Genomic DNA, 144,179 nt, shown 5'->3' on the forward strand with positions numbered 1-144,179 from the left:
GTTTTACCTCTGACCATGCGTTTCATTCCTTCCTCAAGTTCTGCTGAGCCATGAGGCTTTGGAAGGCAGTCTTGCATGACCTTCAGAGTCTCTGTGGATGCATTATGAAAAGGGAATTAAGGAAATAAAACCATAAACTCGGATGCTTTAATTAAGTGAGTTCCTCATGGGAAACCATCCAAGAGGAAAATGACTGGTCGAAGAAATGTCATGGTCCGTGCCTGCCGCCATAGCTGGATTAAAAGTACAGGCCAGAAGGAACATTATGGAAAGAGCAAAGCACTCTACGACAAAATCAAACTTCATCCAGTTTCATTTCCACATCCAGATCTCATCCACAGTTGATGGATGGACAAGAGAAATTCATTCAACACTTCAAAATGGATTTTATGTCTGTTCGTCTTCTGCTAAACACTACACTCCTCGTCAGTTTGGTCCAGTTTTTCAAAATACTTTTAATACAAATGAACATGTTTTCTTTATGCATGCAATAACTTGACATTTCAAAAAAAAAAGCTGTTTAGATCTCAGAACTTTTTTATGTAAAACTAAAGAAACAACTGTTAAAACTGCTGCACTGGGAATACAACCAAAGGCCAAAGGTTTTAACCACACTGAGACCAAAAAGCTATTAAAGTGCTTTTAACAGTCTACTGGCTTATAATGTAGGCAAGACCTGCCCTGCTAGAAGACACTTTAATGAACCTGAAGCCGAGTAAAAAGGCAAAACATACCCAAACCGTTAAAAATGTGTTATGTTAACAAACCCTTTGCAGGTTTAACCACCTTTGGAACAAGAGTTTTAAAATGTGCTTCTGAGAATGGTTTGGAAAAAAAAATCATTACTTAGTCTGCACTTCATACCAAGGAAGATCCTTTGGTATAACCCCATTTCTTATTTTCACCTCTACCCCTTGTTTTCGAGTGTCACCTTGCCCCTTGGGCCTAAGTTACGCGGGATAGTGGTTGAAATGGGACAAACGTCCAATAAAGAACATCATTTACGGGCTGCTAGCGGTGCTCTGTAGGCCACCCTGCCAGTCTGCAGTGATAGCAGAGGAGCGGTAAAGCTCGCTGCTGGTCTTTAGTTTAATTGAAGAAATCATATACCTTCAAAGACGGGGATGCGATCATTATTTATCATTGCCCTCCTCTAATTCTTGAGTGAAATGAAGCTGAAGTCAGCTGTTCACCAGCTTCTTGTTCGAATTTTCCCGTTCCACCTTAAATGGTGCAGTAGTTCTGATCCCTGAAGAGCCAGAATGTAACGGCTGCACCATTTAAGGTGGAACCTGAAAGCTAGCTACCGAGACCTCAGCATTCTACTAGGGATTTTTTATGCTTGTTAAGAAGAAAATGACCATAATACACTGAAATTACCTTAAGTTAATACCCGCTTATTGTAATTTTAACAGATAAAATACACATTTTGGGTTTCTTTGGTCTCGTGCCATGTTGCCAGTTTTTTTTTTCTCCTAACACTCTGTTTGGTACGTTTGGAGGGAGCCTCTGAAAAATCCTGTTTGGAGGGCCATGTAGCCCTAACACTTCGCCCTACCCCTCTACCTTAAAAAAAAACGGGACACCCTATTTGTAAGCGTGGACGTGCAAAACAGAGGGGTAAGGGCTAAGTGGTCGGGGAAAAGGGTGAAATGGGATTGGGCCTTTGATGAACGTAAAGCGAGTGAAGCTAAATACGCCCAGAGGGTCAGCAAGTAGCTGCTTCAAGTTAAAAAATCTTTTGCAGGTATGTATTACATTGGACCTACCAGTCTGTCTGTGTCACTAACTGCCTGACTACTCACTCACAATCATTTCCCCACAAGGGGGCGCTCCATAGTTTTTTGAGCATTATAAGAATGGTGCTTCACCTTCGTGACACTGTGTGCATTTTTCATGCAAAATTAAGACTGAAAATCTGTATCTTTTAATCATTTTAGCTGTAAATCACCTCAAATTGTGTTCAAGAACAAGCTTGAGCTCACTCCTTGCACTAATTGATGCAATCATAACTCGTCAGAAAACCCAGATGTGACGTAGCAACACATCAGAATAATTATTCTTTTTGGGTCACTGGTATGTTTTTTTTTTTGCTTTATTATAATAGAGTAAGAGTTTTTTTATGTAAGAGTTTTCCCTGTTTCATCTTTCATATTTCCATGTTTTAGGCCTGGGCATCTTAATTATGCATGAAAATAATTAAGAGTGAGTGATCAGGTCAATTTTCATAATTCTTCAAACCAAATGTGCTTATTTAGTCCACCTGGTCCACCTTTTCCTCATTTTATATTAATGCTTCACTCATTTATCTTTTTTTTACATAATATACATAAACACAGGTTTTCACAAAGTTTTGTACATTTATTACAAGTAAAAACTGAAATATTACTTTTACAGAAATATTACTTCCAGACCATTTGCTATGACACTTAAAATTGAGCTCAGGTGCATCCTGTTTCTACTGATCATCATTGAAGAGTTTCTACAACTTGACTTAAACCCACCTGTGGTAAACTAAGCTGACAGGACATGACTGCAGGCACACCTGTGTCTATTTGAAGCATCACAGGTAACAGTGCATGTTAGAGGAAAAAAACAAGCCATGAAGTCAAAGGAATTGTCTGTAGATCTCCAAAACAGGACTGTGTCAAAGCAGAGCTGTGGAAAAGGTACCAAAAAATTTTGAAGATCCTGATCCAGTGACTTCCAGCATTCTTAAATGGAATAAGTTTGGCATCCCACTCCTTTCTATAACTGGCCACCCAGTGAAACTGACTAAAAGGAGCAGAACGGCTTTAGTCAGGGAGGTGACCAAGAACCTCCAGAGGTCCTGTGTGGAGATGGGAGAACCCGCCAGAGGGACAAACAGTGCTCTGCAGCGCCACCAATCAGGGCTTTGCGGAAGAGTGGCCAGACGAAAAAGCCACTCGTCAGCAAAAGACACATAACTGCTCACTTAAAAATAGAAAAAGGCACCTAAAAAGTACAAGATTTTGTAATCTAGTCTTGAACTCTTGGACCTGAATGGAAAGATTGCTGCATCTGAAGGAAACCAGGCCAATTTGATTTCTACAATGAAGCCTGGTGGTGGTAGCACTGTGCTATGAGGATGATTTTTAACAGCAGCAATAGAGAAGCTTGTCAAGATCAAAGGAAATTAATCTTGAATGCACAAATGCAATGAATGCATCAAATTACAGAGAAACCTGATTAATAGCGCTACTGACATGAAAGAGCGGTTCTGAAGAAAGGAATGGGAGAAAATTCCTAAACCATTTTGTGCCAAGGTCTTGTAGCAAAAATGCTGTAATTGCTGCCAAGGCTGCTTCAGCAATGTACTGAGTCAATTTAATGAGTTTTTTATTATTAAACTCTGTGAAAGCATTTTTATTCTTTTTTTATTACAGAGGATTTTTTGCCGATCAATGAGAAATAGGGCTGTTGCAGGAAAATAAGGTTCTGAACACTTTCTGAATGTACTGTATATACAAAAGCATTTCAACTGATTTCTACTATTATTTAAATGCATGTCATCTGTGGGCCAATACCACATGACTGCCATTTCTCTCCCATGCTTCCACTGTGTCCCAAATGTTTTAATTTCAGGAGACCAAGCCATCAGCAAAATACTCCCTTACCCATAGCGTTCCCCTGAGTGTGCCTGCAGTAAACAAAATCGTGCCATAAAACACTAGGAAAAACATTTAGAGTTGACAACCCTTGATTTATTTGGAGATATGAGATATTCTATGCTTTCAGCTTTAACCTGTATCCAACAATTATGGACAACAAAAGAGGTTCACTTATTAGGGTTTCTAAAACTGCCAGCATTGCAATTCACTGCATACCACGCACACATCAACAAGTATCAAAAAAGAGCACTCGAAAGTCCCACTGAATGTTAAGATTTAAGAGTGAATATATATAATAATTTGTTTATATATATTTGTTTATTAATACGTATTGTAATTATACATCCAATGTACTATACGGTTAAAATGGACAACATTGTCCTACCCAGCCCGAATTCTTTTCCTATTGTCCATTTCCCAACCCTTCACAAAAGAAAAGAAAAAAAGAGCTTGGTAAAATAACATTTCAAGACCTTTCTGAAGCAAAGGCACATTTGTCAATAAACATTTAAAAAGGAAAGAAAAAACAAAAAAACAAAAGGCAGGCAGAAGGTCAACTGTTGCGGAAGCAGCGCGTGGAAGAGAAAATCCTCCACGACGGCCCGAAACCAGCCTTTCTTTCCATGCCTTGCCAGAATTCCTCGGCCCTAAGCAGAAGAGGAAGCTGAGGAGTTGACGATTAGCAAAAAGCTAACCAGCACTTGGAGAAACTGAGGAGCACGCAGCACTTGGGGCTGTAAGGGTAGGGAAGGAGGGAAGACTGGGAAAGACAGAAGTGTTGCTAGTTCTACACAACAGCCACAGCCGGTCAAAAGCATTCTGGCCCAAAATGTGCTTAGGCCCCAGCATCACTCTTTTTGTGTACACTCTATGGTTGGCTATGGATCCCGGTTATGGAAGTGTCTGCTTTACAGTTGATTTTGCGGCACGAAGGCCACGAGCACCCAGGCCTGCCTGGACTGTTGTAGAGGAGGTAACTGGGGAATCAAATCACCCTGGACAGTGCCCTCTCCCATCTGGTTGTCCAAAAAAGACCGCCCCATGGTCCGTCCGGTCTCATCAGTCTCAGAAAGCCTCTCAGCTGAACCATTTGAAAAACAGGAGAGGAGTGGAGATTAGGGAGCAGGGCGTCCACCCACCCTGGCCCAAACGCCAGCTCTCTGCCACTGGCCAGTCCGTTCTGGTGGGCAGGGCTAGCGTGAGGCAGGCCGTTCCCTGCTCATACGAAGACTTTAGCGAGGGAGTCCGCTCCAGCGCTGGCGATGTAGCACTTAGACGGGTGGAACGCCACATCGTGGATAGACTCATCGAACTTCTTACGGTGCGCCGTGAACTCCTGGATGCATGTCTTGTTCTCCAGGTTCCACAGCCTGATGGAGCAGTCGTGGCCTGCGAGGGGGAAGTCAGACAGATTCATTTAACTTTTCATGGATTTTTCAGACAGACAAGAAGTTATTAAATGATAAATTACCTACTGTTATTTTCTATCTGTAATATTTTTGGTAAAGTTATCTGCCTTGAGATATGACTGCAAGGTGTTTCAAATATTAATTTTATTACAAATTTATTTTCAATGCTCTACAGCTCTTCAATTATTTTGGGACCAGCCATATAGCTCTACTGCTTTGTTTATCATTCTAGAGCACTCTATGAGGATACTAATGCAATTGTCTGTAACATTCTGGCTCACTGCAGCATTCAGGGGAAAACACTACCTAACACTAAAAAAAAGATAGTGGTAGCCATTTTATTAGCCAAGCTTGGTAATGATTCACGCAGTCAAATTCTCTCTCTGTCTGTCTCCCTTAAAATCCCATAAATCGGAAGAGATGTGGTGTCCTAGCACTTACTTCCAGACATCAAATACAGTCCATTTGGATCCACAGCAAGGCTTGTAACAGCATCCAAATGGGCCACCATGGAGTGGATCAATTTTCCTGTTAGAACAACAAAAGCAGAATCAAACATTTCAGCTCACATCCAGTATGGCTCTAATCAGGAATATAAACCGCAGACACTGCAGCTAACCACATAGCTTTACAAGACATATTTAAGAGGCTTAAACAGACTTTTTATTATATTCTTTTTCAACAACATCAGGGAACCTTAACAACTTCTCAGAATTACTATCACATTATGTTGTATAAGGTGCCCGAATAAGGTGGGGGGCAACTGGGTAATCATGTCTCAGAAAAGAATGTTATGCTATTTGGTGTTAACGTTATGTCATTTGTTTTGGCTTTGTAGTTGGATAACAAGAAGCAGGGGATCTGGGGTATGTCTAATGAAGCAAGATCAACTTTGGCTTTCTGACTGAGTTTCAGCTTCACAGAACCTAACAAACACAGACATGGTTAACTTCTTGTACAACAGAGGTTAACATCTTTCTCTGTTAATCCAGATACTCATAGAAATACACCGATCAGGCATAACATTATGACCACCTCCTTGTTTCTATGCTCACTGTCCATTTTATCAGCTCCACTTACTATATAGGTGCACTTTGTAGCTCTACAATTACAGACTGCAGTCCATCTGTTTCTCTGTATACTTTGTTAGCCCCCTTTTACCCTGTTCTTCAGTGGTCAGGACCCCCACAGGACCATCACAGAGCAGGTACTATTCGGGTGGTGGATCATTCTCAGCACTGCAGTAACACTGATGTGGTCTTGGTGTGTTAGCGTGTGTTGTGTTGGTCTGAGTGGATCAGACACAGCAGTGCTGCTGGAGTTTTTAAACACCTCAGTGTCACTGCTGGACTGAGAATAGTCCACTAACCAAAAATATCCAGTCAACAGCGTCCAGTGACCACTGATGAAGGACTAGAGGATGACCAACACAAACTGTGCAGCAGCAGATGAGCTATCGTCTCTGACTTTACATCTACAAGGTGGACTGACAAGGCAAGAGTGTAACAAAGTATGCAGAGAAACAGGTCATAATGTTATGCCTGATCTGTGTATACTGGAGCTGTGATTAATTCATGTTTAGATACTCAGACTGTGATTAATACTTGTGCTCACACACATGAAAATGTGATGTTTATGATAAACAGCCAATCACATGAAACATGAGAAGGAGTTGTCAAGGAAGGAAAAAGAAAGTGAAGCATTTATAACAGTCACAAAGCAATGCTGTCGTCACTACCACCAGGATTAGATCCATCTTAGTTTAAGGTTAGCTGGGTAAGCAAGAACTTGTGGTGTGTGGTGAGACAGACATCTGGGTCAGGAACACTGAGATTATCAGTCATTTTAACTGCAACTTGTTAGAACCTCAAACAAGCATCCAATCATCATCAATACACAAATTAGTCAGTTATAAATTTACATAATTTAGACAGCTTGTGGTAGTCACTGTTTTTAGTCAGCCTTTAAATTTTACAGTACATCAGCTAGCAAGGTGGGGGTGTCCCAAAAAGAATTCTGTTTAGGGCCCTCAAAAGTCTAGAGCTGGCTTAAATACACAAGATGTTTTACATAATATAAGTGTCAGTGACATCACAACCATGATGAATTCAAAATGTTGTTTGCTACAATCCAGGGATGTGCTACTGAGAATCAACCTCAAGTTCTAGCAATATGGCACAGTAAACACAGCCCCAAAAGGGATGACAGAAAAAAGCTGTACCTGTGTTGTTGTCGAAGAACTTGATGTGGCGGTCCTCCTGAGCGGTGATTGTGATGGGGAGAGTGGGGTGACTCAGAACTTTATTAATCTGACAGGAAGCACCTAGAGAGAAACAAAAGATCAAAATGAGTACATAAAATAGCTTTTTCTGCTTGCGCACTTTAATTATTGCAACTAAGCCTAAAATAATTTAATTCTCCTCCATACAGAATGCTTCTACATGCAGTACAAATGCAATGGAATGGGGTTTTTGTGTTTTTCCTAAATAAAACCACTTCAAACAGTTAATGTAACCTTAAATAATTTTTCAATACGATACTGGACAACCTGGTCCTTCTTGAAGGTTCTGCTTTTCAGTTTAAATCCATTATGCTGCATCTTTTAGAGGTCAGTAATTCTGAGTGTCTCCACTGCTTGACATGCATTGTTTTTCATTTGTAGACAGAGAAAGTCCTTCACCACATTATGCCAAGTGATCTTGTGAAAGGTTTAATGTCACAGGAATACAATTCACTCCAAATTGGGAACTGGTAGAGCATGAATGCCAAGAAAAGCCATTATCTAGTTCTAATTCTGATGAATGCCCTGGTGCCCCTCCATAGGTGTGAGATTTTACCAGGCTCAACAGTGGACTCCAGGTTGAGGACTAGCTGGCGGGTCTCCATGTTGAAGAGGCCTATTCGTCCGCTGGTGAATGAAGTCACCATGTAGGCAGGCTCGCTGGAGACCAGATCTACTGAAGAGGGCAGGCCTAACTCTGGACACACACACACACACACACACACACACACACACACACACACACACACACAGAGGGCACCAAAACAGCAAATAATTACAATAATAAACAAATATTCTAAAACAAGTGGTCTCAAAGAAAACTTACTAACTTTATAACAGTTGTAACAGTAATTATGATCATACAGTTTTACCTGGGCGATTAATTGGCATCTAAATAACTGATTAGCAATCAGCATTCTTTGTTAATTGTATGCAACTATCCAAGCACAAGTCTACAAACTTACTTAATAGCTATGCTGCTTCCTAGCTGACAGAAACAGCTCTCAAATAAACAAATATTACTCACTGCTGCCCGCTGAAGGTGTTATCACACCAATCAGAAATAAAACTTTCGTTTTCATACAACCCATGACATGTCTCAATAAATGCAGTTTCTACCTTTTCTACCTTTCTACATTACTGACTGCGATCAGCCCAAATAATTGATCAGATTGTGATAGGCCAAGTAACAAAGTATATACAATAAAATGGTGTAATTGTAATGTAATACAATTGTAATGATTGTGACAGGTCTAGTAACAAACAACATACAGTGAAAAAGAAGAATTAAATAAGTTAATTTCATAAATAAAAAGAGGGGCCTTGAATTAGAGACCTGGTTAAGTGATAACAATAAATAAATAGAAGAACAAAGAATTTAAGCTGGTAATTACAAATTAGTTTACATTTTCATAACTAATAAATTGGACTACTGTAACATAAACGCTTGTTTGCCCTGCCGATTGTCTAAACTAGCTCCAACCAGTACAGAACGCAGCAGCCCATGTGCCCACCAGGAAAAGAAAGCTTGAGCATATTATTACATCATTGTTATTCAGTCTACGCTGGCTTCCTGTCACGTTCTGCAATGACTACAATATCCTACATATGACAGTTAAAGCTCTTCATAGCTTAGCTCTGGTATATCTTACTGATTTGTTGAAACAGCTCAGCTGGTGGAAGGTCTTTTTGTTATGTAGCTCCTAAACTCTGGAGTAACTTCAAATAGCCACTGGTCAAACTCCTAAAGATGGATTTTGACTGGTGGCTATTCGCTTTCATGCACTGTCAGCATCAACTGCATTTTTGACTGAGGTATTCTTTAAACACATTAAACGCAGTATAGCACTGCATTAACTGCTCTTTTACCCTTGTTCTCATTGAAAATGGCAAGAGCTGCCTGAGGGTTAGAAGCGTTCCACAACCGCACTGTGCCATCAGCCGAGCAGGACAGGAGGCGCTGGTGAGCACTGCTGTGAACCAACCCCCACACTGCGTCTGTGTGTCCGCACAGCGCCCCGCGCAGGACCGATGGCTCTAAAACAAAGAACACAAGTAGTTTAGCCATTTACCATCCTTTGCATTACCTACAAGACTATAAAACTCTTGAACTGTGAAAAAATGGGCTTTAACTTTGGTAAGGCAAAAGTAAGCAAGGCAGCCTTAAAATGTTGTGTTAACTGAACATCTAATAATAAGTTTACACAATGTAAGACCCAGATTACTGTTCTGTTAAATTGCTATTAGAGGATCAACAAATTTAGTGTTAGGGCAACCTGGTATCTTATGTTTTCAGTTACATTACATGAACATAATACTGTAACTGTAACAAATTTCAGTAAATATATTTGCAATACAACGGAAGGCTGTCACATTATTAACATTTACATAGAATACAAAGGAGGCGAATGCTCTTCCCATATAATATGCTAGAGAAAATGTACAATTGCCGTTATTTCTGGTACTTTGGTTAAACTAGATGTCGGTTGTACTGTGAAATGTTAGCTGTTTGCAAACTTGAAAATATTTCTGAAGCTCCCTGCTTGCCTTAGTACTTTTGGCCTGTTGTACATGGCTATACAAAATTATAAGACTGGCTAAGTGATGGAAAGTTGCAGCTGTGCTGAAAAAGAAGAGCCACAGAGACATACAATGACCAAAAAAAAAAAGACAGATGGATAAAAAAGGCTGCAAGGAGAGAATAGTAATGGAAGAGGAGAGTTACGGTAGGAGTCGTAAGGGTCGATATTGGGGCTGGGTGTGTTCCAGCACTGAATGGTGCCGTCCTCTCCACCGCTGTAGCACTGCTCTCCTGTGTTACTCATCACCACACACAGCACAGCACCCCTGCAGACACATTTCAGATGAGAAATATATGGATCATTCGACTGAAATGGTTCCAAGTCGGACTTGGACTTTAGACTAAAGTCCTTTTGCTTTAAGTGACCCTATACCTTAATTATGTTTATTTTATTAAAACAAGTGATTAAACATTCCACTTTATAACTAAAAAAATCTTAAACTACTAAAACCTTTTTTTTAACACTGTGGGACTGCAGTTTAAACTAATTTGGTAGAATCATCCATATACAGGCTAGTAAATGTATATCCACAAACAGATCTGAGGGGATTTCACAAAGCGGGTTTTCTCAGTTAACCAGATAACTTGATTCTAAAGACCCATTAAGTAACAGTACAACTTACCTATGAGCCCTGAAGGTATAAATAGGTTCCACATCCAACGACGCATTCCTGTTCAGAGAAGAGTGTGTAAACTCTAAATCACATTCACATAGTAATAAAATTAGCACAAACAAGTATAACTACTGAACCCCTAAAGGGACCTTTGCAAATCTTAAGATTTAAGGTGAGGTCCTGCACGTAAGTGTCTGGTGAATAAGCACCTGAAAGGTGAAAAAGCCATATCATATTGTCACTGTTGGGACAAAATTTACTATGTCTATTTTATTTTTACTTCCTTTTATTCTGTAACAGAATTTGAAAATGCCATTTGCCCAATGCGTTAAAATTTCATGATGAATGGATCAACAGAAATGGTCCAAAATTACTTGGGGAAAAAAACCCTTTTGCATTTAATATTTAATATATTAATATTTAACATTTTAATATTCATGTTATACAATTAAAAACGTCCTTCTCCTGCTACAAATTTGTAAGCTACAATATGTAAATTTGTATTACTTTTCTGTAAAATCTTAGCACAAAAAAGTTAGTATCCAACCACTAGAGGGTGCTCATACTTTTTTGCAGGGGTCGTTTTTTGCAGGTTCCACATCTTCAGCGTGTGATCTTCAGAGGCTGTGATGAGAACGGGTTCCACAGGGTGAAACGTCAGACTGCGGATACTGTCAAAGTGGCTGCGCAGCGTGAACTTGGGGTTCCATGTCTTCCGCAGAGCATCCTTGTTATTAGTGATCTAAAGGGGTACAGAAAACTGATTATGTTCTGTGTTGTGTTGGATGTTAGCTACAAGCACTCGCTTTTATTTGTTTACATCACTGAAAACCAATGGAGTGTCTTCCTCTGGACTGAAAAATTCTTAGAAGTATGGAGTTGTTACTGTCTTTTGCTATACTCTTCAAATGTAAGACAGCTGTATAATTGCTTAGTCACATTATTAAATGTTAACATTTTCTCTATCGACAGGTTCAAGTCTGCACTTCTGAATCTTTGCCAAGTGTTGCAAAGTCAAAATAAATGACAACAAAAAGATAAAGGGCTTTTCAAGACTACAAGCACAACATCAAATTCAAAAGCTGTCAGAGACCACAGTGAGGATACATTACTGACTGAGCACTAAGCTGCTGAGAGTCATTAGTGCTTCAGTTAAGGAGATGTTCCTGTTAATTATACACAGTTAGCAGATTATGCTAATGCTGCTGAGGAACAATGCACTAACTTTGCCCTCTATAAACAAGTCTCCTCTTGTCAGCTTTAAACTGCTCTCTCAAACTCACATCATACGCGAGGTTATCAGCCTCATTGGCAACGGTCAGCCCAGCTAGTTCGCCCAGGCCCAGCTCTCCCGTCTCCATGGCCTCATCCGTCCCGATGATGAAGGCTTTGCCTGAGGAAGGGGGAAAGGTGATGGCCTCCACTGAAACATAAAAACACATTCTTTATTAAAAACATTTCTCTCCTCTTTTCATGTTCTCTCTGCAAGTTAGGTCATCTCTTGATGATCTGTGCTGTCAATTCCAGAGACTAAGAGAGTTACGTAAGCCATGAACCCAAAGTTTAAGTCCAAATTCAAAATTCAATTTCTCTCTTATACAGCTTTGCTTTATCCAGACACATTTGGGCAAATGCAGGCTGATAAACTGCACAGCAACACAGCTGCCATGACACAATATTAGTATCAATTAATGTCAGGCTTACGATTTAGTTATTAACCTCATTATTAATTACTGATCTTATTATTAAGGGACTACTATTTATTCAGTAAATAATAGGAATTATTCAGTAAATGCTATGAATTATTCCTGAATTGCTAGGCACTATTCAGTAATCACTAGGAATTATTCAGTAATCACTAGGAATTGTTTATGAAATATTATGAATTATTCCTGAACTGCTATGAATTATTCAGTAATCATTGTGAATTATTCAGAAACTACTATGAAGTTCTCAGAAACTGCTAGGAATTGTTAACGAAATGTGAATTATGCCTGAACTGCTATGAATTACATTCTATATACTATGAATTATTCAAAACTACTATGAACTATTCAGTTACTAATATGACCTATTCCAGAACTGCAATGAATTATTCAGTAACCATTATGAATTATTCAGTAACTGCTAAGAATTGTTAATGAAATGTTGTGAATGAATTATTCTGTAACCACTATACATTATTTTTCCACTAACCACTATGAATTATTCAGTAACCACTATAAAACTAATATGAAAGTTAGTGAGAGTTTAGTTCTGAGGGTGAGGTATTAAAGAGTGGGCACATATGGGTCCTTAAAAGTAAAACAATACGTGTCCCATGGTTTTTGCTTTATAATGGCTTATAGGGTCCTATGGACTCCATTTTAATTCTTTCTACACTTACTGTTCCATTTTTATGTCTTAACCCTATGATACCAACATTATTTACATAGATTCAAAACTTAAAACTGCAACACTTTTTTTTCTTTTTTTGCTGCTGCATAGTATCTCAAAATAAAAATAAATATTAGTAACTCATACACTCCAAGTTGCAATAAAGTGCACTTCTCAGGACTTGTGCTTCAAGTACTGCATAAATTTGGCCAAGTATTTCCATCTAAGAGACGTATCTCCACTAAAATCCATTAAGATTACTTAGTGTTTTGGGACTCTCGTCAGTGAGAAGGGTTTTGTGCTAAAGCTTGTCTGATGGTCGACGAAATTCAATAGATGTGTACTTTCCCAAGAATGCCACTCTTGTGGGTCACAGTAAGCGAAAAGCTTGAAACAGACGCATGTATATCAAATTGTACGGTTGTAATGGAGCACCATGCTGTGCAATTACATGTTTATGTAGAAATACTGTTTTGTGTGTGTTTTAGTTCTATTATTCTGTGAAAATGGAATCCATAGGGCCCAAGTTCTGCCTTTACATTCAAGACCTTTGGTTAGTGTTGAATAAAGGAACATTTTAGTCTCTGAGCTGGAGGTAGAGCACCTTCATCAGCATGGCTGCTGTCATGTTCGTTGAAGCGGTTAGCATTAGGCCTAGGCGGGGGCGTGATGGACGGCTGCAGCGAAGCCGGCTCCTCAGTGTCCCGCAAATTAGCCAACATATCCTGAAGCTTAGTGCGGTTCGGCCCTGTGAGAGAGACAGAGAGAAAGAGAGAGAGAGAGAGAGGGAGCAGGAGGGAGAGAGAGGGAGAGATATTAGTCTGTCACTGAATGAATAGCCATTAAGGGAGAAAGAAAGCAACAGTCATCTACAAAGAGCGAAGGATAGAGAAAGTTCTGTGTGAACAGAACAGTTTTCTCTGGAGGAACAAGGCAAAGCACAGCTCTTTCAGCAAGAAGAACATCTCTTGTTTTCACCTTTCCCCTTCACTGTTCCTTTTTCAAGGTCCTACACAATCTTTAGGCTGCAGCAGCAGATTGCTAGAACAAAACTGGCTTGTGTCTGAAACTCCAAAAATGTCCAGTTTCAATGCTCAGACTTTATTGATGTATGCTAAACAATACTAACGGGTCCACCCTCTTGTTCTGAAGAGTGTCAATGACATCATGTTAATCTTCAAAGAGACACTAACATTTACACAAGCAACAACCCAAACACAGCACAGCTGCCTTAAAATTTATTTTCAGTACGAATCTAAAATGGCTAAAGGAGATTCTCAGGAGATTAGACATAAGGTTCTAGCTTAAGGATGATAAAATTCAATAATAAGTGAAAGAAAAGTGAGTGAGAGTTTCCAAAACTGGAGTCAAAAATGTGTTAAAAGCTACAGAGAAAAATGTGACTCCTAACAACCAAGCAAGACCACCAAAACTGTCACCATCAGTAATCAATGTGAATAAAACGTAAATCTTTCATCTTTGAGAAATGTGTAGTTGTCCTTAAGCCATTACTGAGAAAAGGAAATGGACAAAAAAGAAGAAAATCTGCTCTACAACAGACAAAAATGGACATCTGAGTTGTGGAGTAAGGTCCAAATTTGCAAACGGGATTATTTGGATCATGAGAAGCAGAAAGTGCAACGAACTTCTAAGACTGAACTTTGGAGGTGTAGAAAAATATCCCTGCAGATTTCTTGGAAAAACTTAAAGCAAGTGGAAATGGAAAAAGAAAGGCAGCTGTAATAAAAGGTAAAGACTAGACACACTAAATGCTAAAAACCTTATATTTTTTTGATGTAGCTTTTGTGTAATTTTTTGTTAAATATATTTTCTGCTTCTTGTCCTGATGCTGAAAAACAAGTTCTATGTATCTCTGGGAGCTGGAACTGAAAAATGGGCCAATGTAAAGCTGCAGGGAAGAAAGCAGTGAGCCCTCTCCAAAAGAAATAAGTCAAACTGTCTGGAAAACAGCAGAGATAAATAAACCACAAACTCTCACTGGTTCCTACAAGCCCTTTGGGGTAAATAGCTTGACTGTAAAGGAGTTTCACAAAACACAAGTGTTCTATTTGTTGTAAAAGCTGTGCTTAATCAAGTAACTGATAGGAGAACATATGGAGCATCGATACTGAGTTCAAAGAAGACTGCAGAGTCCACAACCGTGCTTCCAATTTTACTGTGTAGTTTACCTGCACTGCACAGTTTCATGGTTTTCCGTGTTAATACACCTGATTTAGCTCATGAAGGATAATCAGTTAACTAAATGACAGAAGTCGGATATATGCAGTAATATGTAATGTTACCACAGGGTGCTTGTAATGTTTCTGACCAGTTCAGTAAGAGATATCTGTACAAACAATAGAGGTGGGCATGCCAACTCAATTTATATAACGTCTTTAAACCAAAATAGTTCCATAAGTAATATGTAGCCTCTGCCGCTCACAAATAGACACATGCTAAAGTCAACCTGATATCAAAGTGGACAATTTTTTACCTTGTTAGTTCATGTCCCTGGTTATATAAATCATATTTTCAAAAATCTCCCATAAACCTGTAATGACTGACCAACGTTGTTCTGCCACTAACATGTCTGATTCTTGATTGTCACTGTGCACCAGCGGGCAGGGAAAATAACATTAACCAATAATATCACCTCCACCTCCCAGCATACCCACTTAATACTACTAGAGAAAAATCACTTTCACATTAACGCTAATCATAGTTTTAAAATATGAACATATATACAATACATCGCCTCTTCATTCCAGAAAAATGAACCAACGGTAGGGCTGAAAGATTAATATTTTTTACAAAACTGCAATTTAAAAGATCTGCAATTTTATTTATATCCTACATTATTTACTGTTGTCTTAAGTTGAAAGTGGAGAATGTAATAATGCAGAGCTTGTGAACTGTTGGTTTGGAACACTACGTTCAGCATTCAAGCCTCAAGCCTGAAAAAATGGATGTGCTGGGCTTGCTGGCCAAAAAAGGCTTTAGGCCTTTTTTCTTAATTTAAAGAAACATTTGAACTGCAGTATGCACTGGAAAACCATTAAGATTGCACAGGAAGTCTAATGATAATTAGTGTTGTCATTAGGTAGGGAGTTCACAGCCCACAACCAAAACCCAAATTCAAACAGGTTTTCATTTCCATTGTTAACTTGCGGTAAGTTTTGCTTAAAAGCCTCTATACTTAAGAACAAACAAACACCTTTCCCAAATGATATGACAGAATATTGATCCCAAATGTAAATTTACCCACTTTATACAACCAAGAATTATTCTACAGTTCATTTAATGTTAGGTACAAGCTGCCATAATCTTTAACGACGTGGTTATGCAGTTTGTAAAACGCTGCTGACATGACAGGGACGAGACTAAAATGACGATGATAATCTGGTAATAATTATTTTACTGGAGAAACCATAAAACTGTGCACTACAGGGAGCCGTCAGGCCTGACCTTGGGGGAAAAAGCGGCGTATGTTCCAACCCTACAAACCTGATTTCACTAATAAAATCCCCTCTTTTCAAAAAAAGGAAGGTAATTAGCAAAATCAGTTGTTGTGAGGAACATAGCTGTAGTCAGTGCAGCCACTGGTGATTTACACAGCCTCAGTCAACCTCAAAGCAAAGTGAAGGAAGAGAATCAGCATTCAAAGAAAATTTAAGAAAGAGCCTGTGAAAGCAACCTGCTCATACAACAATCAGTACAGAGGAGGGCCCGACCGATATGAACATTTTGTGCCAGATACTGATTATTTTACTAGATTTTAAGGTGCTAAAAATTCCAATAACCAATCATTATGGACGATATAAGTTTATGTTGATAAGGTTATGTTGGTAAGATTTTGACTTTATACCACATCAGTTTTAGGTAAACAGTGCTTTACTGGCAGATAGGAATATCAGTTCTTAACCGTCACCCTTCTTAAACTTAAGTTCAAGTTCTACTGACATCCATTTTCCATAGCACTGGGAGTGGAGCTAGACAGAATGGTTTGCAGTTTCAGTTTCTGTTAGCTACCTCTTCTTTTATTTATCTTATTAACATTAGCTCCATAAGCAACTGGTGTGTGTTATTCTCATCCTTATTTTTATCAGCTCAGTCTGTACTGCTGTCTTATAGTTCAACAGGGGTGCTTCACACAGGGTTACCATGTGGTACAACTATCTTTTGCCCTACAGACTGTGCTAAATCTGTTATTAGTGGTGATACTTTCAATGTATTTTCACCAGTTTTTTTTGGCCAACTGATATATCGGCCGGGTCCTTGTAGAAAGAGAGCTAAGCCCCAGAAGAAGATAGGAAGAAACAGCATATAACTCTAAATTCACCAGCAGCACAGAGAAAAGAAGCTTTAAAAGATACCTCGCAGCAAAATGAATCATCAAGAAACAGTACAGTGTACAGAACAAGCGAAGGCAGGAGGCAGTAAAAAAAAGCCAACAAGAGGGAAAAGAAAGACAGGAATAAATTAAGTGGAGTGAAAAATGGCAGGATGAGACCAACGCTTTGAGAAGAACCATCAAAGGACATAAAAGCCATAGAAGAAAAGATGGATGAAGAAATGAAGGTAAAGTTGTGATTAGAGAGGCACGGACAGACAGAAACAGAGACAAAAGACAAACACGCACGCTGACTTTCCCCACGCATACAGAGCTAACTCAGGAAAAAGAAGCACCAGCAAAGAAATCCAGCCGACAGCGAGAAAATGCTAAAAACATTTTCTGATTTAAAGAACCGCATTCTTGATCTTTTTCAGATTCAGAGAGAGAGAAGAAGAGAAAGGAGAGGACAGAGGTGGCCAGGTCCACTTACTCTTCACCCCCTTTTTGCCTTTGCGCTCCTTTCTGTATTGCTCCTTGAGTTTGGTTATCAGGCTCTGGTCCACGTCCCAGGCCTGCCTGTCCTTCTCTACACGGGGAGGAGACACACCACAGCAGGCGCTTTTAGCCAGTGACCGGTAGCCGTCTACATACATGAGCAAACAGTAGCCTCCAAAAGAGGACTGATGTTGTCCAGGCCTATAGAGCATGCTGGGAATTCTATGCTAAGGGATTTCTCATTAGGGCTGGGCGACACAATCAAAAATAGTCTTGCGATATTGATATGGAACAGATAATTATCAATAATGAAATGGAACGCTCTTTATTGTTATTGTACAACAAAATTTCATTTTGAGACTTTCTGAGTATGATCATACTTGGTCACCCAAAAGGAATACAAATGTAAATACATAAATCATAGGGTTGATCATAACAGTAATTCTGGAAGTGATTCTTGCAGCGTCACTATTATAATAAATCTAATACCCGTTGGTATACGCATTGCTTATATGGTTTTAAATGCATTCTGTAATCATCAGTTTTAAAAGGCCCATATAATGAAAACTAAATTTTTGCTCTTTAAAGAATGTAAACTATGGGTGTTACGCTTTTGAAGCAGAGACCAAAACCGTGATACAAACATCCATAGTCTTGTGTTGTGATTCTGGAAGATGAAGATTTGGAGAATCGATACACCCTAATGTATATGATATTGCAAACACTGCTAAAGCTTCAAAATGTATCATTCACTCTACAGTCCTGTGTGGAAAAATAACAGCCTGTTTTGAATTAACTGCTTTTGGAATGTTATACCTTATAAGCCCACAACAGTTTAGCTCCACCCATGCACACTTAAGTTATAAGGAGTGTTTCAGCCTGGACTGCTTTTTAAATTAGGCCCAGTACAGGGGCGGCCAAACAGCACTGTTGTATTTACATATATCAGTCTTAAAAAAACACAGTAATAAAGTCTGTTTAAAACTAAAGGATAAAGTGAGATTGAGAAATAGTCACATTTTATTATTATTAAAGTAATTATGACTTAAAACATCATAAGTAATTATGACTTAAAACATCATAAGAAAAACAGTAAAAATGGAGGATATGGGCCCTTTAAGATTGAAAAGTATTTTGAACTGTGAAGGAAACAAAAATGAAATATTTATATTTATTGAAAATAATAACAATATTTTTTTAATAACAGTTATTATTTTATCGCCCAGGCCTATTTCCGACTGACCATTTTTTACGGATTTTGGTCCTGATCGAGGTTAAACAGAAAACGAGAGGTCAGCAACCTTGTGTGACCAGTGTGGACTAGCCTGAGGCTTGAAAGATTGACAGTAGTAACAATCAAGAAGAAAATCAATTTCTGGCAGATATAAACACACAAGTGGGTCAGTGGGAGGTGTACGGCTAACACAGAGACACAGGACAGGGCAATGACAACAAACATGGACACAAATCAAACAAATAACAGTCAAACTAAAACACAGGTGATTAACAATTCAGTTGAAATGTCTTTATCTTCTTGAGGATGACGGGTGTCTGTGGACATCTGTGGAAGCTGGAAATCATACACCATTGTTTTTCCAATTCTAGTAGTGGAGGCTCAACTGTACTGCAGTTTCCCTGCCCATTCAGCTCATAAAGGACTAGATAATTAGCTAATAATATTACTCTGGAGTGCTAGCGCAGAGATAGCAAAACTGTAATGCAGTAGAGCCTCCAAGACTAAGACTAAGGAAACACTGCTGTACACATAACTAAAGGTTCAATGAGATGAATGAAGCTTATTTCTTGGATCAATGACAGTCAAATACAGACAAATAAAAATATCTTTTTTTATATACGATATAAGGATTACCCCTAATATGACATACTGCCACACTGGGGTACTTCTTCCTTTTTTGCTGGTCAGTTATGATGTGACAGAAAATTTGATTTATCACTTTATCATTTGTATCCTTATTATTAAACTCAAGACTTATTCTATAACTGATATAAAACTAATATGTGCACACGGTCATATGCAAACGTTTTGCCGTCCCTGTCTGTTCTAAGTGAAAATAAATCAGCACATCCTCATACGGAGAACAAACTTTTACATTTAATGTATAATTACTGCTTATTTGCTAAATTTAACATAATAAAAAAAAAAACCCAAACTTAAAATGTTGTCTATATATGTCTTTTTTCAACATGTTAAACTTGTGCACCAAGACTTGTAGAAAAATGCCATATTTAAGTTGGCAGAGGAGATTTTCACTGATTTTCCCTTAGAAAATCAACAAAATGCATTGTTTGGCCAGGGGTGTTCAAACCTCTACATATGACTACATAGGCCCTAAGCATTTGAGAGATTAACAGCAGGACTGGGTACCGACAGAATTATTTTCATATTACTGATGAAATTCCACTGTGTTTAATACCAAATTTCAATATCGATGTAGTCAGTCTTATCAGTGTCAGCGAACCAATAAGGATTTTTGGTAATATAAGACAGTTTCTAAAAAGTATTGTTCAGTAATAAGTATTAAAGTCAAGGCATTGATATTGACATTTGTATCAAAAAATTCTGAAGACAACCAGCCCAGATTTCAAATTTTTAACCTGTATTCTAACATTAACAAAAATAGCTATAAAAATGAGTATTTACATGTTTAATATACTAACAATTCAGTACTTTAAGGAACTAAGAGGTATAAAACGAGGTATGAAGGTATTATTTTGAACAGAATAGCTTAGGCTTTTTGACAAAATGGATAATCTGTCATATTATATTGTATCTCCTTGTGCATAAACATGGCTGTTCTGAGTTTCTTACCCCAGTCTGTGCCATCCCCTGCGCTCCTGGACTCAGGCGAGGTGTCCATGTCCTCAGGGTTGGACAGGAAGTCGAAGCCCTTCAGAGCGTCCTCTGTGTCGGGGTCGTCGCTTGCATGTGCAGGAGAAAAGGACGAAGGCTTCTTCCTCACAATCTGCACAAGAACAAAAAGGTGTTGGACTGAATAGAAGTGTGGACCCGCATGTGGACCATTGGGACATAAAGGGTCAAAAGTAATGCCTTAACATGATTCAGCTGCAGGTAATCATAGGTATGGATACAAATATCTCTTGTACACAAGCCAGACATCCCAAGATGCACTGCAAGCACTCCAATGGCCAATATGCAACCAGCTGGTTTTGTAGAATAATACAGTTATAAATAAACTGTCTGACCTTCTGAAATATGCTGTGAGCTCACCGTTCTAGAATCGATGATGGACTTTTCTTTCCCTTCACTGTCCTCTTCATCGTCTTCATCGCTAAATTCAGCTGCGGCGCTCTCAATAAATTTAAACACCTCCAGCACTGTGCTCGAGTCAGACAGCTCCACTTTCCTATAGTATTCATGCAGTCATAGAAAGAAAGTCATAAAGAAAAGAAAGAAAATATTCCATTAAGGTCATAAATGTGCCCAGGGCTGCTGACAGTGTCATTCATTTGCTGAGAGTTTTTATTACTGCTAGAGCTTTAATTAAGACGCTGATTTCAGTTAGTTTTTGCTATAATTTTGAATAATAGTGGGTAATTATTACCAGGGCTGCACAATACTTTTATGCAAATAAACCTTCTAATCAATCAGAAAATTGATTGTGTGCTGTGAGCAAATTCAGACATTCCTTGATTCAGCAAACTGAAATAATTTCAGTCAAATTAAAACAGTTCAATCAATAACTTGTGTGTCTTTGACCATACTACTGAGCTATTACTATAGTTGTAGGCATACTGTAATCAAATTGAATTATAGTGCAACACAATCTAATTATCATGTTTAGTCCATGTCATACAGCTCTGACTATTATTGTCCATATCAGGGCCTGACCAATATACAGTCATATGCGAGAGCAACACCCCAATTAATCTGCATATCTTGTTGATTTTCTAAGTGAAAATAAATTAACTGTACAGAGAGGATGCATAACAAATGAGTTACAAATGGCAATTTGTAATGCAGTGTCTATTTTTTTGCTTATGAGTTTAACATATTGGAAAAAATAAAACCTAAAATATTTATTTTATAAGATTTCCCGCCCCCCAAGAGATTAAATTCAGCAAATAAACAGTTTTTTCTATTAAAATACGCACAAATGTGTTCTCTGTAGAGTATGTGTTCACTTATTTTCACATCTTGCTGAAAAAGCAACAGTTGTTGGGGATGAAGGTAACACGTTATGACAAAAAAATCGTGGTGTTTTCTGTATTTAAATATTCGTTCACAAAATCAACCTTAACAATCATATTTATCTTCCATAATTTACCAAAATTGTGTTACTTCTGTTAAGTCTGTACCTTATTACTACAGATTTAGTTAACTACTGCGCTTTGTCACTGACTGAGTCATTTATTTCTCATTCTAGCTGACTGCTTCTGACTCACCCTGCTGTGTTGGCTCCCTTGGGTGCAGTGTCTGTCCCATTAAGCAGCGGCTCCTGACTGGACCGGTCACATGAGCCGTCACCTGCCAAGCCCAACAGGGCCTTCACTCTCTGAGACTTAACATCCAGAATGGTGTCTGTATAGCCCACCTCCTGCAGGTACCTGAACAGACAGACAGAGGGTGCTGTGTGAGAGAAAAAGAAAGTCTGTTCCATTCGCTGCAATATCTCTACCAGTCTCCAAACCTTCATAATTATAGCGGGGGAAATAAGTATTCAGTTTTTTGTTTAATGTTTTTTTTATTAAACATATCTCCAATGCAGCTATTCACATGAAATTTAGACAGATATTGGTATTAACTCAATGAAACCACACAGCTAAAGAAATCGTAACAAAAAAAAGTAATGTGCAATGAAGTTAAATGAGAAAAGAAAAAGAACATGCTAATTGAAACATATTTAATACTTGAAGGAGAAGTCTTTGTTTGCAATGACCGCTTCAAAATGCTTCCTTTACAAAGAAACTAATCTCTCACAGAGTTCAGGCGGGATTTTAGCCCATTCTTCTACACAGTCTTTAAATCTTGAAGATTCTTCAGGGCCACTAGTGAGTCTTGATCCTCAGTTCCTTCTAGAAATTGTCTACTGGATTTAAGTCTGGTGATTGACTCTCCCATTCCAACATCTTTATTTTCTTCCAACCAACTGAGAGTCTCTTTTGCAGTATGTTTTGGATCGTTGTCCTGCTGGAAGGTCCAGGCGCATTTAATCCTCATAGTCCTGGTGGATGGCACCAGATTCTTCTCATTATTTTCCATGTACGTGGCTACATTTATCTTCCTTTCGACAATGTGGACACTGGTACCATGAGAAGAGAAAGGAATACCATGATGCTGCTACCTGTGAACTGTAGGTATGGTATTTTTAGATACCAAACGTGCCACATCAGTCATTTCTACCGACTGTGCGCTCCCTCATCAGTAAAGATCCCGGTGCCTTTTACCTTCTATAAAGAGAGCAGTAGATATAACCTCAGATTATATTAATCATGTGCGAATTAACATGTTGGTAAAAATGCTCTCATATTTTGTGGAAAGAGTTCTCTGTGGCTAAAATCAAGCCAATATGTAACATTATTGTCTACCTCACATATACCCCTCAGAACCTGTAAAAAGTTCTGAAAAAAGTGATTTTATGCTGTGAAGTTGACTGTTTTCTGAGAATTCCCAAGTTAATGGTAATTGTGATAAACAAAACAACGGCTTAATTAAATGTTTGGATGTTCTCTACTCTTTTGAAGTAAAACCAGTATGTAAGTCAAGCAGCCATGCCCATCTCTGTCATTTATACCGAGATTCATCCCATGCGAATCAGTCACAAACATTACAGATGTCTTGTGGCAAACTGGCATTACCCACCACTCCATGGAAAACTAATCCTGCCCAAACAGAGCTTATGGTTGCTTAGCCCCCCGTCACATAAATCACTAGCAACATCCGTGACCTCTAGTATTAACATATCAAAGACACACAGATAGAGCTGATCGATTAATGGTTTTGTGTTGAAACAGCAATTTGAAAGGGTGCAATTTTCGAATCGCAAGAGCTACAATTTTAAAGGATTATTATAGAAAGCTGAATTTTTCATGACTTCATTTGATGTCATATATAAACATACAGTCCACTCCCCTAAATAAGCTGCAAGAAACATTTTGAATTTATTGCTTTATTAATATCACATATTTATATATATGCACCCATTCAACCTACAATGGTTTAGCCCCGCCCATTCATGTTATAAGGAGCGTTTTGGCTTTTTGAATGAGGCACAATATAGTACAGTCAATCAGAACAGAGCTCATAAATATACCAGTCTTAAAGGCACAGTAACAAAAACAACCTGTTTAATTCTAAGAAATAAAGAGAGGTTGGAAAATGGTCATGTGAAAATGAATTACTGCTGTTCTTGGTACATAAACCCACTTTATGGTCAAAAGCAGATCTCAAGGGGTGGAAGAAAAATGTAAGACATGGGCCCTTTAATTACATCTTACATTACTCAATGTTGTAAGGAAATGTGCTGGTCTTCTTGGCAAAAATAAAACAAACAAAGAAACAAAAAAGGCCTGGAGCATTGTTTACAGAAAATGGTCTCATTTATATCGCACTATTGATTATAAAAAAAAAAATTGCAATTAAATATTTTCCCCAAATCGTTCAGCCCTACACACTGACAAATATTTGCATAAATCCACCCCAAATCTAAATCACACCATCTGTGAAGCTAGAAGGAAAGTTTTCCAGCTAGAGGTGTGATCTGAGTGCTCACTGTCCGTGTGTATCCAAGCTGCGAGAATGTGGGGGCGGATTACTTTAACAGTCACACTCACACACAGATCAATGAGCCTCCCACTGCCAGAGTTCCCCACTTAGCTGACGCCTGCAACGTTGCACTAAACCAAAGCTCTAAATGGCTAGAGGGAAAGACGTTACACATATTTGTGAATGAAAGGTTAAAGCTGTGTGTTAAGGACAGGGGGAGGACAGCACAGCCTGCGTCTTCTCATTAACACTGTGGCTCCGTGTCTGACGTGTGTATGTGAGGAACGCATGCAAGCTATGCTGACAGTGGAAAGAATGCAATGCAAAATGTCCAGGAGAGGGCACCGCTGAACCATACAGTAAATTTCAGGAGGTCTACAGTCACGATAGATGTGTTTGTTTATGCTGTCAGCACATACAGAATACTCTTCCATACAACTTTCTGCATAACTTCTGAAGGACAGCAGTTCTGATGTGCCCTTCGCAAATAACCAAGGTGAGAAAAAACAGCACTCAGTTAAGCCTGGAGCTGAATTAGTTTTTACTAGGGCTGTTTTGCGTAATTTGTGGGGTTTGACCAGCCAAATGATACAGAATAAATCAGTTATGTAATAATGTTTTCTAGAGCGTGATGTATTGATATATGCGTTGACCGATAACATTGGCTGATATTGTCAAAATACGGGTTTACTGGCAAATAGGAAAATACTGCTAAAAATTGGCCATAGTATCATTGATGAGAGGGTGAAAAAACCTCTCTCTTCCACTACATTATACAATACAAGTGATACTGCTAAATCTGAATACAAAATAGAATAATACAAAATGTAAAGTCTTCTTTCACAGTCACAGGGGTCTTATTTTGGATGTTCATGTCAGTGCCACATTCAATAACAATAAAAACACTGCATGTCTAAATCTACTAGCAGGTTTTGTTGTTTTATTAATAGGGTGTAAGAATACAACATATCATACTGCACTGTACTGTGCCCTATCATATTGTTAACATATAATGTGTCGTGGCCAAAGCTTTACATCGGAGCACCATATAGTACAGACCTTGTTATGTTCTTCTGTGCTGCCATGACACCAGTGTGAATAGATCAGGCAAAGCTGTTTCTCCCAAGTCTCAATTTTAGAACTTTTAAAAAGTTAAATGCTCTAATAAACTAAAAATGGAAACAAACATATTAACATAACATGTTCCAGCATTCCTTATTTTTGCTGTATCAAAAGACGCACTGAATCAAGACACCATCACATTGTATTTAACCAAACTATGAAACCTGTGAATTACATACCATGACATGGTCTGATGTACACTGGAACAGGACTACTTTACTGAGAGAACTCTGGATTTAACCAGTTACAGAAGAAGACCACAATTACGCCACAAATAGCCTAGTACTGACCGACTGTAAAACACTGAAGAATCATACTGGACTAAAATCACTCCACGATTATTACTGTCACACTTTTTAAAACCAACATGCTGCAGATTCAGACTGGATTTGAAACACTCCATAATTGTTCCAGTCAGGGGATCTGATCAGCAATAACTTAAATATTAGTGCCTTTTCAAGCAAAACTAATCCAGCCATCAAACAGGGAGGTGTTATTTTCGACAGTCATATTTCCCCTCCTCCTCTCTGGCTACCTCTTTCCTTTTACACAACAGTGAGGGGCCAGGAAACGGCTTCTGGTCAAGACGACCTGAACTGTACTACAGACACCAGGGTACGTCATGCTTGCTTACTGAAAAGGTCAGCGGAGCCTGCATTCACTCTGAGGTCTCAGGATTATTAAAAGTGGTCAGCCTGACACAATGACGGACCGCCTCACCACTTTACTGGAACAAGACACTGTTACTGGTTGAATACAGCTAGCTAGAGGGAGGTTCCACTGACCAGAACATGGGGGAGTAAGAATGTCGCAATAGTTCAGAATCACCTGACCACAACTGTTCGAGCTGACCAATATCATATTCCACAGTCATTTGATTTCACAATATGCTTATGTAGCAACAACAGAATGTGAATTAGGTGCAAAATTTGCTTTAGAGCTATGAAACTAACAAGCTACACCACACCAGTTACAATGCTGAAAATTATACCTCTAAAACCATCACATACTCGCCTCAAACCAGGCAGAGCTGTTACTAATCTTAGACACTGTATGACATACCACTATCTGCAAAAATGCACAAAAGTACAGACAAAATTCGTGCTTCAAGACATGATCTACTGTTTTAAGCTACACAATGCACTTTTGTCCATCATGTTTACATAAAAATTTGTTTCTTGTCCACAAAGCTGTTTTGGCTATAGTAAATATTCGGCATGTGTTGGTAAAAAAAAATTTTGAGTATAATTACCACATTTTTTATCACGGTTTATAACAATCATAAAAAAGCACCTATAATTTGGAGTTGAGAACCCTACCATGGAACACTAAGACCTTTACCAGGAGTGGTGAAGCTGCTCCAACATAAAATACAGCATGGAACAAAGTACTAGTACCTGTACTGTACCAACATTATATATATATATATATATATATATATATATATATATATTCTGCACATACAACAGTGCTTAACTTAGAAACCTTTAAAATGAAGCTTGTAACAGACATTCAGGTAACCCTTACCACCTTGTATGTTCCAGTCTGAATATCACTGGATTTGGAACAGAAATTTAAATTACTTAAGCTCAGTGTTCAGTATATACATTATACCTATTATACCACAACAGTGGCTTAAAATGAACAAATGAAGTCACAAAACGCTATTTGCATTTGTTTGCTATCAAATAGGCAGCTAAAACTTCATGAATGTGAAGGGACAGGGGGAGATTTGTACTCACTGTCTGAGCAGCTGCCGGCCTTGCTTCCAAGACAGCTGATTGTTAAGGGAGCCAGAAGTCTCCTTCTCATTCCCCTCATCTGTAAACAAAGAAGGACAAAAGTGGAGAGAGAGGGTTAGTTAGTGATGTGTATGTGAAAGTGAATCTATGAAAAAGATCAGTACAGCCAAGTTTCAGTAATCATGTATAAACAAGAGACAAGGACATAGTGGCCTTCAGGGAAACCAGTGGAGACATTTTATAAAAACATGTTTCTAAAATTCATGAGTTCATGTACAATAGTTGTGCAAGGTCCTTTTTCAACACCACAACATCCAATACTTCATCCTATAAACGAATCAAACTGCGTATGCTAACTGTACTTGGATGGGCAGAGAAGCTTATTAGCATATACAGAACATACAGGTATGATTCAGTTATATACAGCACTGTGCCAAAGTCAGAGACCACTTTTCATTTATTACATTTCCAGGCAAAACAGCCATTATGTACGAGCGCTTTATGTTTCCCAAAAGATATTTCTCAGGAGATCAGGAAAAAAAATCCATGTGTTTTTGTCCATCCTTTCACTGTGAGAAGACAACTCACTGCTATGAGTCTGAAAGGATGTGTAGCTGTCAAGAGGCCCTTACTGCAAAAAGAAGAACACCTACAATTCAAACAAAGGAGCTGCTAATATTCTCACAACACCAGACTGACCACAGAGTCCAGACCTCAACATCACTGAATGTGTTTGGGATTACTGGGATCATGAGAAGCAATGCAACCAACTTCTATGACTGAACTTTGGATGTGTGAAAAATATCCCTGCAGATCTCTTCGAAAAACTGAAAGCAAGTCTCCTGAAAAGGATGAAAGCCATAATAAAAGGTAACGAGTGAGACACACGAAATACTGAAACTGTGATATTACATTTAGCGGGCTAGGCTAATTTCCTGTTAAATACATATGTTTTCTTTTTTTGATTTGCAATACTGTACTACATGGCTGTTTTGACTGTAAAATGAACTAACAAAGGAGGTCTCTGACTTTTCCACAGTACTGCAATATTTCCCTATTGAGGAGAAGCATTGTTTTTACACAAAAAAACAAATGGTTCAGTGCTCTGTAGTGCTTTGAGTCACTCTAACAAATCACACAAGCAGTAACAATAACAGAGCACACTGCTGACAAACAGCTGTGGGAAAATACCATACTGTACCAAACCTGTACACTTAGATAAAAGATAAAAGACGATATGAGAGCCGCCATGTGTGGAGATGACAAAGCCCTGCTGCATCACAAGGCAACACACACACATACACACACACACACACACACACACACACACATAAATACACACACACACATACACACACACACACACACACACACACACATACACACACACATAAATACACACACACACACACACACACACACACACACACACACACACACACATACACACACACACACACACATAAATACACACACACACACACACACACACACACTTCATGCTGGCTCTCAATTAATGAGCCGAGCTCAGGGCGAGACTGATGGCCCTCTGAGGGCTTCTGCTGTTTTATGAGTGATGAAGAGCTGAGGTGCAGAAGTGTGTTCTTGTCTGTAGAGGTCAACAAAACATACTGTGACCAGGGGCACCCAAACTTTTGCAAACAACTGTATATGAACATTTATTAAGTCTTATTCAAAAGTGCATAAGCTGTCATAAAACTTTCCAGGTCTCAAGTGATTTATGAACGTTAAAGTAGCTTTATGTCAGCTGTCAAAAAAGGCTTATGTAGGCGTCATTTAGCCATACGAATGTCAGCCTTTAAGAGTGTTACAAAAAAGTTCGATATTATTCCAAATAACAATATGTGAGGTGTAAGATGTAGCATATTTTTTTGCATAGAGCTGGCCTCAAAGTTAGTCCACACTAATAATTCACATGATTAGTGATTTCATATCACCTGAATGGCATTTTTGCTAATCAATTATTTGAATTTTTAAAGGAATAATGTTCAAATATCCCAACAAGAAATCATTTATATTATCATGACTAAAAAGATGAAAATCTGCAATGTTTAACATTCGTTTATTATGTGTAGCTAGCATAAGAAATTTAACTTACTACCAGCTGACCTACGGAAAGGTTAACTCATAAAACACTTTTGTATTATGTTTTTGTTTGCAATATTTCCAAATGTAGTGGACATTTTGCTTAACAGGAGACGCAAAAACTGCTGCTAGTGCTCTGAAATTCTCAGTGGTTCTACATCATATGCCCAGTTTAAAAATTAAAAGATAATACATCATTTATATCGTCTTAAATCAAACACCACATGCTCTACTCCACAAGCTCTAGTACATGTTCAAGAAAACAAATATTAAGATGAATCTAGATATTAAAATATTCAAATAACCAAGTCAATAACTCCTGAAAAGTAGCAATCACAGCAACAGACCAACATACAACACTACAACTGTAGCACTTTGAATAATTTTCTATGATTTATTTCTGTCAAGAACACCAATTTACTTCTCAGTGTTGTTAGATGCTACACTATCAGATGACAGTACATAGCCTTAGTAATACCCTGGATGGCTGAAAATATCGTCCAATATTGACATACAAAACATCATAATGGTTAAAATAACAAAGATGTATGTATTCAAATGAAAGAAGATGAACTAAGAAAAATTAGAGGTAAATTTCAGAAACCAAAACTGCAGAGAATTCTAGGTAGCTCCATCCCAAGTGCTACAGTATTTACATTATTTATGACTTTGTAAGCTTCTGCTGTTTGAGTTAAAATAGTGTGTAAGCAAAACTATTAGATAATTATTTAAAACTACAAACTAGTATCTGTCAGTATTATCAGTTATTGGAATAATTTTTAGCCCCTTAATATTGGTATCGGTCACAAAATGTTCATATCAGTCGAGCCCTTACAGAGAAGAGCACTTCCTCTGAAATGTGCTTGCTTGAAAATACTTGGAGGAGATCAAGTTTTGGAAAGACATTAGGATCAAATGGAGCTATGGTTACCTTACCTATATAGCACTGTACACTACTTCACACAGGCCTACAGAAACGTAACCTACACTGTGCAAATAAGCTGAACTGAGACTTACCAGAGTCATAGCTCGGTGGCTTCATGTCACCTTGATTCAATTCTGTTCCATATTTTAACTTGTGGTACTTTGCCCTGAAAGAGAACAACAAAGCATGAATAAAAAAATGTGCATCAATTCTGTTTAAATCACATACTAAAAAAAAACAACAATAACCAAAAAAGCCTAAGGCCCCAGCATCAAATATTTATATCACCCACTTTCCATGACTGCAGAATTCAGGTCATGAGAAGCATGTTTTCAACATGTTTTCTGAACATTCAGGCCAAGGGATCAGACACAGCTTGAGGAACTTTGCTGCCATTAAACTCCATTAAATTCCATTCAAGTAAGGAACATTGTGCGTTCCAGTCGAGCCTGGCGTTTCTTTCCAAGGCCTTAAGACAAAAGAGCATGTTGCTAGGTAACCCAACACCTCTGTCATCATCTTTGGGGGGTTTTAACAAGGTCATAAGTAAAAACCCCCAAGTGCCTGCCCCCCTTGGATAGGTGGGCCAATCAAAAAAAAAAAGAAAAGAGAATGTCAGATTTAATCAGGCTCTCATGGCCATAATGAGAATTCACTCTATTTTGAGCTGCCACACTGACGTCAGCAGCATCAATGCCACTAATGTGTTCTGTATTTCTGAAGAGGATGCTCTCCTGAGGATGCATGGCAACCAGAAAAAAGAGGCTTGATTAGAAAAAAAACACATGAACACCAATAAATAAGAGACAAGTTTGTGCATGCCTACTAGTACTGTCTGAATTAGCACACAAGCTAATTCTCCACTGAGTTATGTGATTTTTCTTTAAACAAGTATTTTTTTTTTACAGCTCTTATTAGTCAAGCTTATCAAATATATTAAAAATAGCTCAATAAATAGATTGCACAATACACTCTTTATTAACTTAAATTGCAACATTGGCCTTTGCAATACTGAAATATCAGGAGGCTTTAACAAATCAAAAGTTCTCACTGCTTCCAGACAACTTTATGTGAAAGCGTTGATAAATCAAGACACATAATACAAAGAATGCAATCATATATGCACGTCAACCTTTAATCATTGCACATCAAGGGTTTGCATATTTATTTACGTACTGCAAATCATATAACAATCACAGTATGTAGTAATATAACATTAATATGAGTTCTGTCCATCCTGTTCAGGCCTAGTTTAATTGATAGTATTCCAATGACGTCACAGTCACACTGCCACCATTTTGGTAGGCAACTTCAAGTTCATTCAGCAGTGCTGTGGTAGTTTGTAATGAGATAAATCCATAACTGATCTAGCAAAGGTGGTAAAACAAGTTTTTTTTAAACACTTTTAAAAATGTTTAAAGCGTTTTAACCAATGCATTTGAGTGTACTGACTTCATTTCGTTTGATTTGTTGCTGTAGTGATAATAAACAAAAGCTAAAATCTAAATGCCTGCGATTTACCACTGTGTTATTATTTTCGCATCCCAAAACTCGTAGCACACTAAATAATATGAAAAAGTAGCGTTAGGAGTGCACTCATTAGTGTAGTACGTAAGGTACAGAAGAGTGTGGTTTGGGACGCAGCATTAACTCAGCCAGTGAGACGCGTACAAAAGCTCCATTGACTGATTACAGCTCTGCTGTGCTGCTCAATAGCTGCTTAGTAAATATCTCCAAGTGAAAGTTTACGGCATTTGTTGATTAAGAACGCATTTATTGAGGAAAACTGACACTTTCACTGAGATAAGCTGATGTTGGCTTGGTATTCGCCAATTTTTCAAACTTGTTCTACGTTTAAGGCACCTCAGCATAACTGCAGAACCATTTAAGGTGGAACAGAAAATTCAAATGAGAAACTGGTGAATGAGAAGCTGACTTGAGCTTAAAATATAGCTATGTACGAGTTTATTATTTCAGAGCTTTGGCAGTTTTGGTAGACACTTTTATTAATTACTATAAAATATCACACACTGGAATGTTCTGAACTGCGGAGAAATGCAGGTTTTACAGATCTAGTCCACCCATCTAGCTAACTGTACCCAAGTAGCGATATCTTTTCATCTTTTTTGTGGTCATTCTGGCCTATTTTGCTTGGTTTTTATCCACCTGTAGGATTGTAACTGCAGTAATGGTGATGAGACAAGCTCTATCAGAGCGCAGTTACTGCTTGCCTTCCAACATGACAACATGGTCTTCTTAAGGACATAATTGAACTGTGAATACTATGAATATCTGATTACAAAAAATCACTCTGAATGTAGCCCTCTACACTGATATACACTTCTTAAGTCACTGTTGTCAATAATAAACTACACCTTAGTCATCATTCAACTTATTTACAGTGTTAAGCAGGTATAAACAGGCTGGACAATACGGTTAAAAATGTAAACATATTTTTCAGTCTTTTGCCAACAGACAAAATGGGTAGGAATTGCTACAGACCTTGAAGCAATGAAACGATTGGGATATGTAAAGATTTGTGATATGCTAAGTATATGACATGCTGCAAAACATTTTGATTTATATCTATGAAGATAAATAAATAGAGATGGAAGAATCGGTCAGCTATGCATCAGTCAATGTTCAGCCCAAATATGTGATTGGGGAGTGGCTGATATCTTGCTAACTTAGCCAATCCTGAGAGCTGATTAGTGACGTAAAAGGTGGCGAACAGAAAGCCAACTTCAGCTTCATCACATCTATTTCATTAAGCAAAAACATTTTTAGGCTCCAGTTATTTCAACGGCAATGCTAGCCTGAGGCGCCAGAATGTAACTGCTGGACCATTTAAGGTGGAATGAAATTCGAACAAGAGGCTGGCAAAAAAGAAGCTGACTACTGCTTCACAGAGAGACGAAAGGTGTGATATGGGATGAGGAGGTTCCTCTGTTTCTGTTTGCTAACCCACAGCCTAACTAATGTTAGTTACATTACCTGCTTTATTTAAGGAGCACTGAAGAGAGGGGTGCATTTGCTTTGCTGCTGAGAATTGCTTATGCGCCTTTAAATGTGGCTTCCAGCCCTGCCCTTGATTGGTATCAGCTAGCAGCAGAATGTGCTAAAAGGCGAATGGCGATCAGCACTGGGCCTAAAAACACTGATCAATTCATCACTACAAACAAATATTCAAAACTGGCTTCACGTTTACATTTAACAAATGCTTATATGCAGAGGAATTTACAATGGTCAGTGAATGTAACACTAGTCTCTTCCAATAACTTGTACTGGTATGTTACAGTGGAGGTCCTGATTCTGACCTGAATGGCGTGATTGAACGTCATTCTCCCATTTAAAATTCATACTTGGGTGTCCATATGTTGATTCTATTTTTTAAGCCTGAAATGTCACAATATTACACTATATTCAGTTCTTCCAACCTTAAAAAGGTTTTAAATCCAGATATCCAAGCATTTTTTATGAATGGCAAAAATTAACATTCAGGAAATTCTACTATGCACATATATATATATATACACACACACACACACACACACACACACACACACACACACACACACATATACATACATATACATATATATATATATATATATATATATATATATATATATATATATATATATATATATACACATACATACATACATACATACATACACACACACACACACACACACACACACACACACACACATACACATACGCACACCACAATATAAATGATATTGCCTAGTTTTGGATCAAACAAACAGCAAAGTATTTGATTCATCATCCAGCCCAGGTATAAGTTGATTTTACTGAACATTACATCTTAGTTTAGTTACATCTTAATCACAGGTAGGTCAACCAAAGCTTGGACTGTATTTTTAAGGCCTGACTGAAACAGCAGGCTAAACCGTTTACAGAAAAAGTCAAGGGTCAAATCTGTTTGATTTTCCCGTATTTATTTGAATAGCCTTTTGAATGTATATGGTGTTTGGGTTCAGGTATTTTAAGCTAAGGTAAAATACCTTTTAAGGTATTTTTTAAGAGGTTTGGGAACGTATAGAAGGAATGTGACTCCCAGGATTTCCAACAGGCCTCAACTAGCATAAACTGTCCGTGTGAATGATAATAGGGAAGTGCCTTAGCCACAGACAGTAGCCACTCTTTGCTGTATCATGCAGTGAAAGAGAAAAGGCAGGAAGTCGTAAAGTTTGCTTTTTTTGTAGATCTGACTCATGGCTAAGGATGTGATGTCTGATGTCACCAGACTAAGCGACACCATTTGTTGCCATGGCAATCAGTGGGATCAAGGTCAAAGCAGAATCCCTTTAAAGACAGAACGGGCTCTTATCTGAGAAGGTACACACAAAAAAAAAGACATAGACGAGCACAAAGGGGGCAGCTCACTGTGGAAAGCATGTCTGATTCACAGCTGGGTTGTGAAACACAGCGCAGTAGAACAAGTTTGGCCAAGCCTAAAGTTAAAAAGAAACTAATATTAAAGCAGAAACATGCTAATGAGTCATAGTAGTTATGACAAAATGTTTATTTTTATTGTGACATTTTTCTATCCGTCCCCGGTCCCTCATGACAAATATGATGAACTGAAACTCCTTATACTGTCATATAGACTGTTTACACCTAGCATCAACCTAGCATGTTTTTGGTGATCGCATAGAAAAATGATATAAACACCCCCAGGATGCATTGTAGGCAGATTATGCTTAGATCACTCAAACTACATTCAGTCTAATCTCTAGTCAGTTCATAAGCTCCATGATATCAGGTTAAATTTCCCCACTTAAACCTTGTGGGCTGTAATTAAAATTTAAATCTTTCAGCCTTACTATACATTTACTAAACGTAACAATACATCAATACAAAACTGATTTAAGCTCCTTCTCTAAATGGATTCACTTGATTCAATCTGTTAGTACAAAACTGAATCATTACCAGGGCAAAGCTACCTTCCCCCAACCGCACTCCGGTCTCAGTTCTCTCAGTCTCTATTTGGACTCTCTATTCAGTCTCTAAAGCCAAATTGCCCACACTCAACTCCAAACTCCCTAGCAGTCTGGCCCAAAATATTCACCTTGCTCATGCACTGCCCTCCACACAGTTCTGAGAATTCCACTTCTACATCCTCTTAATCTCCATCACCTCCTGCATCTCAACTCTGACAAGGACGGAGCGAAACATCACTGATACGCACAATGACAACTAGCCTCCTTCACATGTTTATATAACAACTGGCAGTTTATTATCTGCCTCAGAGCTGAGTTAAAGCTTTATTTCCTCTGCTGTCCCTGGATGTTGCTGCTCATCATCACTGCTGTCATGCACAGACCAAATACAGTCTGCCTCATCAACTGTGAGCTGTACTCGGAAAGGGGCTGAGATCACTCATGGGTGGCGTTAATGGTTATTACAATATTGGTAATGCTGATAGCGCAGAAGACTTCAAAATACAAATGCGTCCTGACCAAACCTCAGATGAGTTTCCGTGGGTGCTTAGATGAATCAAGAAACTCATATGAACTAACAAATGTAAATAACTTTGTTTAGAATAATGCAGGTCAGTCTAACCACATCAAGGGTTCAGGACAGTATCATTATTAAATAACAAGGCAAAGGCACATTGTACTGTGTTGTTCAGGAATCAGCATCAAAGTCACAGTATCAGTCCCTGTACTATTTATTATTCAGGTAAAATTTAAGTGTGTATTAATAACATTAATGAACTTGCGCTGCTTGAATTGTGGAACTTTTTGGTACTGTTTAGCTCTATTTCCATCTCTTAATATTCCACCAAAGAGAACGTAGAAATCACAGTGAGAGAATATTTCGCTACAAACTGGCAGCTGATTCATGTCTGGACCCATCGGTTATGAACACGATAAAAGCTCTAATTTGCCTGTGTTCAACAAGCAGCTCCTCAAGCAGCCCGCTGCACATGCGCCGTGTGTCCCTTTGCAATTTTCTCCACTTTTCTAGCTCTCTCATTGGCTGTTGCTTGAATCACTCGTTCAGTAACACTGCTGATCATTTCACACTACAGGACTTGTGAATGTTTTGAACCATAAATATCAAACATGTCTGAAAATATTGGAAAGCCCCTCAATCACTCCAGAGCTTGATCAGAAGGCTGAAGAGGACTTGTTTTCCCTGATCATCCAGGTTTTCAGTTGCTTCTAAACGAGCTACCAACCTGGGAAATCCCTTAAAAGTGGGAGGCTTTGATGGAAGGGCCAAATCAGGATTAAATTTGGGCTAAAAATCATGTAGTGTCTTTAGTTAAAAGAAAATACAGAAAGTGGAGACTCCAGTGCAGGGTCATGCAGGACCCAAAAAGTAAAAATATGGAAGCACAGTACAATCATGGCAGAAGAAGCTGAAAGCTCAGTGTGGTGATAACTGATAATAAAAATACTACAACATACAGCAGGTCTTTCTGTTTTTTGGCTCATTTTATTTTAATTTAGTAAAAACAAAAACCTACAAAATTATATCATCAGGTTTTTAAAAATCAAATGTTTTCTACAGCAGTAGGTTTGCTGTAAGGATGAGAGAGGCACGCCAGTGACATCCTTTCTTGCTTTAGGGGGCCATGGTATTAAATTGAGGAAAGTTGACTCATGTCATGTTGTTGCCATGGAAACACTGCATTCAGACCCATATATTACATGTATATACTCCACATACTCTTCCATATGATGAAAAATCCTGTATCTCTAGAAAACAGCCATGTCTAAATATGAAACTACACTGGCTATATTTTCTGCATCCCATAAAAAATTCCAGGAGCATGACTGTTTCTGCTTCTGACATGATTTTGACTCATATCAGCGCTGTTTGGGCTGCAGCAATAATAAACCTCAACCCTGGGCCATCATTTCGATACGTGGGCAAGAAAAGCATCTCCGAAAACCGAAGCAAATAAGATCAAATTCAGATGTGTAATAATGGCCATTTTAGAACAAAATCCAAGATGTCATTAACTGTAGAGCTACAGCTAAACATCTACTGCATCTACTATCTTGAAAAACAGCATATCTATGAAAACTCAAATAACCCAAAGAAGAATCCAGTCTGCCTAAGCACTGTGATTATACCTTTATATCCCTCTTAACTTTTGCACCTGTAGCTTCAAATCCCTGTTGATAATCCTCTGGCTGAGGGAGATTCTAAATGAACCAGAGACAGGAACTACTCCCCGACCAGCGCAGACAACGATGACTGAGATTGATCACACTGCAAACAAACCTGAATTTCCCATCCATTCAGCTGCTAAATCACATGAAAAACTACTGAAACCTTTCAAAAAACCTCATAAACTATACACCACAAGACATAAGAGACCCACTGCCTATGAGTATATAAATCCAGAGTTATAATGAGAACTGTGCACATCCATTTTATATGGTTCTCGCACCTTTTCAAAGAAAAAAAAAAATTCAGAAAAAATTTCCAGACCAATGTTAAAAAAGCAGAGTTTAGCATTTACTTGAAGTGTGGTGCAAATATGAAATTGTTGACATATTACATAGGGATGTGCATTTTGACTCTTGATCTGCAAGACTGAAAGAGCGGATATTTAGAAAAAAAGGGAGCATTTTGCTTAATATGCATCATAATACACAAATATGGAAAAAGCCATGTTAGCAGGCTAACAAACTCAGTAGCCTAAATGAACATTCAGCAGCACACAGGGACGTACATTTGAAAACATGTCATTCTAAAATAAGCAAAGGAGAATCTTTTTGGTCACTGCACTTGAGTAATGAACATTGCCTCTTCAGATGAGCTAATAAACTGTAACAATAGAAATAAACATTGCAATGATAGATGGAGACGACTCGTGAGCTTCTGCATGAGGTTTTTTGCTTTTAGCCCAAGTAGTTAGCCTAACTAAGTAGCTTTACTAGCTCATGTTTAATAGCTGCAAAGCATAACTTAATATATGTAGTCAATCTTTACTTTGAGCAAAGCTGTCACACTATACAGCCCTATTAATGCTGTTAGTTAACAGTGTTTAAAACTGAATTGTTTGAGCAAATTGTTGCCCACATAATTTCTCAGTGACTTTCCGTGACACAGTTTAATGAATACCTTAATACTAGTTTCAGTGTTTAAATACTGGCAGCTGGAATGGTAAACTGAGTACTTCAGTGCCTGTGCAAGTTTCTAGTGCTATGTTTGCTTCTAATTTCAACTTCAGTAGAACATGGAGAGCAACAGCAGAATGATGAGAGAATGTGCCGATTTGCTAAAGTAGCAAATTGCAACAAACTCTCAAACATATTACTAAACACCCTGCAGCCTGAAGATAAAAAAACAATAATAATCTCTTACTAGGGAGAGTAAAATAAAATTCACTGACTTTTCTAGGCTTTTTTCAGAAGTGAGGAATCCCTCATTTTAATGAATGCAAGTAAAGAAAGGAGAAAAATAGAGTGCAGGTCCATACCTCTCCTGTTTCAGCGCATACTCCAGCATCTTTATCCTCCTCACAAGGTCCTTCTTCAGGTTCTCCTGCCCCTTCCTCTCGCCATGCAGGAAGGCAACCTGAGCCTTTGGGCAGAAAACATAGAGCAATGAGTTTCCCCAGCAACAACTACTGTTCACATCGTCCTCAGGGCTCGGAGCACCATTGTGTCCTTTGAATTCATTAAAACAATTACAAGGTGAAATGTAGCTTCATTCTTTTTTTGTTCTGAATGATCTTCATCTGGGCTCCTAATTTGTTTGAGTAACAAAAATGAAAACCACAAAGAACTGTATTTTGCTAGAAACCAGCACCAGATGCATTAGGCTGCATGTTAGATGCAGTTTGGAACTGAACTCTGCAGGAAATCTCCGGGAGGAGCTATCATAAGCCAATCATAATAATATTATTAGTATCCACACCGACCAACCACTTCAAGTACATCTACTTTATATCAACACTCATGTACCGTGTAGATGCATTTTGCAGTTCTACAATTACAGACTGTAGTTAATCTGTTTCTCTGTGTAATTTGTTAGCCCCCCTTTACCCTGTTCTTCAATGGCCACTGTGATTTTAAACGCTGTGTCCTTTTACTGTCCATTCTATTAGACCTATCTTCTTGGTCCACCTTGTAGATGTAAAGTCAAACACAGTAGCTCATCTGCAGCTGCACAGTTTGTGTTGGTCATCCTCTAGTCCTTCATCAGTGGTCACAGGACGCTGCCCACAGGACGCTGTTGGCTGGATATTTTTGGTTGGTGGACTATTCTCAGTCCAGCAGTGACACTGAGGTGTTTAAAAACTCCAGCAGCACTGCTGTGTCTGATCCACTCAGACCAGTGCAACACACACTAACACACCACCACCATGTCAGTGTCACTGCAGTGCTGAGAATGATCCACCAACCAAAGGGTACCTGCTCTGCGGGGGTCCTGACCACTAAAGAACCTTGTGTGACAAACCAAAACAGGGTTCTATTACTCAGGTTTTGAGTACCAGAGAAAATGTCATATCTTAATCTGTCTTTTCCTCTAGTCGTTTTCAAGCTGCAGTTTTCTGATGCTGATGCATTGATTAGGTTATCAATGCATTAGCAAAGAAACCCTAAAACTAGTGATTGCATAACTCAGATGGCATGCAGACTGTTGCAGCAGCCAATGTAATTGCTGGACCTAAATCCCAATGCTATGTGGAAATAGCCCACCTCTGACCCTTATTATAACTCAGTAATGGCACAGTTCTTTTACTGTAGCTCGTCCTAAACGTCCTCCACTGCTGGCTTCCCTCATTACTGTATCTCCCGCTCTTCTCTTAGTACTGTTCTATCAGCGTGGAGAGGCTGTAGCTGACGCACACAGACTGAGTCACAAATATCACACAAACCCACACACGGACGGCTCTGCTTTCACTGAGAACATGATGGGGTACATCTCAGCCAGGAGAGCACGAACAGCAGGAGAAGAGCTCAGTGCTGCTTTTAGAGCGTTCACTCTTTTCAGCACTGATGGCAGAGGTCTGGGTAACTTCTCCTTCTGCTGTTTACAGGTAATCTGTTTTAGTGATGACAGACAAAACCTTAAGGCATCATTTGAGAATACAGAATAATAGCTGGTACTGATAAACAATACAGCAGGGCCAAAGTGATATCCATTTGGTCAATATTAAGGTCCCATGGATGTATAGGTATCTGTAAAATGGCATTAAATGGTGCCTCTACAGTGACTGCAGTCAACAATCACTCATTGCTCACCACTGCGACAAATCTACACTGAAGACAAATATTTTGAAGGAAAAAATAGGCAGGCTGGGGAAGCAGAATACTGTCCAACAAGATCTAGCAAATGGCCACATTAGATGATGATTATTTCATTATTCATATTTCATACTGCTTATTAAGATAAACCCTTACCCACAGACACAGAGCTACCATGTTGATCAGAAAAGTACGGATCCTTAAGTCTGAGGGATTATCAACACCACTGGAATGAAGAATTCAAACTGTACTTCTTCCTTAAAATTTAATGATATTTTTATTTGTTTATTTTTAGATGTAAGCCAACTTTCTCCCAATTTAGGCATGGCCAATTCCCATATGCTAGCTTGGTCTCGCTCCACCACATAACAGCTACTGACCCAGGAATGTGAGGCCTAGCACATGGTTCCTCCGTATTTTTAAAGCGGCAGCTTGCGCAATAATGAGAATGCTTGGAATGCACTACAGAACATCATATGAACATAAAGAGTATTCCAGTGCTTTTATTTTTGACAACATTCTTCAAAAATCAGCCATTAGTAGACGCTGCCCAACATGTATGTGTCCCAGCATATGTCCGTGATTGGCCAACAACACTCTTAACAGTCTCCTTCACCCTATAACAATACTGGAAAGGTTGTGAGATTGCTGGGTACCAATAGAAGGACACAAACCCTTCCAAACAGTCCAAGTGAGTTTTACATTGACCCCAGAACCCCAGCCACTGTGTCAGCAAATCAATTGTGCAGAATATGGAGAGCAATGCCAACCAAAACATCAGCAAGCAAGGATGCAGCAAGGTTTGACAGCAGCACTGCAGCCTCAAAATGACTCACAACCCACCTTTAATATCCCTAATTTAAATAACACAGGCTTTACCTCCCCTCCCCCCCAGTCAACCTACCATCCATTCTGCAACCCACGCATGGACGCAACCACCTCATGAGGCCTTGTGAACCTTCTTCCTTCCCTTCTGTTTGAATCCCTCCCATTTGAAACAGAATATAAATCAGTGGTGCGCATTCACCATCTGAGACGGAGTCCTCCAAGTGAAGCTTGCAGGTTTAAGCTGAATGCTCCGGTGGAGTCTCAAACAAACAAAAATCAGTTAATTAAATCTTATACTGTGCCACAGCAAAACAGAGCACACTAAAGCATTAACTTCATGTCAAGAGAGGAGAAGGCCTGAGCCATTCTATCAGCAAGCTGGAGTGACTGAGAGAAGTATAAGCTCCTAATAAAGCCTCCAACACCATAAACCAGCACCCTCACACTTTATACTAATCAGATCTAACACTGATTCAATACAGGAAATGATTTAATGGGCGAGGAAATGTAAAACCACAATTCAAATCATTACACAGATAAGACTGAAGGAACTATTTACTCTTAACATGGAATACAAATCCTTTGGATTTAAATGTTTGAAAATAAGCTGAGAATTTTAGTTAGGCCACAAAAGGGAACCTACTTTATTGAATATTATTAAAAATTGATGAGGACGGGTTCTAATCAATGCAGTTGAATCAGCCCCTTAAGACTGACAAAAAACAGAGAACATATTTCACAGAAAATTACAGTGAAGCCTTAACAACTTAGTATAAAATAAACAGTATTTAATATATCCACTCTTTTACTCATCAGTCCATCTCTTAGATGTCCAGTTTTCGCATCTAAATGAAAATTGTCCTCGTCCACATCCTTTCAGACTCTTGACGTTGGGAAATCTTCTAAGAGTGGATGGAATTTATGCCTAACATCCAAAATCAGTGCAGTTGAATCATCACCTGATGCATCACAACACTTTTACATCTCTAACACATGCACAATATAATTTCTAAAGCAGTTTAAAAAAAGAGCTACTGACAGTCTAAACCAGTTTGGCTGGCTTATGAATAGGAAAATCATAATGCAATGCGCAACACTTCTATTTGGAAAACTCGTGATTTGGAAACTGTGCATAATTCATCATGTAGCATGCATTCAGCAGTTGCAGTGGAGTGTGCACTAAAGCCCTGGCCATAAACAGAGCGCTCTCAGTTATCTTCTTCCGCTAACGGTCACGTATTAACCAGAGCAAAGAATGTCTCCGCAAGAGGCAAGGACAGGACATGTTCTATTCCAGGAAGACACTGACTGCATTATTGGAGGAGAGTGCATAAGGGGCTCTCAGTCTCTTTCTCTGGCCCCACTTGGGAACTGACTGCCTATTAACAGCAAATTAGGCCGGCTCGGCTGCAAGCAAAAGTTCAGAGACACCAGCAGGGGGTGGAAGCACTTAGCCAAATGCTCTTCTACAACCTGCCTCTGTCACCTACTTCCAGATTTCATTCATTATGAAGATCACTCACACAGAGGTATATGTATATTTGGGTGATTTACGCTGCAGTTTTATGATGTATATGACGTGAACCAGGCCTCAGTATTTGAATGCTGCTGCTATTCAATAAGGCATGAATGCTTTTGCTGAATAGCCAGTTGCCTATTACTGCCAATGCAGCACTTCATTTGATCCATGATATTTAAATACGCAACTGATTTTTCAGTTTTTTTTTCAGATTGGCCCTTTGAACAGTAAGTAATATTACTCACATTGTGACTTTGGCTAACTACTGGAATTACCGAAGTACTGGAAATGTGGTGTTCATTTTAAAAAAAATAATAATAATTCGCCATTGATCAATTGGGCTGTCAAGAAAACAGAATTTGAATTTGCCACAATAACTCATAAACGGTGCATCTATAGATAAAATGATTGCACTTTTAATATATTTTGTTCAATGCAATAAACATTGTGCCTTCAGAAAATGAGTGTTTTTCCTTTTTTCTGCCAGTAGCGCTTTGTTACCGAGCATTGTAACATTTTACTACCAGCACTGGAGTCAAAATTTTTACTATCGTGCCAACCTTGTCTGTACCTGTAGGCCGGATTAGCTGTAGAGCACAGCAGGTATGATTTGCTACTGAAGATTCCCACACAGCGTCAGGATGTGATCAACCACACTGTTCTCTGGATCAGTCAAACAGTAAAACCTAACAGGGAGGGATATAATCCCCTACAAAGCACTATTTACAATGCAAAAAAGCTGCCCGCTCCACAAACAAGGCCAGTTCTCTCACTGTTACTGCAAACACGCAAGCGCACAGATGACTGGCTTTGATAAGCAGCCAAGAGGATTCCACGCATTCCAGCGTACAGGCAGATACGCAGAGAGACGAGTGGGTGTGTGGAGAAGCCGCAGATAGTGTATCTCTGAGTGCGGCCTGTCCTTATCCATGCTTAGGGAAAAGAGGCAAACCGCCAGTCAGAGGAACTCTAGTTACACTCTGAGCTTTGATGAAGCGCATGCAAAGCACACGCTGATGCTGATCAGGACAGGATTCACCCTCTACTGGAAGACAAACTCTGAGGTGAACGCTGGACTGTCGAGAGAGAGGGGCTAAAAGGATAGCATCTAAAACAGACGTGGTTCGTTGACCATTATCGCAAAATAGCCTCAAACAAATTTCTAATGTAAGTATCCTGACCAACCTCAGACTTTCTAGAAGAAAAGTCGTGTCTGTGTTGTGTAAATTATTAAACATAACTCACACATCAGTTGGTTTAAAAGTAATGCAGGCCAATTTTCTACATAATATAGTGACGGCTTTAAAGTGAAATGGTTCACTATAGTGAAAACACAGATTTCTTTACCATGATGGTGATAGGAAGCAGTGGTTTCAATGTTTACAGCACAAAAATAGCCATTTTATTTACTATCAAAAATGACCATTGTGCCTACACGTACCTTTATATGTAAATGCTGATGATGTTCAAATAGAGGTGAATTCAAGGAAAATAAGTTTTATTTGAGGACTATTTCGCCTTACCAACACCCTGCATGTACCTCTCTCCTGTGAACGTATTTTAAATAACACGTTTCACTCAAAAACATTCCTGTTTTAAAACAATGTCTCCGGCATCAGGCAGTGTATTCTTAACCCTTACTCTTCACAAGTAACTACTGTGAACAATCCTGACTAAGTTTATCTAAAACAAAGAATTTCAAATCAAACCACTCAGAATTACTCAATTCAATTATGCAGAAATCCTGAAAAAAAACACTTTAAGCCTGCCATACAGGTTCATCAATGAGTTTTCAAAATACTGCAAAACATATCACAATTGCAACATGTAGCAATATAATAATTGCAATGTGGCATTTTGTACCTTTTGTGCAGCTATCCATCCATCTCTGAAATGGAGTTATGAGGTTGTGATATAACAGCAACGATATTACAAAAAAAGAGGAAACAAATAAGAACGCTCAACCATAACCGTCAGAAACTTAAAGGGGAATTCCATCAATTTTTCAAAATTTCTGCATCATTCTATCGATGTAAAAAAGTTAATTCAGGAGCGACCTGATGTGAAATGGTTCACTGCAGAGAAACTTACACACTCTGATTTCTTTACAGTGGTGGTGATGGGAAAACAATGTCTGCAACACAAATACAGTCATTCTATTGACTACCCAAAACCACTAATGAACCTACATGTTTTTATATGTAGTGTTAATATTGGGAAAATACTGATAAAAAGTTTTCTTTGGAAACTATTTTGCCTCACAATGTCCTGCATGTAGGATTCTGCCATGAGTGCACTTTAAAAATACATTTCAGACCATCGAAACAATCATGAAACAGTGTTTCAGGCATCAGGCAGTGTTATCATAACTATTTCATGTAATACATTTATGCGAGGGAGCTTTTAGAGCCAAATTCTGAGTCTTGAATGGAGTGTTTCAGATCAAACCCCTCTGAATAACCTGCATCTTATCTATTTTATTATGCAGAAATTGTGAAAAATCAGTGGAACTCCCCATGAAAACTGCTACTTCTTCAGCAGCACAATATCGAGACAGAAAGAAAGTAACATCTAGAACTGTTCTTGATGTTCTTTCATATATTTGACCACTCAACACTGTCACAGGAGCAGGAGGAGTGGTGAGAAACTGGCCTTGGAAGTGAAGAAGAGGAATTAAGAGAGACAAGGCAGGCCGAGGGAGTAAAGAACAGGACAAAATCTCTGAACATTCTGTTTCCACCGTGCTCGACTCCTCAAACTCCCAGAGGTAACCAGCTGTCAAGCTCACCATATTTCACTTCACCACTTCCCAGCATTCCAGCAGCTAAGCAACAGGCATGCATGTTAATTCCCCTTTCAAAAGACGTCTGATTCTAAAATCTGATTGGCTGATCAAAGTTGTAAAATAATCAATGTGTAGACACAAACTTATTTCCGTATTAATGCGGCAAGTTATGATGACACAGCCCACAAACTACATTGGAAGGTGGAAGAACAATTTCAATAATTTAAATAATTTGCATAATTAAGGAACGCTGGTGTATTTGGTCACCACTGGTGAAAAGGGTTTTGGGCACGATGTGAAGTGGTAACATCATCATTCATCACCTGATTTAGGCTCAGCGTTTTTCACTACCGACCATCAGTACACACATCTATACTGTTAAGTTAAGGGTTAAGCAATGCAGCAAACACAATGTACAATCATATTCACAAATAAAGGCCAGATATGCAAATAATTCATATTTTTCTTTTCTACTGATTATCAAGAAGGAACTTTTGGTGCAATAGGATGTGAAGAGCACATACAAAATGCAAGGTAACCAGCCGTAAATCATAAAATAAAATCATAATAATCATTGTGCTCAGGTTTTGATAGTATTTTTGTTTTTAATGTAGCACTATTGGTTCTTTTGTTTCTGGGCCAACTGATCAGATGTCTGAAAAAATGAACACTGTGACATATTGTGGATCGAAGTATCGCAATATTATATTTTTGCCACACTGCCCACTTCTATTTTTTTAGAGATATATCTGATAGACAGTACTGCACAAATGTCAGACCACAGTTCATTTATTTTATTTCCAATCAAATAGGCCATTATGTCCAAATTTTTAGTGTCAGGTAAAAAGCAAGAAACATATTTAAGAAAAACGTACACAGAAGCCTCAACAATAACATTTTTTTTAACCCTTTGGTTTATTCACTGCCTTTTTTGCTGCTTCCATTCTTTTCAGGAGACTTGCTTTCAGTTTTTTCAAAGAATATTTTTTCACACCTCCAAAGTTCAGTCACAGAAGTAAGTGGCATTTTCTGTTTCTCACAATCCAAGTAATGCCAAACACATTCAGTGATGCTGAGGTCTAGACTCTGGGGTGGTCAGTCCACTGTTCTGAGAACACCAGCAGCTCCTTTAATTTGTCTATTTTCTTTTCTCAGTAAGAGCTTCTTGACAGCTACACATGCTGTCAGACCCTGATCTTTGAGATGTCTTCTCACAGTGGAAGGATGGACAGAAACACATGATGAGCTTGATTTTCTCCTGTTTCTCAAAGATGAAAGCTTTAAGTGCTGTCTATCTGACGGGGTCAGTTTTGGTGGTTTACCACGTCTTGCACAGTTTCTCCGGCTCTGAACTCCAGCTCTTCCACTTATTTCATTCCTGCTTTTCACTTATTTTCTTTTGCCTTTTTCCTTCCTTATACATGTAAGTGGATTATCCTATATCTTATATGAATAACTTGTACATAATGGATGTTTCAATAATAATAATATAAGATCTATGACTTTTGCACAGTACCGTGATTGGTTTATTACAATATCAGCATTGCAAAAGCCAAAATTGTGATAATAATTAACATGTGATATCTTGTGCAGTCCCACTCCACATTTTCCACGAAAATCAACTCTCAATTTCTGTACTACAAATCTACTACTCACATTTCATGAAAAGGGGTGAGAAAATATACAAGTAACTGAATAACTGACTGCAAAAAGCATCAACAAATCAATTCTCAAAAACGTGACTTTTGAGTCATTCCTGATGCACTAATTAGGTGTAAGACTTGGGGAATTGCAAACAATTACAAACAGCTTAAAGGGGAAAACACTCTGGATGGTTTCCAACAGGCTTGCTCAGAGTTTGGCATGAGGTACAAGCCGCCAGACAATAAGTCAGCCTGCCTGGATTGTAGACAAATCAATCTTCACGCCACTGCAGGGAAGCTTTCAGCATCCCGCAGAGCCTTTCAGAGACAACAGGCAAAAGGGGGGATGAGGGACAAAGCCCGAGAGAGCGGACGGGAAAGGGAAACAGCTTAGTTTACATACAATCTATTCAATATCCATACGAAAAATGACGCAGAGTCACGTTAACTGCTCACTGTTGCTCAAACACACCTGCTTCAACTCATTAGGTAATTATGGAGATTCTCAACCACATGTGACAGAGCAGGAAAAACACAAAGGGGTTCTTTTATTGGCATTTTTTTTGTCTACTTCCTTTTCTCAGTAAAAGCTTCCTGACCGCTACATGTCCTTTCAGACTCAGAGTTTTCTCACAGTGCAAGGATGGACAGAAACACCTGAGGATTTATTTCAGACCTGAATCAAGAGTGGAGCTTGATTTTCTCCTCTCTCGCAAAGACGACAGTACTGTTTATCCAATGGTGACTCGCTGGTGGTCTATCAGGTCTTGCACGGTTGTTAGCTATTGTCTAATCTAATCTCCCCAGAACTATCTACTGAAAAATTAATAACTTCAATGGCTGTTTTGACTGGAAATTAAGTAAATGAAGGATGTTCTCTGACTTTTGCATTACTGTAAAAATAAATAAATATATAAACAAGACTGGTGTACTGTTTTTATTGTTTGTATTTCACTACTGTCCAAATGGTTCCTTCCACTTGTGTTTTTTTCATCAAACCAAATCTTTTTTTAGGTCAAAATTCACACCCCTGTGAGATATATCTGTCAAACCGTAGGAGCCGTGAAGACCACCCAGCAGTGGTATATCTTAGGAAAGGACACTTTTCTGCTGAGCTCAGCCTATTACAACCGTCCCAGCTGTCACGTCTAACCTTAGTATGACCTCTGAGTCACCACACCGGCTCCAGGTCAGGCCACCAGCTGAGGAACACACTCAAACGACAGACGATGGCACCAGTTCAGACAGTCAGAGCCACACCTCTGTGATAAAGGCTGTCAATAGCAATGTCATTTCCCTGTTCAAACAAACAGCTCCATGACTACGAAAAAAAAGACAGCGGCTACCTTCAAAACAACAGCGCAGACGAAGACCTGCTGCAGACTAAACTGCACAAACATACGTTACTGGTCAAAAGTTCAAGGTCACTGTTTACAATGATGCTGAACTGATTCTTTTGTAGATACACGTATAAGATGATTCTAAAATGCCACTGCTTTACAACATCAAGGGTTTCAAATCATTTGTAGGAAGATGTAAATTAAGAACTTCCAGGAAGTGATGATGATGATAATGATGATGAACGGAGCTGCAGACGATTCTAAATGACTTGAGAAAACTGTACAACATCAATAATTAAGTTATTATAAAACGAATATCTAGAATGTCTATTATTTATCTTCATCAATTTGTCAATAACTTTATGGGGATGCAACAATAATAATAATAATAATAATAATAATAATAATATAGAACAGATCTAAAAATAAAATACTCAAATACTTTGATATATTGTTTAGGCTGCAATTGTGTAAAAATATTCTTTTTTTATTATTAATAAAAGACAAGAAAAAATTAATATGACAAGTGATTCCAAATTTCTGAATGGACGTTTCATAAAATATTCCATGTGCACATATGAAACACATTTGGTTAGCACAAACACATCTTAACAAGACTTCATCTTGTTTGGAAATGCTCATTATTCATCAGTGGGTCTGCTCTTCATTTTTCTAATTATTCTGTGATTTATTACAATAATCTATTCATTTTATCTGCTATGTTTTCAACTCATTATCGGTGAATACAGAGACTGAGGTTTTAAAAGATCAAACTCTACCTATACTCTCACAAAACAAAGGCTGACAAGGTTGTGTCATGCTTCTGCCCCCAGCTGTAAGCAGCTAGGTGCTAATGAATGCTACAGTGATAGAGCCATTACTGAGATTGAGGGACTCCACCTTCATCCAGAACAGCACTGTCTGCCTGACCTGTACCACCACAAGATTAAAGAAACCGGAGTGAAAGGAGTGAAAATACTGCTATCAAACAAGAGATTTAAGACTTCAGGAACTACTGAAACAGCACTATATCTACCACACTGCCCTGTTTCTAGTTCCTGGGTGTCTTTCAGGCCAAACATGTCTTTTTGTCTGGTGTCAAAGTGTAACACTGCCGCTGTGCTCCAAATAGTCTACTACATACTGCCTGTGAACTGATCATGCCTAAAAGTAGTAAGTGGTTCACAGTATGTGATCAACATGAATGTCTCCAGTACGCTAAAGATACCCGGATGACGTACTACTCTGGAAAATATTCCAGTACGCGTGCAGAGCTATCTTTGTGATATGCTGCATCCTAAAATGCAACGCAGCCGTTTTGGTACGATGTAACCACTGGCGTAACCACCTGGTTCGCTCAGAACAGTTCAGCCCTGGGTTCAGCCTTATATGGATACATAAATTAAATAATAGGAAATAATTTTTCCTGCTACTGCTTCGCTGCTGGTCTTGAGGTACGTGGTGCTTACTTGGTCTATTTAATAAGGAAAGCTTACTGAACAGATAATAAGGTAAAACAGTAACTCACTACAGCTGGTCTCAACCAAACATTCCCCTCAGCATCAGCTTTTCAGGCTCCTGCGTGGAGTCACACTGCATATTATTCAGTCAAACTAGCTCGTATTACCAACTATGACTATAATGAAAATGAAATGACTCGCAAACGGAGGAAAACAGGTGTGCTTGAAAACCACACAGGTTTACCACACAGACTAACAAAAGCTGACACTGTTAAAGTTTATTTGTGGCTTTGGAGAGGAGTAGAAAACAAAATCATGTACTCTGTCACGGTATCGTTCAAAACTCATCAGGAACGTCTCTTCACCAAAATATACAGTTAGACCAGTGTCCAAGTATTTGGACAGTGACAATTTCTGTAATTTTGTCTGTGTACACCACCACAATGGATTTGTAAAGAATCAGTCAAGGTGTGAGTGAAGTGTTCAGCTTTAATTCAAGAAGTTTAACGAAAAAATGACAATTTCTAAACAATTTTAAAGCAATATTTGTGTTAAACTGCTTGAATTAAAGCTGAAAGTCTTCACTTAAATCTCATCAGCTCAACAGCTTCATTTCAAATTCACCGTGGAAGTGCACAGAGGCAAAATTACAAAAATTGTCTAAATACTTATGGGCCTGACTATATCTACGGGTGTTGCTAACCTGGAAAAGAGCTGAAAAGTAGATAGCAACAGATGCTAAGTGGGTATGGGATAGCTGAGGAAAGCAGGGCGGGTTTTGGGATCAGGCTGACTGGCTCAATTCTTTATGCTGGCAGATGTTCCAGTAGAACAGCACACAGATTGTGTCACATACTGGATGCTGTACTGTATACCACTATGAAGAAAAGCCATTTGGAATGCACTCTGTATGACACAGACACTCTATGACATGCTGTTTTGTTTAAAAACGGACAAAAGTACAGTCAGATTCAGACTTTAACATGGCTGCAAATAGATGTGGGCAATACGATGATACTTTATTGATAACTTTTGTTGGTATCAAAATAAACAATATGCTTCTGTGAGCATATCATGGATATTTTTAGTACTTAAAGAACACTGAATAACTACACATTGTACTGAAAAGAGAACATTATTCAGTCCTGTTTCATTGTATTCAGGGCAAAATGTGAAGCACTGAGTTTTGTTGCAGTTTTCAAAACGTGGCATCACTAGCATATTGTGTTAATGGTAAAACATTGCGATATATATCACATATTGTGACAACGTCTTTAAGCATTGCAATATACATTTCACCAGATTGCCCACCCAAAGCGAGTGTTTATAGTTATGCATAAAGCTTTTTTCTCATTTGTTAAGACAGCTGTAAATGTCACAGTGTCACTGTTGCAAACAAGGCTACTTCCCCTCTAATACCCGCCCCATATCTACACGCTCAGATGGAATTACGGGGAACTTTTCAGCTGTACTTTACATCCATGTGCTAACGATGGGCATGTTGTCCGTCAGATAATGTTAACGAGCCCACCATCACCCCCACTTAGCGCTCTGCCTTCACAGGGCGTTTAGAAATTTCACACTCAGTTTGTTCTTACCCACAGTTAGCTCAAAATTTCTCATGGCAGTCCCGAGACGTTCTTGTTACTAGACCACATCTGGTCTCTTGTGACTATGCTAAAAAATAATACTTGTTCTGGCAATTGCTGCGTTCATCTAATACATTTTATCCATGTACAACCATTTGACACATTTAAATCATGTCAATCCAGAGTACCAGTATAGGTTCAGGATACACACAGAGCAACATGAACAGTGCAAAAGGCAATACTGCGATACTGACTAAGATTCAATACATCGTGTTGCTCTAGCATCAGGACAAGTGCACTGCGGTCTAGTTTGTCCCCAGTGGCTCTTATGGAGACAAGTGCAAGAAGACTTTCCATCCAAAAAATAAAAAAAAGGAAAAAAAAATAGTTAAAGCTTAAAAAAGTGGGTTTACAGTAACAAGGTTGCAGCTACAGTCAGACAGCGAGGTCAGACCCAGTCAAACTGGGTAACCCACTTACTGACCAGTCACATCCGCTTTCTCATCCAGGCAGGGGGCTGCTTTATCTGGACCTTTAATGAAGGCTGGAATTTGGAGCTGTCTGTCCATCTGGCAGAGAGAGAGTGAGTGAGCGAGACCACAGAGAAAAGCAAGAGAGACAGAGCGCGAGAGTGCACACATTTGGGACAGTGTGTGCACGGAAGTGTGCACAGGAGAGACACAGTGACAGTTTTAGAGTTTTGGCCCAGTGGTCAACCATACTGGATGTGAAATGAAAAAGTGACTACAATCAAAGTGTGAAGAGTCAAACTTCAATTACAGGGTATTTTTTGGCTTAAAACTTCCTTTTAACCTTTAGAAATTAAACATTTTTATCTTATAAGTATTATTATATTAGTATATAGTACCTTATTAGAATATAGTATCTTGTTAGTGTCTTATTATTATTCATGTCTCTGGTCATATCAAGCACAAGTCATCATTCAGAAGACAAAACTCATGTTTACTGTAATCTTCCCTTAAAATGTAAAGACTTTTCCCAGCCTATAAAACTTCTTTTTTTAAATTTTCTCACTGTGCACCAGGGAAAAATAAAGGGAAAATAATATTAACTAATAAAATGTTTCACCTCCACCTCCCACTTATCATTGAAATAAAAAGCTGAGCTGGGTCAGAGACTCTCACTGATACTGTGTTTCACTTCGAAATACGTCACAGTACGGGGGGGGAGAAAATCCCCTTCACTTTGGCTGTAACATTGTAGGCCTATACATATGGACTATATGCAGTCACCATTTCAGGGTATTAAATTGCCACTATAAAAACCTCTTTTCATCACTCTGGTACAGGTTACTTTCCATCTCAGCTGTCCATTAGACTCTACAAGCTTGTTTACGTACATTTTAGCAAACTGTAACATGGCCTTCTGGGTTTTGAGGTTTATCAACCCTCTGAGGTCATGCTGGTGCATTTCTCTCTTTATGGTAGCTTTACCATCTGTGTCTACATCCTGAAGAGCACTCTTGAACTGACTAGCAGTTTTTCTTCTTTACTGAATGTATTCTCCTGACATTTACCGCTAGATGACGATTTTTGCATTGTGTATAAGTCATGTTTTCTATGAATATCATCCTGTAGGGAAGTCTGAACATGGTCTTAGATGGCCATCTTAAGTCAAGTGCTTCAATTAAAAGCAGCTCATTTTAAAAGTTACTCTGTTCCGATGGTTTCTCATTCGCTGCTTTTAATGTAAACCATAAGAGCTGAAAGATTAATAGTTTTTATATCTTACAGTCTATTATCAACAACATTAATATGTTGCAAGTTTAAAGTAGGGGAGTTTTACCTAATAACATAGAGCTTGTGAACTGCTTCTAGATGAATTTGATTATCAGAAGCAACCAAACATCCATGTGTTGTGACATCACAACCACAAATAACCTGCGGTGCACTGTGTTGAGAGTTCAGCCTAGAAAAAGTATACGCTGGTCTTCTTAGCTCAACAAAAGGCCCATAACTCAGTTTATAGAAAACAACTGCAATTTAAATCATAATCACATTATTGGTTAGAAAAATCGATCGCAATTAGATATTTTGCCAAATTGTTCAGCCTTAGAAACCACCGCCAAAGCCACCAAAATTATGCATCCTATCAGATAACAGTGGATGAGAAGGAGGAAGAGCTCATATTAAGCAAGGACCCAGGTTTAAATGACTGGATTTTTTTCCACTTTTTCGTCACTAAGTCCTGTCTGAGAACTCACAGAATTGTTTACACTGTGCTTCAAGACATTTTAATGTATAAAATATCAAAAATCAAACTGAATCTTGACCTTGGAATAATAAAAAAATAAATAAATATCACATCAAACTGAAAGCATGTTTACCATTAAACCCTTAGGTCTAAAAAAGAAAACAGTACTACACTATCTGTATTACCTACATATTGCACTGTAACACACAACACTCCCAGGTCTCATCCTCTAACCCATGTCAGAATTCTCCACTCTGCTCCACAACATGACCTCAACATCACTAGCACAATGACTCACTTCCTTTTTTTAGGCATGTATCTCCTCCTGTGTGAGAGCTGTTGCAAACGTTTGTCTTGAAGGCAAAGTCTTGCACCTGATGACTCTATAGTCCACCCTTATGCTACAAGCTCCTTGCCTAAAAGCCAAAACTGCTGGTCAGTCTTGCTTAAGGGGGCCACCGGGGAGTCATCTGTGTTTCCAGACAGTCAGACGTTTAGAGGCTAATGAAAAATAATCAGTCTGTTTTGCAGTCAGTCATAAGCGGCTCCAACGCTGCTGACGAATCTCTACCGCTTGCTTACAGCTGAGACATCGATGATTAGAACACGAAAAAAGCTACTAATGGACATTTAAATCATTTCTGCTTTTTAAATATATACATTTTATAATTTAAACATTCTAACAAGAAAATATGACCCTGTCAAAAATATTTCAAAACTGTATAAAAAATATGTATGGTTACAAATTAAAAATAAAAAGGTGGACATTTTAATATCCATTTATTAAATGCAACTAGTATAAGAGGTGGTTCATACCTCATTACTAGACTGATTTAGTGGTTTATCTTTATATCTTATTTGCAAATCACAAATGCTGGCCTTCCATGTAATATTTTGTTATAGGAAAGCTAGCTATGACTCTGAATAATTCCTGGTATAGAAACGTGTCATGTCTGAGTTAGCCATGTCATGGCTTTGCAAAATTAATCACGTATTTTATGTACAGTGTTTCTACACATCTTATGCTCAACATACTTCATATATGGACTGTTTGAATATGTAAAAAAGTAAGATTATTGTTTCTCGGCGTCAGTATTAACAAAGAGATTCCATATCAATACAGTCCTAGACCACAGAATCTGATCCTTCACTCCAAGTAGAGCAGTGCACTTTGAAACTGAGGAAAAAACGCTAATCAATAGGAGCTGTGCTGTACATGACTGAGCGCTAAAAATCACTCACAGCCTCTCTGGCTGGGAAAGAAGGCATTCGCTAATTAGCCCTTGTTGGCCTTTGAGAGCTGAGAGGTTTTGGCTGTGTCTCATCTTTGACACCTTCCACAAAGTTCGGCCTAGTTAAGATACCACTTCACCCACGCTGCCTCTCACTACACACACACACACTCCAAAGATTCAGGACTGCACAATACGGACAAAAAAATACGCTGTGATTTTATTAAGATATGATGCAATTACTATATGCATTTTGCTTGATACACTTGATGAAACCTTGCTGATTATTAGTGCTGGGCTTTTAGTTTTAGCAGTACAGTGCTGTGAAACTGTAAAAATCACCTGATTCTGTAATATGTATGAAAAATATCACGATACTGAATTTTATCAATTACCACCAAGCCCTGAAGATTAGCCTCATTTATTTTGATCAAAATAAATTCTGAGTAAGAATGGCTACGAATGGCTTGGACATTTACTTTCCATAGTATTGTGGAATATTTAAAGGTTTGTTGAACAATAAATAATTTTTTACTTTACACTTTTAAAAAGTGCCAAAATAATTAGTGGATTATATTATATATTAGGATTTATATTTGTAATCAATAACAACAGGCCTTCATAAAATCCAAGTCCTAGCATTCAGAGTAAAACTCAGAGTTGCTGTTGAAGTAAAACAGTTGTTGTGGGAAAAGAAGTCCATCTAAAAGTCTAAACAGTGAAATGAAGCATGTCTCCGTGAGTGATGCGGTGCGTGTGAAAGCCTTCTGATGAGCCTGTCACAGCTCCCTTGTTCGCATCTTGCTGCATTTCATAATAAGCCTGAGCGCTAACCGAGCTCATTTCCTGTACAACACGCTACGCCTTTACACACAGCACAATGAACGCACCCAGTCTTACGTAACTGGCTTGTTCTTTTCAGCACCTGCTGCTACATGCACACATGCAGACGCGGCTCTTCTGACAGGTTTGGTTGGAGGATCCCTGACACTTTGGGAAGTTTAAACCTGGGCTTCCTGGGTTTGGGGTTACACAGGAAGGGGGTGGGGTGGGTTTATATCGATCACATGACCTTCAGCCTTCTCTACTTTCAGCTTGTGGCTGATTCTGTCGTGCAGAGTGGGGGTTAATGATTTAGCGCTCACTGCCTACAGCATAACAGGGGACTTTTTTGTCGCTGTTGTAAGAAAACGCCAACACTGTTGTTATTTATTATTATTTTTAATTTGCCCCCCAGTTGCCCTTCATGTTTTGTGAACATTCCATTAATAGCCCTATAACAATTTTGAAAAGCAAACATTATAGGCTTTGAAACCTTTCAACCTTTGTTAAAAGATGTAAAGGACATTTTTGTTTAATTTTTTGGTTATTATTTTGAAGATGGATATGACAATATTTATAACATATGTATAACCTATTTCTGTGTAAAAGCGTAGACCAAACCACTGGCACAATATTACTGTCATCAAAAACACTGCAATATAGTCAGTAATGGTAATATATTTTACACAATAATGGCCTGAACAAAATTTAAATTTAAATAATTTTCCCCCTTACCTCGAAGGGGATTTTTTAAAATTTCTGTATAATTCAATTATTTAGATGTAAACAAAGTCATTCAGAGCCAAATAATGTGAAACTGTCACCGGGAAACTCATTCCTTTACCATAGTAGTGGTGGGAACCAGAGGTCTAACTAAAGATCTACTAACTACAATGACCAGTGAACCTATATGTCTTGAGTTTTTATGAATAATGTTGATAATGATAATATAGTGATAATACTGAAAAAAATGTGCTTCCTTTTGGTTTATAACACCCTGCATGTACCTTTACAAAAAATATATTTCAAGCCAAAAGCCAATCTCAAAACTTTCACAAAACAACGTCTCAAGCATCAGGTAGACCATCCACAGCCATTTCATGTAATAATTTTCTTCGAGGCAGCTTTTAGACGCACTGAAAGCTTCAGACATCTGATTCCTATCACCATCACTGTGAACAATTCTGACAAGTAGGGAATCGTCCTCCTTTATATTAGCTAAACTAGGGAAAACAGTGAAGACAGGTTTTTGGCCGAACTATCGCTTGCAAAGGGGACAAGCATGTAAAAACATGCTATCAACAACAACAGCAACAGGTTAGTCGTTGGCTTTGGGTGGCTTAGCTGTAAGAAATGATGGGAAATATTACACTTCACTGTCAATAAAATGAGATGTTCTTGAGCAGTCACAAATGAGCCCAAGGTCACCATGCAAACTGCCAAGCGTCGGATCCAGAACTAATCATCCAACATTAGTACCTGACTTCACTAAAGCTCTTGTGCCTGAATGCAATCAGATCCTCACAGCAACGTTCCAATGTAACAGAAGAGCAGAGACTTTTACTGTAGCAAAAGGAGGAACAAATTCCCTATTAAATGTTCTTGATTTCTGAAGAAACATTTGATAAGCAGACGTCTACAAACTTTTGGACAGTGTTTTAGCCATGAACACATCAATGGGGTTTTTAGGAAATCCAGTCTAGCAAACGCTGACCGCTCGACCAGCGCTTCCTTCATATCCCTCTGGCTGCAGCTGCTCCTGGCTGAGTGACATCATCACACCAGCAATAATGGGCTCCAGGAAATCCAGCCTGCCCGTGACAGAGCAGAAGGAAGCAGGAAGTGTGTCACTACAAGTGTCCTTCAGATTTTAAAGGGAAGAGCGAGGGCCGGGCAGGATGAGGAGACGCAAGACTGGACTGAAGGAATCTCCATTAGAGTCCAGGAAGTCCAGAGCACACAGAATAGAAGATCAGCCAAGCAAATCTGCCTCCGTTATTACAGACGTGAACTCCAGTCTAACTGAATAAAGACGTTAGTTCAGTCTGAGTGCAGCTCAAGCTGTGATGAGCCGTCTGGAGTGAAGATTAAAACTGATTAGACATTTTGCAGCATCTTCTATTACTACCTGAGACGCACTACGGGTCCGTCAACGGTGTCACATTTCAAGCATTTAGTTCAATTCAGGTGGACTGAAACTATGTAGGATATTGAGAGAGAGAGAGAGAGAGAGAGAGAGAGAGAGAGAGAGAGAGAGAGAGAGAGAGAGATATGAAGGAGAGACATGAGAGAGTATAAGAGAAATGAGACACAAGAACAACAGGGAGTACGAGAGAGATGGAAAGAATAAGAAAATACAAACAGAAAGAGAGTGTTAAAGAGCGAAAGAGCAAGTGAGAGAGAAAAATAAAGAAAGAAAGAAAGAAAGAAAGAAAGAAAGAAAGAAACAGACAGAAACAGAAAGCGTGGTAAAGAGAGAATTAGAGCAAGCAAGAGAATAAAAGAGAATAAGGAAGAAAGGGACAAAAGAAAGAGAAAGACAGAAAAAAAAAGAGCAAAAAGAGAGTCAGAGAAAGTGAGAGAAACTGAAACAGAAACATAACATGAAAGAGCAGAGTAACTTAAGCAGCACTGGGAAATGAGCAGTAATGTATTTCTGTTGAAATGACTGAATGAGATTCATAAAGCTGAACACTCAGTTTAGAAATAACTTGAGCTCTTTTGTTCAAACTGCCTGAAAAAGTGAGAACTTCACATTTATTCCTTATCCTGCTCATAAATGTTCTTATTAATATCATTTTAGAGCAAGTACAGTCTTTTTACAAAAAAATGGATGTGTTTTTAATGTAGTGGAGGGTTAAAATCAAGCAAAACAAAAAACACAAAACAAAAAAAGAAATAAAAAAGGAAACAAACAGTGAGGAGGTTATGACGGCAGCTACTTGAAAAAAAATCTCGTGCTCACGCGTACAGCACAGAGAGAGAGAGAGAAAGAGAGAGAGAGAGATAGACAGAGAGAGACAGAGAGACAGAGAGAGAGAGAGAATGTTTCTGAATCTTGCGGTTTACTATAAGAGGAAGTGTTTAAACAACGAGCAGCGCTCAGTTTTTGGCGCCACAAATGTATGAGCCAATCAGCGATGAGCATTCAGTTGCGGTTCTTTTTGTATTTTGGCTGATGGAGGAGAGAAAACACACATACAGACAACTAGACTCATCAGGCATCTTCATGCGCACACAAACACCTGTCTGTAGTGACTCTGTTCAAATCATCTCAGGAACGTTTAGACCTGCACTGTCAAACTGAGACATTTTCTGACGTGCTAAACTCAACACCAACTACACAGATTACAGAATATTTACAAAAAATACAGCAGTCAGAGCCCATGTTTCATTTAGGTATTTTTAAGTGGATTTCTTATTGCCCAGACGGCCTTTATTTCAGATTCCACTCTTTTTGGGAGAAGTGCCAAGAAAAAAAAACCTGCAGTGATAATTTTGCACACCTTGTCAGCTACACATCCTTTCAGACTCATACTTCTGAGTTGTCTTCTCACTGTGGAAGGATGGATAGAAACACCTGTGGATTTTTTCAGAGCTGAATCAAGAGTGGAGCTTGATTTTCTTCTCTCTCTCAAAGATGAAAGCTTTAAGGACTGTTTATCTGATGGGGACAGTTTTGGTGGCCTACCAGGTCTTTCAGGTGGTTGTTAGGAGTTTTATTTCATATTATTAAGTTCTAATCATTTTTTTTTTACTTCAGTTTTGGAAAACCCTGTTATCTTCCATAGACATTGCTCTTTATTATGCAAGAGCATTATCTTATATCTGATCTCCTCAGAAATATCTCCTAAAAAGTGAATAATGGACTGAATGGTGGTTTTGAGTGGAAATTAAATAAACAGATACCAGTCTCTGACTTTTGCGTATATTCACAATAAAGCAGGATTTCTTACTTAACCAGCTAACTTTAAGCTTATTTCAATCTAATACTAGATTTCCCGTCTCAGGAACACTTTTTACCAGGATACATCACCATGGCTACTTGTGCTGCACGCCTACCCTGCTCCAGTGCAGGCTAAGTTCAGGATTACACATCTTGGACGAACCATGGTTGAGCTTCTCACCAAGCAGGGACAGCTTTTTGACAGAGGTAGATCCCTCTGGTCCTTTTTCCGATGTCAGTCACGTGATACATAGAGCTTTCCAGCAGAGGAAACAAGTCATACTACATAGACAAGAAGAAAATAAAGCAATTATTAAAAATACACTGGCAATGGTGACAGCACTGCTTTTTGCCTGTATAAAAGCTTTACTTTCTGAATATTTATGCAGTATGATTTTCCTTCTACCAGCCCTTGACTCCTCACATGACTGGCTACTCGTCATAAACATTATGCTTTCCTGTGCACACATGCATAAGGATTAATCATAGTCTGAGTATCTAAACTTACGTTAACAGAGAAAGTTGTTAACCACTGCCGTAAACGGAGATAGGAACCAGCCAATCTAAAAACAGTTTAAAGCTTTTAATAGCTTCCTTAAAAAAAGTAATCACATGAAATGGTTAGAAATAGGCTTCCTGATGCCTAAGACAATTTTTTTCATCAATCTTTAGATAAAATTTTGGTCTAAATCTTTTTTGCTATGCGTAGGTGGGGTAGTACAAGGATGGTAAATAAAATGGCTATATTTGTGTTAGTTCCTCTCATCATCATTGTAAAGAAATCCAAATCAGTACGCTTCTCTACAATGAACCATGTCACATCAAACCACTCTGAATGAGTTTGTTTAAATCTCAACTGCTGAATTACACAGCGATGTTGAAATACCAGTGGGATTCTTCTTTAATGCAAATGAGCTGAAACACTTCAGTGCAAATGAGCTACAATATCAGCAATATCTACACCAAGAGACACTAAAATAGTCAGCACAACATTTTCATATCAGTGCCTCGCTTCTATAATAGAGAAGTGGCTCAAAAATGCAATTGTTGCTGCAACAGTGACCTGATGAAACATTTTCACTGCAAATGCGCAACTCAAAATGCAGCGAACCATCTCTGATCTTCTGGAATCAAGAGTATGGTCAGTATTTTTGTCCAATTACAAATCACGCTGGATTTAACATCCGTGTATCAGATCCGGTGCAAAAAGGCTTTTTTTTTTTTTAAAGCAAACACAGAACCAGTTTGCATGATGCTAATTGGTGGGCTGAAAGCTTCCATTATCTTTTAGCTATGGAAGCAAACTTCAGACATTCGAAACATCTTGAAAAACATCATTCATACAAAAAAATGAATTCATATTCATATTGAAATATTAAATCTTCTTTAAAGAGTGCCTTCGGTTCAGTTTATGCACTGGTACAGGGCATTATGACGGCTAAGGTGCACCAAGTAACGCGAGGGTGTCTCATTCTGGGGATTCACGCACTCCATGTTTGGCTCCATTAGTGCCAAAGATTGTAACTTTCACCAGCCTACCATTGAATAAAACCAATTTCTATTCATTATGTTTATTATGTTGCATGAAATGAGATACTTAATGTCTATATATACACAATATAGAGTAATAAAAAAAAGGCACTTTATCTCTTTTTATGATCGACTGCTTTGATTGTGTATCAGTTCGAATTTAACCTGACCCAAACTATCAACCACAGTTGACATGGAAGTGGACCGAGACTTGCGATTTTTGGCAGTTTACAGTGTGGAGTGTTTACATCTGTCAAAGCGAACCAAACTAAAGAAATTGATTGGTCTGCACAAAAAAAGGTAAGTGTGAAAGAACTCATCTTCCTTTAGAGCATCAGCTGGCTGGTCCAGGTCTTTAGAGGAAAACTAACCAACACATTTCAGAGCAGAGCTCTTCAAAGGAGCATCTTCCAAGTTTGTCAGATATATGTGAAATGCCTCTGAGCTCCACTCACTAACCCTTCACGCTGTAGTGCATCTTGGAGGCCTGACAATCATGTTGATCTCAACGAACATTTAACAAATCAGTGCATTTATTGCAAATAGGGATGTGTGTTCCGACAAATTTTGGGTTTGTGAACATCAGTTTGGCCAAAAAAAGATTTTGGCTGCAGTTTACATAGCGCTAACTGGTGTACATAAACTTGCATTACTTGTTAGCTACTTCAGCCTCGCAGCTCCAGTGCATGACTAAACAAGCAAACTTCACACACCAAACGTCTCCAGATCAACTACGTTTGGGATAAACTTCCTTCTAAATTTGCCTTTTTTAACTTCTAACTAAACTTTCAATTTAAGCAAAGTGGTGGAGGCTGTTGAGGTCAGGACATTATGCAGCACAGAGCTGTACAGAAAGTGGGCTGCCTGTGAACATCTCTGAAGCTCAGACTGGCTCTCTCCTGCTGATATGACTAGCCTGCCACCATAGGTGTTCCTCTCTTTCTATTTTTTTCCTGCTAACAACTCCCACTCGCAGGTATTTTTAACCTGTCTCAAAGGAAAGCAGCACTTTCATCCAGTTTTCGGCCTCACGGAATGAGACAGCGTTCCTGATCTCCATCCTCTTAAAGGACATGTTTCAGGATATCCACGGCCAACAGTGAAGTCAAGGTGAACGGAGTGAACCTATTTTACAATCACATATACAAGCCTTTGCACCAATGGTGGTCAAGTACGACATACAATCAGAAATCAACACAGAAGTATGAAATATGGGAGGGGGGGAAACACAACAACATGTCCAAACACAAATATAGCCACTTTATTTACTAAACCTTTTTACAAATTGTTTTCTCTGGGGACTATTTTGCCTCACAACACCCTGCATGCACTTATCATAAAACAATGTCTCCAGCAACATTTTCATGACCAATTCACGAAATAACTTTCTCTGATGTCATTTTTACAGGCATTAAACTCTTCAGATGTCTGGTTCCTATCACCACCACAGTAAACAATTCAGAAAGTTTCTCAAGAACAGAGCATGTGAATAAAAAAATACATGGAGAACCTCAGCTGTCCGGGTAAATTACTGAGTTAGGGTCTTTTTTTATTCCTTACACAACTTTCCTTCCAATTCAGGCATGTCCAATTTACATCCACTATCTAGCTCTCCCTCATCACTCAATGTTACTAAGCTGGGAGGGTGAAGGCTAGCACAAGCGTTCTCCAAGACACATAACATCTTTTCAAAGTGCCACCAACACAACTAGGGATGCACTGATATGGAAATCCCAGGCCAATGCTGATTTCCGCTATTATACATGTATCGTTACATCTTGGGCACACAAAATTGCCTTCTGTAAAAGCCACTGCACACCGGACATGCCACGTCGCACAAAAAATCGAAACCATTGCTTTTAATTGATGTCTGCACATCTGCGCGTCACAGTGTGCTACTTCACATTTTCCCATTAATACACTGAATTAAAGCCAGAGTGAGTCAACGGAAAACCACAGTAGATCACATGTGGCTTGAAATTTACACAAAAAAGACAAACAGTCTTTTAGATAAACAGACAAAACGCATCAATATTTTACTACTAATAGTTATCACTTTACTGGTATATTACTGTTACTATTTTACTCTTTTTCAGCTTCTGTCTTTTAGCTTGAAAACAGCCACTGTGGAGAAGATGTAAACTGATACTAACGCTGAATGCATTATTTCATTCAATTTATATAAGCAGAGTGTAAAATTGAACCTAAACCAATTTCTATCGGCTCTCCCTGCCAGTACTTCATGCTCAACACTGGTGCTGTTGCCCCTTTTAAGGTGGAATAGGAACATTCGAACAAGAAGCTGGCGAGTTAGAAGCCAACTTCAGTTTTGTAGTTTTGATGCTGGTAGTGTTTTTTAAGCTACCGAAGCGTTATGTACAGAGCTACCTACCCAAGTAGCTGCAGGTTTTGCTTGCGTGTGCAGTGCTGTGGGAGACATTTTAGCTGCCCTGCTGTGGCACAGCCAGCTTTGTCTAAACATTAATGATGCTCTTCCGGCATACAGTAGATGCATCAATGAATGGTTTGAAATGTCAGCTAAATCTAAGCATCGGCAAATGTCACTGGACAGTTCAACACGCTTGGGGGAGCACACTGCTATGTCAGCTAACAGATGTCTGAGCATCCTGCTGAGTGACTGGGCTGAGAGGGGGGACCTTCCTGTCCACCAAGTGACAGGGAGGACAATTACGCTCTCTTGGACTCCCAGCCATGGATGGCTGTGGCATCACCACGCACAGCCTCCTGACAATACGGCCAATGCTTAGACAGGAGCCTGTGGATTAGTTAAATTTAAAATCTACTTTAAATGATTTACCAGTTATCTGTCGAGTGCGATTTATAATTTTGCTGTGTTCTTTTGACAAAATATGATTACATACGCACACAAACCGAGTTCAGCTGTATAAGCACTAAAGCTACACAGGGTACAGAACAGTCTCATTCTCTGGCTTACTGGCACATATAATGGTCAAATAAGGAACAGAAGGGAAATGAAAAAGCAGCACGGAGCAAAGTCTGCTGAATACGCTTAAACTGCCAGATTCGGTCGAGTGCAGTTTGAACAGTCATTAAGAAAGCTGCATGAAGGCTTTCAGTTTGTCTGACCAGGGTATGTCGCATAACAGTAGAAAAAAAAACATTTTAAAGGCCCATGACAAATCAGCCCATGACAAACAGCTCACACTGAAAACTAACCATCATTTTTTGTGACGCTGAGGATCTGGTACAAATGAAAAGAACCAAAGAAAAGATAAAAAAAGCAACAGCAGCAACTTCATATGAATTATTATAGTTACTATAGCATGTCGCAATGTTTACAAACTACTGTACAATTCTTTTTTAATGTATTCAGCAAACCTCTGAATTCCGGGACTGATACTGTCTAATGAGCAGTTCCACTACTTTACATATCTACTGTCTCATTTGAATATTCACTTGTTAGTTTCACCAACTTGTGATTCACGTACATAAATGGTGGCCTATTCGAATACCTCCTGGTTGATTTACGCATCACCTGGTCACTTCGACTACACTCCGATTAATTTACACGGGCGCCAGTTTAATCGAACATCAACTGACCAATGTTAATACCGTCTGATCAGCTGAGATAATCTACTGGTCAATTCGAAACCTCCTGCTTAATTTACACATCTGCCGGCCATGTCGAACACTGGTTCATTCTAAAAGGTTCTGATTAATTTGCATATCTACCGGTCTGGCCAATCCGAATATCGAACAGCTATTTCGAATACTGGTTCATTTGAATATCGAACACGCTAATTAAAATATGTACTGGTTCACCGATCTGCTGCAGCTTTCGAAGCACTTCGGCTTCGCGCACAGCTGATGGACTTCCGTCCGAAACGTCCTGTTTCGCTACAAACTTTGCGCGCTCACTACACCAGATATTTTCATCCAGCCTCCGTTTCATTAACCCAAGAACGCCGTCCCTGGACTCGGCTCTCGGTTCTCTAACTGTAGTCACTCCTCTGATGACTGATACACAGCCCACTGTAGTTGTAGCTTCGCTATCAAGTGACGTTAGCATTATGCTAACCAGTGCCAGCTAGCCCGCTCCGCACTTGGACACCTTTAAAACCTTTTTAAAAAACGAACCCGCGGTTTATCCGCACTGACCGGCTTTTACTGACCTGTAATTCGGCCCTTTCGACCTCCCACTGCGCCCTCTCCACCTCGAAACGGGCCCATTCGTGCTGGAGGAAGTGCAGGATCCCCGGGATGCTGTACTGGGCTCTGCCCGCCTCCCCGCCGTCGTTCTCGGCCGCCGCTCCTTTCACTCCCGCCTGCAGCAGCGAGTTGTTGTTGTTGTTGAAAAACACGCCGGGCCCTGCATGTTCGTCCATGGCCGGGCTCGGTCGCCGAAAAAAGAGCTCTCTCCAGCCCCTGAATCGCTCTTTTAGCCGGAGGGTTTGCTCGCTACAGGCTAGCCGAGGCTTCTCGAGCAGCGCTCCGCCGACACCTCACACCGCAGACGGCGCTGAGCAAACTCATTTTCTGACAGCCAGCTGTCACTCAGGCCGTGAAGCCGCCGTAGCCACGCCCACCGCTACTAGCGGAAAGGCACGATGGGATTTGTAGTTCAATAAGATCTGACGTCATTACGAGGCAAATATCAGATTTACAACAATAATAATAATAATACTAATAATAATTATAAATATTACATGGCAACAGTCTGTTATAAATTTACTTTGTCTTATTAGTGCATACATATAACACTGACACTGCACTTCTTGTTCGTTTTTTGTTTAGTTTTGCTGAAAAGCTCAAAATCAAAATCAGTAACAAAACAAAATGCATAAAAAACATGGTGAACTAAATGGTACTTAAATAGGCAAAATTATACTTTTGTTTATAATAAACAAAAATGCTTATACGTCTTTACTAAAGCAACAAGGTGCTCCTCAAATGTTAACCTAAATTCAGTACATCTGGGGCAATCACACTAGGGCTCCACAATGACCGGCCCCCTAAAATCTTTACTGGGCTCCTCATACAGATACTGACACAAGACTCACAGAAAAAAACAAAAATCTCCCTCATATAACGCCCTTCATCTGTGGTAACTGATTATCATGTTCGCAGCCTGCAACATAAACTATTTATTATTTATGTCTAAAATCTAATTTAGGTTGTCTAACGTAAACATAAATGAGAGCTTCAAGTTGTTTGACACATAACAATAGCGAGTAAACAAACAAATTACATTGGCCCATATTCATAAAGCTTATGAGATCAGAGGTGTTGATCTAAGATCTGCTCCTATCCGTAAGATCATCACAAATGAGAGAGAAATCTGAACCTAGATCAGCACTTCTACTCTGAAAAGCTTTATCAGTACAGACTTCGGGGGTTGGGAGTATACCACTAGTCTAGCCTGATCAGCGAAAAAGGATTGCACAGCACTGTAGACTCTTACCTAAATGGCTTCAGAATGTACAACGCAGCTCTTTTTAAATACACAACCAATCTATATGCACACAAATACAAGAACACATTATTCATGGGTAAAACTTTATTTTAATGATCAAGTCAAACAATATGATTTGACATCCAGTTTGTGTATATGGGTCCAGAAAAGACTTTGCATTTTGATCTGTGTCTTCGTTGTTGCTGCGCAGTACCGTATTTAACATAAAACAATAATACAACAAAAGGGCATTTACTAGACTTAGTGCAAACCAACCATTCGTGTTGTAACAAGGTGGACATCAGTGCAGTTTCACTGCGACCACTTAATGCAATGTAAAGTTTTTTAAACAGGTATGAATAAATAATCAGATGGAATTGTCTGTTATTTACATAAATCGGTTAAACTATGAGCGAGAACGAAGGCAAAAAGTAAAGACAAGTTACTAAGAGGTAAAAGATGCTTATATTATCAGAGACAATGACAAATGTTGAAAAGAGCAGAGCTAAGTTCAAGTTGCATATGCAGGCTGTGTATATCCACATGTGAATTTATACAAGGTGGAAAGAAAACAAAAACATTTCACAGTATATCATAGCTTTTGTGTTTTCTTAACTGTATTTCTTTGTACAGTGTGGGTGATGACAAACACAATGCATTATTTTATTAATTTTAATTTTTAGGTCCAAAAGTAACAGTTATATAATACCCAAGACTGATGTTAAGTCTCAGAAAACAAAGTTTGGTGCTATATAATATACAAAATAACGTTTAACTAAAAGGAGTGCAACTGTGAGAAAAAATACATGAAGCAACAGACGGGAAAAGGCTGTGATATAAGACATATACTGTACACAGTTTTGCATGTTTTTGGTCTTTACAGGATCAGGCAACGACAAACACATTAAGAGAAAGCAGAGAGAAAATAAAGAATGTTATGAGAATTGCTGGAAATGACATCGATGCAATGTGACTTTACAAAAAGTGCTTCCATGACAATCTTTTCTGATTAAGGTGCATTTTACAAGCATCAAACAAAAACTGTGGAAAAAATATAATTATGACAGCAGTAACCACATCCCTTTACCAGCACCTAAAGCATCTTAAAATGACAATTTCACTCTGACATTCACCATCACACATGATTGACACGATGAAATGTAAACCCTGGAATCCATATTTACAGAAGCAAACCTTTACCAGAACAGCATCTCTAAGAATCCAACACCTAACGAAACAACTTCATTTGATAAATAGCAGTAACTGAGGTTATTAATAAAAATATATCAGCTGAACTTTCCATGCTCCGCCCACAAATACATACCTTTGTTTCAACTGACCACTGGAAAGAAAAATTACATTTAACCTAATAAGTAGTTGCAGCAAACCCAGTTTTCTGTTTTTGAGCAAAAGACTGAAAAAAAGAAAAACTCAAAATCCAATCTGAATGCTAAAAAATGAAAATATGCATTAAAAATTATGTTTGTTGCTTTTACTCTGCAAGTTCAAACAGTTTGAGCAGCAGCAAACAAACACTGAAAATATCGACCATGTGAAACTATTTCCTGGTTTCAATGAGGAAAATTAGAAAAGCAATTTATAATTATTGTTCATGTCAGGTATCAAGAGAGGGTACAACAACCAGCAACTTTTCCATTACAGGTTTGATGTTACATAAAAACATGCCACCCCACTCCATACTCATTTGAACATATTGTACATATTTTGACAAAGAACACTGAAAAACAAATATTTTGAATTGTTTTTGATTACGTTGAATGGTATTTTTACCCATATGCTTCACAATTTGTAAAACCTAGAAACATTTCCTTCAAAAGAATACATCTGTGAGTGGAGCATGGACAGGTCAGTTGAGAACTGATCTTAGAAAAAGCTGGTTTTGAGTTTGATGGTGGGTGTGGCTTGCACAGTGGGTTGGGCCTGCCTGGCTGTGGCCTTGGCTTTGTTGCTTGCCTGATTGGCTCGGATGGCCGTCTCAAGGCGAGTCTTCAGCTCTGGTGCTGCTCCTATCACTGTCTTGAAGGCGGCGGGGTACAGGGGGCCAATACGCATCAGATTCTGAAGGGCAAAATCATGCAGGCCCTTTGAAGGAGGAGGGGCAGTGGAGAAGGCATTTTCATCCAGCAGGTAGGAGATCAGCGTGGGGACCAGGAGAGCCAGGAGCTGAACACCTAATGTGAAGAGAAAGCAAGAGGAACATTACATAAAATAAATAAAGTAGAATTTTCATATTTTCATAAAGCTGAATTTAGATAAAGAACAGGGAACACTGCACAAAAGCTAGCATTGTAGATAATGAGAAGTTTTGACCCTATGCTACAGGACATCACTTCATGTCATGTTTTACCAACACCCAGAATTAATCAGTGTCTCTAAACAAGCTTTTTTGCTAGGTGTTCTCAGTTACATGTTAGGTCTAACTGTATTTTACTATGTCAGAACACTGCACAGCTGAGATTCAAGCCTAAATCCTAACGACAGGGCTCACTTCTTCACTGTTAGGAATTCCATAGTCTTGATGAACAGTTTGGATACGTTAAACAATCAACAACTACCAAACAACGTTTAAAGTGATTGTCTAGTGAAGAATCACATTTACACAATTTCCCACTTATCCCAAATGTAGAAGATCAGCCATGAAATTTTGGTTCCTGAAATTTGCTTGCTTAGTTCTGCACTGGAACTTCAAAGCTAACGCAGCTAACAAATAATGTAAGCTATTAGCATTGCGCTAGTTATAACTATTGACGCAAATGTATACAATTAGATAGACTCATCTAGATTCAAGAAAACCTTATATGTTTCTCTGCCAAGTCTAAAATATGAGCATATTTGTTCTGTGTATGCTAGCATAAACGCTAATACAGTTAGTTTTAACTTCCTAACTACCTTATGTCACCTTACTTAACTTTTTGCATAACTGAAATATCAACATACTGTTATAATTTATATTTTCTTATACTGAATGATCATGATCAAGTGCTTGGTGACTTTATCTATCTATCAATACTTTATCTATAAATGTTTATTTAGAACATTCAGTTTACGAGATCAACTCTGTTCTTTTTACAATAGCAAGGTATTTACAACAGGATTAAAATCTCTGAGAACATCCCCTCTCTCTCTATTTGGGGTGGGGATATTTAGAGTGTAAAGCAGACTTCCAAAAACTCTTTATGAGACTGGGTGTTGGTGGCAGAGATGGACAGAGCACTCTTCAAATAAAATCATCATTCCTGTGCACCCTGGTCTCCTGACTCTCTTCCATGGCAAGATCAAAGATTTACATCAATCTATGTAACAAAAAAAATATGCTGCGTAATTAAAGGCAGTAGCAGCAACTTTGTGCATTTTTGTAGAAAACAAATATGAGAAAGCAGGTTGGGAGAATGATGGCCAGTCATGTTCAAAGCTACTCACGATTCTGCTCCTCCCCCAGGGCCACCAGGCCCTCCAGCACTTTGACCCCTTCCTGCACAGCCTGGAGCTCTGCGGGGGTCCCGGGCCGCGCACGCTCCACCCCCTTCAGCTTCTCCACCAGCAGAGGTGCCAGAGCGTGGATGTAGGGAGTGGAGAGAGCGCGGCTAGAGTGCTGGAACACCGAGAGCAGCAGCTGATAACACCGAGCTTGAACCTGCAGAGAGAGAGAGATATGAACTCATGAACGAACACATGAGCACAGAAGAGCACTAGTTATATCACAGGTTGGAACTCAGGGCTTTAATTCCTATGACTAAATCTTCAAGCAGTCCAAATGTTCTCAAAAGCCTAGAAGGCCGCCTACACTCTCTGCCTTTAGTTGCTGTGTTTACTCCTCAGAGGCACTGACAAACACTGAGTCAAGCAATCCCAGCTTCCTCCCTTAGGCCCTATAAATTGAATAGGCTTTAAAGTGGAGTTTAAAGCCCATACTATGATGAAAAATCTGTGCTCCTTCTCCAAATGTATTTGTCCAACCAAGACATTGAAGCTTTTGCACTGGAGCTACGAGGCTAATGTACCTAACAAATAACAGCAGCCTATAGCGAGTGATGCACCGATCTGATACATTGGATTGGGTATCGGCCAGGCATAACGGTCTACTTTTAGTACTGAGTTCTTAGACACAGTCGCTCTAAAATGGAGGTATGTCAGTCCAAAACACAATATCAACTTCTCACTTTTTTAATAAATGGAACGGAATGCTCTACAATACAGCTAATAATTATAAACGATCGCATTACAAGAAAAACTGTTCAAGGAGATCAGAAATTTGTTTCTTTGTGAACTGGACTGTGTGTTTCTCTATAAAGCACAGCTGCGTGTCAAAATAAAAGCAGCTATTAATAAAGTATGACTGCACATTAGAATACAAGCCTGTTGTGCTTTACAGGTTTGTCAGCTAATAACCATTTCAGACTTTAAGATCTAATGTAAGAGTTTAATGTAAGCTAAAATAATTAAATTGGGTGATTTTTGGTGATTTTGCTATAATTAAGTGCTAAAAGTAAGATGACTACAGTGATGAGTTCTAAAATAAATTAGAAAAAAAATAGTTAGACATGAAATACTTGTCCAGTGTGAATTAATTTAAAAACTCTTAATAACCAGAATTTCTTAAAATAGATATACAATGTTTTGGAATAAACTCTTCAAATGTAACAGCACATTATTTAAGGTAAGAGACTGTAGAAAACGTATGATGACATAAAATATAAAAATGATATAAAACTGAACATCAAATAGCTAAAAACAGTAGTTGTCCTCTTTAAGTCTGTACTTTTGTCTATTTTACAGATAACAGTATGTCATACAGGGCTAGAAAGATTACATAACAGCTCAACAGAGTTTAAGTAAAATGTGATGGTTTAGGCATGCTAACAATGTAAGCTTCCATTACTTGTAATGTATATTAGTCTTGCAGCTCCAGTGTAAAACTGAACACCTCTTGTCTGATCAACTACATTTAGGGCAAAGAAGAAATCATGAACATTTTTTAACCAAATTATCACTTTAAGCTATGCCTACTCTGCTAGATACTGCATGTTATATCCTATGTTGTCAATGAAAATCTTCGACATTCAGCTAGTTCAGAAGTCAGCATGGCCGTGTATGTGTTTTGAGAATGTGTGTGGTGTCACCTACCCATGGGTCGCTGGAATTGAGGGCGTTACGGAAGCGCTCCATGCAGCCTTTCTGTAAGGCGGTGACCCCTACCAGCTCAGTGCTGGCGGACACCAAAAAGAGGGTAATGGCTGTGAGCATGCTCACCTCGTCCATATTGGGTCTGGACTCGTCTGGAGGGGCAACAGAGACATGGTGTAATAGAAAGAAAATGTGATCAATTCTCAGAGTCATGTTTCATTTTTACCAAATTATTTTCATAAAGTTGTAACACAGGGACAAAAATATGCAGGCACTGTCACTGTTTAAATGCAATATTGTTGCCTGAAAACAAACTAGCTTAGTCAGCAGATGAGCTATCGTCTCTGACTTTACATCTACAAGGTGGACTGACAAGGTAGGAGTGTCTAATAGAGTGGACAGTGAGTGGACACAGTGTTTAAAAACTCCAGCTGCACTGCTGTGTCTGATCCACTCAGACCAGCGCAACACACACTAACACACCAGTGTTACTGCAGTGCTGAGAATGATCCACCACCCAAATAGCACCTGCTCTGTGAGGGTCCATGGGGGTCCTGATCACTGAAGAACAGGGTAAAAGGGGGGCTGACAAAGTATACAGAAAAACAGATGGACTACAGTCTGTAATTGTTACCTGTTATGTTATGCTATGTACTTTATTGGTCCTACATTGCTACCTAACTATGTCGAATCTGCGAGATGTGTTCAAACTGTATTTCATATATTCAGTATATACAGTCCAAGAAAATTTATGCCATTACAGTAGCTGTAAACAACTTTGTTGTATCAATACAGCTGTAAATGGATATTGCCATTTAAAAGCTGTATTTGAGTGTGAGTGCTTTAATCACAGAGCCAGTTTAAGGAACATACAGCAAAGGGTCAAAGGGTCAAGCTAGGAAATGTGTTAAAAAATGAGTGTCGCTGATCATTTATTGCATCAATGCTAAAAAAATGTAATACTACCACAAGAAAATTGGATATTTATAAGTGTGCGTCATCTCAGACAAACTATACATCAATAGACTGCTTTTTGTGCATATATGTATGTGCTATCTCACCAGGCTGGGAGTACTCCAGGACAGAGGCCAGACTGCTCCTGACCAAGCTGGTCCACTGTTGCTGTGTTTTCTCCACACGACCCAGCGGGGACGTGATGATGGTCTTAATGCCCTGCAGGGCGGCCGACACAGGCAGAGGCACTGAACCCTCAGGCGTCTTCACTGCAGTCTCCTTCAGCACCCCACAAATTAGGAACAGCACCGTGGGCAGGATGGTCATGCTCCCTGAATACATTAAAACCATTAAAGAAGACAGTGTCAGTGCCAGGCAATTGATACAATTAGCATTCTTATTAGACCCATAATAAAGAGAGAGATCAAACTTAGAGAAGAAATATGAAATAGCATGGCAAACTAGATGCAGAAATACGCAGACTGTCTTTCCAACCTACAGTTGTTAATTCTAGTTAAATTACCCTTTAAAAGTCAAAGTTATATTGTTGTATGTTGTAAATACTTTTTAATCACAGCTCACTGAAAAAGCAAAGAAATTCTGTTGGAAGCATGAAATCTTAACTTTCAATCCAGACCACATGTGTGTTCACATTTCTGTTTATTTTCAAGAGACTTGCTTTCAGTTTTTCCAAACAATCTGCAGGGATATTTTCCCAAACCTCTAAAATTTAGATTCACATTCAGTGAGATCAATGTTTGGACTCTGGAGAGTGCTGTTTATATGATGGAGTCAGTTTTGGTGGTCTACCAGTCCTGCATGGTTGTTAAGTGTCCCATTTTCTTTCATTATCTTTTAATAATTTTTTGAACTCCTGATTTTCACTTATTCCTTTGACTTTCCCCTTCATCTTATTTCTAATCTCTTCAGAAATATCTTCTGAAAAATGAATTACTGTCAAATATAAAATCATTATGCAATGTAAATCAGATGCATGCATAACTGTAATAACTAGGTTTCTAAGGGTTAGGATGCTGCTCAGATTAACAGAGTGTGAGTGAGCGTGTGTGTTCTGTGGGTGTGTGAATCCAGGATGTGACAGGCCTGAGTGGGAATGTGTGAATCAGTATGCGCTGAAATGTGAGTGCGATTGTGTGCAAGTATGTGTGTACCTGCTGGAGAACACAGCGCAGGCAGTTCGGCCAGGATGCTGACGGTGGCGGCCACCAAGCGGTTACTGTGCTCAGGCAGCTGCTGGGGTTTGGTGGGCAGGTGGCTGGGCGAGTCACTGGCCTTGGTGTTGACCTGAGGGAGGTGGCGCACCAGCAGAAACACCAGCAGCTCCATGGCGGCAAATACCAGAGACTTGCCTGGCTGCAGCTCCCCTGTGTCCCCTCCTTCTTCCACTACACACGCCGACTCCTTCTCCCCACCATCTTCCACACCTGAAAAACGAAGAGCAGTTTACACCTGAGCCCAGAACTTCTGAGGTTGGGATTAATAATCAAGGCAGTCTGTGTAACTGAGTGGATAATGCGTATAACTGGTTATGTAATCAAATAAGATGCAAAAGCTAAAAGCACACTGTGATCTATAGATTTTCTGGCTCTGGCATAACAATGTCTCATGAAAGTACAAATTAATGGTGAAGAATCAGGAATTTGATGTTTAAAACCAAACCTAAAAGTGATGAGTGAAAAATGACATTTACACAATTTCTCCCTTACCCCACAAGTACAGACTGCTGCACAACTTGTAAAACCAAATTATTTTTAAATACATTTTAAGATTGCAACCGAAGAAGACAATAACCATGTCAACTGCACAACAACACACTCAAATATCTAAAATCATCTATTAATCATTATTTAACCCAAATGGTTTAAAATTAGACAGGCATACACTCTTTGAGACTGCACAATCCTTGCACGGTCATTCAGTTCTGCTGTCCTTTATCAGGACCACAGGATCGCTAATAGCAAGTCAATTTTATTTGGTGGACTATTCGGAATAAATTGAATACACAAGGTGGCTCTTTCCAACCCATCTTTAGAGTGAATCTTAACATTTTATACATATAATAGTAAAACAAAAAATCAGTGGTGTTATATAAATATATTAAAATATATTTTTAAGACTTTATAAGACTTTTCGAAGATATGTGGCAACCCTGAATTAATGAATCAGCAGAGTTGAGTAGTAACAGAACACATAAATCACATAATCAGGATACAACATAAATGTAACTGTATTCTGTTCTAGTTACAGAAAAAGGCAGCAATCAGATTACATGTACATTATAAAATAGGGTGATTATTAATAGGATTACATTTGAACCACTCTTATCACTCATGATTTTCTTGCCTGTGTGCTAAAAATTTGTCAGCCAATATTTTTTTCTTACGTTCATGTAGTAAATATTACTTTTCGTCTTCGGTTTCTTTTCCTGCTGTTCAGGCGTTTTAGAGAAAGAAAAACACTGAACTGTCAGGACATGCAGTAGGAACTGCAGAGTGAAAGTGTAATATCTGCTTACTCTTGGAGCTTCTAAGCTGGTCCAGATGGTCATGGGCTGATCGGATGGTTTCCTGCACCACAGCAGTCACCTGCAGCTGGACACTGGGAGGGTCCCGCGTTAACAACAGTCTGTGCAGCACGTTCAGCAGCTCCACGGCAAGCAACTGCAATACACACACACACAAATAAATACATTAATACGTTATACACACACAGTTATAACTTACACAAACACATTAGGAACTGTGCCATGTCTATGTTTGCTATGCTTGAATCAAGTTTGATTCTTTAGTTTACATTGGAGCTACAAGGCTAATGTTGCTTATGTTGCATAGAAAATAATACCAATTTAAAATGTGTGTATTACATGTATAAATCATCACACTTGCCTCTCAAAGCACCTCGAGCTATAAGGTAATTTCAGATTTTTTTTAATTGCTGGGCATAATGTTATCTATATAAGGGCACAATAATATGTTGCATAACTAAAACAGTAAAAGCAGCCACATTGAAATGTGAATACTGTCTGTACTTCAATCAGTTTTTACAGATAACAGTAGGCTTTGTCATACAGTGTCAGAAATCACATAAGCTAGTGTATCTGAGTGAGCCAGTCTGAGGCAACTGTGCAATGATTTAGACATGCAGTTTGCAGAATGCTAAGACCCATTACTTGTTAGCTACATCAGACTCATTGCTTCAGTGCAAAACTAAAAAAGGACAAACATGCTAAACATCTAATGATACACGATGATTTAATAAGTAACGAGTAAAAACACACTCACTGCTAAGATAAGCATTTTTAAACAAAGTGCTTAGATGACTATGCACAGTCTTGCACAATACATGTTATATTTTTACATATACAGTGGTGTGAAAAAGTGTTTGCCCCTTCCCGATTTTTTATTCTTTTGCATGTTTGTCACACTTAAATGTTTCAGCTCACCAAACAAATTTAAATATTAGACAAAGATAACACAAGTAAACACAAAATGCATTTTATATATGAAGATCTCCAAACCTACAGGGCCCTGAGAAAAAAGAAATCCAAACCTACAGGGCCCTGTGTGGAAAAAGTGATTGCCCCTAAACCTAATAACTGGTTGGGCCACCCTCAGCAGCAACAACTGCAATCAAGCGTTTGCGATAACTGGCAATGAGTCTTTTACAGTGCTGTGGAGGAATTTTGGCCCACTCATCTTTGCAGAATTGTTGTAATTCAGCCACATTGGAGGGTTTCCGAGCATAAACCGCCTTTGTAAGGTCATGCCACAGCATCTCAATCAGATTCAGGTCAGGACTTTGACTAGGCCACTCCAAAGTCTTAATTTTGTTTTTCTTAAGCCATTCAGAGGTGGACTTGATGGTGTGTTTAGGATCATTGTCCTGCTGCAGAACCCAAGTGCGCTTCATCTTGAGGTCACGAACAGATGGCCGGACATTCTCCTTCAGGATTTTTTGGTAGACAGCAGAATTCATGGTTCCATTTACCACAGCAAGTCTTCCAGGTCCTGAAGCAGCAAAACAGCCCCAGACCATCACACTACCACCATATTTTACTGTTGGTATGATGTTCCTTTTCTGAAATGCTGTTTTACTTCTACGCCAGATGTAATGGGACATACACTTTCCAGAAAGTTCAAATTTTGTCTCGTCAGTCCACAGAGCATTCTCCCAAAAGTCTTGGGGATCATCAAGATGTTTTCTGGCAAAACTGAGACGAGCCTTTATGTTCTTTTTGCTCAGCAGTGGTTTTCGTCTTGGAACTCTGCCATGCAGGCCATTTTTGCCCAGTCTCTTTCTTATGGTGGAGTCATGAACACTGACCTTAACTGAGGCAAGTGAGGCCTGCAGTCCTTTGGATGTTGTTGTGGGATCTTTTGTGACCTCTTGGATGAGTCGTCGCTGCGCTCTTGGGGTAATTTTGGTCGGCCAGCCACTCCTGGGAAGGTTCACCACTGTTCCATCTTTTCACCATTTGCGGATAATGACTCTCACTGTGGTTCGCTGGAGTCCCAAAGCTTTAGAAATGGCTTTATAACCTTTTCCAGATTGATAGATTTCAATTACTTTGTGCAGCATGATGTCTAGCTTTTGAGGATCTTCTGGTCTACTTCACTTTGTCAGGCAGGTCCTATTTAAGTGATTTCTTGATTGAGAACAGGTGTGGCAGTAATCAGGCCTGGGTGTGGCTAGGGAAATTGAACTCAGCTTTCCAAAGATGTGATAAACCACAGTTAATTTATGTTTTAACGGAGGGGGGGAGGGGATCACTTTTTCACACAGGGCCCTGTAGGTTTGGATTTCTTTTTCCCTTACTAATAAAGACCTTCATTTTTAAACTGCATTTTGTATTTACTTGTGTTATCTTTGTCTAATATTTAAAATTGTTTGGTGATCTGAAACATTTAAGTGTGACAAACATGCAAAAGAACAAGAAATCAGGAAGGGGGCAAATACTTTTTCACACCACTGTATATCTATGCACACATATCCTGCATTTTATTATTTTTCACTATTCTAATGTATTTAATCAACCCATGTTTGTTGCCTAGTACCTGCACTATGCAGTGCCAACGAAGGTGTCTATCTGTACCATGTTGTGGTGGTTTACATGCTATGACATATGTGACATATATGTGTCATTTATTAAAAAAAAAAGGACAAAGGCACAAACATGTCTTGGCTGACTGACCATCATTTTGGTTAAAGGGAAAATCACTTTTATCAAAGGCTTTTATAGTCGTCCTGATCACCTGGTCCTCTGCGATGTGTTTTCGAGCCCGTGGGGATTCCAGCAGAGTGCAGAGGGCCTGCAGGCAGGACATCACTCGCTCAATAGGCTCCTCAGGCCGAGGAAAGCAGAGGAACTCAATACTGATGCCTGAAACGCAGGAGGAAAGCAGACTTTCACAATACATATATATGCTTATATGAAAAAAACAAGACCAATACAGAATCAGGTCTACCTCCTCAGCTGTACAGTTCCACTGGGGTCAGAATAATAATCGTCACTTGACCCTCATTAAGCCTTGACCTTATTTGAAGAAAGGTGGGGATGGACCCTTTAACCTTTTTCTGTTATTTGAATATCCACTTGTCTTTTTTGTTTTAATTAATTCCATACAGTCATTTGCAAAAGTGTGGGAGCCCCAGTTAAATTACTTGTTTTGTTGATTTTCTGACAACACACTTTTACACATTTTAATGCACAACTACTATTATTTGTTGAATTTAACATACTGGAAAAAATAAAAACATAAAATGTGGCAAATTTATGGCATAATTTATATTTGATTTTTTCCATTATGTTAAATACAGTAATACGGTACATAGCACAAACAGTACATAGAAACAGTGCACCAAGTTTCATAATTCAAATACTATACTTCCTTTTTCATGTTTGTTCTCTGTAGAGGACATAATTTGACCAGGGGTGTTTAAACATTTGCATATGACAGTACACAGCTTCTCTCTGATGTCATAATTTAGCCTAATTACAGATGCAAAATAACATAATATACAATTTGTTTCATTAATTTTCTATAAATGTCACATACTTTATTCAAACACCAAATTAAGCAAATAAATACCAAGTCAAGTTTGGATCTCCATATATTCAAATCACAAAGGGCATACTTCTTGAAAAGTACGTGAAAGTAAATAATGGGTTAAAGAGCATTCAATAATGGACGTACCTAGCAGCAGGTGCATTCTATCTTTTACCAGCTCATCATGGCTCTTGCTTGGAGCGGGAGGCCCCTGAGGATACACAGCCCCTGCTGGCCCAGTAGTGCTGGTGGCAGTTTGGGGTTCCTCGGGGCCCTCAGGAGCCCCAAAGTCTGTGTTGCTGAGCCACAGAGCCACAGCATGCAGGATGGGAGCCCAAGAGTTGCGGTAGTGCAGACGTGCCGTGTCTATTGTCTCTGGAGTGTAGAAGGCTCCACCTGTACACAGATATAGGTTTGATTTAGACTTTATGAGTTCAGTCCTGTTAAATGCTCTTTATGACACAGTCCCTCAGGAATGATACTATGAGGCACAAGCTTGTTTTACAAGTCTTGTAAAATTAAAAAAGTTAACCACAAGCCTAAAGTTACCTTTTACAGCCCTATGAGCAGATGTCTAGGCCAAATGATCAAAGACTGTGGTTTTCCCATTGCTTTTTTCCTGTGGTATTAAACTTTTTTCTTTACCATGGTCCACTTTACTACATGACCACTCTCAAGCTAGGTTAGTATCAGCTTACATTATGAACAGGCACAGCTCAGCTAAGTTCCCAAAATCTGCAGAAATAGCCCAAACTGGCAATGCTGTGGGAAAAAAAACATGTTGCTGTATGTTTTATCGTCTAATTTAAAACTGCATGTAAACAACAATGGCATGCAGCCATGCAAAAGTTGCCATGGTGATAGCGCTGTGATAATGCAAGCATTGCGGTCACTTTTATTTGTTCATGGCCAACAAAAAAGGCACAAGGATGCAAGAACTCTGCATCTATGCTGTGTTAAGAGTGCAAGATGGTTTGCATTTTGTAACATTTTAACTGTCACTAAATGACTTTTTCTTATTAGCAGTCAGAAATCCAGGGGGATCTGGCTTCCAAGTGAGAGAGCCTAGGCTCCCCCTAGGCCCCCCTGTAGTTACACCACTGAGCTACATTAGCCTTGTAGCTTCAGTTCAAGACTAAATGAGCATACGTCTGACAACCAACATGTCTTGGCTGGGATAAAGGGAAATCTGTCCAAGTTAGATTTTTCTCCAAACCATCACTTTAAATGATCCACTCAGAGTGAAATACATTAAAACAATGAAAATCTCCACGAACTAGAGAAACATTCTGTATATCTCTGCATGATTTTGTGAATTTGTGTGTGCATAGTATGTGCATTAAAATAAACCCACCACTGCAAATGTATATTTAACCACCACTGTCACTTTCCATATTAACCTGTAGGCTCAAGTAAGGGCTTGCTATTTTAAACAGCTGCTGCACTGTTGCCATGGAGAACTCTCTAACACCAACTGGCAGGTAAAAAGGTAAAGAAACTCTTTTGTCATCTCAACTATAGCTAAAGAGTGTGTCAAACACTCTAACTGTCTTGCAACACATATAGAACACTGGCCTTGTAGAGAAAAAAAACAAGAGAAGCAACCAAAGGATCAAGTCTCATTCCCATCTAAAAATGCAATATATTTAAAAGACAATCTATTCTATGGAGTTTATGGAATATATCACTGACATACTGCAATATATTTTGTTTTACAAATGTGGGATACTACTATGCTGAAAAATCATGTAGAATTGTGAGGATCCTACAAACGGCTTGCAGAAAATTACATCAAGTCGTACCTTCTGGGGGCAGCTGGCTGGCAAACTCAGGTGGCAGGGTCAGCAGAGCGTAGTCTCTCAGAGCTGCCAGCCACAGCCGGCTGAGAGAGGGCAGCTCTGGCTGCACCAGCGTAATCAGGCTGTCCGGAGGCAGGATGTCTCCTTCATCACCCATGTCTTCATCATCATCCTCACTGATACGTACAGGACGTGCCGGCCTAGACTCTGCTTCTTTCTTTATTTTCATAGCCACCACATAGACCTTAAGGGCAGAGCAGGGGGTACATGAAAAGGTTATAGAGCACATCAGGGAACATACAGTTCTTTTAAAAATCTGCAAAACGGAAGAACAGATGACAACTCGGTTTGGCTTGGAAAAAACAAAAAAACAAAGCTCACACATTTTATCTCTTTGTTGTGATGTCAGCACTCATTAGCGCTCAAAACTGACATGTCATGGGCCAAGAGCGTTTCAGTAAGTGCTTTTAACAAAGTGCTTTTAATCAAATCAAGGAAAACACTTTGATTAACATGAAGCTGAGTGATGAATATCAATATGCCTAAAATGTTAGCACATGATGTTTAATTTTAACAATTATTTTTTCTTACTTAATTAAAAGGTAGCTGTGACCAGATGGAAAATTTCAAAACACAGTAGGGTGTCCTCTTTTTACCTCTGCCCAGGCTTTGAGTACAGCCAGTTTCTCCATGGTAGTGGCGCTCTCGCTGTACAGCTGGCTGGACGAGCCCTTGCCTGCCTGCACCTTGTCCAGAGAGGACACCAGCAGGTTGTGGACACGGCGCAGGTCATTGAGGTCACTGACTACTCCGCTGCCTATCCACGCACTGCACACCTGGACAGAAGGGGGAGTAAAAGAAATGCTTAAGTCTAAAATGTCAGTGGACTACAGTAGAGGTGGGCAATATGATGATTACTATGGTGATAACTTTCATCACAATAAATCTTCCTGAGCTGCAGCTGACACTGCCTACTGCGCAGTGCTTTTCATATGACGACAGTCCCACAGTTGTCTTAAACTGTAAGCACTGACAGGGTCAACCTCTTAAAGCTTTACAACATATAATTGTTGAAATCAACCAAGGATTTTACAGGTGGCTGTTATCTCTTCTATCAATCCTTCTTGTATGCTTTTGTTTTACTTTCATTTTGCTATCCTTGGGCACTGATGTGATTAAACTGAATAACTGGTTAATAATGGTAATCTGTAAAATATAACATGACATTGATGAACAAGACTTTCTGATCAGAATATTTGTGAACGCAAGTTTGTTTTTAATGATTGACATTACATACATGCTTCTTTCTAGAACTTCTTTCTAGAAATTTCTTCATAGTCTGTGATGAAGGCTGAGTTATTAAAATATGGGTTTACTATCTGTGACAATGCTGACTATCAAATTAATTGGACCATAAAAATTAATTGGATAAAGATAATGATTAGAAAAACTAGAAAGTTTAGAAACAAGTGGGCAGAACAGCCACAGCCACAGTGAAAAACAAGGTCTTGTGTATTGACACACTTTTAAATTTTGATACACTGTCTCAAATTAGATTTTTTTATATGTATTGGTATCACACACTTGGTAGTTACAAGCCCAGACACAAGGTATGTTTAGCAAAATCAGACAAGTCAAGGACTTTCACTGGAACTTTATCCATTAGATGACACATCCCCATCACCAAAACATATACTTCTCCAACAGCAAGCAGAGGCACAGAAAATCAGCAAAGGAGAAAACATCTCCATTCCACATGCAGACATGTCCTTACTTAGCTAAAGAAGCCCACAAGTATTCTCTGGCCATTATACATGTGTATACATTCCATAATGTGGAAAGATTAATGGCAGTATAAAACATGCTCTCATGATGAGCACTGCTGTTTTAAAGAGTTACTCAGGTAATATTTACTGCCTCACTGAGTGCACACATAAATCAAAGACACTACTATCAGAACTGTTTAGCTCAATAAGAAGGAGTTCAGTGAAAGCAGTGCAGTTAGCTTTAGCATCTGGCATACACTGAAAGAGTTGAGAAACAGTACTGCACAAAGGCAAACAGCGGAACCTGTCTGGATTTGAGAGGAATGTGGGAGGTGGGATCTGCTGGTTTGGCTTTACCTGGCATGCTTTGGCCGTGATGTCAGAGGGAGTGTCGGGGGAGAAGGCCGGTCGCAGTGCAGCTCCAACCTGAGGGGGACAACACAACAAAAATTAAGTAATAAAATATATAATAATAATAATTATCTTATAATTATTAGTATAATTATAATTATAATAATAATGATAATAAAAAGCTCTATTTAGCTCTATTAAGATTGATTTTGTTAATCAGGGGTGGCATCAGTAATAAAGTTTTTACAGTAATAGAACTCTCGCATCTGGACGGCAATAAAATTAGCACAGGAGAACCGAGTTCATAGTATTGTATTTTTGATGAGCCCAGATGTTAGTGCCAAATGTTGTCATTTGACCTAAAACACTTAAATAAAACACTGATGATCTTGTGCATATCCGCGAATATAAAGAAACTTTATTTCTGTAGCTGCCATTATAATCTGCCTTTTAATCAGCTTTCATCAGTTTCTGACTAACTCTGATTTCCTGCTAATGCTCTCCAAGAGTAGAGAAAATGGAGTCAAAGATCTGCCACCAAGACCAAATAAATGAAATACTTTTCCAAAGAATCCACTGTTTCTCAGACACTCTTCCAATTAATCCATCATTTCGCAGTTATAGACTAAATACAGCGAGTAGCAGCAGTCAAAAAATATGAGCTGGTATTTGTATGAGAAATCATGAAGATGTGCATCTGAACAGAACTAAAATTATCAAACCACCGAGTTCAGCGAAAAACAGTAGGTAATTCAAGCTGTAATGAGAATAGGGAGAAAAACAACATAGTTTGGACAGAAATAAAAATCACAGAGCAGGATGTGTAAAATAACAGATTGACCGGGACCCTTATTACATTTAACCCTGTCCGAACTGGGCTTTTGAAACATAACTGCCACCTAAGAAAGATACAAGATTGATGGCACAAGAAATTACTGAAACATTATATCATGCTGTTCCCCAGTAATAAAACTGATTCAAGGAACAGCTTGGGGAAAACTTAATTTTACACAATTTTCACCTTACTACAAATGTAATTGATCAGCTAAGACTTGCTTGCCTGCAGTTTGCTTTTAAGATTTACACTGGAGCTACAGGGCTAAAGAAATGATAGCTTGCGCCCTACCAGTCAACAATATGTACACTACCTGCCATTAGCCCCGTAGCTCTTGTACAACTTCCAACACCAGAAACGTCTTGGCTAATCCCCAACATTTGTGGTAAGAGAAAAACAGCAAATCACACATTTCAGGAACTGACCTGTCCCTGTTTATGATTTGTTCATTTTTTTTTTCAATGTAGCTATAATAATCATGAATGAATCCAAGTGAACATAAATTCAAGCCTCCACAAACATGGAGGCTGGACTCACATTGGCCTGGTACTGCTCCAGGATCACATGACCAGGAAACTCGGGCTCCGGCACTGAGGCAAACTTTTTAATGATGTCTTCCAGGGCCTGTAGGCCGGCCATCCGCAGCTGATTACTGTGGTCTGTGGCGGCCATGAAGGCCATGCGGATCAAGTCTGAGAGATGCAACACCAGCAGATCACCTGAAACACAATTAATCAAACAGATCATGAAATTACTAGAAAATTAATCATTTTAAAACAATTTACAATCATGGATTTTTTTTCACTTTCCTCTTAAACTTTTCCTGGAGGAGATTTTATGCAGCCAACTTAACGAAAAGTGAGAAACAACTGACTGAAGGAATTTAAAAACATTAAGGGAGCTGAAAATCAAATTAATACAAATTTTACACACAACATTTAACAGCAATCATGCAAATTTTATCAGCAATTATGCATTATAGCATCATAATTTTAGTAATGATACTCCAAGAGTTTAGCCAAGTTTACCTTTGGGGTTTTTGGCTTTCGCAGTACGGGCAGCTGCCAGATCAAAATGGGCCTTGTCCACGTTTTCACACAGATGAATGATGCGGCAGAGGCAGTCAGCTGCGAACACCCGTGTCACCCATCGGGGAGCGACAGAGGGCTTAGATTTATCGTCCTCTCCCAGGCCTGTGAACATGATGTCATCATCCATTTCGTCCTTCTTCTCTGAGTCTTCCTCCTCTTTCTCCACTTCAAATGCCATGGCGCCTCCAACCTCTACAGGGCAAATTAGTGTAAAAAATGAGTAATTCAATCATTTTTTTTCAAAATCTCTGCTTAATTAAATGGTTAAAATGCATATTTCTTTAAATTCATTCACGGTGGAGCGGTACATGTAGGACTGCATACGGCAAGACAGTCCGCAAAGAAAGTAACCTTTGTCAACATTACATATAAAAACTCAGAAGAGACATGTAGGTCCACTGGTCATTTCAGGTAGTAAACAAAATTTGTGTTGTAGACATTGTGACTCCAGGTTACTATGACCACCAATGCAGATCTTAGTCAGTAAGGTTCTCTGAAATGAGCCATTTCACATTAAACCACACTGAATGACTTTGTTAACAACTCAATGATTACATTATCCACACCATTTAAAAAACTTGATGTAATTCCGCGGAAGATCATGTAGCCACTCTGACTATAAAACCAATGTTAAGCCTATTAGCTTAACTAAGGATTAAACCTCAAGACTGAAGAGAGCGTTTACATTTTCACCAAAGTCAGAGGACAAAAGGTTAATCCTGACCCTAGACACTAATGCTCAAGAATCACAGACTAGGTTTACAACCTATCGAATGGATTGTAATGCAATGTAATGGAATTTTACATAATATGAACTGATAAAACAAAACAACAGTTACTGTGTTAAGGCATGATGTACAGTTGATACCTGTGCTGGCAGCCAGTACATCTTTGCAGAGTTTGAGCCAATGAGAGAGCTTTTCCACAGCCAGAGAGGAGAGCATGTGGCCCAGTGTGTCATGGATGTCTGAACACAGTTTCCTGTCTGTTTCCCGGTCCAGCATGCCAAAGAGCACGCCCTCCAAACCCGTCTCGGTGATGTTCAGGTCTAAAACAAGCAGAAATCATAATCTAATACTGTACAAAGACATGGCAGCACAATCAGGGTACAGCGCACACTTTGTTTTGAGCTTGTTTTGACCTGTTGGGCACACCTACCCAGTGCAAGCATACGGTTCAATGTCAGTGCAGCAGTGTAAAATTTTGGGAGTGCCTATTCCTACATAAATGATAGAACTAACCTAACTTTGTGTAAATAGATCACAATACAGAAATATGTACACATGTTCAGTTGTGACTGGCCTGTTTCTTTTTTCTGAATTTATACAAACACTATTTCATTTTATAGTAAATTTATTTTTGCTAGTTTATGTTTATGAACAGAGACCTACAGATGCAATATAGTAAAGGAAAACCCATTTGTTTTATAAAATTTAAACTTGTAACTAAGTTGCAAATAAATCTTAAACTGAAACTTTGCTTATGTTTTGTGCTTATGATAATTTTAATAGACATGAGTGACAAACTCATTCATGACATTTTATCAAAAGATTGGTTTACCAAGAGTGACACTAGAGTATTTTCACCTAAAATTAGTTAATCAAATGAGTCTTGTTACAAAAATGGTAATAGGACATTAGAGTCATAATTAATCTTTTACTTTCTATACTTAAGTACATTTGAAGGCAGATACTTTTGTATTTTAACTCAAATGGAGGACTTCTACTTTTACTTGAGTAATATTTTACCTTGGGTATCTCTACTTTAACTCAAGTACATGATTTGTGTACTTCGTCCACCACTGGTTTTAATACGAAAACTATCCATTCTATAATTACCATTTCAGAGTTCTTAAATAAATGATAAAATAAAAGCACCTGTTGAAACAGCTTGAGAAATCTGTCTGTTGCAAAGAAGCAGAAGAAGAGACAACGAATCATTCTGTGTTTGGTCCATTTAATGTTGAATGGCTGCGTTCTCTTGCTCTAACAAACCACACGTTATCACTTTTTATAAAAAAAATTAAATTTGTTTATTAATGTTTATTAATTTATTAATTACGTCAACACCGTAAAAATCATTAATAAGTAGTTATAACACAATATCTGATAATTATGAACATCTGATGAAGCCGACAGGTGCTAGGCCGACTGATAAAGAAGATAAACTAAGATAAGTAATCAGCAGGATCTGAGCTTTAAGAGTATAGACGAATGTGGGCTCAGTATATGGCCTTTTATTTAGGCATTATAACTATTTATTAATGAGTTAAATAAAAACCATCAATAATCTAAATTTTAACTATTCATAAATCTTTATAAGGGTAGTCTTATTGTAAACTGATACCAACCGCACTAACAGAGCGATCACTCCAGGGTTCGTTTTAAATCACACCAAATCTGCGAAGTGTGAACAAACTCTTATAGCACCCCTACACATATATACATGATTTTCACTTTAGATGCTCCTGAAGGCTTTCTGAACTGAGCCAGGTGTGGTAAATTATAATTACAAATCCCAGTGCAAAGACTGTAATGTCTGTAGTGCTTATTCACTGCCCTGAGGTGACTGGAAGAATTCAACTGATTTTCTGTATAATTGGTCTTTGAGTGGTTTGATGTAAAATGGTTAACTGTAGAGAAACTTACTGGCTCATATTTCTTTATAGTGATGGTGATAGGAACCAGAGGTCACAATGTGGACAACAGAAATATAGCTATTTTACTTTCTAGCCAAAACCACCAGTGAACCTACAAGTTTCTTCTGAGTTTTTATATGTAATGCTAATGATGGTAAAATAATGGTCTGTATGTACCTTTCTGCCATGAATGGTCTTTAAAATGCCCTTTTAGGCCAAAATTGTCTCCAAACTATGTCTTAAGCATCAGGCAGTGTATTCATAACCTTAATAAATTTGATATAACTTCTGTGTGAGGTTTTAGAGGCATTAAACTCTTCAGATATCTGGTTTCTATCACCACTGTGAACAATTCTGACTTAAGTTTCTATAGAATGGAACATTTCACATCAAACCACTCTGAATGATTGTTTATGACACCTTAACAATTTAATTGTGCTTAATTTTTGAAAACTTTGTGCAATTTTTGCAAATACAGTGTGATGAGAAAATGTTATATAATGGCTACAGCTGTGAACTCTGTAAGCAATGTACGCAGTATGATACGTACTGATAGTGGTGCTTTCCTTGCTGTCTCCAGCTTTCTTGGCAAGGCTCATGGCATATGCACACACCTCCGCTGCCTCTCTCTGAGCCAGTTGCCGCAAACAAGCCACCGCAGCCCGCCGCAAAAGGAGATGAGAACTGCACAGGTGCACCTGGGTCAGGCAAACACACACACACACACACACACACACACACACACACACACACACACACATCATTTGCTTATATCTAGAAAATCAGATGTTTAAATACTCATATGCAGACAAAAACAATTATCTGAAAACAATCAATAAAACTACAGTAAAAGGAAAAAAGTATAAAGACACTTTTGTTTTTTTCGCTATTTAATATTCTTCCAGAGCATATATCCAGTTTAAATTTACACACATAATGCCTTTGTACTTATAAATATGAACAAACAGTACGTACTCATAAACATAAACAAAGATCTGTTTAAAAACAAAATAATAGTGAAAAAAATACTCATACACTATGTTAAAGCTTTCTGAAGTTCTTAGGGACAATATCGTTGAACAACACTCAAATGGAAAAAGCTACAGAGTCATGGCAAAAGGCTTAGACATCCCTGTTATTACAACCACTTTGAAAATATGCAAGTAGTAAGTTCATGGAACCAAAACTAATTATCCCAAGCCAAGCCATGCAAGTGTGTGCCATGCAGGATTTCACATCACATTCTCAGATTAATGATTACGCAGGTAAAAGAGAAGCCAGCAGTCACACGAAAAGAGTTGCAGGATGACCTGTAAGCAGCAGAAACATTGGTTACACAGAGAACAATAAGCAATGTGCTTATCTCCGTTCCCACAGCCCACACAGAACTCCAGGTCTAAAAAAGAAGCACAGAACCGCGCATCAAAAATTTGCTGCACTCTAGTCAGATGAAACAAAATTAGAACTCCTTGGCAATAACTCAACTCGTCATGTTTGGAGAAAGAAGGGTATGATCCTGAGAATATCATGAAGACAGTTTGAAAAAAGGAATGGACCAAAACTGAACTCCAGTGCTGCAGCCAAATACATCTTACTACAGATGTCTTAAAGCTGTAATTACCAACAATGGTACTAATTGCAAAAAAAAAATACTATTATTAATATGCACTGCCTGGAAACATTCCCTCCTTCCATTTTGTTTTTTGACCTTATCTTTGTTTATGCTTACGAATACATACTTTTGTGAAAAGTGAAAGACACTAGGTGTGTAAATGTGAAGAGGATTGGATTTGCATTGTGAAGCGCTGGAAATAGAAGAAATACAAAAGTATTGAAATCAGCATTTAAACAGAGTAGCACACACATATAAGCACAAAATCCCTCTGATTACAAACAATGAAAACATGTATTTTCGCTCCAAACACATACACACATGCAATCAGCCCAGCGCAATTAGGAAACAGCACGCACTCCAATCAACATCCAATCATCAAACACAGACGGCAGTGCTTAAAAACGGGCAGCAGGCTTACACAGAGGCAGGGCACCAGGCTGGATAAGTTGACGTGGCGCGGGGCGAACATGTGCAGCTGCTGCAGGCAGGAGATGGCCGCCGCCTGTACCAGAGAGTCCGAGTGGTCCTGCATGATGGCACAGCCTACCAGGCATGAAGATCGGATGGTGGAGATCGTGGCACTATTGCCTAGAGACCAATAAACACACATCAACAGCATCTATAACTGACTGTTCTTGCAAATAAAAGTGCTGGTTTGGCATCTCATTCAAATGATTAACACTCTTCTCAGTTGGGAACAGCTGCTTTCAAACTATTTATGTTTTACTGCGTAAAGCCTTAAACTTGAGGGAATCACAAGTTGAGTAGAAGGAAGGGTGTGTTTGACCAGTCTGCTTAAGAAGGGTGCTGATCCATATATACATTATTTTATTTTTTTAATCTATTTTTTTAGGGTTTTGCTGACAACAAAAAGGCAATTGATTAATTATACTCCAACGTTGAGTACAGTTCTCAATGTTAATTGTCAGGGAGACTCGAAAAGAGGCCCTGAATATTCTGTAATAACTCTCGCTAGGATGAAGCAATCTGAACGAAACAACATGCAACGTGCTCCTCAGGCTACGAAGCTTTGAACAAGCCAGAATGCCCCTGTGTCGGAGCGATGAGGTAGGCGCTGGACAGCCGTTGCAATGTTTAACCTCTCTAATGCTCGCCGATACATTCAGGAATACAGAGCGCCGCGTCGAAATGTGTCTGGCAGAAAACGGAGATCACTTCCAGCATCGCATGTAACGCAATCGATTACACATACGTCAAGGTGTGTAGCGTTTTTTTGGTTCAGATTGCTTCATCCTAACGGGAGTTACAACAGAATATTCAGGGCCTCTTTCGAGTGAATCTCCCTGTATATGTAGTAATAAGTTAAATACGTCTCACTATAAAACATAACACTACTAATAATTAGTAAAAAAAAAAAAATGAAAAATGCAGTGGCCAGATTTGACAACCTTCAGTGATGTATGAACTACTCAGTCTAATTTATGAAATTTTCACACAATGTGGAAACAAGCTGAGATTTGAGCGCAAACCATGAATCAGGTTCGGTGCGTGAAATGAAATGCCAGCCTACAAGCACCTCACTTACATATCATTTAAAAGAGGTACTCCCTAATTCATGCAGATGTTTTGGTGGGGAGCCAATAAAATGACAGCTTTGGCAGCTGGTGAGTCAAGGGTTGTACTCATAGGCAGTTTTGAGGTTGAGCAGCACATGCACAGCTCCCCCTATTTACCAAACTTTACAGTATTGAAATCATGACGACTAGAAAGAATCAAATGTAAAAGACACAAAATGTCTAGCTTTTTGAGACTGAAGAATGATTTGATGTATAGTGTGATTATTTTCCAAAAATAACATGTTTAAATGCTGTATAATTATTATGGTGTAAACGATACTTCTGCACTAGCTATGTATTATTGGGCAGCCTCCATAGTATAAAACAAAAGCGCAGTGTAATATGTCTTGTAACATGGAATAGTTTCAGCATTTGTTTATACCAATGTGCATGTAAAATAAGTACATCCACGTTTGTACTGGATTGCCATCTGCACAAACTATTAGCATGACTATTTTTTATTCTTATTAGTGGTATCAAAGATGATACTAATAATTTTGGTTAGTTAACTCCAAAACAAGTATTTTTTTCAGGCTGTTAAACTATTATGCTCAAATTTACAGACAATCCTACCAGCCAAGTGTTTCATATGCCAAAGGTGAAACTGATAACCAACAAAAAAGTCAGTGAAACCTCATTTTATGATGGCATCATTAACCAACAAGGGCCTTTGTCTCTAAACATGCTTACCACAGAAGCCAAAGGTCGCATAGTAAGGTAAATGTTTACCGGTTCTATTATAACTAAGTTTCGCGTAAACTTGACTCTTCTATGTGCAGTGAATTACTGCCCAAGGCTATCGACAATACAGTGTCAGACAGAGATCAGGCTGAAAGGTGCTGGAGAATTCTTTGGGAATTAAATTCTACTCTAGCCATCTGCATATCCAAAAAACAAATAATGTGATAATCTTGCTCTGAAACTTGTAAAGATCATTGGCCAAAGTACTTTCCCATGGAAGGTCATATCACTCAGTAGATTCAATTCGTTTTATCTCTGCTCAAAACCACTAACACTGGCCATTATTTGTTATCTGTGCTAATTTCAGATTGAAACAGATACAAGTGTGTAATACTGGTCTCCGAGACTGCAATTTGGCACCGGTAGTGCAGATGAATGAATGTGAGTAAGTCCAATACCCTGTAGCTCTGGTCCGACGGTGGTGATGAGGGCCCCCAGGCATCGGCCCAGACACTGGTGGACCTCTGTGTGGGATGGGGGCACAGTCAGGAGGAGGGTAAGCACTAGGGACAGCGTGGGCTCTACGTAACCCCGGTACATCGGACCACTGGAGTCCACGATTAGAGCCAGAGAGTGCAGTGCCCATGTCTGTGATAACACACATAAAAACAAGCTTATGAGGCCATGAACACACAACGCATCATAAAGTTCACTATGAGGGTTGGCAATAAAACTATATGTATATGCATATGTTTGTAAACAACAACCAGTGTATAGTGACTGCATAAACTGATAGAATCAATGTCATTCTCTTATTATATTCATTTATTCCTGCCATTTTTTTCTCATTTCAATTAACATTTAGTTTTCTCTTGTTTTTTATGTTTTGTTATTTGCACTGTGACCATTCCAACTTCAAACTTCAAAAAAAATAAATACTGCTGTTCATATTGTTAATCACAAAGTCATGAAGTACTGTAATGTTATAAATTTATCTCCCAGCTACTCTACTTCACTGACAAAGTAAGCAAAACCTAGTTTGTCTTGATTTCTACAGGAAAGGTCCTCATGACAACAAACTGGGAAGAATATTTAGGTGATTTAGAGCATTTTAGAATAATTGAGAGACTTGACCTGCTAAATACACCCTGCCCTACAAACTGCATCTTTTGGACAACGGTCAAAACCAAAGGTTTATAAAAGACAACACTTGCTCTACTGTGAATAAGAACACAATGAAAAAGTCTGTAAAAACATCCTTGCAAGATCTCACCTGAACCTCGTGGGAGGTGCCGTCCTGAGCCAGGGCCAGCAGAATGCTCACACTGGTCTTGAGGTGCTGACCTGAACCGATGCCACCCACGTACCGGTGCAGACAGCCCAGAGCCAGAGAGTGGCCCGTTCTGGACACCACATCCCGCGCTGACTTCAGCCTGATCGATACAGCAGACAATCAGACAATCTGTTAACAATTATGCAGCAAAACATTCAACTTCTCTTAATTTTGTGATCTAAACATACAAGGGACAAGGAGTTTAGTGATAAGCCACACTGCACTCAGCAAGAGCAACAATGAAATAACGTTGAAATGCTGCAGCACCATCTGCTGTCTGCACATATTTTGATCTGGCCGTTGGGTTGTTTATGTGGTTTCTAATACTGTATGGCACACTGCTATCAACAGTCAGACAAAATTCAGAGATTTACTACTACTGCAAATAGCAGTAGTAGTAAATCATTCCAGTGTTAAAAATCTGATTTTTGGGTGAACTGTTGCTCTTAGTCAGTGTTTATAAGTGTTTCTGTTAAATTAATAAAAAAAAGTACATGTAAATTTATGGCACTTAGCACAGCAAGTGTTGGGAATGTGATCAGACATAATCCATTACAGTGCTTTTTTCCAATTCAGACATTGCCTGAACAGTGGTTGATGCTCTTACTTGTCAAAGCTGTGCTGGGCCATGCTGGCTATGAAGGTGGCTTCTCCTACAACTTGAGCCATGCGGCCTAGAGCTTCTCCAGCAGCACAGCGCAGGATGGGGTTTGGGTTATCCAGAGCACCCATCACCAGAGCAAGAGCTGACTTCCGCACCTCCTCTGGGCCCAGCGTGCTCTTATTCTCAGCTAGACCCTACGCAGAGACACACAGACAGTGGGAAAAAAGGACACACCATGAGTACAGCCCAGTTTTACATTTTTCTTGTATTTTATTTTTTATCCCACATACAGTATTTGTGTAGTTTATTGTACTAGAACAGTCATAATTTATTTCTGCATGACCATTCTCCAACCTCTCTTTATCCCTTATTACTGTGAGCGTGCGGTGCTAAACAGCTTCAGGCTGAAAAGGCAGATATTTTTAAGGGTGCCGGGTTTCATGACGTCACAAAAACAATGAATTCAAAACAGCTGTTTTTGCAGTTTTATTTTCACAAATGGACTATATAGACTGGGAGTGAATGATATGCTTTGATATGCGGATTTTAACAATGTTTACATGCCACATCAAACTTTTACCAAAAAGCTAAGAAAATTTGATTTTCCATGACATGGGCCCTTTAACTCGTTTTGAGCTATGAAACAGATTTCTAAAATGGAGAGCATCACACACTTAACAGAATTTCTTTTATTTTTGTTGTGAGGCCACACACAGACGATAAAACAAATAAGAGGGTGTGGCACACATAATGAGGTTCGGCAATGAAAAAAGACTCAAAATCTCAAATCTCCCCTGTTTTCACCTCATACAAACAAAACTACACTGGACCAGACATGTTTGTGCTTTTATGCGTATGGGAATGAAAATTTGGAAAACGCAAAAATTTCAGGAGAAATATTTTACCGTAAATTGGCAGCAGACTTGGAATTGTTAAGAGAATGCCTTGACGTTCATAATAATAAACATTATAAAGGCTGAACTCCTCTCTTTTTTCTTTCTTTCAATGGCTGTTGCCTGAATCACTCATTTAGTTATACTGCTGATTATCTCTCACTACTATCAGATCATGCTCACCATCAACCACTTATGATCGAGCTCTTGACCTGAAAAACCGTTTAAAATTTGTCTGAAAGGGCAAAACAGGGTTAAAATCGGCCAAAAATCATGTAGTGTACACATCAACTTTCCGTGTAGACCTTAACTATGAATTACTAGTTACTTGACTATGAATTACTAGATTTGCCTTAAAAGAACAGTTCAGCAAACATCAAATTTACACAATCTCCCCTCTTAACTCAAAATGAAAGCAATCAGTCAAGTGTCTAAAGTTTGCTTCTTTAGTTCTGCACTGGAGATATAAAGCCTAATGTCTTTAACAAATAATGGAAAATTTATTAACGACATTAGGCCTCATAGCTTGCCTCTAAGTGTGTCAATCTGTTAAGTAATCTCAACTTGGTTTTGATCACTGTATGACATAGTGGTAGCTATAAACAGAAAGATTATGTCCATAAACATGCACAAAAGGGCATAAAAACAGCATTATGTCTGGAAGCCTGATTTTTTTTTTTAGAAGTGTACGAGGTAAGGGGAAAACTGAGCAAATTAGATTTTTGACAAACTATTTTCTTAAATCTGTACTTTCTGCTACATGTGGGTTAAGTTTTAAAAAACACACCTTCAAAGCACTCAGGACAGCGGTGAAGATGTTGAGTTGAACAGCCTGCTGTCGGACTCCTTTAGCCTGTTTGATGCACTCAGCAAAGTGATCCAGCATTTGGAGCCTGAAAAATACAGCAGCCAGGTAAACAGGCAACTCACACAGCATTCTGACCTTAATTTTTTCACACTGGGCTGAAACAATTTGGAATCTAAAAAATGACTGAAACATGAAAAGTTTCTTCTTTTTTCTCTTAAATTAAATTTCAAAGCAGCAGTAGTTTTACCTACTACAAAGTTCTAAATGTATATTATCTCTGCATATCAAATTCCTGTAAACCCAAACTGTTATGCAAAATGGTCCCTCTATACAGAAAACAGTTCTATTCTTTTATTCAGTGTTCTCACCTGTGTTTAAAAGAGACATGGGGGAAGACCACCCCGAAAAGTGCCACAGAGGCATCGATGACGGACACACCCAGAGGCAATGGTCCGGGAATGGCTTCTCCCACAGGAACCCGCAGGTATATCGAGGACGGGTCATGCTCCAGAGCACCACTGCCCGACGCACTGTTGGGCTGCAGCTGTTTAAAAAGACAAAACCATTAAACAGCAGGAAACAGCAGGTGAAAATGACCAAACAAGTCCTGCCATTTAAAGGATTAGTTTAACAAAAAGCAATGAGGCTAATGCTGCTGACAAACGTTAGACCTCAACGGTCACCCACATCTTTTCCGTTGCTGTGCCATATTCCTACTCCTCAGCTTGACACTTCAAGATTATCCAAGATTTATAAAAACAAACAACAGAAATCACAAAAGTAATCTGTAGTGTCCATCTGCCTACGTGATGTGTGTGAAAATAAAAATGGAGTCAGAATCTGGCACAACACCTGCTGTCTATAGTGGCTGCCCACTGTGTTCAGGTGAAGTATTGTTCATTTATATAGTTCACAGTAAGCATACAGGTAATAGGGCAGCTTTAATAAATAAATAAAAAAAGTAGGTCCCACATACTAAGTTGGATTAGACAATAATAGCAAAATGCACCTGCATTTAATATTTAACTGCAAACCTTAATCATAAATTTCTTAACAAACAAATTAGCTTAAGAAGAAAGATTTTATACACTTGCCATCACCTCTAAATGAACAATAAAGCAGATTATTAAGCAGATGCTTTATGAACTATAACGTCAATGTAATGCTACAGAGAAATGTCACCTGATCTTCGATAGACTTGTGGTCAGTTTCCTGCAGCCAGGAGCCCATAAGGACACTGTCATCATAGTGACAGAGCGAACGAAGCAAGGAGGTGGTTGTGTTGGCTGAATTATCTGTCAGAGTGAACTCAGCCACCAGCTCCCTTAACAGAGCACTGAAACTACCTGTGGATAGTAGGATTCAGATATATCTGCAATAATAATAATACTAGAGAACATAATTAATTACTAAGACATTACAACATACTTTAAACCATTCATAGTTCAAATGAAATCAGAAAACAAAAATCGAAAAATCGAAAACTGGCAGTAGCCATGTCGTACAATCATTAAATTAAATATGACAATTACACTTTGCAGTACTTGCCTTCATATGTCTTGGGAGGAAGCAGGGCCAGAATGTCATAAAGTCTCAGACGCACCATGGCAGCACTGGCCTTCAGGTGAGCCCCATGTACCTTTATAACTGCAGGAATACTGCAAACACAGCAACAATCAGCTTGACCATCCACTGACCTCAAACAGCAACCAGCACAACCGTCTACTTTATTGATATGCAGTACTTCAGCCCCTGTTCCTTTGCATCCTCTCCAAGCTGTCAGTTTAGGTATATAAATCAAGTTAGGCTAAAAAGTTCAAAGAGGCTTAGTCAAAGTGAGTTCAATGCTTCTTAAAATCTGATTTGACAACATTTTAACCTATGGAACAGTTGACATTATGACTGTAAAAGAACCGTTACTTACTGAGACATCATGGTCATGGCACATTCAATAGGAGTCATCAGTCTGCGGATCACGTCCTCAGTGAGCAGCTCCGGACAATGAGCCACGAAGCTTCGCATGGCTGCCAAGAGAAGGGCACAGAGGGTCATCTTTTTTTAAATAAAAAAATACTCCTCTTGCAAATGCTAATATAGCTAACAGTATACAAAAGCTATTTTCAGTTAGATAACATCAGCTGCTTTTTTAATTATCTGCTACATTAGTGTTGTCTTAAAGTGAAGTTTGGGGGAAAATCTAAATAACTGACAATCAATGACTGATATTTCAAATCGATATGTAATGTATGTGTTGTACTCCAGAAGAGCAGAATGTAACACTGGGCTACTGTGCTAAACTGCCTGCATTTTACAGTTGTCACACATTGCAAAAAATACAAAACATAAAATATAAAACATGCCATAATTTTTGCACAGGTCCTGTTTAATGTTTTATTAATGTTTTTCCCAATGCGTTAAATGCAGCAAATAAACAGGAATAGCAATTTCAAGTTAGTTTTTTCAATAAAGTAATACAAATAATTCACATCAGCAGCTAATTACCAACGGCTTCATTAGAGATAAACGAGTCTACTGGAGAAGAGTAAATACTAATGTGCTCAAGTTCCTGAGTTTGACACTTTTCCAGGCTAAGTCTACTGAAGAGGTTTGTATAAGCAGAATTACCACAAAGTGCCCCAGCTCGGCCTTCCAGGGTAACCTGCCAGGTGAAGGAGTCTCCTCGGGCTTTCTCTGCCTCCAGCTCTTTCTGTGAGCGGGGAAACACGTTTCTCCACAGCAGTAGCATCTTCGGCAGGTGGTAGCGCACCAGAGATGAGCCTGAACAGACAGACCAGTGATGATCTTGGAAGAGCGACTATTTAGTGTTGTTTAAAGTCACTAAGCTCTTCAGTATGACCCATGCCTATAGAGAATGCATGGCTGTGTGCTTGACTTTATATACCTGTTAGCAATGACTGTGACAAAAAATATATATGAAAGCATAAAAATAATATGACAAGTGATTTGAACTCACCTAAAGTCATGAGGGCTCCCAGGAGCAGCCAGCCAGCCTGTGTGCGGTGCAGAGAGAGGCGACTGTTCTGAGCTGCGGAACGCAGCAGATCCTCTGCTATACTCACTACCATCTAAAGCAATAACACAGTACAATATAATAGTCAGGAAGAATTAACAGACACTCTGCGGCTAAAGCTATTTGTTTTTCAGCTGTTTAGACTGATATTTCTGCAATGCTGCTTTGTAGTGATATTTACTGTAAAGATCAATAAGAAAATAAACAAATTCATCAATAACCACATAATGCAATCCAGGAAGGAGCATCTTAACAATTAAAGTGACATCCCAGCAACTCAAGCAGCATTGCAAATGACTCATTGACAAATAAAAGGTGCGGCTGCGCAGGTTTTGGTGAATACTACTTAATCCCTTTCAGACGCCAAGTTTAAAGTTTGATAACAAGGACATGTTGAATAAAAATTTAATTTATCAGCCATTAATCAATTCATTAAGCACCGCACACCAGGAGAGGGCACAGCAGAGCAGCGATAATCAGCAAACTGCAGCAAGTCATCGCAAACAAAGACAGCAATAAAAAAACGCAACTAATTACATATAATTAAAAAGCATATAAGATCTGCCATTAGACTTGTTTTTACATTACACAAGGCACAGTGTAATACTGTAGTAGAACAAAATCACATGAGAAGTCTGTGAGAAAGAGGCTTTAAAGTGATAGTTCTTTAAGACCAGATATACACAAATTTCCCCCTTCCTCCAAATGTAGTTGATCAACCAGCACAAGCTTGGTGCCTGAAGTTTACTTCTTTAGTTTGCAGCTCTGAGGCTAGTGTAGCTAACAATAAATGGATGTAATTAAAATTGCACAACTGCATACCTACTGTCACAGACTTCCCTCAAGAGATGGGTTTATATAGTGTCTGACACTGAAAGACATACTGAACATACAAAACAAGACATACAAAATTCTGACTTCAAGGTGGTTCTGTTTTTAGCTACACAAGGTACAGATAAGGGTAAATTGTGTAAATTAGTTTTTTAATAAAATTATCAGTTTAAGTTCCAGAAAGAGACCGGTGAATAAAGGGAAGCAGACCTTGCCCTTGGAATGAGGGATACCCAGTGGGCACTGGTACACTCCGCCCAGCAGAGCAGCCATGGCGAAGCTGTAGCCGCTGACGGCCTCAGGTGAGCTCTTCAGGGTGTTGATGCGTTCAGCACAGCGGTCCAGTAGAGGGGTCAGCTGATAGGGCAACGCCACGGCAACACAGCGCAGGCACCAGGCTGCTGCCAGACGAGCCGCCATGCTGGGGTGGAGCAAGACTGATGTCACAGTCTCGAGCAGACCTGAGGTGGACATGGTAGACATGAGTACAATATTTACAACATACATACAAACAAATTCTCATTTTTCTGTAACTTTTGCACGCATCTATTCATTTGCTGAATTTAACAGATTAGGAAAAAAAACAATATTAAATGTGCCATATCCTTTGTACATGCCTTATTTTATGTTTTATTTTTTAAATTCAGCAAAAACACAACATTTCCGCTTTAAAAAGCAGAAGTGTTCTCTGTAGCGCATGTGTACTTATTTTCATAGAAAATCAACAAAAACATTATATACATATAGTAGTGCTCAACAAATACATGTTCTACCATATATAATATTGTGCAGAAGTTTTAGGCACCTGAGAAAATTAGATTTAAAAAGCTATTTAATTAGTGATTATGCATTTATTTTCTCAGAAAAACACTAATATTACAATAAATATAAATAACTATTTAAATAAGATATTTAGATATTTATTAAAGAAAAATAAAGACCTGTGTTTGACCTGGGGTTTATTTTTTATATATATATATATATATATATATATATATATATATATATATATATATATTATGTTCTGTCTATATATTTTCAAAACTGAAGCTAACTTTTGTTGACTGAAGTTAACAGTCGTTGACTATCCACCTTTCGTTTAAATGGAAAAAATTATTGGGTATACTTATAATGTTGTAGTGAGCGTCACGTATATGCTGCTTAAAACTTCTGCACCCCCAATTTAAAACATCTTCCTGCATCCCTGCTATTACTATATATGAGTTGTGTGTGTATATGTGCGTTACCGATAGAAGGCTCCTGTATGAGAGGAGAGGCTGTGGCGCTGAGGCTCTGGACCAGACTGCCCAGCTCTTTCAGAGCACACACCATCACATGCTGACTAGCCGAAACGTCCGCTGCCCCGCCTTTATTCTCCCCACTGCTGTCACTCACTACTGCTTCTGTAACCACAGCAACGTACCACAGCAGCAGGACAAAGAGATTAAAAGAGAGAAGATGGTTTTTGAGTTTCTTCAATGTGACCAATTTAGGTTCAGTGGCTTCAAGCAAAGAGGACTCAGAATTAGCATACACTTTGCGTTACTTGAATCATGTATATGAGTTAATTGAGATCGAAACGGGATTATTCTGGCATTCACTGTCATTGTTGATGTCTTATGTCTCTGACAAAGTTATATCTTAAACTTTTTTGGTCAGATCGTGAGGCAATGTTAAGAAAAATATTAAAATATCTCAAAACAGACAAGTGTTTCTGATTTACACTTCTAAAATGTAATGGTGTAAGGGTAATATTGTGATTTAGGCTTAAACAATTTGACTTTTCTAACATTGCCTTTTTGTTATATATAAACACCACTCAAATACAAAATAGCAATTACTGTGATGGTGCATAAAGTGTCTTTCTAAGGCTAAAATAATAAGCAATCTTTTTGCTGTCAATTATACTTGCTAGGGCAGTGAATAGCAGAATAATGCCAAATACTACATGTAAGAGAGAGAGGTGATCAACATGGCAGATTTTTTCAGGTTCAAAGCAAATCACAGAGTAAGAGTCTAAAAACAAAAAGAGAAATCAGAACATAAAAGATGTGGCCATGACACGCACAACTATGGGCTTGGTTTAGGTCAATACCAAATATGTCAGACAAGACAACGTGCTGTCACTAGTTATGTTGTGGGAAGTTCGCAGTTAAACAAGACAGAATTGCTTTACTTGGCCCCAAATGTAAAAACTGCCCCTAGTAAAGGATTTCAGAGCATGACAATGTGCTAAAAGCATTTCCCACTACTTTTCACTATTTGGCATTAATTATAATACAATTTGATAAATCTGATTTACTGACTTGTTACATGAAAACAGACCATAGAGGCTTCCATTTCTGACACATAGTACAAAACTGTATTGTATCTTTATATAGCATGTAATTAACCCCTTAAATGGGACCAATTTCAGACTCCTATGAATTAAGAATAACATGTAGTTACTGAATAACCAGTCTGGGATTTTAAGGGGTTAAGGGAGAATTTTGAAGAATAAAATCTATTGATTCATCTCTATCATATAAGAAGACATGCATGTTCTGGTTTTAGATAAAATGGGTATATTTGTGTTACAGATATCTTGACCAATGGTTCTTATCACCACAGGTGTGAAGAATTCTGAGTCACTAATTTTCTCTAGAATTAACCATTCCATATCAAACCACTCTAAACGACTCTGTCTGTATCTCAGCAACAGAATTATATAGACATTTTGAATATTTGGTGGAAGACCAGGTATCAATATGAGTTAAATGATACCAGTAACAACACAATTTGAATGCTACCTCAACCTAAAATTAAACCAGCATTGTACAAGAAACTGAACATACAGTTTGCCTCAATTTAGCTGGTTGGGCCAGAAACTTCACTGAAGTTTTTAAAACACTTCAGCAAAACAACAAGCCTACTGGTGACAGCATGACACAGAGAAGTAAAGTTTAGTGAAATAGAGAAAAATAAAAATAGAATGAACTGAAGAAAGCAAAAAAAGCAGCACCACACCACCTCAACCCAGCTAAATCAGGAGATTTAATTCCAAAAAGAGGAACACACAAAATAAAAAACAAACCTAGAAACCTATAGTACTTACTCTGCAATGCTCTGAAACCGGACATTTCCCCCCTATTTTCCTCCTTACCCACTGCCCTCATCTGCTTGCTGATGGCCTGGCAGATCTCCTTGGCGGCAGCAATTTGGGCTTTTTCCCCCAACAGGCCGCCCAGTGTGGCACGCAGGGCGAAAGAGACGCAGCGGCGCGAGTACACCGCCTCTACGTGTGTCTGTGTGGCCCGTGGGTGAGCCACCAGCTCCAGCACGTGAGAGAGGAAGGTGGCGAAGTTCCGCTCCAGCCACTGTCCGCCTAGAGTGGTCACAAATACCACATATGCCTGCAGGGACAGAGACAGCTGCATAGTGAGTACAATTTTGATCTATTTAATCTTCAGCAATCAACAAAAGGCATGTCATAAATGTTGAAACAAATGAAAAAGTCAGAAAAGCAGACTTGAATTTCAATAAAATGTAAATGCAATTAATTATTCAAGTAACTAAGTAACTGATTATGCAGTTATGTCATAATTGTATCATTATTATCTAATAGCTTTTTTGTTTTTTTTTCCATTTCAAGACCCTTCTGACTTCTTGTAAAGTTCAAAACTATAGATTTACCATAAGTTTAATTTTTGAATAGAAAACACTTTAATAAAAAAATGCTGTCCCATGTATTCATGTCAACACCAAAACATGGAGTTTTAGTCCACAGGCAGAGCCTTGTTTTAGCCACACCCCTGCATTTTAGAGCTCGAAGTGAGACTGTATCCCTGTCGCTCATGGCCACATAGTGAGCAGTTAGACCCTATCGTTTTGAAACAAATGTGTTCAAAGCTGTGTTTGCTAATAATGTACTGGCTACTGTTTTGAGTTTTATATAGTTCTCTATATATACTGTGCTGTAATTTCTTCTGGTTTTAGGCATGAATTTGAGTGCCTTTAAGCACGAGAAATTTCCAAATGAAGAACTGAGGTTCCACTGCTGTGGTCCACTGCCTCACCTGAGTGACCCCCACTCGAACCTCTCTGCTGACCGAGCCTCCTCCTTTAAGCATCTCTCCACCGCTCTTCAGAAAGCCAGAGCCACCCCGCAGGAAGCCCGTGGCCATCAGCTCCAGTACTTCCTCCAGCGTGGCTCGCTTCACATTCTGACGCATTACTGACACGCAGCAAATACAACACAGTTAATGCCTTCAAATAACTACTGTAAACACTTTAAAAAACTGAAAGCTACATGCAATCGCATAATTATTACAACAGTGCTACAACGCTTAGTTGACAAAATCATCAACAATGCATGTGTTAAAAAAAAAGCCACTATAACAACACACTGTTCACTTAAAAACAAATGCACTCTATGATGTTCATATGATCCACACGGTCATTCTGACAGATTGCAGTATGCTATGGGGGTGACATGGTCACAGAAACTTCATATCTTCAGTCCATTTAATACAAGAATCTGATCAAAATTAATTTAGGTCCTCCAACCAATTAAACACTGAACATCTGCATATGTGTGGGACCACCCATAATAATTACAATTCAACAATGATTTGATTCGGATAAAGGAGAAAACATGCTGTGCAGTCACCTGCAGCCTGTTTGGGCATGAGTGCAGTAGCCATTACTGTCCCCAGCAGCTTGGACACAGCCACGCGCACACCGTACGTTGAGCCTTCCAGAGCTTTGAAACACAGTGTGGCCACGTTCTCCAGCTCAGTGGTCCACATGAACACAGCCTCATTCTGCAGTTCCAGTAAACACTGTAAGAAAAAAAACCATCATCAGTCAGCCCCACTCTGTCCCAATAAACCTATTATGCTTTTCTGATTTTTCCCTTTCCTTTAGTGTGTTATGTAGCTTTTTGTGCATGTAAACAGTTTTGACCTATGACGGACAGAAACTATTAATCCCTCCTCCGTTACAGCTGAAGGCTCACCTTAGCATTGATCTAATTTGTCAGTGCAGAAAAAACATGGTGATGTAGGCTTTTTGACCGCATAGAAGTGAGCTATATCTGGCAATCTATTTGGCAATCAAACCAATATGTTGGTTTGGTTGGAGTGTTCAAATTTTCCATCACACTAAAGAAAACATACTTTAATGCATAAGTAGAGGGCTCCCTCTAAAGGAACGATAAATGATCATAAAAGCTGTAACTGACCTTAGCCACAGCACAGCGTACAGCCATGGACCTGTCAGTGAGTAAAGAGCGGGCGTTTTTGTAGATGTCTCTGTGGCAGGACGCAGCAGCACCACCCAGGCCACTCAGAACCTTCTGGAGGCTAAGGAGGATCTCACTACGACCCTGAGACTGAAACAATACAAAAAACAAACAGAAGAATTTAGCATTAATGCAATCAGGATATTTTGACATGGTCATTAATATTATGCCTGGCTTTAGTTTGTAAAGATTATTTCTGTAAGCGTTTTTTCAATAAACAACTTATTGACTCTTACTTGTGTAATTTCCTTTATTAATAGGTTATTTGTACTCAAGTAAATTACCACTATGATAACAGTACTCTTACTGAAGTAGGGGTTTTCAGTACTTTTTCCAGGCCTGTTTATTGTGTAATTACACTTAAATAATTACTTTAATGAGTATGTCCCAGCTAGCAAAATAACTAGAATAACTCTAGTTATCAGTGTTAAATTAAACCTGTTGTCATGAGAAAAGCTGTTGTAACTTTCATGTGCACTGCATGCACATTTTCTTTTTTGATATTTTTAATAGCCATCCTGTAAGCAGTTCCTTCTCCAACATATCTGATTCAACTCAGGAGCTAATTATCATTATGAGTAAAAGCAGGCGCACAGAATTCACAGAGATTCATCGTGATAAGCATAAATTATTACAAACTGAGCTGGAGAATGTGAGGCATTGCTGAGTAGATGATGTTAGCTCACTTTACCTCAGCATTCTTCAGGGCTTTTAGGAGGTTGTTGATGGTTTCAGGGAAAGAGCTGCCCAACATGCGGCCCATTCGCTCATAGAAGGCCCCAACACAAGCCACTGCAGCACTACAAAAAGAAAAAGTAAGGAAATAAACAGAAAAATGGCATTAGGATAGCTGGTAATGATGATAAATAATATTTAAGCAAAACTAGATTGTTTCAACGTCAATATCAACACAGAAATCACAACTGTCCTTTTTATTTCTGAACCTTGATGTAAACAGTTTAGGTCAGCCTAGTGAGCCATCTGCTTTCTCTTTAATTTAACCTTTATTTCTTTTGCTAATGGGCAGTATTGCAGTCAAAAGCTGTCAAGTTATATTCATACACAATACTTCCTGGGAATGGAACTTGCTTTCAAATTGAAATAGGCTACAGGCATTATTTTAGTACATAAGCAAACATCAACCAATACCTAGAATGCACCCTCTACTAGTACTTGACCAATATGAAAATGCTGTGATCAGTGCTGATTTTAGGGAGCTAATAATTGCAATAACAGATCAATTTGGCTGCTATAATGTTATATATAAATCTTACATTTTAATGTTTGCAGTCTAAAAGTTTAATTTGAACAGTCCTTCACTGACAGACCGTTCAAAATGTCAAAAAGGCTTGCAGCACTTAAGATGGAGCTACCTATTATTCTTTGCTGTGTTGGTTTCTGTGTTTTACATATTTATTTCATTAGTTCTCTTAAGACAGAGCGTTTTTTTGTGTTATGGCATATTAGTTAAGTTTGGATACATTGTGCATGTTTTTGTGATTTAACCATGATGGTGTTTTGTGTTGAAATTCACCAGATCAGTTTGTATTGCTGTCATATGGTTAAACAGGGGATGAGATTTACTGGGTTCCCCCAGTGGCACAACCATCTCCAATTCTGCCCTGTCATCAATAGATAGCACCTTTCAATTCTGGAGACACCGTGACCAAAAAAAGTTGCTAATTATTACCAAGTTATCAGCAATATTTCACCTAATACATGCAAAACTGCAGGTCATCAATGAAGACATTATTAGCCACAAGACATACCGGTTGGACCTCAACCTCTACATGACCATGTCGAAAAGCCAACTGATGATAAATTCTGCAATATTAATGCAATAAGACTGTACAGCTGCCCACATATGCACACGCAACCGGAAAGCAACAACAAATGACTTACCACACCATGCTAAGAGTCTATTTAAAAAGTGAAGAAACTGCAGTGACAGGAAACTGCAAACATATGCTCCTGTGGCAAAAGAAAGGCATAAGCTGCAAACTCACAGCTTGGTGGGCAGATAGGCTGGAGTGTCGTCCTTGTTCTTGATGATGTCATTGCACTTGTCCAGCGTCTGGAAAACAGTGAAGGTGTCGCCGATGCTGTAGAGAGTAGCAAGATTCTTAGCCAGGAGCTTTCGCGTCGGAGGTCCAGGGTTGCTGCTTATCAACCCAGTGAGCTGCTCCACCAGCTTTTTCTGCTTCTCCTTCACATCGACCTGTTCAAAGAGAGTTTTCTTGGTGACCAAACAGGCTACTTCAGATAAACACTCAAATGTGTCCTTGATAGTCCACTACCAAGAACAGTTTTCATTGTTTCCTTATTTACTAAACAGTATTTTGTCTGGCTGATATTCACTAATCAAGAGCTCATTGTTTAAAACAAATGAAGGCAATGTAAACTGCTGTTTTGCTATTTAAGAAACATTCATATAGCACTGAAACACCTGTTTGTATACCACTTGCTTCATTTTTTTAAAATTGTTGTGATGCCAAATATTTCATTTAAACCCGGGCTGCCTGAAGTAGAGCAAGCAGGCCTAATTGGATATGAAATGCTTGATTTGGCCCACCAGAAAATTACCCTAAGCCCATCATCTCACTCAACAAGGGAACATATTTATGTACTACATTCCAATAACTTATTGAATACATATTTTCCTTATAAAATTGTATTTTTAAGTATTGTAAAACCAAAATGCAGTGTAAAAATATAATTTAACAAATTTGACTTCAAACCTGCCAAGCTTGCATGTTGTTTTGCCTTTTTTGGCCTTCTGCCCACCAAAAAAAATCATGCTTTTGCCCCCAAAACAAAACGTCAGGACAGTCCTGATTTAAATGCTAGCAGTGTTAGTTGTCTTCTACCTTCTTCTAAAAAATAAGACCGAACATTGACTAAAGTAGTAATTTCTAAGGCAAAAGATAGACATGCCAAATATATGTGGACTTTCAGTAATTAAGGAGTTTCCTTCCAAAATGTTGTATTTATAACAAAGTTGAAAGTTTTGGAAGAGAATAAAAGCTGATGTTTAATAAAACACGTTTTTATTTCTCTAATAAAGGTGGTATTAATCATAATATAGCATTGATATTTCTTCTACGTGTAAAGCCCAATCCCAACAACGTATATCATGAACAAAGAAAATTATATTACATTAAAGAAGAGTTACAGTGATGCTCTATACAACTGACTAGTGTCCACTATTATGTAATTAGAAAATAGTCACTACTTGTGAAAAACTCTATGTATAAAGCACAATCCTACCTTGTTGGCGGCTATAAGAACCTTATTGAGGAACCGAAGCCATTCAAATATGAAGACTGGCCTTTTGGCTTCTGTAATCTGGGCCAAGGCATCTTCGTTGAGCAGCAGACTGTGTGCCAGCTCCATTGGCAGGCACTAAAAGTAGTTAAGGGATCTCCCGAATAAGGCAGGACTCCTCCAATCAGTGGGCAATTCAAGTAGACTGGAAAACATGATAAAGACAGAAAACACTGGAGTGATTAAGAAGTTAACTCACGAGAATAAAAGGTGATGCTGGTGGATCAGCTGGCAGTGTGACAGTGTCATACAAGTAAGATTACATAAAAATACCCTGTACGTTGTAAGTTAGCTACTTTTATCTGACATTACTAACGTTACATGGAAAAAGAAAGGAAGCTTCCTCAAAGTGTAAACACGAAACAAAATGTTTGAAAAATACGCTTCTGGAGCGAACCGAGGATTTGTCTGCGTTGAAAGAACAAGGCGTTAGCTTAGCTTAGTTTGTTATCGTTCTCTAATGTTCGGTACCGTTAGCTAGTTAGGTTAGCTAGTTACCTGTTTATCGTTCTTTGTTGAAAGTTTCTGACCTGTTTCTGGCTGAATATTATAAAATGAAAGACTCTTCGTATGTTCACGTCTCAAGTCACATATGAGACAAATGTCAGCCTGAATGACTGAGCTGTCATACAGACCAGAACTGTGGGCAGCCAGTTAGCCACGAAGCTCAAGTCCATTTCTCTTTCACCAGCTTCTTGCTCGAACTTTCCCGTTCCACCTTAAATGGTCCTGCAGTTACATTCTGAGGCCCAAGGCCACAGTGTAACTGCAGCACCATTTAAGGTGGAAGGGGAATATTCGAGCAAGAAGCTGGCGAAATGGTACCTACTTCAGCCTCGTCGGCTAGCTAGCTAAGGTAAGCTAAGCTAACAGTAAACGCAGCACCCCAAATTAAAAGGTCAACTACATAAATAATCTGAGTTTATCAGCACTGCTAATCGTCTTAATTATCGATATCCGAATAAATACAGAGTCTGATGTGTTAAGTAGTACCGTAAATGGCTGACAAATTATCCAGAGCTGTTCATTGTGATTACCTGATGTTACCCTGCAGCCTCTTAGTTAACTCAGCTAGCTAGCTAGCCATGTATGAAACCGGCGTCATTTGGTTTTAGACGCACTTCAAAGTAAAGGCTTTGGTGAAAAAATACAATTATTTGGGTTTTTTTTTAACATGTTTCATTTATTTTTAACACATTTAAAAGTGAACACATTCTATCTAGAAAACTCGGTTTTATCAGATTTTGGCAACAGTACATAATAAAAGTCTAACGTAACGTAGCTAATGTAATAAAACTAATATGAAAGCTCTTGTCCTTAAAGGGGAATTCCACCAATTTTTCAAAATTTCTGAATAATTCAGTCCTTGAGATGTGAACAAATTCATACAGAGTGGTTTATGTGAAGTGTTCACTTGTAGAGAAACTTACTGACTCTGATTTCTTTACTGCGATGGTGATAGGAACCAGGGATCAAGATGTCTACAACCCGAATAAAGCCATTTTATGTACTATACAAAACCACCAGTGAATTTAACAAGCGTCTTCTGAGTTTTAGATGTAACATTGTTCATGGTAAAATAGTAATAAATCTGGAAAAAAATTTTTTTGGGGGGGCTATTTTGCCTCATAACGCCCAGCATGTACATCTCTGTCAAGAATGGATTAAAAAAAATTGATTAAAATACATTTTATGCCAAAACTTTATCACAAAACTATAATAAAATAATGCCCCAGACATCAAGCAGTGTATTCATGAACAATTCATATAATAACTTTCTGCGAGGGAGCTTTCAGAAGCATCAAACTCTTTAGACGTCTGTTTCCTATCACCACCACAGTGAGCAATTCTGACTCGAAAAGTTTCTCTAGAATGGAGCGTTTCACACCAAACCACTCTGAATTACTTAGTTTACATCTTAACCATTTTGATTATGAAGAATTAAAAAAAAAATGCTGGAGTTCCCATTTAATTCAGTTGTCTTTAACTGTCTGGGTTAAAATTGTTCTAACAGTGTTAAAGGGGAACTTTCATCATGGAAAATTCTGATTATTCCTATCATGGAGATGTAAACAATGTTATTCAGACTGTTTTGATGAGAAATGCTTAATTGTAGAGAAAGTTACTGACTCTGACTTCTTTATAGTGACTGGAACTCGGGGTCGTGATGTTTGCAGCACCACCAGTGAACCCACACATGACTTATTTAACATGTGAGTATTTATATGTAATGTTGAAAATGTAAAAATAGTGGTAAATCTTAACCTGAACCATTAAGCTTTCTTTAGAGACTATTTTGCCATACAGCACCTTGCATGTACCTCTCTGCCATGAATGGACTGAAAAAGATGTTTTAAACCAAAGCCTCCTCTCTATCATGACTATCATGAGGCATTAAACTCTTTAGACGTCTGGTTCCTATCACCACCACAGTGAACAGTTCCGACCCAGTGAGTTTCTCTAGAACAGAACATTTCACATCAACCCACTGACTTTACTTACATTTGACCACTTATTATGCATAAATATAGAAAAATGGGTGGAATTCCCCTTTAAAGTTGCAATTTTCTGGTACACATGATGTAAATACATTTTTCTAATGCTGAAATGTCTTTACACCATAAAAATAATGTCCCTCGTAATCTAGTAGTAGTAATAATAATAATAATAATAATAATAATAATAATAGCTAGAATTCCAGGTGACACACACTCAGATTAATGACAGCATTTATTACTTTTTTATTACACAATACATTACAAGGTAAGCTCAACAGGCAAAGCAGGCTCAGGTTCTCATAAAATGATCCTGAGGGCACAACACAGTTTAAGGGATTCCCTCTTTCTGCACACCTGAGCAAGCGTGTTGATTAACTGAGCTGAATCAGGTGTGCTGGAGGATGGAAAGCAATAACATGCCATATTAACTACATAAAAGAACTGCAGATTAAGCGGTCAGTTAGGCATTAGGTTCAAACTAATGATCACAGTAATCTTCTGGAAGTCATCTGCTAATTGGAGTTGGGGGCTTTTTTGGAGCTTTTACATATAAGAGTTTAATATACTATGTAAACTTTATTGAAGTTTCAAAATAAGCCATTTACTCCCCAGTCCAAATATAAAAAACTAAACAGCCCATTTTTAATTCATTGTTTTTGTGACGTCACAAAAACCAGCGTGTATCCACATAGCATTCACATTAAAATTATTAGGAATATATCAATTCAACTGCTTTCTAAATGAGCCACATAACAAGACAGCCAATCAGAACAGAGGTGATTTATTTTTATCAGTCTTACAGGCACAGCAACAAAAACTGTGTCTGTTTAATTCTAAAGGTGTAAAGGGAAGCTGGAAAATGCTCATGTAGAAATGATTTACAAGTGTGTTTGGTACATGGACCTACATAAACCTCAGGAGTAGACTTAAAATATGAGACAAGTGTGGGACACAGGTCCTTAAACATTCACCGTCATGATACAATGTTTCTTAATGATTAGTTATAGCCATAAAAATGTTAACATATCTTTTAAAATCGCTGATTGTGACATTGAAATCTGATCTAAGCAAAATTTGGGCCCGTGGAGATAATTAATTTAGTGACACAATGTTCTGTTTCTGTAGATCCAGTGAACATGACATAAATAACACGTACCAGCAGATGGAGACTCTGTAATAGGCAATGTGATATATCTATTTAACTGCATGCTGTTTGCTCCTGTGAGCAAACATTTTTTAGATTAATCAAGTATTTTGCTCTAATCAAACAGCATTAACTTTCTGTATGGTACCAAAGTAATCTGCAGGAGACATATAACCAGGGCTGGGATGTAACGGAATACAAGTATCAGGAATACATATTCAGAATACAGAAATTCTATATATATATATATAATTAACTGAATTTAGTCCAAGTTACATTTAAAACATTATTCAGTATACAGTTACTTGTTTTATTGTTAGGTTGTTTCGAATATTCGCAAGACCATATTCGATTTGGACAGAAAAACTCTGAGTGAAATTCAAAGACTAATACCATATACTGTTGAGACAGAAAAATTGTGAACTAGTTTCCAAAGAGACGAATACTTAAGAGATCATATTCTACAGAGGTGGGAAAAGGGTGAATAATAGTCATAGTCATAGTGGTTACCTGTAAATAGTGTGAATGTTTTTGGTACCAGTATGTCATGTTTGTTCAGTGTGTGTATTGGTGTTATCGTCCTAATCATTTTGCTAACTTTGTGGCATCGGCATAGAATAAAATGCAACTGCACTTTTATTGAATGCAAATGCCCTTTAATGGAACAAGCAGCAAAGGAGAATTGCCGCACTTCTAACCACACAGCTCTCCTTCAAGGTAAACAATTAACCCACCCAACTATCCCACAACCCAGGACAACCAACAAGTAAACACATGTTAAACAATCATCAACAAATGAACCACACTAAATGTCTTTCCTTCCACAAGCATGGCGCTTCCTGAGAGCCTCTTTACATGGCTCCTTTGATTGGCCATGCCACTTGCGTCCTTACAGCAGCACGGCAGTGGTGGGATGCCACAATATTAAGTGTTATTGAGGATTTTCCAGTAAAAAAATTCATAGAATATGTTTCATTGAATGAATTAGATGGTTTTTTTTTCATTATATTGTATTTGTGACATATTTGGAAGTTGTTATGGGTAAGAAACAGGACAAACCGCCACCTCCATTTAAAAGACCAGTGAGGAACGTAATTAAAAATGGGGTCCTGTTAATTCAGAGCAGATTAAATTATGGAATGACTTAACTCCTGGTATTTTCGGACTAAATGGGTCACTTAGTATTGACTTATAGAGAGAATGTAAGGCAAGGATGAACGATAAGAAAGACCCTTCTTTAATTAATGATGGGGGTATTGAACAGGCTCTGGGTGTGTTCTGCTGTCAGAACAAAACCTCATATCTCCTTAACGTTCTTAACTTTAAGTTTATGTAACTAGATTTGTTTTCAAGTAATTTTGGAGCTTTTTTTTAGTCCATTCATCATGAAATTTTAGCATGTAGAGTGGCTGACATTTTCAAATTCTGACTGGATGAGAAGTAACAACTTGAAGAAGACAAAAATGAAACATTGCAATCCTTCCTTGACAAAGTGAGAAATGCTGCAGAATTGTACAGTGGACTTGAATACTGCCAAAGATCAAGTGTCCAAGCAACACTTTGTTCACAGACTGCTGCCTAGAGTAATAGAGAAAGTCTAATTAACCAGCATAGGATGGGAGAACAGTGACATTTCCACCATTCTGGTACATGGAGAAGGAAGATGCACAACCCTCATCTACTACAAGGGGAAATTGTGAAACCACCACCTGGACGGCCTGAACAACTGAAGGAAGTGGAGGAGGAACAAAGCCAAGGCAAAAGAGTCCTGAAAGAAAGTTAAAGGTGTCTGCTATGCATGTAGCACGAATGGACATCTCTGGACATATCTGAAGCAATGCCAACACCCCAACACGAGTGGTTTGCAGCTGGTCCTAGGCCTGATCTACTGCCTAAACCATTGTGGCTGCCGACCAGAGTGACGACAATACAGCATAGGATAGACGGAGAGGGATGGATCTGAATCCGAGCTTGTCTTAGAAATACTGAAGGTATCCAAAACACTTAAGTAAAGTCCACATGTAGCGTTAATAGTCATGGGTCATAGAATGTTTCCTGTGTTATCTATCTAATAGACATGAGACCTCACGGAAGCTGAAAAGATATTTTGGGTGAATTTTCCTAGTTGTGGTGTTTACTGTGGTGAGAAGGTAACTGAAGCACTTTCTTGAGTCTTAGAAAACTACATAAACGTTTCTCTTATAGTAGTTCCGCAAAATCAGACTGCATTAACCCTTCTCTTAGCAGAGAAAGAATGTGTTGGTCAGGTTATGGAAGTCGAGTGCTGCACATATATATCCGATGCCTCAAGCACCATGCAAGACCTAGCCCAAGACACCTATAACAGTTTTAAAAAATTGCTTTAAAACCATTGTCGGAATCCTTCTTACCTGTATTTGTGATTTACTAGTTGGGGTTTGTGGACAAAATGACTGCCAGTTGTGGGTTCAGTGATATTTCTGATAACTGTTGTTATGTGGCCGTGGAAACTATTCATGCTGTGCCTGACCGCCATAGGACTGGTCCTGGCAACGAGAGCATGGCCCTTGATTATCCTCATTCCTCATTCCGCAAAACTGATTGCCATTTCATTACCACCTGGACCTTTCTGATGAAGATTACTCCAATGTGTAAGCAGTCTTTGCCCGCACACCTGTTTGCCTTCATATGATGGTGGACACTGATAGTGTTAATGTCAATCAAGTCAAGTCGATAATGAATCAAGTGTTTAGCATTAATCAAACAGCATGAACTTTCTGCCTGGCAACAAAGTAATCTGCAAAAGATGTATAACACGGCATGTTGACAATTAATTTTTTTAAAGAAATGAACAGGGCGCGGATGTTTCCTGTGTAAGCAAGAAGGGAAGTGAAGTCATCACCTTATTCTAGAAATAGGGCTTCTGTCCTGAACTTAAAGTTCAGGGTACATGTTCTCATGTGTTTTTTTTTAGTATCATGTTACAAAATTCATGTTTGGTAGGGTTTTACTCCGTAACCAGTTATTAACTTTATACTGTCTGTTCTGTAGTGCCTATGTAATCCACAGTCAGAATGTTTGAACTCTTCCAATGCTAGAATAAAGGGATATTTTTCATTAACTTTACGTGACTTCTCATCTTTTATTTGATGGAATAACATTTTCCGAACACTTTTCAGCACTCCCGTGTGTTCGAAATGTAAAGTAGAGACGGGTAGCATTACTCATTGTTTGTGGACGTCACCGAATTTGAAAATTCTGGGGGAGATCCCACAGAAACTGTACAAGATTTTCAGAACTGATGTAAGGGTGGATCTATTGTGTTTACTGCTTTGGTTACTAAATAGTGATACTGTAAAATAGCCACTTTTGCAAGTTGGCACAGAGTTGTTTTTGAATATATATCTCTAGACTACTTGACATGCCTGTTATGTTCTAAAACTAACGTCTTTCAAGATATTTGGAAACCTTTTCTCGTGTACATCAGATCTCTCAAGTATTCTAAAGAGAGCATTTGTATGATCCACTGTACCATTTTTTATATGTGGGTAAAGCTTTAATCAGCATAAACATTTGTGTATGTAAGATGGGTTTCTTTTTTTACCCCTTTCCCTTCTTATGTTATGCATTTGTGATGAATGTTCGTTATGTTGAAGGAAACAATAAGTATAATATAAAAAAAACACTTCTCAGCATATGTACAGCACAACTGTTAACTCTGGTTAAATAAGCCAAAACAAAAGACAGAATATTCTTTTTTAGGATAGTGTGGGAAAAAGAACAGCAGAAGTTTTGTTATTGGCATCTTAAAACTAAAACAGTGTTCGTTTACTGGTCCTAGTTACATTTACTCATTTACATGTATTTAAAGGAATAGTTCAGCACAAAAGTCGATCAGCCAAGGCAAGTAACTAGTAGTCTGTGCACAAGTACATGCCGAACATGCTCGACATGTACTTTCATGCTAGTTGAAAACATGACTTTTTATCAAATTGAATTTTGATTTAACCATGAAAAACAATTATATTCAGTTATTCATTTGAAATAAAAACAAATAATGGAGCCAAAAATGTTTGCCACGACAAGGTAGCGTAACTTAGTTCAGTCAAGTCTTTAAAAGCTAATGACTAGGGCTAGCATTAGCTAGAAAATAGGTGTGGCTTGTCCGTTTGAGCAACTTAAGCACTGTTTAATAAAAAGAAAAAAAAACAGAGAAAAACAAATATATTTAGAATAGAAACTTGTCCATAATATATTTGCTGTCCTTCTCTACATTTGACTAGTCTGTATAAAGTGTGTTTTCTCCAACAGGGCTACTGTTTAAAAAAAATAACTGTTTTAGCATATATTGCATCATGCATATTGGTGAAAAAAAAAACCTGTAAAATGTTGCCTGTGGAAAAAATATGGCCCATTTTATGTTTTACTTTTTACCAATAAGTTAAACTCAGAAAAAAAAATAATAATTTGGAATTATTTAAGTTTGTTCTCTCTGAAGGAAGTGTTAATAGTGTTATGTTGTAGAATGTGGGTTACAGAAGAGAAGCTTAGACAACTCAGAGTTTGCACCCATAATGCAGCTTTATTTTGACTCAGCAAGAGCAAGAGTACAAAAGAGAAAGATCACTCTTAATATTTGCTGATTCAGCTATCCAGCATACATGTGCTCAGCCACAGAATCCCACCTAGGGTTATTAATCAAGAAACAAACCTGGGTGATAGTAACTCACACTCCCAAAACCACATACCTACCCAACCTGCTCAACAGTTCACATAACGAGTAAACATTAACATGCATACTGAATATAACGCTTAAAACCTTTACTTACTATTTTTTAACTAAATACAGTGCTATTAAGCATGTAAAAACATTAAGGGAACCACAGCAGGCTCTGATGCCACATTGCCCCACTTTGTTCAAGAGCAGCGGCCCCGATGCATATCAATCTCACCTGACATAGTCTTTGAAGTGTCTAGGAGTCCATTACCCCACCTTCAAAGGCTCCTGGCCCAAGAGCATCCTCACAGACTCGACCTGTGGGTTCTCCACAGAGGGCGTCAGGGGGTTGTGGTCCTCCTGGGTCACTGGTGGGCGATGAGAGGCTTCTGAAGCTGTTGGGTGGCATTCTGGCAGTAATGGGGAGTTTGGAGGGGTTCTTGTGTGGTTGGGTATTGTTGGTTGGGTCCTGGGGGGCATTGCTCTGGAGAGCCCTAAGGACTAGGGTGCCCCTCCTGATCCTCCAAATATGGACCTGGTGGTCCCAATGTAACACTATATGGTGGGGGGTTTGGTGTGCACCACCATGAGGCAGGATCCCATCCATTGCCTGTCCAGCTTGGCAGAGTGGCCTTTCTGGCAGCATGGATTAACCACTCAGACTCTGTTCCCTAGCTGAAACTCCCGGTCTTTGAGGCGCAGGTCATCGTTCTACTTTTGCCAGAACCATGCCTGGACCAGGTGATCCCTGACCCCCTCCGTCCTCTGCTGTAGGGGCGCATGGGACTCTCCTTCCAACTCTACGTCCTGCTCCCTTTGCTCACTGTTGGCACATTTCCTGCACCCTTCTGCCCATCCAGCTGGCATGGCATCATAAGCCCCAGTCACCCGAATCACCTGGTAGTGGGGGAAATTGTCTTAATGGCAGCTGTGCCCTCTTGCTATATCACCATTGCCTCTGTGGGCACTGATCCTTAACGTTGCGAGAACCTTTTAGTGTCGCTGGGTTTGTCCCCTTGTTGCTGCTTCTTTCACCAATTCTGACACCATTGTAACATGGGGGTATGCAGAAGAACCTTAAACAACTCAAAGTTCATGTCCAGAATACAGCATATTTTGACTCAGCAGTCAGGGTACAGGAGAGAATAACTGCTTTCATTTTCAAGAGGAAAATATGCTCTTTTAGCCCTCAAGTACAGCTGTGCTCAGCCACAGAATTTCACCTGGGGTTATTAATCAGGAAACAAACCTGGGTGTTGGTGACTCACACTCCCAAAACCACTACCTGCTGAACAGTTCACATAACCTGTAGACAGTATTATGCATACTGAACATGCAACCGAAAGCCTTTACTTGCCGTTTTTTAATTAAATACAGACCGGCTAAGCATGTACAAAGCATCATGGGAACTACAGTGAGTTTTGACATCGTTATTTATTAGGGGTGGGAATCTCTAGGCACCTCACGATTCGATTCGATTACTTACAATATATTTTATTAATAAAACAAATGGAAGTGATGTGGCAAGTGAACTGGAAGGCTCTCATTCACTGCTCTTGTTTGGAGCACACGAGACACTTCCTGCCACTCATCTGTGATAAAATTACATAAGATGCAGTGGTAATGGATGTCCATGCAGCACGTTACAGCTGTCCCACCTGTTTTCTTTTATATTTTTTTGCTTTTGTAACTTCGGTTTTCGTCTCTTTGTAGAGAGTGGGGGGATCGCTGTGTCAGTAAAATATCTTCAAGACTAGACGTTGTATCTCAGCTCCAAAGTGTACAACATTGCGCTGGTTCTCAATGACTGGGAACTGGCGTGTAGACTGCAAGTCACAAAACAATGCAGTCTCGCCTAGGTAGTAGCTAACAAAAAGGCATATCGAGAGATTTAAGATGAATGTTTGGAGAAGAATGGACTTATTCGCAATTATAAGCAGTGCAGTTGGTTTCCTGGAACGTTAAACCTGCAATGAGAGACAAACACTAAAAAGTTGCGAACATGAAGACAGCTTCTCTTTCGAATTTTCCCCTTTCACCTTAAATAGTGCTGCATTTATATTCTGGCGCCTCAGACAGAATTTAAGGTGGAATGGGAAAATTTGAACAAGAAGCTGGCGAATAAGAAGCTCAGTCTTATAAAACAGTCAAACGTTGAGAGACATTTTACTAGAAAGTAAAGGACAAAATGGCTCTTCTTAACATCTGGGTTGTCGACTGATATATATATGCATACTTTGTTAGCCCCCTTTTACCCTGTTCTTCAGTGGTCAGGACCCCCATGGACCCTCACAGAGCAGGTACTATTTAGGTGGTGGATCATTCTCAGCACTGCAGTAACACTGTCGTGGTGGTGGTGTGTTAGTGTGTGTTGTGCTGCTCTGAGTGGATCAGACACAGCGGTGCTGCTGGAGTTTTTAAAAACCTCAATGTCAAGTATTCTGCTGCCTGATGCTTGAGACGTTGTGTTAGTAGAGTGTTTTTGTGCTAAAGTTTTGGCCTAAATCATTTTTGTAAATCTGATTTATGATGCAGGGGTATATTCAGGGTGTTGTATGGCAAAACTGGGGCACTAACCCAAGGAAAATGTATATTTTAATTGCTGAAAGAAAAACAAATATATAAAACATTTTCCCACTTTCTATTTTATAAAACCCAGAAGACACATGTAGTTCACTGGTCATTTTTGACAGTAAATAAAATGGCTATATGTGCAGTATAAATATCACAACCCTGGTTCTTAGCACTACCGCTGTAAAGAAATCCCAGTCAATTAGTTTCATGAACCATTTCCCATTAAAACACCCAGTATTACTTTGTTTACATCTCAATGATTGAGTTATGTAGAAGAAGTCAGAATTCCCCTTTAACATCCAGCTAAAAGATTTTATCTGGTTGGTGTTAAGATGGATTACAGAAATATTCTTGCTTTAAACTGACCTTAAAGTGGAATACATTCTTATATTCTGTATATGTATGTCAGCACTGAGAATCTTAGAAAGTTTTCACACATTTTTTTTTATTAATCCTAACATTTTAAAATGCACTCCTCTTTGTGCTACTGGACTTTAGTTTATTAGAACAACTGTATTAGAACATGTTCCATACCCTCATGCATATTTTGTCCCTGTCATAGTACTTAATACTCAAACTTGACCACCAGTTGCCACTGCTAAAAAAACAGTAGCTACAGTAAGTTAGTGAAGTCATCGATGGTGCTAGATAAAAGCAGCATGACATCAGAGAAGCCACATATCAGAGAAAAGTTCAAACAGTGTGTTCATGACTATGCCTTACAAGCACCTCACAAACTACAACAGTAACAGCTTCTTGACAGCTACAGATTTGGAAGGATATTCTGCAAGCTGTTTATAACTACCTGAAAAGTGAATAATAATGCATCATGTCCAAGATGGCTGGGAATGAAATAAATGAAGGATGGTATCTGACTTTTGCACAGTACCACTTAGACCTCTCAGGTGTAGTAATGCAAGTCTGTGAGTGTGTGCATTTATCAATATTAACCAGCTCTGCCTTGTGTTGATAGACATCTCTTTTAAACATTTTCCACCTGTTTGATCCAGTCACTGAGGCAGGATGTTGATTGAGAAATTTGAGGGGAACGTGAACTCGAGTGGAGGTGAATCACTTGCCCTGTGTGTGATTAATGGAGTTTGCGGTGTTCAAATGTGCGCAATCTTTACTATGAGGTTCCTCACGGTGAAAGCAACAAGTGGAGTCACGCTCGAGCACAGATAAGGTGGGAAGGCAGCAGATAAGGGCAGATAAGAAGAAAGAGGGAGGAGACAAGGAAAGAGAAACTCCTCCTCTCCTCTCCTGGAACGTGCCACAGTGAATCTGACAGCTACAGAAAGGAGGGCGGAGGACAGAGAGAGGAACGAGAGACATGAAGGAATACAGAATGTAGAAGACTTTTTTCAAGGAGGAAAAAGTCTCATATAGAAGAAACTCCAGAGGAAATAAGAAAGCCACCAGCTGTCGCCAAGAAGAGGAAGCATGAGACCCTGCTAACACGGCATTCCTTCGTTATCCGTGCATTTCTCTCACAAGAAGTCTTCTGTCCTTCATTCTTTCACCCAGCGCTACTACTGACCAGGTGAGAACTAGGGTCTCATATTCATTCCCTCCTTTTTAAGCTTTAAGAGACCCCATTCTTCTGTTCACCATTCTCATAACATAGTTTACATATCACATAGGAGTTATGGAATAACTCATAGCAGTTAGCAAATAATGAATTTTAAATTATAACCTAATCTCTATCCACCACATCTGTAGCATATGATCCATTAGCATGAACTATATTTTCTCTGTACTTAATGAAAGAACAGAAAACTCACTGACTGACACATCTGCCCCCTGACTTCTGTTATGCAAAGCAGGTTCTCTGTTGTTCTATGAAGTGATGGGGTGCGTGTCAAAAAATTGTCAAACACAACAAGTTATGTGTTATAAATAACAGGTGCCTTTGGTCTTTATTGCAATACTGGTTCTTAATGGGTTCTTTAGAAAATGCAATAGTTATATAGAACGGTGACATCACAAACAATCATTTGTGTGGTTCTGCTACAGTTACAAGTCATGTAAACATTTTTGGCACTATATATATATATATATATATACTCCTGCTAAGTGTGTAGCAATACTGATCAATAGCAAATAAACAAGGTAATTTTGGTTTGGGGGCTCAAAAGAAATGTTGGCAAAAGTGTTCAATACTTGGCTTATCCATGATCAAGGCTACACGCAGAAGAACATAGTGTTTGAGGAATCTTTCCAAATAGTACAAGTGATGTAATTGTTTTAAATGACATGGTTGGAAGCAATTTGCATCAAGTAAATTCCTCTTATAATTCACAGTGGGGCTGGTTCTGCAAGACAGTGTTGTAAGGAAGTAAGCAGTGTTTTTATACAGTCAAATCGGTTTAGTTACAGCTCGTGTATTGACATCAAAGAAGCTTTCTTAGAGGATTCCTTTATGTTGCACTATTGTACTCTGCTCTAATGTATATTGTGATAATAGTCTTTATACTATTTGTCAATAATAGTTTTTACATTCAGCAAGTTTAAATTCTTTATGTATTGCTGAATGAAGTGATCAGGTCATCAGGAGCATCTGAACAAGGAAATCAGGCTCAAAGACATGTCAACATCAATTCATTTCCTATTAAAGAATATACATATATTGCTTCATTCTATAATACCTCCTGTATGTTAATACATTTTACTACACAGTGCATCGAAACAAAATTGATTTTAGGTATTTTTATTTCCCAAAGTCTGATGTCTGAAAATGTCAGGTGGTGCCACTGCCCAAATATATATGCAGATGAAACAAACTATTAAAAAGGTTAATTAATTATATAAAATTCTAAATAGTAGCATGATTTTATGCTTAATACCTTAAGACCCTAAGATTTTCTTAAATGTCACACTTCATTCCATACAATGTTTGTTTAATTGAAAAATGGATGTAAAAATATTTGCAAAGATAAAAGTTTACACGGGTGTCTAAGTACAAAGATTAGTTTATACACGTTTTTAGTAACAGTAAATAACTGGTGGTAAAATTGATATTCCTGTTTTAAAATGAATGTATACTGAGTATGTCCCCTTTTCAAAAAAGTTGGGATGCTGTGCAAAATGTAAATAAAATAAAATGTAATGAGGTGCAAATCATTTAAACCCTATATTTATTGCAAAAAGTACAAAGACAACATATAAGATGTTGACACTGAGAAAGTTTATTGTTTTTTGAAAAATATTTGCCCATTTTGAATTTGATGCCAACAACACGTTCCAAAAAATTTGGGACGGGGGCAACAAAAGGCTGGTAAAGTTGTGTAATACCAAAAAAAATGCAACAGGTCAGTAACATGAGTGGGTATAAAAAAGCGTCCCAGAGTCTTTCAGAAGTAAAGATTCACCACTCTGTGAAAGACTTCACGATCAAATAGTGCAACAATTCAAGAACAACATTTCTCAACATAAAATAGCAAAGAACATTTGCTTTTCATCATCTACAGTACATAACAGCACTAAAAGACTCCAGAATCCAGAGAAATCTTTTGTATGCTAGGGACAAGGCCAAAAACCAGTATTTGCTGGCCGTGATCTTTGGGCCCTCAGACGGCACTGCATTAAAAACAAGCATGATTCTGTAGAGGAAATCACTGCATGGGTTCAGAAACACTTCTGAAAACCACTGTCTGTTAAAACTGTTCGTCGTAATATGACTGTTACAAGCTTCAGGTAAAACTTTTAGAAGCTTTAGAAGCCTGTGTCTTGAACTGCCAAAAAATCTTAATGTGAGGTGCTGTTAGCTTAGCACTAGCCAATTGCAAGAGTCCTGTAGGGACAGCATCATTTTCCTCCTCTTTTGACTGAGTTTTGTACATTTATGGCCCAAACTGAAGGCCTAACTCTTAACAGTCAGGAGTGACCACTGCAAATATCAATATATTAAATAGACTCTTACACACACAGCAATGCACATTGTATGTTTTTTACATAATATGGATTAAAATGATTATTTTTCAATGAGATGAATGTAGAATTGCATCAAAAACATGTAGAATCAATTAATTGTACACCACTGTTCTGTTTAATAATACATATATTACCATCAACCGTCTCTTAAACAAACTGAAGTTAATGTTGCTTTGAAACTTTTCGGCAGTACTGTGTGTAAAACCTGCTTTTCACTGAGTCGTCCTGACTTGTCCTAGTATGCACTATATGTCAGAGCAGCATTATTGCTATGCTGCTGAAGGTACGATAGTAATACTGTTGATGTCCCTGCTAAAGGCTGCTGTTTAAGTCAAGGATATAGCTTTTTAGTGTTTGTTTGCTCTAGTTTTGATGAATTGCTGTTGAGGAAGTGCTATCTCGGCCATTCACCGCCACACACACACCCACACAGAGGTTTATTGAGATTATCGCAGTTTCCTCACAAAATGCTGCATGTTGTTGTGCATGTGTAGTATTAGGTTTATTGTGTGAGATTAGTGTAACATCTTCATAAATACCCTGCATATTGTTGTGTATGTGTGTGTATTAACAGTGTAATCATGTTTGTGTACTGTTATTATAGAGGGTGAGTGTGTCAAAGGGTGCGGCGAATCTGTATTAAGCTGTCAGCCACATACTGTGAGGGGAAACAAGTGAGGGGAAACAAGGAACTGTGAGGTTAGTTTTAGACACTTTTGTTCTTGTTACTTTATGTACTCCTGGTGTGTACATCCACTACACATATACACACAATGTCCTTTAACTCTTTTAACTGTCCTTACAAAAATGAACAAAAAGTATGTATTCACAAGCTCTACATATTCAGAAACTATATTAAAAATATACATAAATGTTACATAAAGATAAATTGAGTTCTAGATATTAACCACTTAAAATCCCAGCCCTATTACCTATTAGGGCTTTTTATTCAGTAACTACAGGGACTTCAGTGTAAACTGGCTAATGAGCTCTGGCCATTTAAGGGCAAAATATAGGTTTTATTCAAATTCTTTATAAAAGACATCACCATTGCCTGTTAAGTCATTCAAAACAGATTTGTAGGAAGACATGAAAGCAGCAGGAACAACAGTTACACAGAGAACAATTAGCAATAAACTGCACTGCAATTATCTCTATTCCTACACCCTGTGTAAAACTCCACGTCTAAAAAAGATTACAGAGCCTAAAATTTGCACACAAACATTTAACCCCTTAGGCTTATTACATACTGAGGCATAACTACAGGGACTTGAGCTATTTTTAGGTTATAGAAGTGTGTAATAAAACATGGCCAAATAAGGGGTAAAAAAATCAGAACTCTTTTGGAACAACGTACTCTGATCAGATAAAACAAAAATAGAGCTCCTTGGCAATAACTTAACTCGTCATGTTTGGAGAAAGAAGGGTATGATCCTGAGAACATCATATCATGATGGGGCTGCTGCTCTGCAGACTGTACTGGGGCATTACACGTTACTTAAAGAAACATGAAGGATGTATCAGGAGATACTAGAGGAGAATTTAATCTAATCAGCCAAGAAATTGAATCTGGGGAGAAGATGGACATTTCCACAAGATCACGACCCTGAACATACAGCCAAAATAACTCAAGAAGGTTCCTAAAGAAAAAAGAATGTGCTTGCTTTCATGGCGTAGCCCAGGGTTCAGCATCATGTGACTCTTTTACTGCCCTGTTGCAGCTCAACAGTAGGATTAGATTTTTTAAGTAAAAAATAATCCTCCTTTGCAGTAAAATAAAGCTTGGCCGATCGTTCTAACACACATTTCTACCACAGTTTTAATAAATGGCCTTAAATGCTAGAGATAATGTAACCTATAACTGCTAATTCACCCTTTAACCCTGAAGGTTGGCGTGCAGACATAGCAATGCAGACAACAGTCTCGCCTAGCTAGTAGCTAATGAAAAAGCAAAGAGAAAGATTTAAAATGAACATGGATAATTTGGAGATGAATGGACTTTGCATTTATAGGCACTCAGCTGGTTTTCTGAAACATTTAATCTGCAACGAGAAACTGTCAAAAAGTGTGAAGCTGAAGTCAACTTCTCATTTGCCAGATTTTTGTCCGAATTGTCCAGTTCCACCTTAAATGGTGCAGCATTTACATTTTGGTGCCTCAGGCACCATTTAAGGTGGAAGGGGAAATTTGGCGAATGAGAAGCTGACTTTAGCCTCATGAAAAAGTCAAATGCTGAGAGACATTTTACAGGAAACTATTCTACTATTGAGGAGATGTTTCCTGCTGGAGCTGCAAGAAAAGCAGTTATAGCTAAGCTAAAGCTTAAAGCAGAGCAAAGTAAGTCTGCATTGTCCTCACATATTACATTTTTTAGCCTATACTAGTACATCAGCACATCCTGAGACATATTTACAGCCAAGATGTTAAAATTGACATAAATGTTGTGGCTCCCAAGGTGATTTGGGTTTTGTTCAAAGGACAAAATAGCTCTTCTTAACATTTGGGTTGCCGACCCCTGGTCTAGCCAACATCCTGACTTAAATCCCTTTGAAAATTTATGGAGGATTTTGAAATTGCGAGGCAATTGGAAGGGCATTTGCAATTTTGGGGAACTGAAGACATTTTGAGGAGAGGAATGGGAGGCACAAGGCTGCAGCTAATTACTTCTTACCATAGATGTTTCAAAGCTGTAATTGCCAACAATGGCTACTAATGTCATTAATTTGTGGTGTCTGAAAACTTTTTTCCCCTATCAATTTTGAGAACAAAACCAAAAAGTAACTTTTACATTTCAAGTTAAAATAACAAGTTTGTTCATCATGAAACTTCATTTTAAATTATTTGAAAATCCAAAATTTATGAAGATACAAAGAGAGATACAAGGTTTTGTCCTGACTTCAATAATATCTTGCTTATAAATCACACATATGTATAGTTAAAAGGCATTATGTGTGTAAATTTGAAGTGGATATAAGCACTGGAAGTGTTTTAAATAACAAAAAACAAAGATATCTAAAAACTGGTTTGCCCTCACTGCATTCCAGTGGTTTATTGAGATTGTTGTAACATCCTCATAAATACACTGCATATTGCTTGGTATGTGTGTGTATTAGCAGCATAATCATGTTTTGTAGAGGATGTGTGTGTCAAAGGGTGTGTACAAGTCAACCACACACTATATTTACACACATAAACCAAGCCTGTATCTGAACTAGGAATGTACTCACGTCTGGCCAAGCTGAACTGTACAAAGTGAATCTTAACTTCCATACACATTATGTACCCCGCTCTTGTTCATACGTGTCTATTTGTAGAAGGAAGACAACATATAAGAGTTTCCTCAGCAAAAAAAAAAAGAAAGAAAGAAACGTCTGTTTGCTCTGCTGTGTTCAAGTCTGGTCTCGCTGTGAGGGAGTGGATCACAGCAGGGAAAACTTGTTTCCATGATGAATGACTCCTATGTGTGTACTCACGCACACACAAACGTGAATCTCTGCACTGTTTAGTCAGGGTGTCAATCACTGACACCAATTTCATTTGGTTATGACTCTTTAGTAAACGAATCAGTGAATCATGAATGCTGTGTTTGTAGTGGTTCACTTTTGTGATCTCACTGCAGAAGAACCATGCTGAAGAATTTTAACAACACTGCGATGTGACTGTGCACTGTTTCTGTAAATGGGAGCGATTCTGAATTTCACCATGATTTAATTTACTTTGAGATGTTTCATTTAAAAAATATTCTGAATGCATGAGTGCAGACAGGTTTCATTTTAACTATATATTACTACATTATAACATTATGCTACATTTTGTTAACATAATACTTTGAAAATACAAAATTAAATGGAAAACAAAAATTTAACAAGGCACGTACAGTACGAAAATGCTTGATTCTTATATTGTGTAATGGGGTGGGGTTAGGGTAACATCCTCATGGGCTAGCCATTGGCCACATTTTGGGCAGTGCTGATTTACACAGTAGTCGAATGTCATCACTGAGAACAATTCTTTCTGTATATATTTTCTTTTAATTTTTGAAAGTTTGAAAGAAGCACTATTTGGTCACTGATTAAGAGGAATTTTATTTTTGGCTGAAAAGAGCACTTAAGTGTTTATTATAAGGAATTCTAAAATGATTTCTGATTTGGCACCTTCAGATCGATACATCGCCATAAATCAATGCATTTTTACTTCCTTATTGTGTACATCTTTAATATCAATCTAGAACCAATCAATATGACAGTGTTTATCGTTATTGTGATAAATTGCATCACAATACGTCACAATATGCTTTTATAAGCATATCGTGGATATCTCCAGTGCTTAAAAATGCTTACCAAGTGCATGTCTGATTAGAATCAGAGCGTCATTACTCCTGTTTAATTGCATTTAGTGCAACATGTGTGAAATGCTACATATAAATAATTGGATTCATAGTTTTTGGTAGTATATTTCAAAATGTGGCTCTACTTCATCTGCTGTAATTTTTCACCTGTGAGAAAAAAAGAAATATCGTGACTTATTGTGTTTAGTAAAAACTTCCTGAAGCATCATGATATTACGTTTTGCCATATCACCCACCTCCATATCAAACACTTTAGTGAAGAAGTTTAGTTTAGTCTTATTATTAGCTGGACGAATTGCATTGTACAAAAGTAAAACCTGGCAGCTTTGACATGGCTACAAATGAGCCCTTCTATATAGAAAGACCTTCATTGTGAAGAATAGATATACGCAGTAATTGAGATGTTTAAGGACAGAGGCAAAACAACTTGAAATGGTCAGTTAGTCTGTAGTTTGCTGGTTAGCTAACATAATAGCTAATCTAGTTGAGGTTTTTTCGTGATGTGTAACTCATTAAAACGTAAGCTAGACTTGATGAAACAACTTCAGCAAAATTTGCACCAGCTAGGATACCTGGATACCCAAACAGTCAGCAGTTTGAAGTTGTTTTGCCTCTGTCTTTTCAATAGGGCTGAGACTGTGATGTCATGATACAGTGTAATATCATCTGCCATTGTGGCAGGTTGTAATGTCTGACTCTGGATTGTCTGGCCTCAACCACTGCCGCTGGAGTCAATGGAGCGACTTTTCGACTCCACTTATTTTTTAACCAAGACAGCACCAGAACCCATGATGAAGGGATATAGCACAGACCAAAATACCCTAAACATAGTTTACCTGTTTTTGAGTAGCTACAGTTTATAAAAATCATCATTATACCAAATAATGTCAGGTAGCTTGACAAATGATTATAGCGAGGGGAAACCCTGAGTGATGTATGGAGAAAATCATTACTGTAGTCATAATTCCTTGAAAAGGAAACATTTGCAAATTCTTTTCAGTGAAGCTGAAGTTGGCTTATTGTTCGAATTTTCAGTTCCACCTTAAATGATGTACCAGTTACCTTAGTGGTGCGCCAGAACGTAACTGCACCACCAGTTTTCATTTTTTGCTTTTGGTTTGCGTTTTGTTCCTTGTTTCTAATCGTCGTTTTTTGCAAGCGTAATCATGAAGAAAATGCAGAGTGGGGTGCAGAGGTGCTGGACACATCAAAAACATTTTTGTAAGAGTTTGTGCTAACAGCGGTTGGTGAGCAGCACTCGTTCATTCATGTGTTGTTTCATCCATCCATCTGCAAATCTGTTCGTTTGTGACTTTTTCATCCAGTTGCCGTCACAAAAGCTGGATGATGAATTTAGTTCTGTATGAGGGGCAGAGCAGGCTAGACAGAGAGTTATCAATCAAGCTGCTCATTAGCCACACCCACACAATTCTCAAGACTGATCAGCTGTTTTTAAGCCATGTTTTATCATATTTATATCTTATATTTTCCATTTATACTAAACTCAAGTTTAGCATCTTACAAATAATTTTAATATTTAACTGTGTTCCCTGGCACTTTAAGGGGAGTCCGAGTCGGGTCGTAATGGGAATTGAATCCCCATCTCTGAGAAACCCTTTTTACATTTTTAAATCTCTCACAAATTTTAGCAGCTAAATTTTTCAAGCTGAACTGCAGCTAAACTCAATTGTATTGAAAAGTCACTACTGCCGTTTTTCTCCAAAGCAATGCATTCATGAGTTCAATTTTTCTGCTACAATTGCAGTATTACAGTAAATCAGATGAGTTTTTCTCTGTTAGCAATGGCCAAATCTCTATTTTAGCAACTCTCTGTTCTCAAATGGCCATTGAAGCGTTTGAGACTGATTCAAGATCTTGACTTGACTGTCAGTGCAGTGAAGTATAACGCAGATGTTTCTCAGGAATGTTTGTTTAGTCTGGCCTGCTGGCTGGAAGATAACGTCAAAGCTAATACGCCCTGATGACTAAGCAGATTAATAAGGGGAGATGTGCCTTTACACAGTGAGGCTACTCGGCTGAAAGACTTCTCCTGTTGACTTCATTTACATGTTATGGTTTCAGTGAAAGTAACTATTTTTTGATAATTGAGAATAATCTGTTTTTGTATTATTTGGATTTGCAACATTATAACAGGCACAGGACTACAGGACAATAGATGAAAAAACAAGAGTTTCAAATAAAATCATTAAACATTTAGTGATAAATTCACTAAATGATGTTTAACCCCTTAAAATCTCCGGCTTATTACAAACTAAGGCATATTATTCAGTAACTACAGGGACTTCAATGTTCAACTGTTATTCTTAGATTATGAATGTGTATAATAAAAGCCCTGGTCATTTACGGGGTTAACAACTATGACCTGGTAGACCACCAAAACTGTTACGAGCAGATACACAGTGCTTTAATCTGAAAAATCAACAGGTGTTTCTGTCCATCCTTCACAAGGAAGATTTGCAAATTAAAGAAGCTGCTGGTGTTCTCAGAAAAACAGACTGTCCACCACAGAGTCCAGACCTCAACATCCCTGCATATGTTGGGATAACTTGAAATGTGAGAAGCGGAAAATGCAACCAACTTCTGAGACTGAACTTTGGAGGTGTAGAAAAATGTCCCTGCTGAAGAACACCTCTGGAAAAGAATGAAAGCTGTAATAAAAGCAAAGAGTGGACACACCAAGCTTCTGTGGAAATTCCTATAAATATATTATATATTTTTTCCTGATGGCAAAAATGAATAACTTGTTTTGACTGGGAATTTAATAAATATAGGGCGGTCTCTGAAGTTTGCACAGTACAGTATATAACCCAGGGCTTGGACATATCAATGAAAGGAGTTTGGAATAGAATGGAATTTGTAATAAAGGCAAAGAGTGGACACACTAAAAAAATCTGACATTAAAAAATTAATAACTCATACTAGTGGGTTTTGCTTGGAAATGAGATAAATGTAGAGTGGTCTCTGACTTTTACACAGTACTATATATACTCTACACACTTGTGATGAATCTTTAAGTGTTCTTTAGTAAAGAAAGTGGTTCTGTATAGAACCGTAAACACTCAGAGAACCCTCTGCATGATTAAAGGGTTCTTAATGTTGTGAAATGCTTCTTCAGATTGATAAAGACTGTGATGTATGTGGTTCTATATCTAGAATCGTTTAGAAAAGGGTTCTGTTTCTGTTACAAGCATAACATCATAACAGTAGCAGAACCCTTTTTTGGTGCTATATAGAATCCTTTTCAAAAAGATTCTAAAAGTAAAATAATAATAATAATAATAGTAATAATAATAATAATAACAATACAAAACAAATAAAAAATTAATAATAACAGAGAGATCCGAACTTTATCGTTATTTGAATGTGATTGTTTTAGAGTGGAGTTAAAGTTAACACTGTATTTTCATTACAGTGAGCCAAATTGTTTCCTTCGATAAACTGTTGGCCACTTTTGGCCGTGTAGACTAAAACACACAGGCTGAGGTGCAAAGAGGATTCGTGTAAGCAGAGTTATAGGACAATTCCTTATATTGTTTTTAAACTTGAAAAAAAATCATCTAACATTATAATGATGTGTTTATGAACAGTTATTTCTCCCGTTTTGCATGACGTCATCATTTATGCCACATATATGCTGCTTGAAATTTCAGAACCCCCGGCTTAAAACTCCTTCCCGCTTTCCTTAAGTGTTTATTAGAAAGGCATATTGTGCTGTTTTACACCAATACGCCTAAACAATTTGTGATGTTCACACCAAAGTGTAACTGGTCACGTCAATGGGTGACAACAGTGGGCTGTTATGTTATTTGTCTGTTATCCCTGCAGATGTAGTAGCTGTAGCAGACTTAACAGGATAGCTTTGTAGGAGGCCTGGCGTCAGGAGGTCATTTAGTGGGACAGTGCCCAACTAACCATTCTTCATGTCTCAGTAAACCTACCATGCTTTATACACACTTTTATAGTGGCACGCTGCAAAAAAAACAACGTGAAAGTAAACTTCTGCTAGCCGCACACACCTCATATAAAAGATAAGGAGGATCTGCATGCATCATTTGCATTGTCTGACTTTGAGGATGCGCTGTGTGTCATGGGAAGAGACATCAGCAGACAGATTTCCTAAATGGGCAGATCTGCTGTAAATGTGGCTTTGTTAATGGTGAGATGAGACAATAAAATATGGTAACTACATGTTGAATTGCTCATTTAAGTCATCATAATGGTCTCTCGTTTCATTAAAGTGTAAGTGAGTGATCAAAAGTGTTTAGTTCACAAGAGGACTGTGACAACTAGCTTTCTACCATTAGAGAATTGCCGTAATCTCTATGTAGCACACAATGTGGGTCATTAAATTACAATTTCTGCACTCCAAATAGTGCACTGCACCATAGGCTACACAGCTTTCTATAGATATAAAGTGCATTATTTATGTATTTAGGGACTCTAAACACAACTGGCACTACAAAATGTTCTTCTGTGTGTTATGTGCAATTACAGATTTCTACCAGAGAGGTCTTACAATTCCCAAAACATACAAAGTGCAGCTTTAAAGTCTTTAAAAGTTAGCCTTGCAGTATAAGAGACGACTCTCACAACACAGAGAACAGCTTTTCTGGTCTTGGACTGTTCCATATTGTTTTGGATTTGATGAATACTGAACTTTCAGAAACATATAAATGCATACTGCAGAAAGTCAAAATAAATCATATGTACATAAAACTTCCATTGATAAGTGAGTTAATTTTATTAATTACCCTCAACAGCCAAATCTAATACCTTTTTCAGTATTAAATATGTCCACTCTTTATCACAGCTTCTATTTGGATGACTTGCTTTCAGTTTTTCAAAGACATTTGCTGGAATGTTTTTGCACAAGTTCAGTCTTAGAAGTTGTTGCATTTTCTGCTTCTCACAGTTCAAGTATTAAATTATATATGAAACAATCTAAGCAACTAAACTATGTTTCTGTATGCTATAAGGCATGTTTTGGGACAGCAGGGACAGGGAATTAGGACTACAGAGAAAAAAAAAGCAGATGTGAAAGTGTTGTAATATGTTTCTGAGTTATTTAAGTGTGTGTAAATACTAGTAACCTCTGCACCTCTCTAAACGACTGTAATAAGAGTTCCTCAAAGCACTCAACTCTATAGGGACTGACCTCCTTTAACCCTTTTAATCTCATTGGTTACAACTGTGAACGAAATGTTGCTTTTAGTTTACAGTGACTGACTTTCTTAAAGTATAAAATATATACAGGTGAAATCTGAACATGATGTACAGGAAACGTCACTTGGTGCAGGTTCCAATAAGATAACAAAAATTATATATATATATATATATATATATATATATATATATATATATATATATATATTTTACACGCTGCTTATTCAGGAACCTTCTTAAAGTTGTATTAAGTCTCACTGTAATGTGGCTGGTAAGTATTTAAAAGTCAGCCTAATATAAGGTTAAACTCTCGTATGCTTTTGAATTCAATGATCAGTGAACAGTGCTTTTCTTATAACTTTTCAGTGTGCTTTCAGTTTTTCAAAGAAATCTGCAGGGATATTTTTCCACGCCTCTAAAGTTCAGTCTTAGACCTTGCATTTTCTGCCAGAAACAGTTCATTCTTCATTCAGTCGATATTGGAGATGTGTGAAATGGTGAAGAGCTACAGCCGCTGAAGTTGCTTCTGGAAGATAGCGATGAAGATAATGCATTTTAATATGAAACATGAGTTTTATGTTACATACAAGTGTAAGATTTAAGAAGATTTGTAAAATCAGGAAAATGCCCTTAGACCCCAGAGAGTGAAATATCTAAATAGGTTAGATTTTTCTTCACCTGCCAGTGCTTGATACTCCAAAAACACTGATACTGCAAACTGCTCTTCATTTCCTTCCTTCTGACTTCTTCTGTTGAGTAAGCTCTGACCACAACCTCACTAACCACTGTGTGTGTGGGTGTGCGTGCTGCAGACAAGGGGCTCTCTAGGCTTTCTTTTTTCCTTTCCGTCTTCCTCTTTTCTCTGTCTGTGACTTATTTTTTCCGTCTACTCATTTATCAGCTCTTATGCCATGCTGACTGCTCATCTTTTATCTAATACAGACACTTTTTCTACCCTTCATCTTTCCCCCTTTCTTTCTCTGTCACCACAAATGACCCAGTTAAGGAGTAGTCTGTTTCCTTTCTCTGTCAAATCATGCCAAGCTAATGCCTTGTGGCCTCATCTGGTGTATTTAATTTTCTAAAGACCCCCATTAGATGGCTATTTAAGCGGAGTTCATTTTAAGCAGGCTGTGGTGATACAACAAAGCAACATTCTATAATTAGCCTTTTCTTCAGAAGGCACCACAGGCTACTGCTGCGAATAACAGTGCTTGAGTGCTAATGACTTTCCATTAGCATCATTGCTGGTATCTAACCGAATTAAAAAAGAACAAACACCATAATCTGACTGATCAAAGAAGGAGGAACGGTTATACAGATGTTCAGAGATTCCCTGCTTGACTTTGAACAACACTGCTTATAGAGATTTAGCTTTAAGAGCTAATGCCTCATTGCTTGCTTTAAATTGGACTACTAAAAAATGTACTACTGAAAATGGGCATAATTAAATCTTTGAGATGTAAATAGTCCTTCAGAGTGTGCAGTACACAGACAGAGCATTGTAAAGAGACTTACAGATATTCTTCACAGTAGAGCCTTGAAGTGATGTCGGAATTCTGTAGCCAGAATCTGGCCCATTTTAGGAACTCCTGGTTTTGGCAGATTTCCCTACAGGAAAAATTAAAAGCATCTCTGCTGTTGCAAAAATGTTCCAAACCCAATATGTTTTGTCATAGATACATTTTTTCTCCAAATGTCACTGGGATCCTCTGAATTACAAGTCTATAAAAGGGCTGAAATATACTGCTACAAGTAAGCTAACACTGCTGTGCACTGATAGATATCGTAAGACTGAAAACCTCACCAAAAATATCCGTGTGTGTGGATGAACAGACAGATGAACAAACAGTCAGATGAAGCAAAGCATGAATGAAGGAACAGATGGATGAACAACATTGGTGTATGGATAAACAAATGAACGAGTGACAGGCAGCTACAGACAGGTGGTCTAGCTTGCTAGCTTTTGGTTTGCTGGGTTAGCTTTAGCTCACTAAGTTTCTCTGACTGACAGTGTTTTGTGAGGGGCGAGAGAGGTCAGTGTGATTGTTCAGGGAAAGCTTATGGAAGCATTACCCAAGATTAGGACTGCCCAGTTTACATCGAAAGAAGAGAAATATGGTAAAATATATTGGTCATTTATTAGTCACTGGAATATTATTCAAAGTGTTTACTTAGTGCATGTGTACTGCTTGCCTGCAAGTACAAGATTAACCTAATTAGAAAGAAAACACAGATTTAGGTCTTTCATTGTGGTGTTACGATGCTTTGGCAGTTTTGGGCTGTAATTAGAACTGGGCGATATGGCCAAAAATCTTATCACGATAAAAATGTTCCTATCATTCGATATCGATACATATCGCGATAAATGTCAAATTATTATTTCTGGCAAGTTTGAAGGCTGATTTTTTGCTCCTGAGTGGTCAGTTGCTGTTTTAAACTATCATTTATGGTCGGAACATGACAAACACTCGCCAGACAGAAGAAAAATTCACAAATCTGTCTTGGGAGAGTGGGTAAAAATGTGTGGTTGGCTATTTTTACCAGATGGAAAAGCACGGCTGTAATTTTTGTGAAATTTGTCATAATTTCAGAAAGAAAACAGATTGTTTTTAGCTGTCTGGTGATGAGTGCTAGTCTACCTGGTTACAAGTGCTAAACTGTTTAGTTTCCCAACAACATCAACTTAGTACGGACAGCAAACATTAGCTGGCTCAGTACGTCAGTGATGGATCAGACCACCTTTCTGCCATCGCTCCTACCACATCCATGTCAGAGCATATCACAGTATTCAAACACCAGTTAAAAGACGACTGGATTTCTCTATTCTATCATAGTAGTTTGAGGGGTGAACCGCAAAATATCTGACGCTCGCTGTGTAAAAGCATTAACTGCAGTGTGAATCTTACACCAGACAAACAGAGTATGTTTAAACTGAAAACAGGGCTTTTTTGTCTTGTTTGATCTACAGTATCATTAATTCGCCGTGTTGTGCGAGTGACAGAGCACTGCTTCAGGTTAGTCCCCTGCTAAAAACATCTAGCCTGGAAAGATAGCGCTCTCCTGCTTTCCAATGCCTCACAGCTTCCTCAGTTTACTTTCGTTTAAATCAGGGCTGTAACTCACATGAACCCACTTCTTTCTTTCACTTTTGTTGCTTGGGAATGCAGTAACACTAAAATATGACTGAGTGCTGTAGTTAACTGCGCTGTCGTTGTAAAGAGCAGACGTGATTTAACGCTGCTAAAGCTCATTAGGATGTAAGTGAGTTCACTGTAGGACAGTAGAGTTACACCACACTTGGTCACAGGAGAACAGATCGCCGGTTTAATATTAGACTTACTTTTATGGAATGTTATTTAAATGTACAGGAGTTTTAGGTTGCTTGTAGCACCCATGTAGTAATAGTCATATTTTTACTACTTAACAACCTTGTAATTCAGAGTTCTCAGTCACATTCAGGGGAAAACATACATATTACAAAACGTATCAGACTTGGAGATTTTCGAAATCGGCATTAATTACCAGCTTATACCTGGAGTTCCTAACACGGACACATTGATGACTACCAAATGACTACATGACTTTAGAGGTCTGTAGTGGTGATAGGAACTCACGTCTGGTTCTTGTCACCAATCTGTGAACAATTCTGACTCATCAAGTTTCTCTAGAAACCATTTCACATCAAACAACTCTTAATCACTTTGTTTACATATTAAGAGTCTTCCAGAAGTTGTTAAAAATCGGTGGCGTTCCCATTTAAGATGGTTCTTGAAGCTTAAGGAAATACAGTAGGCCGAGATTTGTAAGCATTTCAGTGCAGATATGTCATTCACCTTAGGGCAGGAGTAAAAATGAACCAGGAAAATGTCACTGACCACAAATAATTATATATTCTCTTACTGTCTTTAATCACATCTTACTCATTTCTTTGGGCTGAATGCTCACCAGACCTTATGACAGGTCTGCAGTTGTAGCTAAACAATGACGTCTTCAACAGAAATCGCCTGTTGTAATAACCTGTGTAGAGGTGGCTCAGTGCTTTGACAAAACCATGACTAGTGGATGGTAATTAGTCTTTGATAATGGCATTGTGTGAACTGAGACAACAATACAGTTAGGTCATTGATTCAGCACCCACTTAGCTAATGTAAACAGTGCATGACTGTGCCACAAAAAACAATAACAAACGTGATAGGCTAATGAAAATATACAGTTTTGTGCAACGATCATAGTCCATCCTCCATTTATTAATTTTTTCATTAGAAATGACCTCTAAGTACAAGGTATTCGAAATAGTTCAAAATAATATAAAGAGAAAACGGGACCCCTAACACCCCTGCAAAAGCTAGTACACCACCGAAACTGTCCCCATCAGAAAAACAGTACTTAAAGTTTGCATCTTTGAGAGAGAGGAGAAAATCAAGCTTATTGAATGATGAGAAGAAAAGTGCAACCAACTTCTAAAACTGAACTTTGGAGCTGTGCAAAGAAATCCCTGCAGATTTCTTTGAAAAACTAAATCAAGCCTCCCAAAAAGACTGGAAGCTTTAGTAAAGGTAAAGATAAAGCATCAAAGAGATGTTGGGTTCAATCCAAGAACATAGTTTTTTTCTTGTAAATTGCTGGAGGGCATGTTTTTGATTTCATAAACTATGTGATCTCTGCAGGCTTTGCATTGCGTCCTGCTTCAGGACACCTGAATCAGCTCATGGCTAATTATTAAGCAATTCATTAACTAAATCCGGTGTCACAGAAGGGTAAACTCTAAAATCTACGCTGTGGCCATTAAGCATAACGCCACTGTGTTAGTGGGAGCTGCCCAGCCTGTCCTGCCAGCTAAGTGACATTCTAACAGGCACAGCAATAGGGGTAGCTAAGTATCTGTTAAATTCCCGAAACTCTCCTCTAAAGCCAAACTTTATACCCATTAAAACCTAGCCTCAAAGGGGAATTCCACTGTTTCTTCACAAAGTCTACATGAGTCAGTCATTATGAAGTAAACAAAAGAATTCTGAGTGACTCTTTCCCCCCTGTAGGCACCCAGCAGAGACTTAAGTTTCATTCACATCTTAAAAAATATGCGTTTCACTAAACTTTAGCAATTATCAACTATCCGCACCCCCTTCCCTGCAGACAGGAACTACAGGGAGATTCACTCGAAAGAGGCCCCGAATATTCTGTTGTAACCCCCGTTAGGGTGAAGCAATCTGAACCAAATAAATACGCTACATACTTTGACATATGTGTAATCGATTGCATTACATGCGATGCTGGAAGTGATCTCCATTTTCTGCCACATTTCGACGCGGTGCTCCATGTTCCTGAACATTCCTTGCCTGAACAACGTTTCTTGCCTGAACAATGGCGCCTACCTCATTGCTCTGATACGGGGGCATCCTGGCTTGCTCGAAGCTCCATATACTGAGCACGTATACATTGCACGTTGTTTCATTCAGATTGCTTTGTCCTAGCGAGAGTTATTACAGAATATTTGGGGCCTCTTTCGAGTAAATACGTCACTTTTTGTCCCAATGACTTGTTTAGGCATGGACCACATATATATTTGTTTTACCACGTATATGATCTACCTCAGCTAGGTTGGCCTCAGTGTGGTTGTCAGCTTGCCATGTGAAAATTTGTAGCGCGAAACGTTTTTTGTGAGAAGTTGCAACATAACACAAATAAAATTTGTGTAAAATTGCTTTTTTTTTCTTAAAACTTGGTTTAAAATCTCCTTTATTTATGTTGTTGTTAGTAATGTAGCTCTTAGCTTGCTAAATAGCAAGCTAGCAGAGTAAAATTAATTCAGCAGTCATGTATAACAGATGGAATATTAGAGGAAAGAGTTAGAGGTAAGGTTTTGACATGTTAAGCATTTTAGAGTAGTTTATGGCTTATAAATAGCTTTGTCCACAGTTTTTGGGGGGCTTGAAAAGGGAGGTGAGGGCTTGTTAAAAACAGTTTTGGCATAGCCTTAAACTCTCACACTGTCAAAAATCAAGCTTTCCATATAGTTTGTTAATAATTTGACAATGATTTCACCACTGTCGTATGGTAACTTTAAAGGAAAGACATATTATGGAAAAATAGGAGGAGTCCCCCTTAAGAACAATGTCCATTTACTGTAAAGCTACACAATTAAAGTTGTTAGTTTCTACTTTCTACTAGCGTTTTCAAAAATTACAACACTAAAAATGTCATATCTTAAAAAAAAATTGAAGCCCTAATTTGTGTTGAGATTAGGTTTAGCCCCATCATTTGATCAGAAGGTAAGACTAGGGGACATCTTTCCTTCTTCCCCCATGTTATTATATTAATTTAACAAATTTTCTGTTGGTATATTGGTCATGAAACAGACACACAATATAAAGATCAGCTGCTGTTTTCAAATGGTGTAAAAATAAAAAATGACATGCATGACTTTGTCAACAGTTTGACGTTGGCTGTCTTGTGTAGACATTTTAAAGTGATATATTGCTGTAAATTATTTTCATGGTAAAAATAATTCACAGCGAAATACTGTTCTTTTTAGGGCTTTTATGGGATTTTATGGTCAATGCTTGTTGTCAGCGAAGTACTGTATATAAATATATATTACAAAAGATTTTAATTTTAATCTGGATTACAATTACAGTGTATAGTTACTGTAAAAAATGCAAGAACATGCTGTAATGTACTTACAGAAGAACACTGTAACTTGGTATCTGGTAACAAACTGAAACTCAGAATTTAACAACACTTTTTACAGTAGATTATTTGCAATTTTTCTACAGTACCTTTTTTTCTGTGACAGATGTAATGCCATAGAAGAACCACTTTGGTTCCCTAAAGAAGCTTTTAACCTTAAAAGAACATTTTGTAAAAGAGATACATGAGTATGAAGAACTTCACTAACACTTTACTACAACTTAATAACATTGGCATAACAGTGTCGTAAACATGCCATGCCAGATATCACAGTCTGTCATGAGTTGTCATAACAAATTATATCAAGCACAGCATTAGTTCAGGCAGGCCACAAAGTCAAGCTCAGGCCACAATCACCTGCTATTATCGGCTGATCTGATTGCCAGCTACTGGCTAAATTTGTCATCTTGCTTTTTTAAGATGCTTTAGCCCGCCATCCTTGCCACTTCCTCCTTCTTGACTTGTTCAGTATCATGTTTGTCATTATTGATGCCTGCTCTGTACCTTAGAGGGGATCTTTCTGCTGCTCCTAATGCCTTAGGCTTCACATCTATGCATGTATGTATGTCCATATATGTACCAATTATACCACCAAAAAAACGTATGGACATAACATTTTTTTGACGTAGTGGTCCTGACTGAAGTTCAGTAATATAACAGTTTCATGTTACCATTACTGTTAATTGTCATGATAGATGTCACAATGTTTGACAGCTAACAAGTACGCTTAGCAAGTATTAGCATTCCCTTTGATGGTAGCATGATGTTGTTACATTCTAAATTTATGACAACTCTCGACAGAATATGGTTATGGCATGGCTATGTAGCAAAGTAGATGTAAAATATTACCAGAACCTCTTTAAAGTTTAAGAAACCTACATAAAAAGTAGGTTCTGTTGCAATCCTACAGCCACACATCCAAGCCAGGAACCATTCAGGATCCTTTACTTTTAAGTGCATAGATAAGCTATGACCTACCATCATAATAAAATGTAACCCCGATCAGTAATGACATTTTCTATGTTGCTTTTCCAGGTCATCATGGCTTTGAACTACCCAGCCCTCACTTCAGCCCCTCACTTCAACATCAGCCCTCCCTTGCACTCATCCAGCCCCCTCACGTCCTCTTCCCCCTTATCCAGCTCCTTCACTCCCTCCAGTCCTACGGAGACCATCATGAGTAACAATAGTGGAACCATAGGGGGTGCCCTCATCCTTACCATCGTCTTCCTCCTTGGTGTTCCCGGCAACCTGTTTGTCATCTGGAGCATCGTGGCCCGGGCACGCCGCCGCTCCGTCACCACCCTCCTAATCCTCAACCTGGCCTGTGCAGATGGAATGCTGATGGTGCTGACGCCCTTCTTCATCGTCTACCTGGTCAAGAGAGGCTGGGTCTTTGGCCTTCCCATGTGCAAGGTGACTTTCTACCTCTGCTGTGCCAACATGTATGCTTCCATATTCCTGATCACACTGATGAGCCTGCACAGGCTGGTGGCGGTGGTGTGGCCACAGCACCTCAGAGGATTGACCACTCGGAGGATGGTGGTACGGGTACTGCCGGTGATTTGGTTTCTGGCCCTAGCTCTGGCTGTACCTGTTTTGATCTTCAGAGAACTGACTCCGAGGAGAACTGAAGAGACTGAACACACTGGGATGAAAAGTCTGGTGTGTGACTGCAAACACCCTCATTCAGGATATGTGAGTTGAAATGTGTTTTGAATTTTGAGAGAAATAGAACACAAAGCCAAAAGCAGCAATTCCTGGGGTCCAAGCATTTATAAACAGCATGAGGCATTTTAACCGATAAAAAGCATATATGCTTCTGAACATAAAAAAAAGCCTTTTGATAACATTTGTCAAGCTCAATCAGTATATTGTTTAGCACAATTTAGCAATGACTAGAACACTGCCTTACAAGCTAGGGCAGAGACACAGCATTCTAAACTGCGGTTTAATTGATTGGTGCTAAGAAAAACCTCCTTGCATGTTATTGCAGCCTCTATTGAGAAACATACACCAAAATGTTAGGCCACCTTAAAGTCATGTATAGGCAAGTAATGTTTTGGGAGAATTAAACTCATGAGCTGTTTGACCTGTCTTAGTCAGCTGTGTAGTGGCTATATTGTGAGCGTTGGGTGAAAAACCCATGACTGCACTCACTACCTTTAAAAATGTGTGCGTGCTACAGAAGTAGGCTTCACATATTATGCAAATTTGCTCAAAAGCAAAATAGATGAAACTTATAGAATCTTGAGGCTTGCTCTACTAAACAAATAGAGACATGCTTTCTAATTGCATATAAAAAGAAGTTTCTTGAAAATATTGTAATTAGTTGGCTGTTGTTATGGGCATTCTTCTGCATTACAATAGTGGAAAATGCTGCAGGATGCAAAACAAATTTGACATTTGAGCCATTAAGCAGTCATAGCCTGTTTTAATTTTAATAATTACCCAGGTCCAAGAGTTGAGGAGATCCAAGCATTTGTATGGGACTGTACACCAAAATGACCATAATTAATTTTGCTTGATTAATATATGTAATTATCCTCAGCTCTGTTTGGCTACTTTGTATTGTGCCTCATTCGAAAAAGCAGTCTGGGCTAAAACACTGTTTATAGCTTTAGTTTGAATGGGTGTAGCTACACTGCTGTAAGTTGTTAACACAGATAATGATAATGACTTCTAAACAGTATGAATGGTACATTTTTGAAACTTTAACAGTGTTTATGTGCTACATCAAACTCCATGTCTTCCATGATTTCACTTTATTAAAAAGGGAGTGGATATGTATAGCTGTCCTACCTCCATAGTGTCAGTGATTAGTGGGGAACCTTCTACAACACTTAGTTCTGCAAACTAAACATTTTCCAGTAATAGTATGTTTGTACTAGACTGTATGTGTCCCAATGCCTTTGGCAGAAGGTATTTCTATGTCAAAGCTCTGATCTTTACATTTCATTTCAGTTATAACCCAGTAAGCTCTCTGTTATGTGTGCTTAAGGTTGTAATGCAGTACGGTATGGAGACATTCCTGGGGTTCTTGCTGCCGTATGCGTTGATCCTGGGCAGTTACTTGTGCATCCTCCGCAAAATTCGCAGGACAAAGTTCCAGAGGCGCATACGCAGCGAGAAACTAATTCTGGCCATCGTCATCACCTTTTGCCTCTTCTGGCTGCCTTACCACATCATCAACATGGTGCAGGTGTGTGTTTTGGTGTATATATACAATCTAATGATGATTAAATATGTGAAGCTATATAGGATGAGTTGGATTACGGAGGAGATGTTTAGACAAGGCTCAAAAAAAATGGCATAAGACTGGTTCTAACATACTGGCAAGAACATGAAAATGTTAAGGTTTTTATTGCTAGTATATGATTACTTCATTAATGATGAATGTTAATGCTGACCATGATAAAACATGTTCCATATGTTCCACAGGTCGCAGAGGCGTTATCCCCAGCAAACTCTCATTTAAAAAAAAAGTAAGTGACACACCCACCTGCACACGCACATTATCAGGTGAGGATAAATATCCATTACAAACAGTACTGTGCAAAAGTCAGAGATCACCCCACTATTACTTAATTTTCAGTCATAACAGCCATTAAATATACATTATTCATTTTCAGGAGGTATTTCTGAGGCGATCAAATAAGATCTGAAAGGATATGTAGCTGTCAAGAAGCTGTTACTGAGAAAAGGAAATAAAAAAAGGGAACGTTTACTTATATCTAGAAAAAGGTGTTTTCTGAAGAAAATGCAGAGTGATTGCACAGCTTTAGCTTGCTAACATGTTGCTAGGTGGTTGCTGTGGTATCCCAGATGGTTGCTAGGGCATTGCTATGCGGATGCTAGGGTTTGCTAGGTGGTTGATATGGAATCCCAGGTGATTGCTAGGTGGTTGCTGGTGGTTGCTTTGACATCCTACATGGCTAATAGGGTGTTACTAATGGGATTCTTTCATCATAATATAAGCTGAGCTCACAGACCTTTGGCACCCTATTCATTCCTATGAGAAAGAAATTGTCAATCGTCGTTTAATGATGATTGTATGAAATCTGTATGTCTGATCAAAAGCTGTATACAAGGGCACAATTCCTAATCAGACCTATCATTTTGGAGTTGGAATGGTGTCGAGATCTCGAAAACTGTAGAATGAAAAATCTGATAGAAAATAAGAAGTAGCAGGAACATATGTCAGATAGCAATGGTGTTGTGCATTGCTTTGCGAAAAGCAATCACTAATCAAACAAAGAAGCAGCTGGTGTTCTCAAAACAATGGACTGACCACCCCAGAGACCTCAACATCACTGTGTTTGGGATCATGAGAAGTACACTTGGATTTTGAAAAGGAAGATTGCATCCAGCTTCTAAGACTGAACTTTAGAAGTGTGTAAAAATATTCCTGCAGCTTTCAAATCAAGTCTCCTGAAAGAAAGGAAGCGGTAATAAAAGGAAAAATGTGATACAATATTTAATAATATAAACATTTTGTCACAGCCCCTTTAACTGGAAAGCTAAGCGATGGATTTTACAGAGCTTTTCATTTATAAGAAAAGCTACATGGCTAAACAGGATAAAACCACTCAACTTTAAGATGGTTTCATTATGCCTTGAATAATGCTTGGCATTATGACTAACTCGCTCGTTCAAGTTTGAACAGTGTCCCACTTCTTACTAGACTGTATGTTGAAATCAATAATGATGAAACAAAGGGATATGCCCCCAAGGACATTAAAGGATCAAAATCCAAAAGGATATATTGGCTCATAGAGAGCAAGGCCACCCTTTTGTTTATTTAATTTAACAGCCATGAAGTGAAAGTTATTCATTTTGTGTAGATATGTCTGAGTAGACTAGATAGAAGATGCATAAGGAAGGAGGTCAAAGGAAAATAAATGAAAAGACTTTCCAAAAGTGGACTTCAAAAAATGATTAAAAATTTAACTTGAAAATGGGACTCCTAACAACCATGTAAGAGCTGGCAGACCACCAAACCTGTCCCCTTCAGATAAACAGAACTTATACTTTCATCTTTAAGAGAGAGGAGAAAATCAAGCTCCTCTTTTGATTCAGATCTGAAAAAAATCCACAGGTGTTTCTGTCCATCCTTCCACTGTGAGAAGACAACTCAACGCTATGGGTCTGAAAGGATGTATAGTTGTGAAGAGGAACTTATACTTAATGTCCATTTTGGAAAAGAAAACAAATGAAGGGGGTTACTGACTTTTGCACAGCACTGTATATATGGGGAAAACCCAAGAACCACCATACAGCTTAGCAATTGCTATATAGCAGGTAAGTGAGTTTGACTGACTCACCATTTGGAGTGTTTTATCCCGTTTGAACTACCTCTTACTCTTATTCCCATCCTTTCTACGTCTGTTTTATGCATCAGACCAGACTACTAAGTTTCCCTCTCTCATTCTGCTCTTCCCTCCATTCTCTCATCCCTTCTTCAGACTGAATAATATCTGGATGTCTCTGCGAGCCCTTACTTCCACAGTGGCCTTCGTCAGCAGCTGTTTTAACCC

The 144,179-nt window shown here is 38.5% G+C and overlaps 3 protein-coding genes across 7 annotated transcripts in view; 1 reads left to right on the forward strand and 2 right to left on the reverse strand.

Moving 5' to 3' along the window:
• Positions 1-2,333: 2,333 nt before the first annotated feature.
• On the reverse strand, positions 2,334-66,041 carry LOC118816652 (striatin-like). Of its 2 annotated transcripts, XM_036583148.1 has the most exons (18): positions 65,671-66,041; positions 38,835-38,938; positions 30,454-30,527; positions 27,331-27,409; positions 22,147-22,308; positions 20,972-21,107; positions 20,552-20,705; positions 17,717-17,812; positions 13,498-13,641; positions 11,801-11,940; positions 11,084-11,259; positions 10,527-10,574; positions 10,048-10,169; positions 9,192-9,359; positions 7,879-8,019; positions 7,263-7,364; positions 5,483-5,569; positions 2,334-5,021 (listed from the first exon to the last, which is right to left on the reverse strand). In XM_036583148.1, exons 1-18 carry the CDS (start codon positions 65,881-65,883, stop codon positions 4,852-4,854), a joined length of 2,316 nt encoding a protein of 771 aa, XP_036439041.1. In that variant the 5' UTR covers positions 65,884-66,041; the 3' UTR covers positions 2,334-4,851. The 2 variants fall into 2 exon arrangements, with proteins under 2 accessions (XP_036439041.1, XP_036439043.1); XM_036583150.1 differs by lacking the exon at positions 17,717-17,812.
• A 999-nt stretch (positions 66,042-67,040) lies between these two features.
• Positions 67,041-108,738, reverse strand: heatr5b (HEAT repeat containing 5B). Of its 3 annotated transcripts, none has more exons than XM_036583153.1 (36): positions 108,569-108,738; positions 107,519-107,720; positions 106,258-106,469; positions 104,943-105,051; positions 104,192-104,341; positions 103,619-103,790; positions 103,026-103,183; positions 102,113-102,362; positions 100,218-100,373; positions 99,181-99,431; positions 98,083-98,194; positions 97,734-97,886; positions 97,033-97,132; positions 96,657-96,766; positions 96,291-96,454; positions 95,477-95,652; positions 95,088-95,193; positions 93,411-93,601; positions 92,744-92,903; positions 91,929-92,118; positions 89,631-89,800; positions 88,148-88,295; positions 85,828-86,007; positions 84,897-85,151; positions 84,406-84,587; positions 83,040-83,108; positions 81,573-81,752; positions 80,920-81,160; positions 79,265-79,513; positions 78,323-78,450; positions 75,586-75,730; positions 74,222-74,494; positions 73,157-73,381; positions 72,096-72,247; positions 70,392-70,605; positions 67,041-69,142 (listed from the first exon to the last, which is right to left on the reverse strand). In XM_036583153.1, the coding sequence occupies exons 2-36, from the start codon at positions 107,642-107,644 to the stop codon at positions 68,835-68,837; spliced, it is 6,165 nt and encodes a 2,054-aa protein (XP_036439046.1). In that variant the 5' UTR covers positions 107,645-107,720; positions 108,569-108,738; the 3' UTR covers positions 67,041-68,834. The 3 variants fall into 3 exon arrangements, with proteins under 3 accessions (XP_036439046.1, XP_036439045.1, XP_036439044.1); XM_036583152.1 differs by having other exon boundaries at positions 102,065-102,362; positions 108,613-108,737; XM_036583151.1 differs by having other exon boundaries at positions 102,065-102,362; positions 108,569-108,737.
• A 10,810-nt stretch (positions 108,739-119,548) lies between these two features.
• ltb4r2a (leukotriene B4 receptor 2a) overlaps positions 119,549-144,179 on the forward strand; it is a 25,751-nt gene continuing 1,120 nt past the window's right edge. The window contains exons 1-6 of one of the 2 annotated variants that reach the window (XM_036583155.1): positions 119,549-120,030; positions 123,025-123,119; positions 139,678-140,340; positions 141,644-141,844; positions 142,084-142,127; positions 144,108-144,179. The exon at positions 144,108-144,179 is cut by the window's right edge and continues 1,120 nt beyond it. In XM_036583155.1, the coding sequence (XP_036439048.1) occupies positions 139,684-140,340; positions 141,644-141,844; positions 142,084-142,127; positions 144,108-144,179 (974 nt within the window). In that variant the 5' untranslated portion in view covers positions 119,549-120,030; positions 123,025-123,119; positions 139,678-139,683. The remainder of the gene's footprint in view (positions 120,031-123,024; positions 123,120-139,677; positions 140,341-141,643; positions 141,845-142,083; positions 142,128-144,107) is intronic. The other variant, XM_036583154.1, reaches the window with a different exon arrangement.

This window comes from Colossoma macropomum, unplaced genomic scaffold (assembly GCF_904425465.1).
Source record: "Colossoma macropomum unplaced genomic scaffold, Colossoma_macropomum, whole genome shotgun sequence".
NCBI lineage: Eukaryota > Metazoa > Chordata > Actinopteri > Characiformes > Serrasalmidae > Colossoma > Colossoma macropomum.

Coding starts and splice junctions, on each gene's coding strand:
- heatr5b (XM_036583152.1), bottom strand. CDS start 107,644: ATGGAGCTGGCACACAGTCTGCTGCTCAACGAAGATGCCTTGGCCCAG. Junction 96,455..96,656: donor TCCTCCCAAGACATATGAAG/GCAAGTACTGCA, acceptor TACTATCCACAG/GTAGTTTCAGTGCTCTGTTA. Junction 84,588..84,896: donor GAAAGCCAAAAACCCCAAAG/GTAAACTTGGCT, acceptor ATTGTGTTTCAG/GTGATCTGCTGGTGTTGCAT.
- LOC118816652 (XM_036583148.1), bottom strand. CDS start 65,883: ATGGACGAACATGCAGGGCCCGGCGTGTTTTTCAACAACAACAACAAC. Junction 30,528..38,834: donor TATGCGCTGAAACAGGAGAG/GTATGGACCTGC, acceptor GTTCTCTTTCAG/GGCAAAGTACCACAAGTTAA. Junction 27,410..30,453: donor GCCACCGAGCTATGACTCTG/GTAAGTCTCAGT, acceptor CTTTGTTTACAG/ATGAGGGGAATGAGAAGGAG.